The sequence below is a fragment of the Saccostrea echinata genome, unplaced genomic scaffold (genome assembly GCF_033153115.1).
Source record: "Saccostrea echinata isolate AGI-Se365-2 ecotype Australia unplaced genomic scaffold, CSIRO_AGI_Sech_v1 ptg000019l, whole genome shotgun sequence".
Lineage (NCBI taxonomy): Eukaryota > Metazoa > Mollusca > Bivalvia > Ostreida > Ostreidae > Saccostrea > Saccostrea echinata.
This window is the reverse complement of record NW_026889768.1, coordinates 538,143-650,495: the sequence shown is the minus strand read 5'-3', so window position 1 is coordinate 650,495 and position 112,353 is coordinate 538,143. Positions and strand designations below refer to the sequence as shown.

Below are 112,353 nucleotides of genomic sequence, written 5' to 3'. Positions count from 1 at the left end.
TCTTCTAATAAACCGCTTAACCAATTTCAATTTTGGTATAGAACATCTGTGAGCAAAGGGGGACTAAAATTGTGAATTTTATGATCCCTGCTCCCTGAGGTACGAAGGGTGGGACCAAAACCATAATAATTAATGCGATTTTTCAAAGATCTTCTTTGCGCCTGCACATCAATTAAGCAGTCAAACTTTTGATATAATTATAACAATGAGTTAATGAACAATGAGTCCTTAACCAAAATTGTGAAATGCATGGTCCCAGGGTCAGAATTTCTAAAGCAGTTCTCCTGAAAGACCCCCCCCCCCCCGAAATAGGTTTTTCAGGCCGGAGGGAGTTGAATATTTTTTTTATATTTTGGTCAAAAAATTTCTTATTCTAACATCTGTTAGAATTGATGTGGATACCCTCCCCCCACCCACCCACCCCCGAAAAAATTCCTGGATCCGCGCGCCTGGATGCAATGTTCATGTTCGAATGTGAACACAACGGACGATGAAACAGAAAACAGCAACCGCTCACCTTAGTGACTCAGGTCACCTAAAAAGAGAATTAAAGGAGGATGAGATTATTTGTTTGTGTATCATTTCTAAACCTGTATTATTATTATTATTATCGGGTTCGTTATTCTCAATTACATTAACAGGCTCACTGAGTGACTGACTCTGTGACTGACAGGTAGTATTAACCGTAAATACGTAAATTCACTATTAATATAAATATGTAAATATTCCAGTAATTCCATGGCAAACAGTTAACATCTTTAAAAGGGTAAAAAGTTAAAAGTAGACAGTTTAATGGTGTAGGATCTTAGACATGCTGATTGTCTATATTGCATGTGTAAAAATGGCAAGTTCCTAAATGCGGCTGAAATGTTGTTCCATGCCACTATGATGCTGGAGTAAAGGAGTACTTTTTTAAACTTTCTCAGACAGTGCATTAAAATCTGTGATTTAGTACACTTCAATATGATTTAGGGTACAGCTGAGAAATGGATGTTTTTAACAAACTCCGCAGTGCAGTCAGCAGCGCTCTTCCTGGAAATCCCCTCTCTAAAGACTTTGATGTCTCTAACCACATTGCCTCTGGTGGGCCAGAACTGTCATGGAAGATTTACAATGCTATTAAGAGGACCACCAAACAGGTAATATAATCTGCTAAAAGGTAATATAGTCTGCTAGTTGGGTATATGTAATCTCTCAATGTATCATAGTTGAAGAGCAGCTTACAAATTCTGTAATTCCTGATTTAAAAAAATCAATTAACAGTCAATAGCGTATTATTTTAATCATAATGATGAGCTTTGTGCGAAAGGTGAATTAATGCAAATGCAAATTAAAAATATCAGTAATAGTTATTAAACATATTAAATTTTATTCTTCATTGAATTATAATAAAGGAAGCAGCAGTCTTTGTGTTTGAGAAGAAGCAGTTGGAAAAATACTCCAAAAGAGACAGAGAATTGGTTATCGAGTCGTTAAAAAAAGGTGTTTCACAGCTGACGAGATTAAGGCACCCAAAGATTTTGTCTGTCCTTCACCCATTGGAGGAATCAAGGTAGAGTAATGGTAATATTGACATATAGAATTGAGGGATAAACTTGACGATTACTCCCAGTGGATTAGCTCTAGATATTTTCATATCAGAGATTCATTTATATAAGAAGAGGGAGATATTAAAGAAATATTGAAAAATATTGTGAATAAAATTTAATAAACTTCACTTGAACTATACATATGCCATTGATTAACACCTCATTCATTGTAAAAGCAGTGTTGGTATTTTACACACAGTCATGTATACATGCATTTTCAGAGAGGCCCTTGCATTTGCTACGGAACCAGTGTTTGCCAGTTTAGCCAATGTTTTAGGAGATCACACAAATGTACCCACCCCAGTTCCCCCTGAACTGGCCGAGTTTAAACTGTTTGAGGTAGAAATCAAGCATGGTGTCCTACAGGTATGTAGAACAGAAAATTAGATAGACCGGATTGAACTATATGTTAACATAGTAAAAATGGCATTATTTTAAACTCATCATTACAGTTGACAGAGGGACTGGGATTTCTTCACAAAGATGCCAAAATAATGCACAACAATGTGTGCCCATCCAGCATTATTATAAACAAGTATGGTTCATGGAAACTGGCTGGTTTTGACTTCTGTGTTCCCAATGCCAACCAACAGGACCAAAGTGTAAGACAGCAGATTTGATTTGAACATATTTTATTGCTTAACACAAAAGGATTAATTCTATGGATTATTTTGTCTTTCAGAATTTATTTCCATGTAATGAGTGGAATCCTGATCAGCCACCGGTGACCCAGCCTGACCTTGACTACATGGCTCCAGAGTACTACCTGACCCACAGCTGTAGTGAGGCCAGTGACATGTTCTCTCTGGGGGTCTTAATCTACTGTATCTACAACCATGGCAAAGCTCTGTATGAGTGTCATGGTCAGCTGTCTCAGTTCAAAAAATTTGTAGAGGAGGTAGTTATTTAATATGTCACATGAGAATTTTATCATGAAAAAAATTAGATTGCTGTGATTGATTTTTATTTGTTAAAGGTATTTAATGTGTAAGACACAAAATGAAATTAACATCATATATGTATACGTGTATGTTTGGAGAAATGAATCAGAATAAGAATATGTATCTGCATTTTGTAAAAAAGAGAAAACAAAGATACATTTTCTAAAACTAATAAACAGCTTTCCAGGATTGTAATTAAAGAATGAAAAATCCTTTTAGCTGAGGAAATTCAGGTCATCTCTTCTGGGAAGTGTTCCTGACAGTCTGCAACAGTATGTGAAACTCCTCCTTAACACAGAACCTACAGTCAGACCAGATCCTAGTCAGTTGATGAAGGTAAGAAACTCCTCCTTAACATAGAACCTATATTCAGACCAGATCCTAGTCAGTTGATGAAGGTAAGAAACTCCTCCTTAACACAGAACCTACAGTCAGACCAGATCCTAGTCAGCTGATGAAGGTAAGAAACTCCTCCTTAACATAGAACCTACAGTCAGACCAGATCCTAGTCAGTTGATGAAGGTAAGAAACTCCTCCTTAACACAGAACCTACAGTCAGACCAGATCCTAGTCAGTTGATGAAGGTAAGAAACTCCTCCTTAACACAGAACCTACAGTCAGACCAGATCCTAGTCAGCTGATGAAGGTAAGAAACTCCTCCTTAACATAGAACCTACAGTCAGACCAGATCCTAGTCAGTTGATGAAGGTAAGAAACTCCTCCTTAACACAGAACCTACAGTCAGACCAGATCCTAGTCAGTTGATGAAGGTAAGAAACTCCTCCTTAACATAGAACCTACAGTCAGACCAGATCCTAGTCAGTTGATGAAGGTAAGAAACTCCTCCTTAACATAGAACCTACAGTCAGACCAGATCCTAGTCAGTTGATGAAGGTAAGAAACTCCTCCTTAACATAGAACCTACAGTCAGACCAGATCCTAGTCAGTTGATGAAGGTAAGAAACTCCTCCTTAACATAGAACCTACAGTCAGACCAGATCCTAGTCAGCTGATGAAGGTAAGAAACTCCTCCTTAACATAGAACCTACAGTCAGACCAGATCCTAGTCAGTTGATGAAGGTAAGAAACTCCTCCTTAACATAGAACCTACAGTCAGACCAGATCCTAGTCAGTTGATGAAGGTAAGAAACTCCTCCTTAACATAAAACCTACAGTCAGACCAGATCCTAGTCAGCTGATGAAGGATAGAATCTCAAACAGTATAATTCTGGGTGTAGAACTGTATATATTTTTTGTCAATTTTAATCAACCTAGATTTGACATTTCATAGGTGGATTTCTTTGATGATGTTGGAACTGTAACTCTGCAATTTATGGATACTTTATTTCAACGAGACAACTTGCAGAAATCTGAGTTCTTTAGAGGCCTTCCTAAAATCATGAAAAATCTTCCCAAGGTACAGTATGTCTTAGGGATGCGCGATTTTATCGGTATACCGATATATCGTGATTTTTTATTGCATGATACGTATCGTGATACAGAGACTAAAATACCTGTATTTGGTACATAATTATTAATTCCAGAAATTATTTATTTATTATGCTTATTTGTTCAAACTATGAAATAGAAATTACAGAAAATATAAAAAAATGTTGAATAAAGTTAAACTATGGCATCCAGAAATGCTTTGTATTATATAAATAAACATGGAAAAAAGTAAAGTTATATTTTTGCAGTGTATTTGTAAGAAAAATTATGGGAATTCATTTGAAAATGAAGTAAAAATTCCATGTAAAAATATCCCGATTTTATCGTGATATTTTGGGAAAAAATCTTAATATATCACGATATGAAATTTTTGTTGATACCCATCCCTAGTATGTCTTGACTACATTTAATATATACATGTATCTAATTAAAGATCTGTATGAAATTTCTTTCTAGCTGAATTGTTGATTTTGCAGTTTATTTGAAAGTTACTGTAAATTGAAACATTCACTGAATAATATTAACATCTTTTGAATGTAATGTAATGTAAATTACAATGTTCACTGAAGAATTAACAAAGACTAGTTTTGATTTGTAGAGAGTGAACCTACAGCGAATCTTGCCTCCCCTCGTGAAGGAGAGTGTGAATGCTGACATGGTCCCTTTTACCCTCCCCAGCCTCCTTCTGATGGCTGACCAGGCGACGGAAACAGAGTACAGAACTATTATATTCCCTGCTCTTATTCCTCTACTGAAGATTAAAGAACCCATACAGGTACACTGTATAAAGAACCCATACAGGTACACTGTATAAAGAACCCATACAGGTACATTGTATGAAGAACCCATACAGGTACACTGTATAAAGAACCCATACAGGTACACTGTATAAAGAACCCATACAGGAACACTGTATAAAGAACCCATACAGGTACACTGTATAAAGAACCCATACAGGTACACTGTATAAAGAACCCATACAGGAACACTGTATAAAGAACCCATACAGGAACACTGTATAAAGAACCCATACAGGTACACTGTATAAAGAACCCATACAGGTACACTGTGTAAAGAACCCATACAGGTACATTGTATAAAGAACCCATACAGGTACACTGTATAAAGAACCCATACAGGTACACTGTATAAAGAACCCATACAGGTACACTGTATAAAGAACCCATACAGGTACGCTGTATAAAGAACCTATACAGGTACACTGTATAAAGAACCCATACAGGTACACTGTATAAAGAACCCATACAGGTACACTGTATAAAGAACCAATACAGGTACACTGTATAAACCCATACAGGTACACTGTATAAAGAACCCATACAGGTACACTGTATAAAGAACCCATACAGGTACACTGTATAAAGAACCAATACAGGTACACTGTATAAACCCATACAGGTACACTGTATAAAGAACCCATACAGGTACACTGTATAAAGAACCCATACAGGTACACTTTATAAAGAACCCATACAGGTACACTGTATAAAGAACCCATACAGGTACACTGTATAAAGAACCCATACAGGTACACTGTATAAAGAACCCATACAGGTACACTGTATAAAGAACCCATACAGGTACACTGTATAAAGAACCCATACAGGTACACTGTATGAAGCCATCAAATAACAGGCCCTTATTCCTTTAGTGAGTAATAGTAAAGTTTTAATGTAAAGTAAAATTTAAATATTTACATGTATAAACTTAGGGAATTATTTGTTAAAAAGTAGAAAGATTATCAATCCAGTGTTATTCTTCTCTAATGGAAAATTAATTCAAATATCCATGTTGATTGAATTTACTAATTCTAATGGGTGAGGTTAAATACTTTGAATTGTTAAAATTTCAATGATGTTTAAATCATTTTATAGGTATCACTGATCTTTATGCAAAACATGAAATTACTGCTGAAGAAGACTCCTAAGAATGAGATTACCAATCACATTTTACCCATGATTCATCAGTCACTCGAGGCAGATAACTCTCAACTGCAGGTGAACAATTACAGTACATTTTACCCATGATTCATCAGTCACTTGAGGCAGATAACTCTCAACTACAGGTAAACAATTACATTTTACCCATGATTCATCAGTCACTTGAGGCAGATTACTCTCAACTGCAGGTGAACAATTACAGTTCATTTTACCCATGATTCATCAGTCACTCGAGGCAGATAACTCTCAACTACAGGTAAACAATTACAGTTCATTTTACCCATGATTCCTCAGTCACTTGAGGCAGATAACTCTCAACTACAGGTAAACAATTACAGTACATTTTACCCATGATTCATCAGTCACTGGAGGCAGATAACTCTCAACTACAGGTAAACAATTACAGTACATTTTACCCACGATTCATCAGTCACTTGAGGCAGATTACTCTGAACTGCAGGTGAACAATTACAGTTCATTTTACCCATGATTCCTCAGTCACTCAAGGCAGATAACTCTCAACTACAGGTAAACAATTACAGTACATTTTACCCATTATTCATCAGTCATTTGAGGTAGATAACTCTCAACTGCAGGAAACAATTACAGCACATTTTACCCATGATTCATCTGTCATTTGAGGTACATAACTCTCAACTGCAGGAAACAATTACAGTACATTTTACCCATGATTCATCATTTATTGGAAGCAGGTAACTCTCACCTACAGTAAATGATCACATTTTAAGTTTGATTTATTAGTTGCTTGAGGCAGATTGACACAGAACATTGTATTTTACCCCGAAATTCCTCCATAATATTCATGTAAAAATTCTAGATACAAGTTTTCTTGAAGTTATAGAATGAGTGGTCTAAAAGTTAAAGTAAAAAAAAAAAAATCAAGCTAACATTAATGACATATGATAGATGTATCTTGCACCATGCAAATTCCCTGCAAAATATTGAGCCGAGTCAAAATATAAGGGCTCTAATTTTCAGAATCCTATGTTCAGTACAATATACCTTTAATGTTGGGAATATTTGCCGCTTAGAATTGAACACATTCCTGAACATTGATAAAACAGTGAACATTAAGTATTTTTAGTAGCAAAATAATTTGCTACATTAGCACTTGTTTATATTGGAGTTAATTATGATAAATATAAAAGAACATGGTACAGGTACATCCTTAAACATTTAAAAATTGAAGGATTTGTTTTCCTAGGATATGTGTTTGGATATTGTGCCAACATTTGCTGGACTGATAGAATTTTCTGCTTTGAAAAAATCCATTCTGCCTCGGATAAAGAAGATCTGTCTTTCAACAGGAACCCTCTCAGTAAGTCGAGCTGCCAGACTGTCAGTGTTATTTTAGAGTAGTACCAGAAGTATATTGAATGTAAATTTTAATCTGTAATTGCATACAAAATGTACACGTAATCCATATATACAGAAGTTTGTTTGTTTATTTTTTAGGAGGGGGTCTAAACATAAATGTATACTGCTATTTTTGCAGTGGGTTTTTTTATGCCCCACCATAAAGACTGAATATAATGTTTGTCATGTCTGTCTTATGTCCTTCCATCTGCCTGTCCATCAAACTGTGTTTTATGCAGTTTCAAAGAAACTATTCAAGATAATATATATTAACAAAAATTCATACACTGATACATATTGATGAGAGCTATTCAACTGTGGCAAAATTTTCTAACCTTGACCTTCCCTGTGACCTTGACCTTCCCAGTGACCTTGACCTCACTATTCCCTATTTTGTTTTTAGGTAAGTTTCAAAGTAACTATTCAAGATATTTTTATCAAAACTCTGCACTGATACATATTGGTGGAGATTTTTCAACTATGTCATTATTTTCTGACCTTTACCTTCCATGTGACATTGACCTCACTATTTCCTATTTTGTGTTAAGCTTAGTTTCAAAGTAACTAATGAAGATTTTTTTTTCTTATCAAAACTCATTCACTGATACATAATGAAGGGAGCTTTTCAACTGTATCCCAGTTTTTAAACATTTACATAGCCTATTTTGCATTTAAGTTAGTTTCAAAGAAATTGATCATGATATTTCATCAAATTTCATACAAAGATACAAATTGATGAGAGCTATTCCAATGTGTCAAAATGTTCTGACCTTGACCTGCCCTATGTTCTTGACCTAGCTATTTATAATTTTGCATTTAGCACATATAAGAAGAAACTGTTCATAATATTTTCATCACAACTCATACACTGATACATATAAGTTGGAACAATTCTACTGTGCCATAATTTTCTTGACTTGACCTTCCCTATGACCTTGACCTCACTATTCCTTATTTTGCATTTATCTTAATATCAAGGACCTCATACAAAGATGAAAATTGATAGGAGCTATTCAACTGTATTATAATTTTCTGACCTTGACCTTCCCTATAAACTTGACCCAGATATCCTCATTTTGCAAGATATTTTATGTCACATCCTACAAAGAAGTTATTCAACTCACTGTATCTTAACTTTCTGACCTTGACTTTCTGCATAACCTTGACTTCACTTTTAATTGTTTTGCAGGTAGCGTAATGTAGAGGACACTGATCATAATTTTTATCAAACTTCATACTCTAATACAAATTGGTGAGAGCTATTCAACTCTATCATAATTTACTAACCTTGACCTTTCATATGACCTTAACTTCAATATTTTAATAAAACTTTATACAAAGTAACTTATTTTGTATTGGAAAGAGCAATTTAACTCTGTCATAATTTTCTGACCTTGACCTTCCTTATGACTTTGACCTTCCCTTGACCTTGACATATTGGAGAGAGCAATAAAACTTTTTTTTTCTCACCTTGACCTTTCCAATAACACAGATCTCACTATTCCTTTATTTTGCACTTAGATTTTTTCATCAAACTCTGTACATTGATACAGTTTTTTTTCACCTTGACCTTCCCTATGACCTTGAATTTCACATTTGGCCTCATTTTACTCTTAGTTCATCTTATATGATTTCATAAAAGATTACTTCATAAAACTCCATACACCAATAAATCTTTAACCACACATACTTAATATATATTTAAGAGATTGTTTATTTAAAAATTACTAAGTATTGGAGAATAAACTTGAAATAATGAGACTTCAATTAGCTGTTAGATGATAGATAAGATGAATCAACACTACATATTATGCTGTAAAAAACGACAATTGTACCTAGGGATCAATCTGTATATGAAAAAAGTATGTGAGTTATTCTACTTCATCATATTTTATTATTATGTCAGATATGTCTAAACAAATAAGGAAGGTACATTTCTTTTCGTGTTGAAATACAAGTGTTCCTTTTGTGGGGCATTCATTTCTTTATGGACTTTCTAGTTGAAGGTATTATTTAGAAATTATCTTATTAATAAATTAAAAAATTATTCAACCAAGTACAGTGTATTGATTAATTAACTGCCACTATATCATACAGCTGAACTTCGGTATCTTGAATACCATGGGTATGTCGAAGTGAATTGGAAGTCCCAACCACTTATTCTTTAAGTATTTACCCTTGATATCTTGTATACTGGTGTATCTCAAAGTTTTTTCTTGTTCTCATCAATTTTGAGACAATGATGTTTGACTGTATATAATTAGAAACCTATTATTTTTCTGAAAGTTTAAAATGGTTGATTATTGATATACAGTGAAACTTGCCTAATCCAGCTGTTGTGTATTATGAAATCTTGCCTAGAACAATGTCAACTTTAAGTCCCTTCTAGTAAATACAATTCTTTGAAATGTTGTCTAATACATCCAATTTCAATGGATCAATGGTGTCCAGATTAGACAAGTTTTACTGTATATATTTTTCAGAAATAATTATATTTCCAACTTTTGTAGGTGAGGATTAACTGTCTGCTGTGTATTGGTAAATTGTTGGAGTACATGGATAAGTGGACCGTTCTGGATGATGTCCTGCCTCTCCTCCCTCAGATACCCTCCCGGGAGCCCGCTGTCCTAATGAGCATTCTGGGTAAGGGGACATAACCTCTGATAATGACTCTGATTAAAGTCAATTATTATCAAGAGGTGACATTTAAACAGTGAAATGTAACTCATATGTAATAAAGAAAATCTGTGGATGTCTGTGTTAGCATTAACTCATTGTGCATTATTTGATATTTATACAAGCAACCTTCTATCCCCCTTCTCCCTTTTGAAGAAAGGGGGGCATATTGGTTTGCACCTTTTGGTAGGTCGGTCATAGAGTGTTGTTCACTTTATATCTGGAGAACCCTTTGCTTGACAGATATCAATCTTGGTACACTGATACCCCCTAAAATAAAATCATCCTTATTGATTTTGAGATTACAAGGTGAAAGGTTACATTTCAACTACTCTGGACTTTTTTTCCACTCAGTATCTTTTGAACCTTTTGTATGACGGACATAAAACTTGGTAAACTGGTAAAGATATTTCCACTGGTTTTTAAGACGCAAGGTTGAAAGTCATGATAGACATCAAATTTACTATTGTGGTTACCTTTGACAGTAGACAACCAATATTATTATACTTCTGTTAAAATGTTTCCTATATAAAGTAAACAAGGTAAAATAACTATCTTTTATAGTCAGAAAATTTCCATGCAAAGCAAAGCTATACCCCGGGGTATAGTTTATGCTATCCACCCCTCGGAAAATGTTCATGCAATTTTTGCCGCCAATTTTGATTTCCTGTTATCAGTCTATAGACTGATGATGTAATCACGACTTCAGTAGCATTGTGCCGTCATCAGATTTTCAGCTCATTCTTGCAGTGTTATAATCTTACTCCAAATACTTGCTCACAATTTTTACAAATATTCTGTTGAAGTTTTCATGCTTTGCCTAAGAAACTGTAGTATCAAGTAATTCAACCCTCAGAAATTATGATATACATCAGTATAATAAAACGCTTATCCACTGGTGGTGAGTGGGATAGCTCTTTCATCAAACCCTTGACAGGAACTATTCCCCTCGGGCAAGCCCTCGGGGAATAGTTCCTGTTGCGGGTTTGATAAAAGAGCTATCCCACTCACCACCAGTGGATAAGTGTATACTGTTGTGGTTATCTTTGACAGTAGATAGCCAATACTATTGTGGTTACCTTTGACAGTAGACAACCAATACTTATGTGGTTACCTTTGACAGTAGACAACTAATACTTTTCACTGACATTACAGACACTTAATTTAGACTGTTTCTAAAACTTTTCTAACTATTTCTCTTTTTGTAGGAATTTATCAGGTGACCATGTCCCATGCTAAACTTGGGATTACTAAGGACATTCTGGCTACCAAAGTTCTACCATTTCTGATACCAGTCAGTATTGACAGTAATCTCAATCTATCACAGGTTAGAGAACAACCATCTTCATATGTATAATGTTCACATTTAAAAAAAAATCATATTAGATTTTTTTCAGTAGCTATCAAATCATTGTTTAAATGCTTGTGCAAGTATGATCACTTTAAAGCAATATGAGCTGCATTTTTGAAAATTTTATTTTGCTGTTAAAATGTGTTATTATGATAAATGTGTATGTGATTTAAACCTTTATGATCAATTAGACTAAAAGAAAGTATAAAATTGTCTCAGAAGACAGACTTCTGTACAATCAAATATATATAATTATATAAGAAATCAATTTTGTACAGGACGACAATAATGTAATTCTGCTTAGATCAAAGCGTATAAATAGTACCTCCATCACAAATATGAACAACAGAAGTTTATAAATGTTCCTTTTCCCTCTCACTGAAATAGATAATTACGATTTTGCAACAAGAATTTCCGACATCAAGTTGCAGCTCATATTGCTTTAAATACACTGTGAACTGTGTACTTTTAACAGTTCAGTGCCTATATAACAACAATCAAGGATATGATTAACAAGCTGGAGGCAGAGCATTCCAGTAAACTCGAACAGATCGACAAAATGAGACAAGAACAAAAGTAAGGATGAACTTTAAATGTGGTTTAAAACAAAACTGTTTTACGAAAAATTATTTTAATTTTGTGTAATAGACTCTACTGGTAGTTTTTCAAGTAATGCAATAAATTCCATATTCTAAATCAGGTTAAATCAGGTCCACATTGTCTGGTGGTCTATTAACTGATTGTGTTGTGTTACTTAGTCAGCTACCCTGACAATGTCTGATGGACAATCAACCATGTTTTCTTTCAGAACTATAGAAATTACAAAAATAACAGGACAAGATGAAAAAGCTACTAAAACTGGGGAACCTAAAACTATGGTACAGTATATATGTACTCAATGATCTCTATTATATATTAGTTCACTTTGTGACAGAGAAGAATGCCTTATTTAAGTAGATATTAAAGCTTAACATTAAAGAAATCACAAAATTTCAATCTTTTAAGGACCCTCTATACACTAAATAAAAAAAAATTTTTGGACATCAAGAAATTTGATCATACAAAGGTGTAAATATCGAGTTTATCATTTTACATTTCAACATAAGGTATCATTCATTCTTGGCCAAATTTCAATTTATTTTATTTTAGATCTAAGGGCAGATTACTCTACCTGCATGCATAAAAATTTTACAGCAATAGAACTCTTAGTGTGCAGAGTTTAGCTGTCTTTTAAGACTAACTTTTTGTGTCACCTGCAGAGCAGAGCGATTACTTTACCTGGCATCTGTCTGACTTATATTTAAATACTATGAAAATACATCAGTAAATATTTAAAAAAAATTCATGAAGTAGAAATATGGAATTCACAGATTTGTTAAAAAATTTGTTTTCTGGTTAATTTGTTACATAGATGGACCAGTTTTTGAGTGGGTTTGGTGTTGAACAAACTGTCACAAATAGTAAACATACTCCAGAGCCATCTAGAACTCCAACCCCAGCCAGTGCCAAGGACAGCGAATCTAAATCTGTCCCAAAGGTAAACTTGGTTTGATTTCATTGAAAACTTGAAATACTTAGGCATATCTAACAACAAATGATTAATGTATGTATGTATTAACTGTTTCATTGAAAATACCTTTCAGACACTCTCTTTAGAGGAAAAACAGAGATTAGCTCAGCAACAGGAACAACAGAGAAGGTTTAAGGAGCAGAAGCCCCTGACGATGTCTGCCAGTAAAGCTGCACCCTCAGTATCAAAGTCACAACCCAAAGATTTAACGGCTTCATTAATGAACTCAAACACAATGGGGCAACCAAGGATGATTGGAAATCAAGGACTGATGGGACAACAGAGTATGAATTCAAATGTTATGCAGTTTTCACAAGCTGTGTCTAGTACTGGTGGCTTCCCAAATTATTCAGGGGTAGGATCTATGGGGCAGTCTCAGAGTTCTTCAGGAATTCGATCAACATCAACAACAAACAGTAAACAGTCATTTGACTTGTCAGCATTCGACTCAATTCTTCCTAGTACCACACAACCAAAGGCAACTCTGAATCAAATGTCTGGCATTCAGTCACAAGGGTCTTCTCTTCCTATGAGCAGTTCTTCATTCAGTTCAATGATGAATCAGCCAATGAGACCACAGATCAATATGATGCCAGGGCAGCCGGGGATGATGGGTAATTCGGGATTCATGGGACAGCAGGGCATGATGGGAAATCAGGGAATAATGGGAAGTCAAGGAATGATGGGAAATCAAGGATTTATGGGACAACAAAATATGATGAGAAAACCTCCTCCAATGATGCAGGGACAGTTTAACATGCCAATGAACAGTATGAATATACCCCAGAATCAAGGATCTAGTAACTCACAAAGTTCAAATATCACCAGTAATGATATATCAGATATATTTGGGTAACTTTATATGATAAAAGAGAAATTACTGCCAAAGATGTCAGTATAGTTTGTTTTTTAATTTCAGATCATGTTTAACATTATCATTTCATTATAATAATGTTATCATATGTTAAAGAATATCTATTTATATATGTTTTTCTTGAACATTCCATATTAAGTGTTTTGACCTATTTATTTCTTTCTGCAATGTTTTGTGCAATATCAGTTCCATTTAACTGCTTTCATCAATGGAAAAGACCTGTTATTTACTAGGTTTGGGTCATTAGTTAAAGTAAGAGAATGTGCAGTTCATACTCTGTGCTTGCAATTTCCTTCTTGATATTTCTTAAATAAGTACTGTACATTTATGAGGAGCTTAAAACATTATCAGTAGATAATAACAAATTTTAAACATGAGAAGAGTGAAACAAAAATGTTTGTCTTCAGGCTTGTATGAAGAAGTATTAATACAAATTTTTATTTATTAATATCGTCATGTCAGTGACTTTGCTATTGGAGACTGTGATAATGTTATTAAAGCTATGACTAACTTAAGAGTGTTAATGTTTCTGTAAACTTTTACAGTATGTTCTATGCATAACAAGATGTTATTTATTTCATATATCTTTTATTTTCACTTTGACCAAGTGATTTTGAGCCTGGTCTATCTGATTTGGATGTTTACCCAAAGTCATGATGTTAATACTTAGAGGCTAGATTTGACAGGAAACCCATATACAAAACCCAATAAACAGAAATCAAACCTTGTGATCTCAAACTCGATGGGACCAAGAAAAACTTGGAGATTTCTGAAGATTTGAGATATTGAGGGTAAAATAAAAAGAATATGTAGTTGGGACCTTCAAATCACTTTGACATATATATCCATGGTGTTTGAGGTATCAGTGTTCGAGATACTGAAGTTTTCAACTGTATGTATTGTAGTGTAGTCTACTTGTGTAGAAAGTTCTCTTGAAATCAGACCAAAACTGTCATACTGTGTACCAAGTTTCAATGAAACTGGACTAAAACTGTTGGAGAAGAAATGTTTTGAATGAATTTTCAAATTTTATAACCTGACAGCAACACCTTTTTCTTAAAATCAGAAACTGATATATATTATCTTGGTGAAGTCTTCATGTGCCATGTCTTAATGAAATAAGATTAAAACGGTAGGAGGAATAGCCTTTTAAAATTTCCAAAACTGTAGAAGGAGTAGTATTTTGAAAGAATTTCAAGAAATGTCTGTTTTTAGTAACCATAGCAACATTGTTAGAAGAAGTTAAAAACCAACAAATAGAATTACATGTATCTTAGTATAGTCTACTTGTGTACCAAGTCTTATTGAAATCAGACCAAACTTTGAAGAGTAGCATTCTGAAAAAGGAGATGGGTGAACAAGGCATGCAGAATGCCTATAGCTTCAGATATTTATATATAAATCATAATCAATTTGTGAATTTAGTATTTAGAGTAAAGCTCTCATTATTGAAATTTATGAAATTATGATAAACAGAACTTTTCTGAGAAAAATTTTCTCAGCAAATTGTTCTGTTATTAAAAAAATGTCACAGTGGTATTTGTGGGGCTCGAACCCTAGCAGTAAAAATCCTAAGTATCATTTTCCTTTGAGACTATTAATGCGCTAACCACTAACCACACATCTCTTGATGAATTGTGGCATTTAAATCATGTTTGTGTTATGATCCTTGACTTAATGGACTTCCAAGTATTTCTCGAAAAGATGCAAATGTTGTGTCATAAAATGTTTTTTTAAGGTATAATGGGTCTTTGCTCCATGTTTTTGTTGGCCAAAAAATGTGTATTTTTTTGCAAACTTTGAGGATAAACTTAAAAAAAATATGGAGCAAAGACCCACTCATATTGAAAAATTGTCTTTAAGTATGAGAAAATGATCCTTTTTGCCCTCTCTAGTGTGTGTATGCCATTTCATAGGCAAATAATTTCAATCTTAGCAAGATTTTTGCAAATTGTGGAGATTTTACATAGCGTATACTTTAATTTTAGATGAAATATCAAAGAAAATTTTGTTACAGTTGAGATTTAATTTTTCACCTTCATGTTTGTTGCACTACAGGCATTGCGCTCACCTTGTTCGCCCATCTTCTTTAGACAGATGGACACCTTATCTATAGACGACTTTCACATTCTTATGAGTTATCTCCCTTTGTTGGCATACCTATCATTTTTCTCACTATACATCCTTTGCAAGTTACCTGTAAATATTTTAATCCTTCATACATTTTTAGACAATTTTGTACTGTTGCTGTATTGCCATAGTATGGGCATCAAAAACATAATGACCATATATACAGATTTAATTTGCACTACCCCAAAGTTTGTTTTATTATAAAGAGAAAATGATGGGTTATGCTGGTTGACCCCGAAAAGGAAAATAACTATTGTAAATGTGAAAGTTGTCTTTCAGTGCATAAGCTCTTCTGACCAGTAGAATTAAAAGATCTAAATTCACACTGTATATCAAAGCTCAGGTAATTTACATGTAGATAGTTTTGAGATGTTAACTTCTATAAAAGAACAGTATTTTATATTTGAGGGGCATCAGATGGTCTTTACTTGACACAAAGACTGCTCGTTACCAAGACATCTACCTGTTTGTATAAAAGTTCACATGGCAAGTCTACTTATAACTCGTTTCACTTTCACTACAGGTGAGATATGTAAAATACGAGTTTGGCCTTGAAATGGAAAGTCGTAAGTAGAATACCACGATGCATTTAACAATGTATGTTTTACCAGTGACTGAGTGAGGGTAGTACTCTGACCTGTTGTGTTACGGTCATTTCCAGTAGACATAGCTCTAGAAAAATAGCTTTTGTAATTTACTTCTCTTTTTAATCATTTAGATTATAACCAGTAACAGTAACAAAATAATACAAACTGCAAAATTAATCTGCTTTTATTGACTCATTCTTTTAAAAAAAAATTCAACAAATTTACATTTTTAAATGATGCCTGTTTTTGCATACATGAAAAAATTATTAAAATATTGAAAATAGCAAGTATGTTGAAATATACCATCATTGGTAATTTTTTCTTTGTTTTCATAGTACATGTAGTATTGGATACATTAACATTCTTGAGCATCTCAAAATGTGATATGCACTTAAAAAAACAACATTTAAAAAGTGAAATGCATGTATGTCATATACACTGTAGATTCTATAAGGTACATTGCATATACATGTATTTACTTCTGCATCATACATGCTAATTATCCCCCTTTGTATTTAAAATTGCATGATTTAATATATTGTGCTTCGATCCAATTGCAACTTTTACAAATGACATGGTCATCCCAAAAACATCTGTAACACCTTTGATTTGATTTTCTGTACTGGAACTCATTCAACATAAGGACTAACTTAATCAAATGCATCATTCTCCTCGAACAAATCAAGTCTTTGGAACATGCAAGAAAAGCATAAACCATGTATGTACTGGAAAATTACCCATTCAATTACAAATACACAGACAATGCATACCCAATAACCAAAAAAAAAACAAAAGACATATGATTCATAAATATGAACAACAAAAAATTGCTAAATGTAGCAATAAAAAAATAATTTTTACATCCAGGAAAAAAACATACATGTATTATAAACAGGTGCAAGCCAGTCATAAAACTGTTTAATATAAAACTATAAAACTCCACAAAATTATTTACAAAATCTAAAATTGTAATAAGCTGAAAAGTATATGAAAACAACAGATCTATTTGAATTGAAATATTTTGGACTTGGGTGGGAGATTCTGTATGGAGATTCTAATAATAGTCAGAGATATATGGGCGGAGATCTTGATTGTCCCAGTGAGGTCGGCAGTAACTCTTCACAGTGTGCGAGTTGTGTTCAATAGGTGCACTGAAAAAGTTTTAAAAACTTTAAAATTAAAATTGTACCTTACACAGAACTAAATGTTAACAATTTATTAGTACTTGCAGCATTCTGTTTAATAATCTGATATATCTGATATATATATATATATATATATATATATATATATATATATATATATATATATATATATATATATATATATATATTATATATATATATATATATATATAAAATAAAAAATTTCCTTCTTAATGAAGAACTTTCTATTCAAATAGCATCATGCAGTTCACCTCAATCTCACACTCACAATGAACAGGCAGAATATTATGTTAAATTTAATAGAGATCACTTATGTTATCCATAAGTTTATATCTCTGTGACATTTAGGACTTGAAATTGTTTATTTTAATACATTTAAATACAATAGAATAGTGATACATGTACTCTCACATATTTATCTTCAGCAATGATTTGTCCTAATTTTTTTCCATTTATGTTGCACTGAATTTGCTTGAATTTTATTATTTTCATCTTCTGTTGGAAAAATGTCATAATTACAAGAAAATTTCAATGTCAGCACCTGGATCAGGGTATAAATGTACAACTTATATGATCTTGTTGTCACTCTGAAATATTGTAGACTTGATTTAAGGTATATAGTTACATGTACTCACAAATAAAATTTTGGTGTAAATCTATATGCCTGACTTATAAGCAAGTCCTAGAAACATCACTATTCTTGTGGACAATGCAATGTAGTACATGTATTATCTTAACAATGCCAAAAGTCAATGTTATCAATGACAAAAGTCTGGATAAATTTTTAAGAAAGAAATTTCTGTTGAGTAACCATGGCAACATCATTGTCAAAATCAAAAGCAGATAAAAAGAATTATCACTATCTTGGGAATAGCAGTACATGTACCAAGTTTTATTGAAATCTGAACAAACTTGATGATGAGAAGGGTTTTTACAAATTCTTTTACAAACAGATAAACCACTTACATTCTACCATCCATAAAGCTCTTTTTGGTCCCTGATCAGTAGAGCTAATAATTTATCACAAATTTAAAATGTTACATTTAATTAAACTGTTAATTGTTAAAATCTGTGCAAACAAGGACATTATCAGTCCATACTGTGAAACAAATACATGTAAAATGCATCTTTTAGCACAAAGATAATGCAATGTCAATATCTGTATACATGTATGATATAATCTCAGTTGTAATGAATTGTGGCTTTATATGATCAGAAATACCAAGTGCTGGCTTTCAAATAATTAGTGTAAACTCATCTTGATGCAGCAAATCTGGTTAAATATGAAATGGTAAAATGAGGAAAATCTAAATACAAGCATTGAAAACAGAAAACAAGATGTGTATTTTTCTTACATGCTTACATAACATGTATTTGTAATGATCTTGATTTATAAATTACTTTTAGAATACAGATTTAATCAAAGGAAGCAGATATTTATTATGTAGTTCAAATAGAACTTAGTTGGGTGCAGAAAAACAAAACAGACAACCTGACTGGTAAGTGCCTTATTAGCTTTGACTAACTTAGCATAACATGAACAAGATGAATTTGAAAAGTTCATGAGTGGTCTATAGTATAACTGATGTTACAGTGAGATTAAGTAAGATACACCAAAACCTACAGGATTGATTAGCATTACTGAGTTGTACAATAACTTGCCTATATATGGCTGCTGTACAGGTTAACATCTGTAACAGCAATGGAGAAAAGTTTCAGTTCATGCCACAGCTACTTCTTAAGATCCATAAAATACACATATATTTCATCATCTTAGTAAGAATTAATTAGAACATGTGTATCTACATATTCAAAATTTTACTTTTACATTCACATTACTTGTGATTTTAAAAATATCATCTATTATGCATAATAATTGAAAGTTGTAATTTATTTCCTGTAAGCAATTTAACTTCAAACTATAGTTGTCCTATTAGGACCAATAACCCCATGGTACACAGGGTTTGACACTAAGGCACGTCCGACCGACCCAGTCTAGTAAATGAGTGGTCCGGTCGTGTAAAATGTTCGTGAACTAGACCGACTGGTCGTGTGTATGAAATAAATGATAAACCTCATTTCAGTCTTTCAAATAAATATTCAAAAGTTTTTTTTTTTTTTTTTTTTTTTTTTTTTTTTAAATTCTTATTTGTCTGATAGTAAATATTACCCATCGCTTTGTAATAGAAAGCTTCCCCTCATGACAAAATCGCTATTTTTAGCCTGGTGTAATAGACAGGTTGTGATGGGAACTAGCTTCGTTCATTACTTAAAATTAGTATGAAGTTATTGAATAATATATTCTTTAATTCCCGATGTATTTATATTTAGGGTAATTAATTTTATACTAAGTTCATTGATTGTTCCTTAATTAAGGCTTATAATATTTGTGTGTCACGCTGAACCTCGACAATGGCTAGCGACCTATGGAAGAGTCTGTCAAAATATATCTTAACAGGTGCGAGAGACGGTATCTTTATTGAAGTATGGTTTGAAACTTTTTTCCATTATAATTAGCAGCTTATAAAAAGTGAATTTTCAAGTTTGGTCAGGGCTAGTGATTTTATGGTCAGGGCTAGTAAAAATTATTGGAAGTAGGCCGACTGGTCTAGTACTCATAAAAGTTAATGTCAAACCCTGGTACATTTCAAATACACCATAGATAAAAGCTTTCATAAAATCACCAAATCAAAGCTGGCACTGTGATCAGCGGGGGGATGAACTAATTAATCTTTTGTAGTGTAGAATTTTGGTCAGATGCAACATCATGTTCATGTATGACAAAGATTTCAAAAATGCAGGTTTGGTTTGAATATCACATGTATTATAGTAAGATAAAAATAAGCTTAATCACTGTTCTTAAAGCATACAATGTCAGATACAGGATCTAAATCCTGCGTTAAACAGAAATTTCACACTGTACATACTGTAGCTTATACATGTACAGGCCAAAATGTGGTACTTAACTAGTCACCCAGCTATAAAATATAGGTCTGACAAATTATTCCATGCTTTCATCAGACCAAGCATCAACAGATGCACTGTATTTTAAGCTTGGTTTGGATGTCACTTGTGTTAAACCTTGAACAGGCCTAAATACTGAACCTAATCAGTGTCACTGGAACATATAATGTTAGTCAGTTGCAGAATATTTAGCATGCATCAGACTGAGTATCCATATCTGTCTAGTTCCGTTTGCACTATCAAGCCAATAAGGCCATAATGAGTATGCATATCTATCTAGTCCTCTTTGCATTATGTAGCCAATAAGGCCATAATGAGTATGCATATCTATCTAGTCCTCTTTGCATTATGTAGCCCATAAGGCCATACTGTTTTATCTGTATCTATCTAGTCCTCTTTGCACAATGTAGCCCATAAGGCCATACTGAGTATCTGTATCTGTCTAGTCCTCTTTGCACTATGTAGTCCATAAGGCCATACTGAGTTTCCAATCTGTCTAGTCCTCTTTGCACAATGTAGCCTATAAGGCTATACAAAGTGTTTATAGATGCATTGTATAGATCTGCAAGCTAGCTTTTGATACTCCTTGAGGAAAGTCAGAGAGTAACTTAAACACTATAAAGCTTAACCCTATGTTTACATTTAGGAAGAGAATGATGGACAGATGGAGAGATTCCAGTTCATATCCCCCCTCCTTACAATACATTGCATGGAGGGGGGAGGGCTTTGATGATCAGAGTACACACAGCATATTCAACTTAAGGGTATTTACCCAAAATAAAATACAACACATATGAAGTAATTTACTTAAAAAAAATCAATCAATACTTTGTATCAATTTCTCACCCAAATGAATTGTTTCCCCTGTTAAGCTGGTATTGCTCTGGGTTAGGCACATAATCGGAGTCCATAGCTGTGTACGACAATTCCTCACTCCTACAGATGTCTATCTGGGTGGTAGAGTAGGTCTCATCATTCAAATCCATTATCATTTCTCCCTATAAAACAATCACAAGGCATCATTTAATTTCATTTTTTTTCCAAATCTACAAAGATCTTGATTTAAAAGGAAGTAAATACCATAGTGAAGAGGGGAAAATGATGGTATACCACAGATCTTGTTCATAATTTGTGGGCACAACCTGGCACATATGCACATGTGTATATCAATTACATAGTTGATACATGTTCTTGTCTTTTTATCCATTAATTATTATTGTCTTTATCTCTCTTTTTCTCTCTGGTATTTCTTCTACTTTTTAAAAAATTTATTGATACAATTATAATTCCCAAAACTTTGCATATTGTAATCACTTTTTCTTGCTGCAACACCCATGTAATTAGAGAGAAAAAGAGAACAGGAAAAATGATAATGTGCATTTTAGAAAGATCATACACACAAGAAAGCAGGAACACCACTAATATCATTTACAGAGTCCGACACAGCAATAAGCAAAAAACAAATTCACATCAATTTTTTTTATTACTTTCCTGCAACTGAACTACACAGAAATAAGTTCCTTGTTGCTCTAGATTGATTATTTTGTGCAATATGTTGAAATCGGTGAAAACATAAGTGAAAAGTTCTGCAAAATTTAATAACACACCGCTCTTTTCTAACACTTACCATGTCAAAAGGATGAACAATCTGCTGATTTAAATTGCAATGTGAATAAATATTAATATTTTACGTTCTCCATATGAATCATAAAACTTCATATGTATGCAACTGGGCTACTTAATACTGCCAGAGTTAAGTGTATAAAGTTTGCAATTCTTATTTTTCTTAATTAAATACACTAGTACTTGGACATCTAACTACAAAGTGAAGAATATTGGAGTGTCTTAGTTCCATAAATTTATCAAAAGTTTACATATCTTAAAGAAAGTAATACCTGCAGTAATGGTAATATTATTGTCTGAAAAATGTTTTACCTGAGGTTGAGTGTGACTCTGGTTATGTGATATTACAGTACAGGTAAGTTTGGACTGCTGGACAAATACTGTGGCCAGCTGATTAGCACCATACCCCTGGGGAGGAGCCCCCATAGGGATAAAGCTCTGTCTCATCTAAAACATAGGTAATCAAAGATTACGAAGCTCACCTCGACGAATGTTATCTATAAGTAAGGCAAATTTCACATAATTTTTTTTTCTAGTTAGGGTACATCCCAAGATCAATATCCATGCAAGTTTGGTTTAAGTAGGACTTATAGTTACTTGGAAATAGACCTGCTCAAAGAACTTTTAAGCTGTTAAGTAATCAAGAAAATTGTGGTGAGTTCCAACATCCAAAGCAAGTCTGGAAGTTTTCATCCTTAGATGCACCATCTATGCAAGTTAAATCATAAAAGGCCATAATACGAGGGGCATTTCAAAAGTTCTGGCAACTGGTGTATAAAATTTTAACTACGTTACGGATTAAATTGACTCTGATACCACTGTAAAGCATAGGCAAATATGCATTAGTAGTGATGTCATTTTACATTCAAAATGACGTATAGGTCTGCTAAAATGACGTCATAATTAGGTATACTCTGTATACTGGGCGTAAAAATGACTGATAAGGAGAACAATTTTTTTGTTGAGCAAAGAGCATATTTCAAAATTCGCTCATTGCTTGGCTTTACGGCAACAGAAATAAAAGCCGATTTAGATGTAGTATATAGAGAGCATGCTCTTTCATATCGAGCAATAGCAAGATTGGTAGTTCAATTTAAAGAGGGTAGAAAATCAATTGAAGATGACCCCTGTTCGGGGCGTCCAGTTTGTGCATATGGCGAAAAAGAAATCGTCGCTGTTCAAAATACTATAGCTGATGATGCTAGATATACAGTTGAGGAAATAGCAGACTTAACTAACATTAATTCGTCAGCAGTTTTTCGTATTCTAAAGGAAAACTTAAAGCTTAGGAAAGTCTGTGCTAGATGGGTGCCGCATCTTCTCTCGGAAGAGCAAAAGTGCATCCGGGTAGAAATGGCTTCACAGTTACTAACAATTTATGAAGATTGTGACCAAAGGCGAATAAATGAGATTGTAACTGGTGATGAAACATGGATATATTTTTTTGAACCGGAAACTAAGCTCAATAATAAAGTTTGGATCGGTGAAAATGATACAAGGCCTCATATTGCAGAAACCGGTCTGTCCGGAGAGTAATGTACGCCTTATTTTTTGATTCTAAAGGCCCTGTTGCTCAAGTTCCGGTTCCAGAACACAGCAGTGTTACTGGTCAATTTTATGCAGAGAATGTCTTGTCTCAGGCTGTAGAGCACTATAAAACGACCCGACCAACAACCAGCACTAGAGGAATAAAGCTCCTCCATGACAACGCACCAGCCCATAGATCAGAGGTAGTAACCAAATATTTAAAGGAAAATGGTATTGCCGTTTTACCACATCCACCCTACAGTCCTGACCTAGCTCCATGCGATTTTTGGTTGAATGCCGTTATCAAAGAAGCCCTCCGAGGACGGCAATTTGAAAGTCATCATGCAGTCGGAAGTGCCGTATTCCAGTGTATGAAGCGTATACCGAAAGAGGACTATAGGGCAGCATTTTCCACGTGGATTTCAAGACTGAAAAAGAGTGTCCAGGTCAACAGAGACTATTTTGAGGGATTGATATAATTTAATTTATGATAATGACGCTCATTAATTTACAGCACACCAGTTGCCAGAACTTTTGAAATGCCCCTCGTATTATAAAGCTTCTCTAAAAAATACCCTGGTCACTCATCTGGAAAATGTAGGTCAGATTCAGAATCCAAAGCAAGTCTGGAAGTGTCCATCCCTAGATACATCATCCATGCTAATTTGGTTAAAATATAGCAAAAATTCGCTCAAGTGAAAAATCTAGGTCAGATCCAGCATCCGAGCAGGTTGGTTAGTGTCCATCCCTAGATGCATCATCTATGAAAGTTTGGTCCAGGTAGGGTTTATAGTTACTTGGGAACAGGACTGCTCCAAAATCTAAACCTGGTCTTACATGTGGAAAATCTAGCTCAGATCCAGCATCCAAAGCAAGTGTGGTAATGTCCATCCCTGGATGCATCATCCATGCAAGTTTGGTCAAGGTAGTGCTTAAGGACAAAAAAAATAATAGTCTTGTTTCCTGCTACCCGACCTACCCTATTTTTTTGCACCTGACCCTTAAGTTTTTTTTTAAGTTTTGGAAGAAAATAAAATCGGGAATTTCTGGAATTTCATGGATCTGTCACTGTAATCGGTTTCTGTGTTAACACAAAACAAGCATTTCATGAAATTCTTGTTTTAAATATGGAATTTCATAAAATACCACTTGAGTTGTGCATAAAAAGACATGAAAGTTTTATTTTAAAAGACAATATTGACCTGTGACATGTTTAATTTGATCTTTTATTAGTTCATATCCTAAAAAATGCCGTCGGAAAAAAATAAAATAAAAATATAAAATAAAATAATTTTCCTACCTACCTACCCTATTTTTTTCAGGCTGGTAGCAGGAAACGAGACTATTATTTTTTTTGGCCTAATGTTACTTGGGAATGGACCTGCTCTAAAAAACTTTAACCTAGTCAATCATCTAGAAAATCTAGGTCAAATCCAGCATCCGAAGCAAGTGTGGTAGTGTCCATCCCTAGATGCATCATGCATGCAAGTTTGGTCCAGGTAGGGCTAATCATTACTTGGGAATGGCCCTGCTCCAAAAATTTTAACCTGGTCACTCATCTGGAAAATCTAGGTCAGATCCAGCATCCGAAGCAAGCGTGGTAGTGTCCATCCCTAGACGCATCATGCATGCAAGTTTGGTCCAGGTAGGACTTATAGTTACTTGGGAATGGACCTGCTCCAAAAACATTAACCTGGTCATTCATCTGGAAAATCTGGGTCAAATCCAGCATCCGAAGCATGAGTGGTAGGGTCCATCCCTAGACGCATCATCCATGCAAGTTTGGTCCAGGTAGGGCTTATAGTTACTTGGGAATGGGACTTGCTCCTAAAACTTTAACCGGGACGCTGACGCTTATGCCGACACCGATGCCAGGGGTATAGCATAAGCTCATCTCGACTTCGTCGAGGTGAGCTAAAAAGAAAATTAAGCTGCTAACAAATACTGTAAATCACCTTTTTTTACTTGCCTAATTTCGCATAATTATGCAGGTCGTTTGATCATCAAAATTTCATTCTCATGTTTATTTGTTTTATTAAAGATTAATACATGTATACAACAATAACCAAAATCCACAATTTTTTTCTGGCTTATATATACCAAATAATTATCTCGCAAAAAATATAGTGCAAAAATTTGGTGATCTACAACAGTCTCTTTACAACTTTATAAGTGATTTAAGCACATTCAGGAACTTATCAATGAGCAAAAAAAAAAAAAAAAAGAAAAAAAAAAGAAAAAAAAAAATTAAACCTTTGCAAAACACATTTTAATACAACACATTGCAGATTCAGAATGCTAAATTAATTTTACCTCTTGATCACAATGAACTGTATTAAGATTAGGAGTGTTTGAGTTGTTATTGTCCGTGAAGTTGTTGAGATCATAAGATTGTTCATCATTATGGTTGATTTCAAACATATTGTTCATGTCGAGGCTTATATCAGTTGTGTGTGTGATACACTTTCTTTTCACAGAAGCAAGTTGTTCCCCATCCTGTAAACAAACAAGAGGCCCATGGGCCACATCGCTCACCTGAGCACATTGGCTAGGAAAAAGCACAAATCACTTCAGTATTGAAAAGTTTAAGGGGGGGGGGGGGGGGGGGGCTTGGATTTTGAACTACCTGAGGATGCTTCCATATCAATATAACAAATGGCTTTGCTGTTCTTGAGCAGAAGATTTTTAAAGATTTTTTTCCAATATATTCCCTTGTTAAAACGTTGATCCCCCATTTTGGCCCCACCCTAACCCTGGGGGTCATGTTTCGAACAAAGTTAAATCTACACTATCTGAGAATGCTTCCATATCAATATGACTTAACAAGGCTTTGCTGTTCTTGAGAAGAAGATTTTTAAAGATTTTTTCTATATATTCCTATGTAAAACACTGAGCCCCCATTGTGGCCCCACCCTAACCCTGGGGGTCATGATTCAAACAAAGTTAAATCTACACTATCTGAGAATGCTTCCATATCAATATGACTTAAGAAAGCTTTGCTGTTCTTGAGAAGAAGATTTTTCAAGTTTTTTTTTTCTTCTGTATATTCCTATGTAAAACTTTGATTGCCCATTGTGGCCCCACCCTATCCCCAGGGGTCATGATTTGATACAAACTTGAATCTGCACTACCTGAGGATGAATCTACATCAGTATGACTAATTGTGGCTTTGTTGTTCTTGAGAAGAGGATTTCTCAAGATTTTTTTCCTATATATTCCCTTGTTAAAACATTGATTCCCCATTGTGGCCCCACCCTAACCCTGGGGGTCATGATTCGAACAAGTTAAATCTACACTATCTGAGAATGCTTCCATATCAATATGACTTAACAAGGCTTTGCTGTTCTTGAGAAGGAGATTTTCCTGTTGTTGAAAAGATTTTTTCCTATATATTCCTATGTAAAACGTTGACCCCCCATTGTAGCCCCACCCTAACCCTGGGAGTCATGATTCAAACAAAGTTAAATCTACACTATCTGAGAATGCTTCCATATCAATATGACTTAACAAAGCTTTGCTGTTCTTGAGAAGAAGATTTTTCAAGATTTTTTTCTATATATTCCTATGTAAAACTTTGATTCCCCATTGTGGCCCCACCCTACCCCTGGGGGTCATGATTTGAACAAATTTGAATCTGCACTACCTGAGGATGAATCCACATCAATATGACTAATTGTGGCTTTGTTGTTCTTGAGAAGAAGATTTTTCAAGATTTTTTCTATATATTCCTATGTAAAACTTTGATTCCCCATTGTGGCCCCACCCTACCCCCGGGGGTCATGATTTGAACAAATTTGAATCTGCACTACCTGAGGATGATTCCACATCAATATGACTAATTGTGGCTTTGTTGTTCTTGAGAAGAAGATTTTTCAAGATTTTTTTCTATATATTCCTATGTAAAACTTTGATTCCCCATTGTGGCCCCACCCTACCCCCGGGGGTCATGATTTGAACAAATTTGAATCTGCACTACCTGAGGATGATTCCACATCAATATGACTAATTGTGGCTTTGTTGTTCTTGAGAAGAAGATTTTTCAAGATTTTTTTCTATATATTCCTATGTAAAACTTTGATTCCCCATTGTGGCCCCACCCTACCCCTGGGGGTCATGATTTGAACAAACTTGAATCTGCACTACCTGAGGATGATTCCATATCAATATGACTAATTGTGGCTTTGTTGTTCTTGAGAAGAAGATTTTTCAAGATTTTTTTCTATATATTCCTATGCAAAACTTTGATCCCCCATTGTGGCCCCACCCTACCCCTGGGGGTCATGATTTGAACAAACTTGAATCTACACTACCTGAGGATGATTCCAAATCAATATGACTAATCGTGGCTTAGTTGTTCTTGAGAAGAAGATTTTTAAAGATTTATTCCTTTATATTCCTATGTAAAACTTTGACCCCCCATTGTGGCCCCACCCTACCCCAGGGGGTCATGATTTGAACAAACTTGAATCTACACTATGTAATGAAGGTCTCACATAAGTTTCAACTTTTACAGCCCATTGGTTCTTGAGAAGAAGATTTTTAAAAGATACCACCAAATTTTCACAAATTCTTAATTATCTCCCCTTGAAAGAGGGGGTGGCCCTTCATTTGAACAAACTTGAATTCCCTTTAGCCAAGGATGCTTTGTGGCAAGTTTGGTTGAAATTGGCCCAGTGGTTCTGGAGAAGAAGTCGAAAATGTGAAAAGTTTACAGACGGACGGACAGACAGACAGACGGACGACAGACAAAATGCAGGGCTCGACATTAACACTTGTCCGCTTGTTCGGTACCAGTGAAAAAAAATTACGGACAAGTGAATATTGCTGGGCGCTTGTCCGATTGGACAAGTGCTTTTAAATGTAAAGAAGTCTCAAAATAATAAAAATATAAAGACTGTCAAACGTTTACCGGTACTGAAGTTCAAAGACGGAAGTAGTATGTTCCTAATACCGAAGTTAGATTCAAATATGGATCACTATGTAGTTGAGTTCACACTTGATTGGGATCGAAGTTTACTAATTGCATACTACTGCAAAGGCATGGAATTATGAAGTTTGGACTCTGTTTGATGTTGACAGTCCCATTTATATTGTTGTTAGGACAGAAAGTCTAGATAAAATTTTGTGTTATGTGTTTGTTGTATTTATCAATAACATCATGAATCAATCAAGCACATGTAATGGAATTCATTTTAGTTTTCAAGTTAACAGTATTAGATCTTTATTGAAATTTTTTTCGGACAAGTGAAGTTGAAGTTCGGACAAGTAAATATCTTGGTCACTTGTCCGAATGGACAAGTAGGGAAAAAAGTTAATGTCGAGCCCTGAAATGTGATCAGAAAAGCTCACTTGAGCCTTCGGCTCAGGTGAGCTAAAAATTGAAAATTAAGATAAAAATACTCCAACTCTTTTTGATTTGTACTCAAAATTTATAAACCTTTAGTATACATTGATGCCCCTGCTAGTTACATGTTGAAGCAGGAAATATTACCTCTAAAAGGAAGCTGGAAGTAGGTTAGGTAATCCTTGTGTTTTTTTTTTTTTATCTCTCTGTTTGTTTGTTAGTTCATGTGACTAAAATTTGTGAGCATATTTTATGGAACTTTAAGAAAAAAGTGTTTTAAAATGAAGAAGAATCCGTCAAATTTTTAATTGGGATCAATCTTTAATAGGTTTTATTATGATTATAACTTCAGTTAACTTCACATAGGTGTGCTCTTTTTTTTATGGAAGTTTGATGTAGTCTAAACCTCACAAGATTTTGGGTACAATTTCAAGAGTTAACAAATGATGCTACCTCATATAAACTAACAACTTGTCTTTATTTTTTATCAAATTGATCAGTGTCTTTTTTTTAAGTTATCAATTCCTTAAATCAAGCTTCTTTTTACCAACAAAATTCACTGTTTTATGATCTTGCCCTGGAATGTACCTATCATTGTGTCATTGTCCCCAACCCATATGCTTAAAGTGTCTCAAATACAAAAAAATTCTTATGCAACAGTAATTGCAATAGCTATTTGGATTAGACTAAAGATATGGATGCTACAATTATTTTTGCTTCTCTCCTCCCCTTTCAACTTTTCAACAATTTCCAATTTATTTTTGGGAAAAAGTCTGCCTAAAAGCAAGTAATTGTCAAAATTACCAGATATAAATAAGCATCTAGTTCACGTGCAAATGTATTTTTCTTCTGTTTTTCATATTTAAATTAGGTTTCACTGGTATTAAACAATGCAGGCAAATTTTAATGTACTTTAAAGCATCCAAAGGAATTTTTATTCAACAAACTCAACATGCACACATGTACATGAGGTAGGCTGAAATAAGTACTCCTTATGCATACATATAAAAAACACATCATAGCTCTAATGTTTAAATTAAAAGAACGGCCAGACCATATTTATATGAACAGACAGATGGACATGGTAACATTATAACGACATTTTTTTTTCTATTATAATACCTATCTACTTTTTTTCTTTAACAATCTGCCCCATACAACTTTAACATTTTTACCTCTTTATCCATTTCACACTCGGCACTCTGTGAAAAAGCAGAATGCTTTCTTTTAATTCCATGACACAGGGGTTGCCTTTGTGGTGACCAAGAAAAGTCAGATGCTGGCATTTTTCTAAACAAAAAATAAAAGCATAAATAAAATACAAGCAATTTTTTTCAACAGTGCAGGGTCCATAACTTTGTATATTTTTGACACTTTGATTCTTGTTAAAACTATTTTCATGTATGTCAAAATTATGATTTTCATTATTTCAACAAGCTGATTAAGCAAAGATAAATTCCTGAATAATTATTATAGAAAGACCTTAAGAGACCACATATGTATATAGCAATTGAGACTGCTGAAAATTTTGTCTATAATTTATAGTGCCATTTTGGGTGATAAGACGGTCCAAGGTGCTTCATGCGTGACTTGTACATACAGTTTTGTGGAGTTGATAGGAACACATGGTCAACAATATTTCTGAGATATATACAAGGAAATAAATTGAAAAAACAGCAGCTTTTTCTGTGCAATATATATTTTTTTCAATGGGTGGTACTATTATAATAGCTCTCTGGTCGATCTTCCAAAATCTTTTTTCAGATCAGCAAGTTACAGATCTGCAGCTAATATAGTACCCAACAACAAAAAAAACTTGCTGAATAACAGTGACCTTTAAGGCTTTTGTAAAATGAAACCTCTTTGAAAACCTATTCATTGTTGATTTTAATTTTGTCCATGGCATTCCAGAGTTTCCAAAAACCAAATATTTCTAACGGTCATTTTGACTGATGACTTAATGTGTTCAACCAGTCCAAAACAAATTCTACCAGTCCGAATAAATTCTAGTATAATTCAAGATGTAATTCAAAATTGGTTGGAACAGGTCCATTTCACATGAAAGTATAGTATATGCCAACCTAACTGGACCTTGAAAGTGTAAATGATTCTGCGGATTGTAACAACACCAATTGTGAGACATTGCAATAGATCAGATAACAATTAATTAGAGTAAATAATCTAACTGTGACTCAAAACAAGCACAGTTAGAATATGTCCCATATATCAATAGATGCAATGTAGCAAATACAGCAGACCCACTCCGAAAGGAGTTTGAAGAATACAACAGGAGTTGCACTGGAAATAACTACTAAAAAATAACCCATATAAAGACAAAAATTCAGCTCATTTTCTCAATGTTTTTCTCGCTTCGAATACATGTATACATCCATGCTGACAATCAGAATAAACTAGATTATTTGTAGTAGTGTAGATTAGAATTATCAGCCCCTGTTAAAGTTTATATTGCTGCATTGCCAGAAAGTAACTTGCTACGCCTAAAGGCTGTTTGAGATTACGATAAAAAGATAAAACTTTACGGGTACAACAAAAAGTAAAAAAAACAACAACAATGGATTAACGCAGAAATTGATCGGTCATGCGGACTGGTGAAAAAAATTTTCTATTGGTTTTGCTAGTAGGACCGATGGGTTTTTTTTTTTTTTGGAAACTCTGGTATTCCCTTTTGTAAACATAGTTAGTGTCGTTGCCAAATTGCATTTTGAATCACAGGAACTTGGGTCTTGGTTTATAAATATGTACACTGTACCTACTATTCTAAATATGTAAAAAAAAAAACAAAAACAAAACTAAACAAAAAAAAAAATACCTGTGTTTTTAAAGTATTAATTAATAAGTTTATTTTCTGTTTTACCTGAGATCATCATTCAAGGTGATTTTATATCATCTTTATTACTTTGGCTATAAATTAAAATGGACAAAACACATCATTTCGTATTTTTTCGGAATATATACACAAAGTTACGAACCATATCATCTTAAGTTCAGATTCCATGAAAATACATAATTTTTAAGATTGTTTACAGATTGACAGTAAACTTTACTGAATTACTTCTATACCTGTAATAATCAGAACCAAAAGTTCCAAGTTAGGCAGAAACTGAAGAGCTATTTACCAGCACGAGTAAAATATTAGTCAGGAAAGCTTGGCTTATCAATTTCCCCAACAATAATTCCAAAAGTCACCCGCTTTTATTCAAATTTAAGTAAACATTACGTCACCGAGGATCAGGTTCTTTTAGCTCACCTGATGGGGGCCGTAAGAGCACCTGCTTTTCTTTCTTTTTTCGACTGCCGCTTTCCCGCCGGAAGCACCGATGACAAAAAAATCTTCCGGATCAAAACGGATTTAGCTTTGCGATATTTTGTTTGCTGTATTTATGATCCAAAGGTTTTGTTATTTCATTTAAACTTACTATTGCCCGGGATATATATATATATATATATATATATATATATATATATATATATATATATATATATATATATATATATATATATATATATATATAGCCGAGCGGTCTAGCGCGCTGTTCCTGTACTGCTAGGAGACAGATTCCGCAGGTCGAGAGTTCAACCCCGGGCTGGGGCGGAAGTGGGTATCCTTATAAAAGTGAATTTCTTTGTGCTTTCTATATATATATATATATATATATATATATATATATATATATATATATATATATATATATATATATATATATATACTAGCATAATACAATTAAACTGTTTTTAAAGTTTTCAGAATCTATCGAATCATCCATTTTTATCCGAGTATATGATTTTGGTATAAGATGTAAAGAAATAAAAATGATTTTTTTTTAAATTGCTGTTTTGCATGATTACCTGACTCTTCGTTCTTTTATGTTGTTTCAATGCCTTTTTTGTTATTTTTAATTTATAGAAAGATAATGACCCATGATGCACCTGTATTGTTTACATCATGGCGGCAAAAGGAAACATGGTTCTTGTAGGAACACGAATTTTGTGTTTATTATTTTTATCAATGTTTTTGACTTCTGTTGATGCATCAACAACAGTTGAAACCACAACGGTCAATAACACAACAGTATCCACAAGTGAAGCAACAACTGCAGAAACAACAACAACAGAAGCTACAACTACACAAGTCCAAACAACGACCACCACTGTGCCACCGACCACAGCACCGCCAATACAGACCTTTAGTCCATCTGCTGTAGCTGCAAATATTGGTAAGTCAATATCTGCGAGTAACTGACTTCAAGTATTCAACTCATAACTCAACAGCATTGACCCCCCCCCCCCTCCCCTTTCCTTTTGAGATAAGTTAAACTAGATAGCATTAAAGACATTTTGCCAAGAAATCAAGAAATTTTTGTCCTTCTTTTTTAATTTATTTTTTCTTCATCACGAACTTCTGAATCTGAAAAAAATGGTTGATGAATATGGTTAAAGTTGCAATAAATGGCAAAAATTGAAGATATACATTATGGAGCTGTGATAATCACAAGATAGTACTAAAGAAGGTAGATGAAACCCCATAAAGAACCCATTTTCTTTCTGTTTGTGCTTTTAAACATCATGAAAATTTATATTCTAATTCAGTGAAATCATTAATTTTTCAATTTGTAGAACTAAGAAGTATCACATACCTCTCTTTTAGTGTTGTTATGATAGTCACTGATGGTAGACAGACATCTCAGCCCAATGACACCTCGGCCCTTGACGTCTGAAACCTTGGCCCTGACTGGTTGGCCCAAGATTATTGACATGTCGGCCGATATAAAAGGCACCTCGGCCCAAGCGAAATTTTGTCATAGAAAAAAAATTATCCAGTATCTGAATTGATATTATTATCAGTGTAATTATTCTTTCTGACCAGGGTTCGACACTAACTTTTTAAGGCTTTAGTCCGGCCGGACAAGTGCTTCTGTACGTTTACTAGTCCGCACGCGATTTTACAAGTCCATCAAAAAAAAAGAAAGAAAAAGAAACATCTATGTTTTTTAACATTAATTTAACTTGACAATTAATATACGTTTTATACTTTTTTTATTGAAATAAACAAACTAAGCATATATTTGATCTCGCAATCAGCAAGTACGACCATATTCCCGATCTCGTTCTTTTTCTCTTTTTTTTTTCTTTACATTACATATCCAAAACGTCCAACATCTTTCTATAAAGTCTCATACTAAATCATGATCGCTAAAAACTTTTTACTTCATATCGATCACTCAGTCGAAAAATTAAGCGCAGAATTGACTCAGAATTGCGTTAACTACCCGCCAAAAGCTAGAAATCTAAAAATACACAGGGGGTTTTCCAGCAAAGTTGTCGAGAATCGGACATCGGTAATTTATTCATATTGTTTTCCAGAAATTTTTATTGGTCCGCTCGGACTAATTAGCCACAGATTTTATTAGTCCGAATGAAAATGTATTAGTCTGAGACTAACGGACTAACGTTAGTGTCGAACCCTGCTGACAGTTAAACGATTTTTTAAAATAAAAGTCAAAAGGGGGGGGGGTCTATAATCTGATAATAGAAAATTGGTTCACTTCCCTAAGCAAATCAGATCAGCACATCTTTAACTAACATCTATCTCTTATGGAAAATGCCCAATATATACACTTAAGTGAAACTATATATATCAACATTTTTATGATCTTGAATTTCTATAAGAATTGCCCGAATTTTATCGTAGCATTTGCATTGTTTCTCTTATGATCTGAAACATCTAAGATGGGTTGATAATTCGTGAAAAGATACATATGGACTTCATTTGATTAGTTACTTTTTTGTAAATGCGAGAATTTAACAATTGCAGCTATATTGCAGGAAAATTGCATAAATTGGATAAATGAAGAAATCTTGCATTAACAAAAAAGGAAGGACATTTTATTGTTTATGCTTATGTCAGTATAATTAAACATATAAAATAATACTTTAAGTACGCATTATTGATCTGAGCTTTATTGTTTTTTTCATCATGTTCATTGATTGATACAGATAGCTGAAAAAAGAAAAATAAATAAACTAGTTTAGCGACGTGAAATGTAAGTGGAATTCTTTAGAAATAAATGGACGTAAATGTTCTGAATGACTGTCTCACAATTAACCCTGCTCGTAATTATTCCCTCATTGTCACCAATATGACACGCACTGGAGACTCCAATGGATGCACCGCATTATCTTGTTTGTTTATCAATTAGCACTTTTAAAATTATAATTAATTGTCCTTTCATTCCTTGATTACCGTCAGTCAGCATGTGAAAGGTCTTTTTATTACTAAAAATAATATGATCGTTTACTTTTTCCAGTCAAAATTTTATATTGAAGTTGTAGATTGGAAGTATATTACGTACTTCCTAATAAAAGTTTGCTTGGGCAGACTTGTTTATGTATGGGCCAACCTGTCTTAAATCTTGGGCCGACCAGTCAAGACCGAGGTGTTATTGGGCAGAGATGTCAATGGGCTGAGGTGTCGTTGGGCCGAGGTGTCTGACATTCTCGCTGACTATCGAAAAATTGTCACTGAATTTTGAATTTTTATGGAACTTAATATGCTGATACGTATAAGGGAGAGCTTTTCAACTGCATCAAAAACTTTTGACCATGAAAATTCCTGTGACCTTGCCCTCACTCTTCATAAATTTGCATTTTGCTTAGTTTTAAAAAAAGCATTTAACCATTTAAGATATTTTTATGTAAGCTTATGCTCTTATACATAATTTGGTGAGAATTTTTCATCTTTATTCAATATTTTAGATTTCATTTTTAAAGAAACTATCTAAGATATTCTCATCAAACTTCATACACTAATACAATTTTTCATGTTGCATTACTAATGTACCCTCGGCAGGGCATTCTTGTCCTGTGGACATATTTCTAGTTGAATTTGTAATGCATAATAATGTAATAATGATACATAAGTAAAGTTAATGAGAGTTACAGACTATATTTGAGATGGTCTTATTTAGACTCAAAAGATGTCCAAAACATATCTGTAGTGTTTGATCTTCAAAATGTTGATTTGAAAGTTCCTGTATATGTTTCATTAGATGTAGGGCGATGTTGGTGTGACGTGACAGGAAATGCCTGTGATATTAACTGTTGTTGTGACACAGAGTGTGACCAAACAGATAGAGCTTCCTTTGACCGGTGTAAAGAATCACCTGTTAGGTATGTTATGTGATTGTGTTGATATCAAAAATAAAAGTTGGGTCCTCTTATATCATCAATCTTCACATATATAGATTTATCTTTCTCAAATCCTTGCCTTTTAGCATAAATATCCAAAATACTTGATATTGAAAACAACAATGAAATTTTCTCTAATGAACAACAAGAAAAAACTTACTTTAAAGGTTTATATGTAAAAGAATAAACAAGATACTCTAAATGTACATACTGAAGTCTCTGATTAATCAAGTATATAAATTGTATAACCAGTGTGGACGCCAGGTTTTGTGTTCAGGAGGAGGTAATCCTGATGGATAATTCCGTCTACACATCAGAGAAAACTCAAGATGGCCTCTTCTGTATTTACAAAGACAACAGTAAGTGTGATTTTTATCTTTTTTTTTTTTTTTTTTTTTTTAAAAAAAGCATAAGCTGTATTGTAAAGAATGTAAATATGATATATTTTAAAAGTCAATAAGATTATGTATTGATTATTGTTAATCAAGGATATACATAAGATTGATTTAAATATAGTTACTCTTTTAAAAAATGAAAAGTATGCATATCCATTTCAGAAAAGACATAATTTTTGATTTATTGAGAGCAGAATATTTTTAAATGAAATTCTACAGATAACTTTGCATAATAAGTTTTAGTATGTGTAGACAATATAATTATTCTTTGCTTTTTAGACCAAGAGAGAAATTACTACACCATACCTGATATGATAGACTCTTTGAGTACATTCAATTCATACAAAGATCGATATGCAGTGTTCACTTATTCCCCAACAGTGTCGGCTGAAACAACATATTCACAATTTTACAAGGTAAAATTGGCACTTCCAATTTATTTTATAACTTAAGGAAATATGAAAAATTTAAAGAAATACATATATAAAAATATGAAAAAATATTGTATGAACGTTTACTGCTTTCATATTTGAAACCAAATTATAATAATCAATGACAAAACATGGAACATATACTGAGTGATTAGTGTGAAAGGTTTTGCAGAAATCATTTTCTGTGGAAAATATTTATAAATCCCAACAAGTATATAATTAATGTATACTCTCAAGTGAAACCCTATGCTTTGATCTTGAAGAAATTAAAATGATTTAAATTAAACTCTTTATGCTGCTACACATCTGTACTCATCATTTTCCTACTTAATTTTTCTTTTTAGACAGGAGACCCTATCTTTGTTGTGTACGAGAACTTGGCTACCGGTTATCTAAATATTCCCCAGGGGGATCCTTACTGCTCCAGCAATAACCCTGTGTGTGAGTGAAGTTTTTTTCTAAGTACATGATATTCCTGTTCATGAATAAAAGATATCAATGCACTTTATTAAGTCTTTGGTTTATAATTATTTACATTCCTGTAAAAGAAGAATCATTCTAAAAGAAGCTTTTTTTAGTTTTTTTGTTACCCTCTCTTATCATCTGTTCCATCACATTATATCATTTTTACCTCTCTCTGACTGACAATTTGCATTTACCTTCCTGAACATGGTTTTTCTGCATAAAAAAAATTTCAATATTGTTTAAGACAAAAATAAAATATATACATGTAGAGGATATTCAATGTTTTGTAGTTGTATATGGAATTTATTTTATGAGTGTGACAGGGATTTGATTTTATACATGTATGTTCATGTGTAAATTAAATTCCATATTAATTACAAAACATTGAATTTTCTGGTTTTTAAAATTTTTTTTTTACATTTTCCGCCCTTGACTTTTCGGGGATCCAAGTAAACTTTGCTATATCAGTGAATTCGCAATATCTGTGTTCGTACTAAACAAGTTTTACTGTATCACTTTTATTCAATGGATAAAATTCACTGTTGAAAATGTAATAAATACATGTACATTTCTGAGTTTGCTTATTAGGAAAACAGAGAACAGTATGTAGAATGACAATTGCTTTTAAATATACTTTACAGCTTATTTAGTTGACCAGAGTTTTAAGTGTACTCGACAAATAAGAACATTAAGTGCCACTACGTGTCAAACCACATCCTACCTGAGTGCCTCTAGTTACCTTACAAACATCAGAATTGTCAAGGTAAAGAACTATACCTGTTGTTTTAATTATTTATCATTGTTTATGTATGTATTCTTTCCAAAAAAAAAGAAAAAGAAAATAGGTACGTGAACCAATATCAAAGTATGTATTCCAAAATGTAATGTATAGACATTTCATTTAGAGGAATGATAAGAAAAACAATCTGAAATTATCAGTAACTTAATCCAGTATAATTTTTTTTTTACATACCATGAAAATTTATATTTAGTGTAACTGAAAATGTTTAATTTTACAGACACCCTACCTTTTTACTTGGATAATAAATGGTACTGAGGTAACAACCCCAGCCCCAACAACAACTGCAGCACCCACAACACCCGCCCCCACAACAGTTCCCGTGACAACATCGAATGGTAACATTTGATCTTAGCTCCTAAAGTCTAGCTGGAATTCAAACAATATGTTCAAAATCTTGTAGCTGAATTTTCATTTTTGTTTGATCTTGGTTTTATTACAAACTGAGTACACATTCATAATCTTATGCCAACTATTATTATCAGCATGCTTATAAATACTGAATATCTAGGAATTGCAGATAAATAATGGCATTACAGTACTAATAAATTGACAGGCATGTTTTTATTCCCATGTATACAGATGATTAAATCTACACACATATACTTTAATAAATGTATTAGATTTCAGTAACAGCATGATTTTTTCTTCAATAATCATTTTTATACTTCATCTAACTGTTGTAATGTGTGCATTCATTTTATTTGATTTAGTCTATACAAGGTATATATTTTTTATTTATGGCTGCACTTTGTTATTTCTCTCTGTAAATGACCTGATTTGCAGACACCAATACAACAGTAGAAACCACAACGACACCACAGACCACCACAACTACCACCCAGGCCACCACAACTGTGCTACAGACAACAGGTACAGTCCACAACCTCAGGATGCCATGCAGTTTAATGAATCATAAATCCCTTTAAAATGTGATTTATATGATGTTAAGGCTTGATTTAAATCTCCTCTGATAGCCCACTCCAGTCAGTCCTTGTGTAGGAATATATGCTGTATAAATGGAGAAATGATTTGAAACATATACCACATACCATATACCACCTCTGAGGTTGAAGTCTTTAAGTTTGCATCATTGATAGTTATAGATTTAAAGTTTAAATGTGATTAAAACCAACAATTGTTAATACAGGTTTAGCAGTTGATAATGTCACTGCTTTATTGGACAATGTTACCATGGTGACAGATGAGGAAGGTTAACAGTTATTTTTAATGCTTCAGAATTTTAGAAATAGAAAACTGAGTATTTCCAGCTTTGAGATCTCCATAGCTTGGTGCACATTGCTATTGAATTGCACTACATGTCACACATATTAAGCAGAACTAAGCAGGAATAAGCTGATATTCAGGGAAAACTTTCATGTTAAATGCACAGAAATTTCTGTTGATTGACGTTTATCACCTCTGTGAGTGTATCCTTTTCTCCCCTGGGCCCTGACTAGTACATCTCTTTGATCAGCATTGCCTTGTCTAATACGTCTCTTTGATCAGCATTGCAGCTTGAAGCAGAACATTTCTCCTCCAGAGTTTTCCACCATTATGATTCAGTTTTCAATTTCTTTCTCTCCTCTTCATTTATAAATGCAAGATGTGCACATATTGATCCTCTCTGATCATGTTTCTGATAGCAGTCTGTATATATATAGTTTATCTTACCTTCTGGCTATTTCTCAGCTATATGAAGATATGCATTTTTATGCATGTTAGATTTCATAATTATCATGAATCGTTATTCTTGTTAATTATTCTCCATTTACTTGCCAGCTTTTATGTACGCAGATAGCTTTATTCATACGGTTTTGGATTACATGTATTTAATTATTCAAATCAATATTCATTTGCATGTACATTTATTTAATTTTATTCATATGTAAATGCATGAAATTTGTACATACATGTATATGCCTTTAACACATTAAACTTAAAATAAAAATGCTTGTTTCCTGCTCAGCGTATTCAATCTGTAGCATATGTATCTTGGTACCTTTCCTTATTAAATGTTGGTGTTTTTAGTTCAGCGGTCCCTGTATAATAATAGCTACACAATGGAGTTTGAGCTAGAAAGGGTTGAATGCCTGGACAGGACTGGACTTGTAGTGGACTGTCCATTTGTTTCCACATCACCACCCAATGCAACTTTCAACACGTCACATTGTAATAATGTTGTTCTTGGGGTGAGTGTAGAAAAAAAATGGTGATAATTTACTAAAGAATAAAATGCAATTTGAAGTCTTCAGATTGTAAGTATGTGTATGTTCGTTGGTAAATGGCAAATATTTTCCATCATAGGTTGAATATCATATCACCCATGATGGATCAAATGGAATTTCCCGAGCCGGAGTTCGCCTGACTATCGGGTCTATCCAGGAATCTGATTTACCACTTACTCAGACTTACGGCTCATCTTTTACTTCAGTAAGATGTTATTTAATATCCATAAGTACATGCAAGTTAAACAACTTCTTGTAAGTCAAAGTGTGGTGTTTTATTATTTTATTCCATTTACATATGAAAAAGTAAATTCTCTTGGTATGATGCATAACCAGGTATATGGAATTAAAAAGTTGCTTATTGAAAGATTTAAAATGTTGACTTTTTCCAAAATTTTTCCGTATTTACTCACCTATAAGTCAGTTTTTTGGGAGTTAAACTTTGGTCCAGAACTCTTTGTCCAACTTATAGGCGAGTCATAAAAAGATTGAATTTTAGAGGGTCAAGCCCTCTAATATAAGCTTAAAAAATACAACCGACTTATAGGCGGACCAACTTATATGCAAGTATATACGGTAAATGAGATAGATTTTGGTAACTGTGTAAAAATATACACTATTATAGCAGCTATGTTTTTATTCAATAGGTAAATGAAATAAATAAGACAATCATAGAAAGAAGTGGCAACCCAGGGTACATTGTAGGAAAACCTGTAAGAGCTGGTGTCTTAGTTCTAAATGCCACTGGGGATAGTGGTAATAGGTAAGAATAATACATTGTAGGGAAACCTGTAAGAGCCGGTGTCTTAGTTCTGAATGCCACTGGGGATAGTGGTAATAGGTAAGAATAATACATTGTAGGGAAACCTGTAAGAGCCGGTGTCTTAGTTCTGAATGCCACTGGGGATAGTGGTAATAGGTAAGAATAATACATTGTAGGGAAACCTGTAAGAGCTGGTGTCTTAGTTCTGAATGCCACTGGGGATAGTGGTAATAGGTAAGAATAATACATTGTAGGGAAACCTGTAAGAGCTGGTGTCTTAGTTCTGAATGCCACTGGGGATAGTGGTAATAGGTAAGAATAATACATTGTAGGGAAACCTGTAAGAGCTGGTGTCTTAGTTCTGAATGCCATGGGGGATAGTGGTCATAGGTAAGAAATGGTCACCTAGGATAGATTGAAGAGAGATACATGTATTTAGATTGGATATTTAGGGTTTATTCTGTGGGAAAAATACTGCTACATGTGTGTGCTTTATCAAGAATTTCTTAACTTGATGTATATGGTGTAAACAAACCTGCAAGTATCTTATTTCATTGGAAGTTTCATGACCTAAGCCTTCAAATGTGGGTTGGTGGCTAGAAATAGTTTAATGCCAACAGCTTCTATGTCAAATACATATATGTACATATATGCATGCAATTGCTGTGACATATAAGTCATTTTAATGTAAAGAAAAGCAATGTTTACTGGTAATTTAAAAAAAGTACTTTGTTTTAAGCTTGTATTTTCGGTGTTGTGAATGCACGTGTACTTGTACCTGTACATACATTAGTTGATGAGATTGTATAAAAAAAAGTCACACAAAATATCATCAGATCACGAGCTGGACATCCTTATAGTACTGTGTTTTCAGACATATTTCCTCTCTAGATATGCCATAGTGGAGGATATGTATAACATGACAATTATCAAAGGCTCAGCCACAGGCACCTGTCTCACAGACGCGGGGACCAGACAGCAGATAAACTTTGGGATCAACATGGCATCAGGCTGCTTGATCAGGTATAACTGCTACAACTTTCATCAGAGAAAGGTTATGTCACCCAACAGTGAACATTTCTTACTGAAATGTAATGTCTTTTAACTGTGAAAGAAATCAGACTTTATCTTTAAAATTTACATTTTCTGATATTTAGAGAGTGATAAAACCTTTAGATCTGAATGTGTGTATCAGATCTTAAAAAGCTATGTTATGTTAAAGGTGTACCTTGTTGACCATTAGTGATTTTGAGGCTATGTTGACATGAGAAATATTTTGTATACATGCAAATTATCATGTGCTACAATGTACCATGTAAATGCCTCATTAAGTCTCAAAACTATGCAGTTACAATACAGGTATATGCTAAATATAAAGATAGGACTGTGTTGCATGATTAAAAACTGGCATGTAGTTTTGAGCTCACCTGAGCCAAAGACTCAACTGAGCTCTTCTGATCAAAGTGTCCAGTGACCAAAGTTTGTCTGTGTCATCTCTGCTATCTGTAAACTTTTCTTATTTAAATATGCAGAGATTTTTTTTCTAATAACTTTTTTGTTGGGACATTTTCCAAGAATAGAATTGCCATTTCAGGTTTAATTTATACAATGTGTCTGCAGACCAGTATTGTCAGGCTATGCAAGATGTAGTGATTGATGCAATGGAGGGTGTGGTGGACACGGTGACCCGGGATGACCCAACCAGACTGAGGCGGGTAGCTACTTACGGAAATTCTGACCCATTAAAACCAGGAGATTGGGTCCAGATTCTCAGAGAGCCACCAGCACCTGCAGCAGTAAGTTCATGTATTGTGTATACATTATAAATTCACTGATCATTTTAATTTCAAGGTATGCAATGGAGCAATGATACAATTAATGCAGAAAAAATATTCAGTATTTAAACCAAGAAATAAAACGACATTTTTGATTTAGGGTCAAGATACACAGGATGGCCCTGTGTGTACCATGTCACTGGGGATGCATACAGAGATACTGTATGCCAAAACAGGAGCTTTAGCAAACCCTCAACCTAAAATCATAGGAGTCTCCTACAGATATGAGCCTAGACAGGATGTTACCTATACCGTATGAATGAATTAAACTTTCCAAATATATCCATGGATTATAAGTTGAAAAAATAAACCTTAAAAAAATATATATATTTATATATGTGTTGGTATTTTCACAGTGTGAAGGGTCACGTTGCACACCTGGAAATACAGAGGTGGATCAGTCATTTGAGGTGCGGCACTCAGTGACCTTCATTGATGCATCTCAACCTGCCACTGGTTATGTGGGGGAGCCACCTGTCTTCCTGGCAAAAGTGCCCAGTGATTTCTTCTACCCCTTTGACAGCAGCAATGCATCACAAATTAGACTGTTTAATTATTATCACATTATATGGTTTTTCTTACTATGCAAATGTTCAATTTTATAGGGAATGTAATTCATAGGTTTTTAGTAATTTCAAATTTAAAGGGAATCATGCTTGTTGAAGAATCTACTTAAATCTAGTTTACATGGTCTAGTTGATTTCTATTTTTCTTTTGTTCAGTTAATTTAAGCAAACTGTTTCCAAATAATGTCTAAGATAAACTTGTATATTTCCATGTACATGCATCAATGATCCTCTGTAATCACGATCCCCAGAATTTAATTTCCATTAAGATGCATATTACTACTTTTTAAAAGTCACTTTCTTTATACAAGCAAAGTTATTCATATTTCATTTGATCTTTCACATTAGTTAAATTTTACAATATCAAATCTTATTTAATGTTAACTCAGGTTTTCCTTGTATGATTTGCTAAATAGACAGTTTTCCTGCAACAGAAATACATGCAAAATAGTTTAAGATAAAAAAAAAAACTTGAATTGCAGAGAAGCACATACACTTCATAGATGACCCTGTACAAGAGCTAAAATAGTCTGAAAATGTAGTGTTTAATTTGTGCAGGTGGTTGCAAAAATGATAATACCTTAAATATTAGTGCTGTATTTTAATGATGTAAATGTTACTGGGTATATGATTTAGAAAATGTGAAGAATGAGAGTTGACATTTCTTTGACGAGGTCTGTATGGTTGTGAATAATTTTGTACTGTGATATAAATGTATTTAACAAACAAGAGAGATACTGATTAATGAAATATGTTATCCGTCCTGGTTAGTGTACAGATTCAGCATACTGAATCTATACACTTTTATTTTTATTAGTATACATGGTTAACTTTATGAGTTGTGATTGGCAGATGTGAGATTTTATTAATCTTGTAAACTTAGGACATATTGAGAGTTTTGTACTTTGATACTTAGAAATTAAAAAGTATATTTAAAGCATTACGAGTTGTAGTAAATGAAATAGTAATGTAGTTTTTCAGAACCTTTCTCTACGAGGGGTTATCAAAAAGTTCGTGGACTAGCGTCATAAAATTAAAACCGTTTGAGATATATCAATGAATTTTTAAACATTAAATAAGCATCTTCTTTTCTATCTGTAAAATAAACAATAAATCATAATTTTAATTTTTTTAATGAATTGTAAATGTTTTTCTAAGCAAAGGTATGTCCAGGCGGCGCAACCTCGAATATGACGTATTTTCTACCTGAGTGTAACTGAGAAAACCTCTTCTGATATGAGCATTTGTCATCCGAAAATCCCATTAATTCGCTCATGTGTTGTGACACAATTTTTCCGTGAAAGTTGCAATTTTTGCCTCATTCTGTATATTCTATGAAATTTTATCCTAAATTTTATATGGAATGTCCAAACAATAAAGGGGTTAAAAATGACGTCAAAAGGGGGGAGGGTGTCATTTTGCAACATTCTATAAAGTTTCAGCCCCTGCAAAACCTGGCATAAACCCGAAAAATGTTTAAACAGGTTACAGAGAAATAAAATGCATCCAGAGTACTTGTTTTTAAATATCAAAACGGATTCAGCGAGAGAAGAGACACACAGTTAATGTAATTTGTAGTCAGGGTGTGCAAAATCAGTCTCGTCGAAAAGTGACCTTGATCATGTAAGGTTGATATTGAACTCCGACAAGAAAATTATGCTGGCATAATCAAGCGAAGATCTAGATCCCTATGTTTAGATTTATGTACAATATTAATGCATTGAAATCAGCAGTTCATAACATTGTAAAGTCATATAAACAGGACGGGCTTAGGACTTTACTTAACTCCAGAGAATCTCATCAAGATAAGTGTATTGAGGTAGAGGGAGCGGACATTGAGAAACAATGACGTTGTCGGACGTCATAAAATTAAATGGCGACAGCGCCGGGTGATCATATAATGTCCCTTTTATTCAATGATATTTTGACAAATTATCATCGTATCAAGCTGAAATTTTCAAAACTTCTTAAACTTTTGTTGTTTTATGTTCCTTGTAAATTTTGTAATCAACGACTACATAGAATTAATTTTATCGCAGCAGTCCACGAACTTTTTGATAACCCCTCGTACATTTTGTTCATCATTGGAGTACTTACTTCAAAATTACTTAGCAATCATTTGAGATTTTTCAAGTTAAAGCCACCAGGAATTACTAGTAATGCTAGGGGTTCAAAGTGTAAAATCATGTTTTGAATCTACATTCATTTTGTGAGAAGCCGAGTTCTTAAAATTAAATGGTGTTGCAAGAGGATGCTCCACTTTGCAATACCCTTGACATCATGTCACCTTCTAAGAAAATAACTTACATCTGTGATTAAACTTCATTATACCCCCCTCACAAATGAAGTTGGGGGGTAGTACTGTGGAATCCTCATTGTTCTTGGGGAGGAGGGCAGTGTTCATAGATTTTGCAAGTCACTCTTACCCACAAATTTACATGCCCACGAACAATTATTTTGTTCATATAGTGATTCATTGAAACTACCTTATAAACGAGTTACCTTTGAAATTAGGTCTCCACGAACCAATAAAATTTTGCTCACCCACTAACATTGACCCCCAATGAATTAAAATGATTCCACAGTATATAGGAATCACCTTATCCACCCATCTGTCTGTCCATCCGTCATGTCTAGGCCATAACTTTGTAATGGAGAAACACTGAAAGTTCATTCTGACACAAAGATTTCTATGACCTGAGGGTATGACATGACTTTTGACTTAAGGTCATTCCAGCAAGTTCAATTCACTGGCAGAAAAAGTGTAAAATTCATGTCTGGTTTATAACTTTCTAATGGAGAAACATTGGTTGTTTCTACTTCATACAAAGATTGCTTATGACCTGAGGGTTTGTCAAAATCTTGACCCAAGGTCATTTGATCAAGTACAAGGTCACTTTTAGAACAAGAGGCCCAAGGGCCTTGAATCGCTCTTCTGATAAACTGTACAACCTATCACTTCTATTTGAAGCCTCTAAGTATCCTGTATACATGTATTTAGATAAAGCCTTGAAATTCCAAAGGTAGGTCATCATGACCTACAATTTAGATGAAACACTCTGAGAACCCTAGATGATTCTAAGCCAATTAGTACTTGAGAGTAGGTCATGGTGACCCTACTTATCACTTGTCATTCTTTTAAGACCCAAGATGCATCAACTAAGTTTGATGATTCTAAGCCAATTAATACCTAAAATATTTTTAAAATTATAACCATAAATTTCAAAAGTAGGTCACAGTGACCTACTTTTCAGATGACATACTTTGAGGACCCAAGATGCATCAACTGACAAAGTTTGATGATTCTAAGCCAGTAAGTACCTGATATATTTAAATAAAGACAAAAAATTTCAAAAGTAGGTCACAGTGACCTACATTTCAGTCAACTTACTCCGGGGACCGAAGATGCATCAACTGACAAAGTTTGATGATTCTAAGCCAATTAGTACTCGAAATATTTCATTATAGCCATATAAATTGAAAAGTAGGTCACGGTGACCTACTTTTCAGAAGACGTACTCCGAGGACCCAAGATACATCAACTGACAAAGGTTGATGATTCTAAGCCAAATAGTACCTGAAAATATTAAATACAGCCATAAAATTTCAAAAGTAGGTCACAATGACCTACTTTTCAGTTGTCATACTCCGAAGACCCAAGATGCATCAACTGACATAGTTTGATGATTCTAAGCCAATTAGTACCTGAAATATTTAATTATAGTCCTATAAATTGAAAAGTAGGTCACAGTGACCTACTTTTCAGTTGACCTGCTCTGAGGACCCAAGATACATCAACTGACAAATTTTGATGATTCTAAGCAAAATGATACTCTAAATATTTAGATATAGCCATAAAATTTCAAAAGTAGGTCATGGTGACCTACTTTTCAGTTGACATTTTTCGAGGACCCAAGGTGCATCAACTTACAAAGTTTTATAATCATAGGTCTTAAAATGTTCAAATTATGCCTCTAAAATGCTTTGAAATCGAATGCCTGCAGAGTTAAAAAAGTAGGTCACTGTGACCTACTTTTTAAGAAAAATGTTTTATGGCCCCAAGATGCATCATCTTACAAGATTTAATGATTCTAAACCTCTCAGTATTCAAATTAATGACCTTAATTGTTTTGAAAAAGATTAGACAAAAAATTCAAAAAGTAGGTTAAGGTGACCTACTTTTTAATTGACGTACTCTGAGGACCCAAGATGCATCAACTGACAAAGTTTGATGATCATAGGCCTTAAATTGTTCAAAATATGCTTCTAAATCATTTTGAAAAAGAATGGATGTAAAATTTAAAAAGTAGGTCACTGTGACCTACTTTTGAGTCAACATGATATGAGGTCCTTAGATGGATCAACTGACAAGATTTGATGATCCTAGTCCTTATAGTAAGCACAATATCGACATTTTAATAAAATGTAATATTTGGTCAACTTTGAAGTGACCTTGAGACCACACTCTTTGCCCCAGGGTAATGCCTTGAATAATTTTTAATCTACAACATATCCTCATCCTTTTGGGTAAGTTTGGTGATAATCTGCCCAGTGGTTATTGAGAAGCAGATTTTTTTAGCAACCAGTACTTTTGTTTCTATTTTCCTAATTATCTCCCCTTTTTTAAGGGTCACAACCCTAGTTTTAGTATAAATGGGAGCCCTTGGGCCTAGGATACCCTTTGACAAATTTGACAATAATTGGCAAAGGGGTTCTTGAGTTATGGCCCATATTCTAAAAATTTACGCACACCACACAAATGGCCATTGCATTAGCTCTTTGAGCCTTTGGCTCAGAAGAGCTAAAAATGTATAATTCATTTCCTGACCACATCTTGTTATGGAGAAGCATTGGAGATCATATTTGACACAAAGATTGCTTATGATGTCAGGATGTGATTTGAAATTGATCCAAGGTCAGTTTGGCAAGTTCAAAGTCACTGCCAAGAAAAGTGTGAAATTCATGTCTGGCTCATGTCTATCCAATTTAAAAACACTGGAAGTTCATTCTTCATAAAAGTATTACATGTACTTTTGGCTTTAAGGTGTGTCATGTCTTGGGCAGAGGTCATTCCAGAAAGTTCAAAGGTCACTTTTAGAGTCAACTACTCCTGATCTTTACACAGTTTACAAGTACATGGAGTCTTCTAAGCCCAACAGAATTCTTATGCTTTTGTATTGATGTACTTTTAGCAACTTAATTCTTGTACTCTACCTAAACACAGAAAGACAAATAGGTGAATCATTTATTGAGCTTTATTTCATATGAGTCATGCACATAATGGTCATCTAAACAGAAATGTACAGTTGAACTTCACATCTTGAACTTCGACATCTCAAATACTAGGGCAGGGATATGATGAAGTAAATTAAAAATCCCTAACACTTTTTCTTTATGTATTTAACCACAATATCTTAAAATCTGATATCTCGAAGTCTTGGTTCCCATTGAGTTCAATATAATGAGGTTTGACTGTATATACATATATTTTCTATTTGGGATCATGCAAGAGTTTCAATTAGGATTTCATACTCATGTTTTACTTCCTGATTTACTTAATGGTTCAGTGAAATACCTGATGGCACCTGAAACATACTTATATTGAACTTCTCCTAAAACATGACCTCTCACAGTCAGATTGTAGAAGAAACATGTTCTAAGAAGACAATTTGTTATAGAAATATCTCTAACCAGAATCAATACGGTAATAAATAAATAATCTATATCATTAGAATGTATTTATAAAAAAAAAATTAAAAATTATAATATACCTTCTTCCTAGGCCACATATTGTTTACAAATTAAAAAACATGTATGTGGGTATTTTTTTTTTGTACAAGAATACTTCATAGGATGAAAACAGTGCTTTGTCAAATATTCACAGAAATCATCTCAGTGACACTGTTTTGTCCTTTATTGCTTGTACTCTTGACTACACTTGAAACAGTTGGCAGACCTTGGTTGGTAATTTTGCAGTCTCTATTGACACGCGTGAATCATCTGACGAACTTTTCTGTCAAACTTTTTCCTTCGATTTCTTCTTTTTCTTCTTCTCCGATTTCTGAATAAAAATTGCAGATTCACATTAGGAGGGTAGATTATAAAGTGTTTGCAGTTTATGTAGTGAAATATCAACTACATATTTTTTAAGCAATAATTAGTCAATGTAACCTGTAATATATGCAATTTCCCAGGTATTACTTTCCTTATTCTGCTGACATATGCTTTTGATTTATACATGTACATTGCATGTTATCTTGATCAATGAAAATGGATAGTCCAATCAATCCATCTCAAAAACACCATAATCCTAAACAAGTTGCAATAAAAATTATATCACTCAGTTCAATTTTGCTGTAATTGATATACATATATCAAAACTCTGGAAAAATATACAGCTGGACTTTGGTATTTCAAACACTGATATCTCGAATACCATGGATATGTCGAAGTGGTTAGGAAGTCCCAAGCACTTTTTCTTTAAGTATTTTACCCTCAATATCTCGAACCCTCGGATATCTCAAAAAAAATTTCTCAGTCTCATTGAGTTTGAGACAAAGAGGTTTGACTGTATTTGTCCAAACATAATTTTACCAGAATTACATGAAAAAGGATGACAATTCACTCTTTTATATCTTGTTTCTTGATACTTAATTTATCAAGATTAAAAAAAAAAATCTCAGACTGTGGTGGTGGTGGTTGGGGCATTGGGGGTGGGGGTACTCCATCCATATGTCAGGTGCCTATGTCCATTGCAACCCTCTCCTAGCCTGATTCGATGACTTGAACAACTTTGAATCTACACTACAGAAAGACACTAGCATATCAGTATGACTTATTGTTTGTCTGCTCTTTTTTTTGATGCTTTATGAAGAGTTTGGTTTAAATTGGCTTAAAAAGCTCACTTTAGCCTTTGGCTCAGGTGAGCTAAAAATAATAACTTCTAAACATTTAGTATAATCCAGTACCTTGTGTGTTACAGGAAGTGAATCCTCCGCAATCATTTCCACATCCTCTCCATCCAATTCTCCGAGTCTATCTGCTGTCTTATCTTTCCTGTCCAGACTCTCCTCTGCAGGCACTGATTCATCTTCATCTGGGAATGTTTTCCTCTGAGATTTTTTCTTGGTCATTTTTGTCTTTTTTGTAACTTCTTCGCTGAAAAATAAACAAAGTGTGAAACACAATGTTCCTGTTGCCCTGACATTGGCCAATGTTTTATATTGCCATATTTTCCCTACATCCATTTGATCCACCACAAAAAAAATAAATGCACTTAATCTCTGTCTCTTTGTAAACATAAATAAAATCTGTCTTTGTAAAGATATTTAGTTAATTTTAAAAGCTATGATGAATTCTTTGACAGGGACAGATAGACAGACTCAAGTTGCAAATGCACTCTTCATAAAACTTTGGGCATAAAAAAAAGTTACCATGGATACAAATTGATTTGATATAGTCCATAATTTGCATACTTTTTACTGACAGAAAAAGATACCTGGCCTACAACGAGTATTTCTTCTTTACTAAAGTTATACTATTTCTGAAAATTGCCAAATCTAAATCCTCAGAGCTCACTAGGAAAACATAAATCTAATTAATTAGAAATGCACTTTGGCTATGTTGAGAGACCTAAATATCAAAACAAGAATGAGTGAGTGAAGAAAACACCTTTTACAGATGTTTTACAGAAAAAACAATGAGGTAGGATTGGGATTAGAAATAATGGGTTACATGTGACACCAAAGTGTGGCCATTCAGCAGGTTTCATCTATTCTTTGAAATGGTGTCACACAAGGGTAGTTCAGCAGATCTGTTGAAAATGAATATTGATGAAATCTTTATTAATGAATATGTTTGTTTTATGCATGTTTTTCAATAAAAATGTAGAAACTACTGGTATTAATAATAATATTCTTGTCTGACCTCTGATTTCTACCTATGACATTTTCACCTTGACAATGAACAAATTTGAAGTCACTTTTTCATATACAGATATTCATTTGATCATGGATGAAAATAAACTTTTTTTTAATTCAAGCTTTCATAAATGATTCTTTTGTGTGTGTGTATGCAAGGGGTGGGGGTGGGGTGGGGGGGGGGGTGTCTTGGAATCTTTGATACTTGTGAAAATTCAAGCAATTTTCTTTTCAATATCTGTAGCTATATAAACAATGAAACAAAAAAGTAAGTATTGGTACCTCCATAAAACTCCATGCATGGATAGAATTCTGTTGTTGACATAAATTCTTTCCACTTTGAAGTCCACTTCATTTCCCTCTCTCAGTTGCTCTGCATTTGACTCGGATTTCTTGATTGATACATTAAAGATACCATACACCAAAAGGCTGACATGATTTTTGAATACTCTGTGTACAACACCCTTCAATGAAGCCCCTACTTCTGGCCTACATATAAAAGCATAACAAATTATGATGCAAGAAGGATTCTTTCTATGTTTTATCAAGTAATATATTGTCATAAACAAACACAAAAAAAAAATCATAGGGACCAATCCTTTAAGAAAGTTTCATCCTGTTTGCAATGAAACTCAGCCAATGCCTCACACACCCTCATAGGTCATCAACATGTGGAGCTCTAGAGAAAATTTAATTTCCTAGAATATACACTGACGTAAACTTTACTACTACTAAGTTATATAAGTCGCCCACGTGGCGCAGTGGCAGTGCGTCTGTTCTAGAGTTGATCCTTACGTCATGGGTTCAAATTCCACTGTGGCACCTTTGGATGAGACCGTATAAACCGAGGTCCCGTGTCGCAGTAGGTGTTGGCACGAAAGAGATCCCTCACTGCTCAATGGCCCTGAGTACCAAGCATTGGTCAAAATTTGCAGCTCTCCACCGGCAAGTGGTGGCATCTCCATATGAGTGAAAAATTCTCGAGAAGGACATTAAACAACAAACAAACTAAGATTACGTCCCCTTACTTTATCCATATATTTGTCATACCAGAGTTCATATAACCATTTAATTTTACAAGGAATTGTTAAGAAAGCTGACAAGAACCCCCCAAAACTTCCCTATATATCAGTGAAATGACTGTAATTGCACAAAAAGAGTTTTACTGTAGTAAAATATTGCATATTTGGAAGCAAGGATTAAAAACAATGGTGGGTCAGAAAGCAGTGAGGCTATTATTGAATATCTATACGATAAAAATTGTTACAAAAATGCATACTGCACAAATATTTATGATGAGTTTTAGTGATAAAAAGTACCTACTTGAATACAATAAAATCAGCAACAATGTCAAAGTGGATGTAGGGATCAACAATAAGTCCCATAGCTTGTTGTATTTTAATATTGTTATATGCAATCAAAGCACCACCAAACCTAGAAAACAAAAGTATAATGATACAACATTTACATTCACTGTGTTTTTCTTCTTAACCAACTATGAAATTGATTTGGATGCCATTTTCGTGTATACTAATGTGTAGAAACTTGTGTTAAAGTGATGTCAAAATGAGGCTACAGAGACTTTAATAAAAATATAATGATATAGGACAGCAAGAAATTCAAACATTGAGTATATTTTTGGTGCTTTTAAACATGTAAAATGTAAATACAAGGAATGTTTTTTAGTTAGACATAGGCATATTTTTCATTAAGGGCTAGTGCCTTCATGAAATATGCCTAAGTGAATAAGTCTGTGTGATTTACACACCAATATAACTCACACAAAACCTAAAAACATTCCTTAGTTAGATCTCTGGTTTTGGTTCTAATATGATTTTGTTGTTGCAGTGCATTATTATCAAATTTTAATTTACTTAATTACATGTATTTTTAATAACATTTTTTGTAACTCAGCTTAAAATCAATGATGATAATGTTTTGTCAACCAATTGAGATATATACAGAGAACCTTGACTTTGACATAGAGAGGGTAGCTATATGCAATGCCTGTTGAACTTTAACCTATTGTAAGATATGGATAGTCTAGTTTTAAGCAGAGCAAATTGATTTTTTTTAAATATATTTTTTTATACACTTGGAGAGTGTAATTCTAGACAGAGTCTGTTGAACTGTTGTTGAGATATGGATAATCAAGTTTTAAGCAGAGCAAATTGATTTTTCTTTTACATTTGGAGAGTGTAATTCTAGGCAGAGTTGTTTAACTTTGACCTATGAAGAGGGTATTTAGATATTAATTTTCTTGTTAAACTTTGGCCAATGGAGAGTTCAATTATCAACTGAGCTTTGTCCTTTGAAAAATGAGGCAACAGGTAATGCCTATCAAACTATGACATATGGAGATGCTCTTAAAATATTTTCCTCCTGAACTCTGGCCAATTAATAGAGTAGTTACAGGCAATGTCAGTTGAACATTGCCTTTGAAGAATTGTTACATGTACATAGGCAATGCTGGATGAACTTTGACCTATGGTGAATACTGAATAAACAAATTTGCTGAACTTTGAATTATGGATAAAGTAGTTATAGACATAGGCACTCCTCAGCTTAATTGTTAAAAAATATATATCTACTGTACTATAAACATAACTGTTTATAGTATAGTATATATATATATTTTAACAATTAAGCTGGGAAGTGCCTATGGTTATAGAGTGTCAGTTGAACTTTGACATCTGGAGATTAGAAATTTCCATTCTTAGGCTTTATTTCCTGCTTGTTGATGGAAATTCATTGCCTGTGACCTAATGATGAGTGCGTCGATTTACCTAAATGGACCCAAATGGAAATCAAATGGACCCAAATGGAATATTAAACATATATTATTGTATTCTCAAGTAGTTACTTATTTAAAATGATGAAAATAATGAACTTGCAAATGGAGAATATTAATTATTCATTTCTAATATTGTATTTTAAAAAACGAATTAATCTTTACATCTATTTGTAATAACTTTTGCATATCATTGAATACAAAATTGAAGTATTTCATTTTAAAGTTTATATAGTATTCATGGCAGGAGGAATGGGGGGTGGGGGTTACGGGGCCTGTGTCCCCCCCCCCCCCCCCAATAATTTTGCTGATCTAAAGAATACTAAAGAAAATTAATTCGTATTTTTAAAATATAATTTTAGAAATGAATACTAAATATTCTCCACTTGTAAGTTCATTATTTTCATTTTAAATAAGTAACAACTTGATAATACAATAATAAATATTTGTATTTGTATATTTAATATTCCATTCGGTTTCCATTTGGGTCCATTTGATTTCCATTTGGGTCCATTTTGATTTCCATTTGGGTTCCATTTGTGTCCATTTGGGTCCATTTGGGTAAATCGACGTGCCGCCTAATGATTGACTTAACATCAAGGATTGAAACTTACTTATCTGACACCAAATTTCTTTCTGATTTCAAAGCCTCCTCGATTCCTTTTCTGGTATTTCCAAGAAACCGAGGGTGGAAAATGATACGCTTGCACTCATTTATCTTGACAAATTGCGAATATTCTTGTGTTTCCATTATTTCTTCTGCCTCTTTGAATTTGATGATATTGTAATTCATTTTGCTGTGGATACATTCAAGACAAAGCGGGACATCAATGTGTGAATCACACCATAGATATTTCTTTATGTCGAAGAAGTCTGTCACTAATATTAGCACAGCTAACCGACACTAACATCAACATGTGGTGTAGAAACAAAATCAAACAGGAAGCAGCCAAGGGTCGCTAAATATTGAACAAAGACGGTCAAAATATTTATTTCCGACTACATATATTTTTTGTGTCGCCTGCAGAACAGAGCGACTTAGGATCACTCTATCCGGAGTCTCTCTGTCTGTCACACTTTATATCTCAAGAACCGTAAGAAAATATTAAAACGGCGCCTCATATTATTTCTGCCCCCCCCCCCCCCATGCAAAATAAATACAAATACAAATACAAATATTTTATTGACAAAAACACAATAATTATTACAGTAATTGGTAAAGCCCATACAGAACATATTAATAAGCATAATAATACAGTAGAACACAACTGGAATACAAACAATCGGTGTAGCAAATAATGTAGTGTACTCATCCGATACTAAATAATTCATAACAATGTAGTTACTCATTTATAGCTAAAACATTTTTTCTAATATCAGATATTTGACATAAAAATGAAGATAATATTTTAAGAACCCTTTTACACCTGATTTTCATCAATGATTTTAACAAATTGTCATTATTATGAATTGTTTGGTTGAAATTAGGGAAAGTAGATAATTTTGTTTTGAATATTTTTCTCTGTGCTTCATATTTCGGACAGAGCAAAATGAAATGTTTTTCATCCTCAATATCAAGGTTTTGACAAACTTTACACAACCTATCATTTTTATTAATTTCAACATATCTACCTTTTTCAATTTCTAAATTATGTGCACTTAACCTAATTTTTGCTACAAAAGAGGATCCATAAACTGATAAATGATCGAAGCTTTGTTGCCCAAAAGCAAGAAAAAATAGTACGATTCATCCTCACAATGTCCAGCTGTCCAGTGCCAGCCACTAGAATCACACCTGCGTTTTTATCTTTTAATTTTAAAGTTTTATTGAGCACTGTACATAGACACGCACCCCCTCACGCAGAGTGCGATAATACTTTAGTGGTTTTGCACTGAACTGGAAGAAGAAGAAGAATGTCAAGGTTTACTCCACACAAACCCTTGACATAAGTCGCTATTTAAAAGTTGGGTTTGTGGTTACACATGACGTAATGGGTAATTATAAACTAACCAATGAGAATATATTTTTCAAATCAGTCGTTTTCAAATGGCCCAACTCCAGAGCATATCTTTTGTGATTTTTTGGAGGTCGATCTTCCAAAAATTTATCCCCGATGTTTCGTTTAATGTAACCAGTCACATATCTCACAATATTGACACTTTCCATTTTAAAGACGAGTCATATTTGTTTACAAAACTTACCAACAATAAAAGCTTTTTTCTGATTGGTTCCAGTCCTAGACCAGGAACAAATGAAATAGTGGCTTTCTAGCCCAATTTTTAAATAGCGACTTATGTCGAGGGTTTGTGTGGATTTCCGAAATCACAAAACCTTGACATTGTGAGGATGAGTACGATTAAAATCAACAAAATTATTGGTCTAGTATCTATCTATCTGTCCCCCATTTATCATTATTACCATGCAGACTTTCAAAGAAATATCTATTTTTAAACCCCATATAATTATCTCTCACATTGGCCTCACATGGCCTTTGAAGAACATTTAAAAAGATAAATTATTTTTGTTTCATTTTTATTCATCTATTATTTCCAAGTCTACATGATCATTAAAACTATGAAAGTACTTTTTGTATTACACAATAAACGTTCTTGCATAATTAGTCGCCCGCGTGGCGCAGTGGTTAGAGCGTTCGCTCTAGAGTCGCGGAGTAAGGAGTCGATCCTTACGTCGCGGGTTCGAATCCCACTGTGGGACATGGAGACCGGTCCTTTGGATGAGACCGTATAAACCGAGGTCCCATGTCGCAGTAGGTGCTGGCACGAAAAAGATCCCGCACTGCTCAATGGCCCTGAGTGCCGAGTATAGGTCAAAAGTTGTAGCTCTTCACCGGCAATTCGTGGCGTCTCCATATGAGTAAAAAATTCGAGAGAGACGTTAAACAATAAACAAAAATCTTGCATAATTCTCTTATTCTATTAACCTTTCAAATACATTATCTACAGTGATTAATTATCAAAGGTGAATGGCAAAGGGGAATAACTTCACTCAGTAGAGTACAAATTAATAAAGCCCTGGCCAGGACCAGAACACCTGAAAAAATGGTCCTGATGTTCAAAATTCTGGTAAAAATACCCTTGCTTATTAAAACTTTTACTCAGTTCGCCTCCAATATGCCCAGGGGCAGAGAAGATTTTCAAAGAAATAATGCATTTTCACTATTTAACACAGCCCTACCCTAATACCAGAACTCATGACCCAGGGTCATGAAATTTACAAATTTGGAAGAGGTACCCTCATCATCATAACTATGCAATTAGTTGATGATTTTCAAAGAATTCACACATTTTCACTATATTATCAATAGAGCCCCCCCCCCCCCTTCAGAGAAACAACAGAGCCCCTGGGACCACAAGTTTTGAAAATTTTGTAAAAGCATCCTTGCTCATCATAACTATACACTTGTTTCTTTGCTTTATAACCAGGAGTAGGAAAAAATATTTTGAAAGAAATTATGAATTTTCACTATATAATCAATAGAGCCCCCCCCCCCCTTTTCACCAGAACCCTTGACCCTTGGGCCATGAATTTCACAATTTTGGAAGAGGCATTCTTGCTTATCATATCCATGCACTTCCTTTGTTTAAATAATACCCTGGAGCAGAGATGAAGCTTTTCAAAGAATTGATGCATTTTCACTATATATTCAATAGAGCCCCGCCTTAAACACCAGAACCCCTGATCCAGGGGCCATGAAATTAACAATTTCTGAAGAGGCACTCTTTCTCATCATAACTTTGTTCTTATGTAGTTTAGGCAGGGACCATGAAATTCACAACTTTTGTTCCCCTTCATAATTTTTGTTTCCCTTCACCCATAGATGCTATACGCCAAAATTGGTTGAAATTGGTTGAACGGTTTCAGAGAAGAAGCTGAAAATGTTCAAATGTTAACGCACGACGCACGACGACAGACAAAAACGGATAGTAATAGGTCACCTGAATGACTCTGGTGACCTAAAAATTGAATTCGATATACTAGTAACGAATTGTCGAATTTGTTATAACGAATTTAATTCGTAATTTTTTTTTAAAATTCTAATTCGTTATAACAAATTCAAAAATCTGTTGTAACGGATTAAACTCGTTTAAACGAATTCTAAAATTGTAAAAACGAATAAAATTCGTTTAAACAAATTCTAAAATTTGTTATAACGAATTAAAGTTGTTTACTCAAAGTCGAAAATTAGGGCCTGTAGAGAAGTATTTGTGAATTCGTTAAAACGAATTCAACAAATTTGCAATAAGAATTTAATTCTTAATAACGAAAAATTGTTATAACAAATTTTATTCTTTATAACAAATTTTAGAATCCGTTTAAACGAATTTGATTAGTCATAACAAATTTTTGAATTTGTTATAACGAATTCAAGAAATGTGTTATATATAATAGATTTTGAAGCCTATTTATACGGAAGCCGATTAAGGACATATCAAAAAATATTTTTGAATTCGAAATAACGAATTGTCGAATTTGTTATAATGAATTTAATTCGTTATAACAATTTCTTTGAATTCGTTATAACGAATTTTATCTGTTATAACAGATTTGTTAAATTCATTATAGCGAATTAAACTCGTTTTAACGAATTCTAAAACTTGTTATAACGAATTAAATTCATTGAAACGAATTCGACAATTCGTTATATCGAATTCATGTATATAAAGGCCCTGATTGTTAAATTTGATTAAACGGATTTATAATTCGTTATAACAAATTTTAAAGTCTGTTTAAATGAATTTAATTTGTTATAACAAATTTCTGAATTCGTTCAAACGGATTTAATCTGTTATAACAAATTTTTGAATTCGTAATAACGAATTCAACAAATCTGTTATATCAGATAAAATTCGTTATAACGAATTCAAAGAAATTTAATTCATTATTATAAATTTGACAATTCGTTCAACTGAATTCAAAAATATTTTTTGATTGGTCCTAAATGGCCTTCTACGGAAGCCCATTTAGGACCTATTAAAAATATTTTTGAATTCGATATAACGAATTGTTGAATTTATTATAACGAATTTAATTCGTTATTACAGTTTATTTGAATTCGTTATAACGAATTTAATCTGTTATAACAAATTTGTTGAATTCATTATAACGAATTAAAAAATTGCTATAACGAATTAAATTCGTTTAAACAAATTCTAAAATTTGTTATAACAAATTAAATTCGTTTAAACGAATTCTAAAATTTGTTATAACAAATTAAATTCGTTTGAACGAATTCTAAAATTTGTTACAACGAATTAAATTCGTTTAATCAAATTCAACAATCAGGGCCTGTAGAAAAATATATATGAATTCGATATAACGATTTGCCGAATTCGTTCTAACAAATTTAATTCGTTATAACAAATTAAAGAAATCATTTTAACGAATTTAATTCGTTATAACAAGTTTTAGAATTCGTTATAACGAATTTAATTCGTTATAACAAATTTTTCAATTCGTTATAACGAATTCAACAAATTTGTTATAACAGATTAAATTCGTTATAATGAATTCAAAGAAACTGTTATAACGAATTAAATTCGTTATAACAAATTTGACAATTCGTTATATCGAATTCAAAAATATTTTTTGATAGTCCTAAATGGGCTTCCGTAGGCTTCCGTATTTTTAGGACCAATAAAAAAATATTGTTGAATTCGATAAAACGAATTGTCGAATTTGTTAGAACGAATTTAATTCGTTATAACAATTTTTTGAATTCGTTATAACGAATTAAATTTGTTATAACAATTTTGTTGAATTCGTTATAACGTTGTAACAAAAATTTGTTATAACAGATTAAATTCGTTTAGACGAATTCTAAAATTTGTAATAACGAATTAAATTCGTTTAAACAAATTCTAAAATTTGTTATAACGAATTAAAGTCATTTAATCAAATTCGACAATTGAGGCCTATAGAAAAGTATTTGTGAATTTGTTATAGCGAATTCAACAAATTTGTTGTAACAAATTTAATTTGTTATAACGAATTCAAATTGTTATAACGAATTTAATTTGTTATAACAAATTTCAGAATCCGTTTGAACGAATTTAATTCGTTATTACAATTTTTGGAATTCATTATAACGAATTTAAGATACAGATTTAATTCGTTATAACGAATTCATAAGAAAAATTATAACGAATTAAATTTGAATTCTAAAATATTATTTGATAGGTCCGAAATGGGCTTCCGTAAGATTTAATTCGTTATGACGAATTTAAAGAAAAAATTAAATGAATTAAATTCGTTTTAAGAAATTCGACAATTCGTTATAACGAATTCAAAAATATTTTTGATAGGTCCTAAATGAGCTTCCGTACTGTTTAGGACCTATAAAAAAAGAGGCCCATGGGCCACAACGCTCACCTGAGTAACTCTGGCCCTTGTAGAATTTGATGCGGCACCGCCCTATCCCCAGGGGTCATGATTTGAACAATTTAGAATCTACACCACCCCAGGATGCTTCCACATAAGTTTCAGCTTTTCTGGCCCAGTTATTCTTCAGAAGATTTTTAAAGATTTTTATTACAAATTTCAATGTAAAACTTTGATTCCCTATTGTGGCCCCGCTCTACCCCCTAGGGTCATGATTTGAACAATTTAGAATCTACACTACCCCAGAATGCTTCCATATAAGTTTCAGCTTTTCTGGCCCAGTTGTTCTTCAGAAGAAGATTTTTAAAGATTTTTACTACATATTTCAATGTAAAACTTCGATTCCCTATTGTGGCCCCGCCTTACTCCCGGGGGTCATGATTTGAACAATTTAGAATCTACACTACCCCAGAATGCTTCCATATAAGTTTCAGCTTTTCTGGCCCAGTGGTTCTTAAGAAGAAGATTTTTAAAGATTTTTACTACGTATTTCAATGTAAAACTTCGATTCCCTATTGTGGCCCCGCCCTACCCCAGGGGGTCATGATTTGAACAATTTTGAATCTACACTACCCCCAGGATGCTTCCAGATAAGTTTCAGCTTTTCTGGCCCAGTGGTTCTTGAGAAGAAGATTTTCTAATGACCCCACCCTATTTTAGTCTTTTCTTGATTATCTCCCCTTGAAATGGGGCTTAGCCTTTTATTTTACAATTTAAACTCCCCTTCACCCAAGAATGCTTTGTACCAAATTTGGTTAAAATTGGCCCAGTGGTTCTTGAGAAGAAATTGAAAATGTGAAAAGTTTACAGACGTACAGATAGACGGAAAGACGGACGGACGGACGACAGACAACGGGTGATCAGAAAAGCTCACTTGAGCTTTCAGCTCAGGTGAGCTAAAATTGAATTCGATGTAAAGAATTGTCGAATTCGTTATAACAATTTTTTGAATTCGTTATAACGAATTAAAATTATGTTTGTTTGTTTGTATGTTGTTTAACGTCCCTCTCGAGAATTTTTCACTCATGGAGACGCCACCACTTGCCGGTGGAGAGCTGCAAATTTTGTCCTATACTCAGCACTTACGGCCATTGAGCAGTGAGGGATCTTTTTCGTGCCACACCTACTGCGACACGGGACCTCGGTTTATACTGTCTCATCCGAAGGACCGGTCTCCACGTCCCACACTGGGATTCGAACCCGCGAAGTAAGGATCAACTCTTTACTCCGCGACTCTAGTTAATATTATAATAATTAAAATTATTATAACATTATTGAATTATTATAACTATTTTCATTGTTCATTGTTTTATATATATATATATATATATATATATATATATATATATATATATATATATATATATATATATATATATATATATATATATATATATATATATATATATATTTCTTGTTGACATTAAAAGTAAATGTTCTTTCATGCATTTTAAAGCAAAATCTATTTGGAAATAAAAAGAAAAATGACAGGAAAATTATCGAGAAAATGCATTTTGACGGGTTGTAATCAAATTTTTCTTCATCAGCAAACGGAATAAATCACTGACATTTATCCTTGGCGTCTCTCCAACCTTTTGCGCTGATCAAACAAAAATGACTGAGCATTGCTGGTATCAAAAGAGTTGCTGAAAGCTTGACTTACAAATTTAAGATTATTAAAAATAAAAATTACTGAAGACATTCTGTTTATATGGAGCGGGGTTTATTTTCCGTTTTTAGCTCACCTGAGCCTAAGGCTCAAGTGAGCTTTTCTGATCAAAATTTTTCCGTTGTCTGCTGTCGTTGTCGTTAACTTTTCACAATTTCATCTTCTTCTCCAGAGCCACTGGGCCAATTTCAGTCAAATTTGGCACAGAGTATTCTTGGGTAAAGGGGATTCAAGTTTGTTCAAATGAAGGGCCACGCTCTCTTCCAAGCGGAGATAATTACAAAATAGTAAAAAAATTAATGGCATCTTTTCAAAATCTTCTTCTCAAGAACCAATGGGCCAGGAAAGATTAAATTCATGTGAAATCACTGTCAGGTAGTGTAGATTCAAGTTTGTTCAAATCATGACCCCCAAGGGTAGGGTGGGGCCACAATGGACTATCAAAGTTTTACATAGGAATATATAGGAAAAATCTTTAAAAATCTTCTTCTCAAGAACAACAAAGGCATGATTGGTCATATATATGTGAAAGCATTCGCAGGTGGTGTAGATTCAAATTTGTTCAAATCATGACCCCCGGGGGTAGGGTGGGGCCACAATGGGCGATCAAAGTTTAACATAGGAGTATATATTTGTTTGTTTATTGTTTAACGTCCCTCTCGAGGATTTTTCACTCATATGAAGACGCCACCACTTGCCGGTGGAGAGCTACAAATTTTGACCTATACTCGGCACTTAGGGCCATTGAGCAGTGAGGGTTCTTTTTCGTGCCAGCACCTACTGCGACACGGGACCTCGGTTTATACGGTCTCATCCGAAGGACCGGTCTCCACGTCCCACACTGGGATTCGAACCCGCGACGTAAGGATCAATTCCTTACTCCGCGACTCTAGAGCGAACGCTCTAACCACTGCGCCACGCGGGCGACAAGGAGTATATAGGAAAAAACTTCTTCTCAAGAACAACAAAGCTTTGATTGGTAATATTTATATGGAAGCATCCTCAGGTGGTGTAGATTCAAGTTTGTTCAAATCATGATCCCCGAGGGTAGGGTGGGGCCACAATGGACGATGAAAGTTTTACATAGGAGTATATAAGAAAAATCTTCAAAAATCTTCTTCTCAAGAACAACAAAGCCATGATTAGTCATGTTTATATGGAAGCATCCTCAGGTAGTGTAGATTCAAATTTGTTCAAATCAGGACCCCTGGGGTAGGGTGGGACCACAATGAAAGTTTAAACTTGTAGGAAAAGAAGTCAGTTAGTCGAAGAAATATGTAAGCATCCTCAGTTAGTGTAGATTCAATTTTGTTCAAATCATACCCCCCTATCCCCCACCCCCTTTAGGGGTAGGTCGGGACTACTTATGTATTTAAGCTTTTGAATATTGAACCGATTTTTGCTTTTTTTCCTAGCCACAGTGCTCAGGTGAGCGATGTGGCCCATGGGCCTCTTGTTATATAGAACTTATGCCAATGACACACATTCAGTATTGCTTCTCGCGATTGGTGCCCCGAGATCTTGAATTGAAAGTTTACTATCGATAAGTATAGTTTACATCTGTTAAATATTGTTTATGAGTATTGATGACAGTTAACTATAGTTTACGAGCGAAATCTATAATTATCGAATGTAAACCATAGCTTATCTGATAAATATAGTTTCACGATTTGTGAAACTATGAATAACAACTCCTAACTATGGTTAACGAATGTAAATTATAGTTTACAAATGAGAATCTATATTTATCAGCAAAATGTATTGTTAACATTTACTTACAGATAAACTTAGATAAGCATTCGTAAACCACACTTTACAACCGTGAAATATAGTTTTACAACGAAAACTACAGTTAACGAATCGTTAACTATAGGTTTACAGTTCGTAAACTATAGTTTACAATCGATAAACTTAGTAGTTTACAAATGAGAATTTATATTTATTAGGAAAATATATTGTTAACGTTTATTTACAAACTTAGATAAGAATTCGTAAACCACACTTTACAAAATATAGTTTTACAATGAAAACTATAGTCAACGAATAGTTAACTATAGGTTTACAGTTCGTAAACTATAGTTTACAATTGATAAACCTAGTTTATCAACTGTTAAACTATGTTTATCTAATTTTCATATTGCGACTAGTTCCTCAGTTAACAGGTAAGACGCTGGATACACATGTACGGTTGGGGAAAGACGAGTCCAATGATTATGACATCATCAAGAATTAAGGCAACATTGCATAAAAAGGTATGATTTGACAGCTAGCATGTACAAGGATAAGTTCAGGGCTTGTAAACAATACCCAAACGAAATTTTCAGAATGTTTTGACTCGTGCGCTAAACTATTTTGAGCATTGATGTTTATTGGAGAAAGTTTACTTTAATGTGTTTTGAGAGAACAGGTGGTCAATAGTTCATTCAAAGATATGCAGGTACGGTTGGAAGAAATCTGCAACCAAAATAAGTAGATGAAATGATCGAGATTGCCGAAGCCTACCAGAATGCGCATCGTGGGTTGGTGTTAACGAATAAAATACAACCCAACAGTGCACCAAAAGACACTAGAGGTAAATTTTAAAGTTCAGCAATGCAGTGAGAAAAAGAGAAGTTTTATATATCAAAGACAAACACTTGTCTATTGCATAAATCAACTGATAAGAACTTGAGATCTGGGAAACAGTGGGTAGAGACTAGAGAAGCAGTATAATCTACCGAAGGAGTGCAAGTTGGGTTAATTCACTCGTCCACGATGACGAGGAAGGCTTGTGCTTTAGCGTTACTCGGGTTTGTTGGATCAAAGATTGTGAGTTATGGTGAAACGTGTAGTGGGCTAAAAAACTGAGACCGGAATGGTGAATGGTACACAAGCTTCTGTGTTAAGGGACACGGGATGCACTTCAATTCTGGTGGCAGAGAAATTGATAAGAAGAGATGATTGACCAGGGGGCGTAAGCGAGGTTATTCTTGCGAATTTATGTTTAGAATAATGTCCGGAGGTGTGGATGAAGTGGACATCCTTTGTCAGAGGCAAGGTAGTGGCTTTAGTTCGTCTTGTAGATTTTATCGTAGGAAACCGTTCTCGTGTTGACATTTCTTTTGGGAAAAGTTGGCGAAGATGGCAGATCTAGTGGCAGAAAAGAGTAAGTTAGCAAAACAGACTAGAAAAGGTATTACGACCGAAATGATAGAAACAGATCATTTGAAGTCGGATATAAAGTCTAAGTATTGTTGCGAGCAAGTACAAAGAAACGTTTAGCTCAGTGAAAGGGACCTGTTCAGGTGATAGAGAAAGTGAGTCCTATAGATTACAGTGAAGTGCGACAACGACAACAGAGTTACCAAAGTGTATCATGTGAATATGTTTAAACGTTGGTTTGACAGAGAGGAGGAGACAGAACCTTAGGCGTATGTATATTGCAGAGAATGTGGAGGATGACAACGAATGGATTGATAATCCACTTACGGATCCTCGAGATACTTTTCCCAGACGTTGTTTGTTCAGTAGAAAACAAAACTGATGGAGTGTTTGCAAGAATATAGTGAAGTGCTTACCAATGTTTTGGGCAAAACAGCAGCGTTAAAACACCGGATGGTTACTAGGGATGCGCGATTTTATCGGTATACCGGTATATCGTGATTTTTTATTGTGTGATACTTATCGTGATACGGAGACTAAAATACCGGTATTTGGTACATAATTAAAAATTGCAGAAATTATTCATTTATATCTTCGAACTATTAAATAAAAATTACAGAGAGTCTAAAAAATGTTGAAAAATGTTAAATTACGGCATCCAAACATGATTTATATAATATAAATTAAAATGAAGAAAATTGAAGTTATGTTTTTTACAGCGTATTTGTAAGAAAAATTTTTGGCGATACCCATCCCTAATGGTTACTACATGTGATACCCCAGTACTGCAAAAACCACATCAAATTCCACGCACTTGAAGGAAGGAAGTGAGAAAGGAGTTGTCGGCGATGTAAGAAGCAAGTATTGTGGAAGTTTCGGTATGTCCCTATGCGTCACCGGTTGTAACATCCCTAAAAAGGACAAACCCATTAGATTCTGTGTTAGCTACCGGAAACTGAATCAGGTAACACAATTCGACCCTGAACCTAATGCGAAGATTGACGATGTAATCGACAGACTGGGGAAAGCAAAGTACTCAGGTAAGTTAAACTTAACAAAGGGGTATTGGCAAATCAGTCTAAACGAAAAAAAAAGTGTGTTCGTGACTCCATTTGGCCATTACCGATTTACAGTGGTTATGCCATTTGGAAGGATGAACTCCGCTGCAGCTTTTAACAGAGTGGTAAAACAATTGATGAAATCATCATTTTCAGTGGGAGAGTCATCTGGAACACATAAATGAAATATCGAGTTCTTAAAGAATGCAGGTCTTACAGCTAACCGAAGGAAATGTGAGTTTGGTTCACAACAAATGGTGTTTTTAAGGCCGGGAAGAGTCAAGTGCACCCAACACCAGAGAAGATACAAGCAATATCGAATGTTCCAGTTCCGAGCAAAAAGAAAGGGGCAAGATCTTTTCTAGGTTCCAGAAACTTTAACAGAAAGATCATACCTAATTTATCTACCAAGTCAGCTCTATCATCCGATTTGACAAGAAAAAAAAACCCCACCGAAATAAAGTGACATGGACTGAAGAACATGATCAAACATTCAACCAATTCAAACTGGACTTGGTTAAGTTCTCCGGTACTATAAAACCCGGAATTCAATGAAGAGTTCATCTTGCAAGCAGATGCCAGCGAAAGGGGAGTAGGGGCGGTTTTATTACAGAGCAGGGAGTCAGAGCGTCATCCCGTTGCACATCTAAGCAAAAACTTCTTACCCAGAGAGCAGAATTTTGCTACGTTAGAAAAAGAATGCTAAGATATGATATGGGCTAAGAACTGGTTGCGCAAGTATATTTGTATGGAAAAGAGTTTGTGATAGAATCTGATCTCCGTGTACTACAATGGGGTCGGAAAACCCTAGACTTTTTGCTATGGAATTTGGTTCTGCAACAGTACAAGTATATTTCATACGTTACATTCCAGGACGTAATTCTTGTTTGCAAAACGCCTATTTTAGAGAACTTGCAAAAAAAAAAAAATTGCCATTTGGGTACTAAGCACTGTCTCTGTTAGAGTTTTGAAATTGAAATAACTATTAGGTCCGCGACTGACCTTTAAAGTTCAGTAATCGAAATTGACTGTGTACTCCACAGAACAAGCATATTTGCACAACAATAGCAACAACAACAAAATCCTCGCACCAGACTTACACGCAATTGTGTACTAAACAATGACCTGTATAAATATCAGGCTAGGTAGCTCAGTTGTTAGAGCACCCGACTAGCGGTGTAGAGTTCGATTCCCGATCCAGCCATACATTTTCTCCTTTCCTGTTACATTTAGTACCGTGCAATGCCCTGGAAGTGACAGGTAAAGGACCTGCCAGGGAAGAGACTGGGTTGGTGTCTTCGGGTTTGAAGACCTTTATCATAAAATATCGAGGAGTGTGGCGGTCAGGCAGGTTCAATCGCCGGTGCCCAGATAGCTCGGTAGAGCACCTGACTGGTTGTTTCAGGGGGCTCAGGTTTGAATCCTTGTCTGGTCTGTCGCAATTTTCTCCCTTCCTGTTACATTTTGGCCGTCCCTGGACTTGCAGGTGAAAGTCTTGCCAAATAATATTTTAAGTTGTGTCTTCGCTTCCAAGACAATTATGTATGAATGTGATCTGCAGGATATCTTGTATAGTTTGTGCCTTTTCATTTGCATTATTCAGGCAATAATGGCGGATGGGCGGACTAGAAATTCAATTTATATACCACACTTAACAAATCTACATAAGGCAGACTAATGAACATTAGAAGCCGTGGAACTATTTTTAGAATCGTATACAAAACCTTGAATCTAATTGGCCAAAATTTTCATGCTTATTCATAATTGAAAGGTCATACTTACGTGACCCTGTATGGGATGTTAGACGTTTGACAAGCGGTAAGCGGATTCGGAAGATCAATTTTAATTAGATTGCCACAGAAAAGTTTTGTTTGTCATAGTTCCATACCTTTCAATGATAAGAACTTTGCTCTAAATACTTAGTACACAAATGATTTTTATACAATTGAAGCTTTAGGCATTTTTCGACCATCTTCTTTGCAGCCTTCCACCTTCATTTGGTGGCGTCCCAATATGAGTGAAAAAATCTCGAAGGAACGTAAAGCAATCAAACCAATTCGAACCCTCTTCACACTAGGATTTTTTGTACCAGTTTTGCTCCATTGGTTTTGGAGAAAACGTCGAAAATATGAGTTACCAGACGACGGACAAACTCGCATCAGAAAAGCTCAGCGTCATTCAAACCTCTGGCCGAGGCGAGCAAAATACAGCTCGTAGAAAATTTAAACCATATTTTTTAATCAGGAAAAAGGGTAAGAGGACATGATTACCTGTGTTATTAAAAATATATTTGTATTTCCATGTTACACGAGATCAGATTGCCATGTTCAATTCTCCTCCATATTTGGATCTAATGACAAGTGTAGTGATTGCTTTGATGTGTAGCTTGTAGTTCCCAATACGTTTTGTGCAATTTCTTGAAGACGCATATAAGGATAAGATTTTATATGGGATTTGGGTTAGGCACAGGGGTTTTTCTCCAAGATTGTAAACTATATTTATCTAAAAAATCATATACCAACTACTAAACTAAACGTTTTTAGTAGTTGGTAGATTTTTTTTAATAATAAATAATTTTTTACACGCCGGGAGCAAGCCCCTGTGTGGCTTTTATATTGTTACCGAATCATGAGCAGTTTAATTGCCATATACCAGATATTTTATGTCACTTCAGCTGGGAGGTAGCACGTGGAGGGGATACTCTCGTTCTACGGACGCATCAACATATCTTCCAGTTTAACACTAAAAATTTTAATTTTCTATTTCAGATACACTTGAAAACTTCGAATTTTTTGCCGTTCAATAAAAACTGCAATATACGTACTAAGTATTTTACAAGTTTTCAAAATATTTCATAAATAATGTCGTTTACACACCTAGATACAAATTGCTCCGAAAGTGAACACAATCATGAATGTCTACATTATTTTACTGCAACATATACTTGAAATTGAGATAAGGTGTCATGAACTCCGACTCTGGTATACCCAGCTCACGATGATAATTAACAAAGCATGTCTTGTTCTTTTTGCACAGAGGGACGTCACATTTACGACATCTGTTCTGGGTATAAATGTACCATCCTGACTTTGTCCTGGATTTCAGTTTGTGACAGTAAACACACATTTTATTTTTCAATCCTGCATTTGGCACCAAAACATGCTTGTCTTCTTCGGATATATCTCCGTATTGGGGTCCAAATCCAGCAAAAGAATCCGAATACGTATTTCCACTGGAAACTGGACCGGAAGAGAGAACCAAAGAATGCGTGGTGTTTCTTGGAGACAAACTATAATTGGACGGAACCCAATGGGATTTTCTACCTACAAGAATCAAAACTAGGTCAACGCTAAAATACATAAAATGGGGATTCTCGCTTTGTAGTCTTGAATTTCAATCATACATTCCTAAAATTTTTCGTATTGACGTTTCTGCAAAATGGCATTTTTTTGGCACAACTAAGCGCAAAACTTGTGTTATGCGAATTTATGAGAATTCAAATGTCCATTATTTTCAGCTTAGTAACCAGGTATTGTTTCTTGTACTTTTGCTATATTTACAAAATAAACTCTAATAATATAGCATCAAAGAGTATTATTTCAGTTTGCATAATGATACTGACCGTTTCCACTAGAACGATTAATCTTTAAAATTCGTAAAACAACACAACACAACATTTTTTTTGAACACACTTTCCTAAATTTATTGCTAAAAACAAATACAGATCCACAAAATCTTAAGTATCAACAAAACCCCTAGAACGATTACCATGTTAAATAAAGCTTTGGCAACACACTGTAAAAAATGCATCAAAATGGACACAGGTCTTTTGATATTAGAGAAAAAAATACTTATAAGCAGTTGAACATGTAAAAGCTCAATACACAAAAGTGTAAACAAAATCGGAAAATACCTCAAAATCTGTATAAGCTTTGTTTCACAAAAAAATCTACCAGTTTATATATATACATCATGAAAAAAGTAATACTCTATGCATACAATTTACAAAATACAACGAAACCTACATGGACAAAAACAATACTCTAAAAATAATACTTGTCAAACAACCTGGCGTAGTTATATTTTACCACAACAAATTGTAAAAATATGGCAATGGTTTCTGTTAAAATCAATAATTGAATTCAAATAATAAAAAAAAAACATTTGTATCATTATATATATCTCTCTCTTTGAGAAAAATAGTTATATATCTATAATAATAAAATAGTTTTGATATATTTTGAAAAAAAAATATAAAAAGTATATTATCACTTTCTGAGGATAATATCAATGACACTGAACAAGCAGCAGGACTCACGTGAGTTATAAGTACAGGGTCGTCCAAAAAAACCTGACGACCAATGTTAAGTCTGACGCCATGAAAAAATGACAATGACGATAAAGTGAAAAGTATGAATTAACAACCACTAAGACATAAAGCATTAAAATGTGTGAAATGAGAACATAAAATCTTTGTAAGCACTTGAATTAGGTCCCGATACATCAGTATCGACTCTTTGTTTTTTCCTTTGGCGAATACAGCAGTTTTGATATAAAAAAAAATAATAATAATAAACATGGCACAATAGCATTTCAAAAATCTCTCACAATATCCATCAGACAAAAACTACCTCCTACACATGGATACTATACAACACTAAGAGACGATTTTAAGACAATGTTTCAAACATGTTCAAGCAAAAGGGATATATTCTTGCTCAGGAATGCCCAAATCTCGATGGTAGAACATGAAACAATTCTTATTTCTTTTACATAATGGTATCTCACACTTACGACACTGGTATGTGGTGTAGCAGTACCAACCCGATTTGGTTTTGTGTTTTACTTTCTGACAGTAACTACAGGTTTTGTACTTTCCTTCAGGTATTGGAACCAGCGCGTGCATGTGTTCTCCAAATCGATCTAATCCCGTCCTCAACTGCCCCACAGAGTTCTTGCATTCCGTTTTTACCAAATTCAGTGCCAATGGATCCGCAGAGGAAACTTCGGCCTCGTTTTGAGGGGAAAGCGAGAAATCTACATCAGTGACTGCAGTGCCGCCCCCCACGTTAAACAGTGGCCAATCTGTTGTCTTCATTTGTGAGATTAAAGCGCGGCCGTCTGGTCCGGTGACGTTTATTGGCAAAGTAGCCAAAGACAACATAGACTGGTGAACTGACTGCATGGACGAGAGGTACTTTTCCATGGCAGCGTAATTATCCATGTTGATCATTTTCTGCATCGATTTCCGTTTTTCTGCCTTCTCTTTGGAACGTTTCGATAATTTGGGATCAATCTTAGGGACGGCAGTACCCTCCTCCGTGCTTCCTTTTGCTTCTTCGGTCCCCTCTGCATTGGCCCCTTCTTCTTTCATGGAAATCTTGTTTGCTGTAATCAAAATGAGGATCTTATTTACAACAAATTAACATATCATCAAAAGATCTGCGTTCATCATTAAATATTAAAATATATCCATAACAGCAAAGCTAAATGCCAAAAAATAATAATAATAATCCAAATTAAGGAAAAAAATAAAGGAAAACATTAAGAGGGGTACGAAAAATTTATTTTCTAAAAATACATAAAAATATAAATCCATCACCTTCAAACACGCTAACCCATGCAAGTTAAGAAATTTTTAAAATCTTTAGACATAAAATTTTGTATCAGACATCTTAAATTCAGCCATTGTAAAAAAAAAATGAAATCTTTCCACATACAATGTAATGTAATGCAATGCAGGCTAAATTTCTGTATAAATGGCAATCCAAGAAATCGTCAATCTTATCTCGTCAAGGGAATAACATCGTACTTAGCCAATAATCGCGGATCATAATCGGTTAAGATATTTGATATTCCTTGTTCGCGATGAAATATTTCAAAGCATCTCCTTGTCCCCCTAGCGCCGGTGCAGAGAGGAATATTACACTGTTCGCATTTGAAATGGGTGTACACACGCCATCCTTTCTTGGTTTTTGTTTTGTCTCTGTGACACTGAAAACAAACTTTGTATTTATAGTCTTCGTTTCGAACTAGTCTATGTTGAACACTGTGTAGATTAACGGCACTAGAAGCCAGTCGTTGAATGTTATACAGATCGTAACTGTTCGAGTGTTCGAATGGCAAGCGTTCATCGCAAGTCCGAAAACCATCTAGTGATGCCTTCTCTCGCACAAAGCCTGAAATAAGTAATCAAAGTACTGTAAACCATCTAAGCTATATACACGGCATTTCTTATGAGCACCAAGGAGGAACACAAGTTAACAAGATTGAAAAGTCAACAATGACCGTGCTTATTTTCCAGCATGCCTGTATATGGTCAGGTGTTACTGTAATGCATTAAACTGCTGTTTAAGGAACTATTCTTAATTAAACATTACAACATCAATATTTTCCAGTTGAATTTATTGATTTTATTTAAAATTTACAAACAAAAGTAAAGCATAAAAACCATTAAACATATGCAAGACTTAAATTACAGTAAAGTATGTGGAAGTAATGCGTTTCGATGCGGATTTTCCCAGAAAAGATTCGGATTTTGAGTGGTACGTAACATCTCATGAAATTGCTGAAAGCACATACGATCACCAATACAAAGACTAACGTCACAACATTCGCATTTATACGAAGATCGACAAATCCTTTTCATTCTGTTGTCAAAACCAGAAATGTTACTTTGAATGCGCCGTCCAAACTGTTTGCACACGAAACATGTCCTCTGCATGTGAGTTGACACAGCACGATGCGGAAGACCGACATTTTTAATCACAAACGAGGCTGCTATGTTCCGAAGAGTCACTAAAAGTGGCAGGTCGCTATCGTTGGTCGTAGGGCCTGTCCATCTATCATCCATCATGTCCACGCCTGCAATACAGTAAAAATTGCTTATCGCGGCGTCCATTCTTTAGATACAATACTGAAACATGTGACGATAGTTTTATCACCGTAAGCAATCTTACTGCCTACCCCCCAAAATCCTGTCGTCCAAAGAAATACATCAGGTGCTTTAGTTACAACACAATAAGCTAATCTATAAATTCTGAGGTACGTTGAACCCTTCAACTCATTTAAAGTAAGAATTCAATACACTGAGAATAAATAAAAAATAAATTAATTAATAAAAAGGTTAAAAGAAAGATTATTTATTGTCACAAATAAACAGTCCAAGACATAAAACTTAAATGAGTAATAAAGGGGTAATAATTATAATTGGGATAAAAATACGTGGAATTAACAGTACATCAAAGTATATCACAAATACATGCACCACTTAAGGGTAAAATGAAAATTTGCACATGCTTATATCAGAATTTTATATCATCATATCACTGATGTCTATATTCATGTGTTTGTGGTATCGTTCGAAACAATTTCGGACTTGAGGTCTACACAGACAAGCATCGCAGGCTTCACATCTGTAGTAGGACTTGGTAGGCAAGCCAGTGGCAGTTTTTACACCGTCCCATTTACAAACCACACATGCTTTATTCGTTGACCCTTGGACTTGAACCATCATGTGTCGGGATTCGTAACTTGCTGGCAAGATGGAAGTGTCGGAGGTGTGTCGGGATTTTGCAGCTTCCTCTTTTTTCCAGAAGCGCATTGGCCAATATTTTCCGGATCTCGAGTCCGATCCTGTAACATTAAATGTCTCTTCGTATCTCACACGCTCTGGAAAAAATATACATGTCCGTGCTTTAGTAAAATCCAAATAGGTGGAGATGACAGAATGCAGTATAGACAGAATTCAATATAGAAGATGCATCTCTTCAAAATAACTCGTCAAATAGTATAAAAACACCGACAAGATCAGTTCATATTTCAAAATTTAATGAAATGAAAATACAGGGAACAACATTTTTTTTCAACAAAAGACGTCCATTTGGGTCTTTCATCCATGTATTTCAAAAAATTGTCACTCTAGAAAATTCAAATATAAACAGAACTTGGCATCACACAAGTTACAATCCTTCATCCTACTTAGGTACTCGCGATTGCGCACAGCGATGTGTTTTCAAGTCTTTTTTGTGTTTATACCCTTTGCCACACTCCGCACACTCGAAAGGTCTGTCGTCTGAATGTACTCTTTGGTGAATAGAAAGCATGTTTTGAGTTGGGAATATCTTTCCACAAACATTACACGAAAAGCACTGATCTCGGGAACCATGTTTCTGCTTCATATGGTTATCATATCCTAGTTTTGAAGTGAATCCTTTGTAACAGATATTACATGTGAAGAGAATTGCCCTCCTTGTTGGTATGGAGTACAAGGAGTCAGTGTACGGATAATAAATAGAAGTCTTTTCGGCTTGCGAATGTTTAGGTGCACTTCCCCACTGGGTTTCGCTCCCAACATCTGATTTATCGCGTGGAAATGTCTGCAACCTCTGAACGTCCCCTACAAGGATAGGAAAACTGGTCAGAAATCTGCCATCATCATTTATCGGTTTTCTACAGGCTAAGTTCAGGAGCACTGGTGGGGCAGTCATGTAATATATGCACAACGAATCTTATCAATACTTGCACGTCATTTTCAATTTAGAGAAGTTTTAAAAAATCATTGGAAAACTAGAAATAATTTTATTTACACCAATAACAGTAACAACAGGCTTAATATATCACATATAACGACATATTTTACATTCATATTATAAATACTGATCACAATTTTAAAGTTTTTAAAAGTTTTGTCTAGTCCTTCATTTTCATAATACGGTAACATCGATGATTTTTCACATGGTAGTTATGCTTAAATCGCTTTCCACATAATTCACACTCAAATTCTCTGAGATTCGAATGCATTTTGAGGTGTCGGTTCAAATGATATGGTGACTGGAACATCTTGAAGCAAATTTCACACGTGTAAGGTCTCTCAGTAAAAGAGTGAAGATTTTTCATATGATGGCGCAAGTCCATTTTGAAATCGAAAGTAGCTTTGCAAATATGGCATTCAAATCCTTCCTTATCAGATTGAAAATCAATGGACTGACATGCTTCACGTTGTCTGACCAAACTTTGAAAATGTTCATCACTTTTGCGGACAGTGTTTTGTTCACTCTTTGTTGTAGAATGAATGTTTTCTTCAATATTACCATGGTAAAATATCTCTGCAAATTAACCACAAGGAATACTGTACTTCATCCTCTAAGAAGATGTTTAAGCAAAAAAAGGACAGTTTTACTTCAGCAACCTTTCATACACCTTTTATCCATCCTTACAAAAAAAAATTAGTATTTTATTTTATTTAGAGGAAAATTAATAAGCTGATCTAGATACACTGACTCGAGACACCCCCCCCCCCCCCCCTTAAAAAAAAAGAAAAAAAAGAAAAAAAAAAGGTTAATGACACAAAATTAAAACACCCACCCTTATTTAGGAACTTAACTTACCTAATCATTACAAAATTAAACCAGACATAATCACTAACAAAAGTTTTTTTTTCTGTATAATTTAAATGTACTCATTTGATAATTAAGAGTGAAAGAGGAGGGTGGAATGGAATATTTGAAAAATCTGAATATGTATTTTCTCTAAAAAAAATAAATAATATCCCCTCCATATAATGATAATTTTATCCCATGATAAACATGGCAAAAATGTAAACAGCAAATTTAAGATATCATAGAACATTTTCTGGGTATTGTACCATGGTGGACTAAAAAATGGCAGTTCACACAACAAACTTATAGAAAGTCTTAAGATACCGAGATACTTATGGTTTCAAAATGTTGAGATACTTAGACTGCTTTTTTCCAAACAGAAAATATAACCTACAAACCAAACCAACTGTGCAGTGGGTTAACAGATGCAGACATTCTAAATCCACTAAAATACTGAATTTTTTAGCTTCTGACCAAGTTGTGATTCCTCAACCATAGACCAAAATTAGCTTGAAATTTTCAAACTTTATCAATTTAAAATAGTGAATCTTCAGGGGAAAAAAAAAAGAAAAAAAAAAAAAAAAAGAAACGGACTTCTATCAGACAATGCTTATTTTGGTCTCTGGTTTGTTTTCTAAAGTGTCTAGTTGTCAATATTCAAGTTATGTGCATGTGATGTACATAAATTTGACAAACACAAAACAAAAAGTTCAGAGTTGAAAAGGACCAAAAAAATCCATGCATTGCAACATACTTTTCTTCAGTCTATGAGCATAAAAAAATTGTTTTCATGTACTCTATTATCTTTCTCTGTCCTTGAATCTTTAGTCGTTATTTCTAATTAGCCTGCACAGGATGGTTATATTATATAGCTGATTCTTCTTTTCTTGCTGTGAATGTTCTGTTTATAATTGACAGAAAATTCACATATATCACAATTTTTATGTCATTGTGGAGTAGATGTGACAGAAAGCAGTATCTTATAGGTGACAGGTGTGGACAGTGGCCGAGAAAAATCAGGTAGCTCATGCACGATGAATGACAGGTGCTGTGTTCACAGAATATGCATATGTCCTAAACTATAAAATATGATTACATGTAACTAAGTATATTGTCATACTTAGATTCATAACCTGTGAATATTAAAAAACGCTTTATTTCATATCCACTTTTCTACCTGATGCTCTCCCTAATAATTTTCACTGAGATGATTCAACAAGTCCTTCAAATGCATTTCGCAAAATCCATTCAAATGTGACTATCTGAATATCATACAGAAGTCAAAGTTTTATAGCACTAGTTTTATGGTTCGTGAAAGAAACTTTTTTAAATGACATCATCTTATATCACTATATTTCTTTTTTCATTCTCTCCCTTTGGAAAAGGGCATGTTCCTTAATTTGAACAAAACTGAATACCCTTCATTGTAAGATACATTTTAGAAAGATGAACTGGACATACAGAGTACATACGAGGGTTGTCTGGTAAAATTGTGGACAAGTTGTCTAGATTGAAAAATCATCATCACTGCGTTCTAAAACTTTCACTACTTTTAGTACATTTTTCATCAATATATATAGCAAATTTCAAATAGATATCTGCTCAAATAAACGAAATATGAGACTTTATGTTATTTGTGGTATCGTCTTACGGCACACGGATGACAACGTCAAAGTGTCTATAGCAGTGTCACTTTTCTTCTTTGCTAAAAAAAAGTTAGATAATCCCCACTTAAATTCGGGGATTTCATTGATGCACAAACTTGATTTTCCCTTTATTCCTCCATAAACAGTCAAGGAACCAATCTCGCACACACATGGGAATTTCTGAAGATTTATTAGTAAGTTATGGACAGTACTACTAAATCTTATATCGACGATCTACAGTGACAGCGTCTTTTGCCATTGCCAGTAGCTGTTTGTCCGTATGTTTTGTTCTACCCGAGGACCCGATCAAAAAGCTTCCGCTTAGAAAACTCCCATTTCACTTGTATACTAAAGATCTAGTGATGTTTTTATATTTTTTTCTTCTGTAGTCATTTAAAGTTTCTTAGGGCGTCATTACTACATCTAAATCAAACTGAATGGCTCTCCGGTGCGCCGTAATGTCACCAATCATCACCATTTTTCGTATGTTGCATTTACCACTTTCCCATTTCAAATGCTTGGAAAACAGTCAAAAATTAAGCAAATGCCATGATATTTTACAAAAGACGAAATAATAGATAGTGGATTAAAAATAGGATAATTTTCCCCCCAACCTTATCTATTTAATACTTTTATTTCGAAATAATACTCGTGTATTCACTGATGAAACCCTGGTTTTTGATCGTTCGCTGTAGCACCGTACCCTGTGCACATTCAAGCATAATAAAATCTTTATTTTTATCTATATTTTATCAAAAAAATTAAGATGCACTTAAATATGATAAACAAACATTTGCTGAATATTTCAGCTTAGTGCGTCCATTATTTTCCGAGAAAAACGCTTTGTCCACAATTTTACCTGATGACCCTCGTACATACATCATAAACTGGGAAATAAACATTATATCGTTTTAATTTCACTATATTCATTCATCATCATTATTCCCACAAAAATGTGAATTAGGTTATATGTCAGAAGGCACATGCCTTAAAGCTTATAACAATTTGTAAAAATTTTAGCACTCAGCGAAATTAAAACAACCTACAGTATTTGATTAAAAGGCTCACTTAACCCTCTGGCTCAAGTGAGCTAAAAATCAACAATTTTCATCTTTTGCATCAATCATGAATTTCTAAAAATATAACATATTCAAAACAAAAGATAAACAGTTGAACTTGGGTGTCTCGAAAAAGGGATATCTTGAATATCAATGATATGTTGAAGTAATTTTGAAGTCCCAACTGCTTATTCCTGAAGTATTTTACCCTGGATATCTAGAATCCTCGGTTATCTCTAAGTATTTTCTCAGTCCCTTCAAGTTTGAGATAACGAGGTTTGACTGTACTTCAATATATCTTAAAGTAAACTTCAATGGTACACATAGGTAATCAAAGATTACAGAGCTCACCTCAATGAATGCTGTCTTTAAGTAAGGAAAAGCCCCACACTAAACTAATAATCTAGAAGTGTGCATCCCTAGATGCAGCACTTATTCAATTTTGATCTGATAAGGCTTGCAGTTATTTTGGAATGGACTTATCTAAAAACTTTAAACTAGTCACTCATCCAGAAAATGTAAGTCAAATCCAGCATCTGAAGCAAGTTTGAGTTTGAGAGTGTTCATCCCATGATGCATCATCCATGCAACTTTGGTTCAGATAGGCCTTATAGTTTCTTGGCAATGGACCTGCTCCAAAAACTTTAACCTGGTCACTCATCTGGAAAATTAGGTCAGATCCTGCACCTAAGGCAAGTCCAGTAGTGTGCATCCTTAGATGTATCATAGATGCAAGTTTGGACAACATAGGATGTATGGTTACTTGGAAGTGATCCTGCTCCAAAAACTTTAACCTGCTCCAAAAATATTTAACTGGTCATTCTTCAGCGGAAATTGCAGCAGCTGTAACCTTGACTGGTACAATGAAACACACTAGAAGCATCCTCCATGCATCTCTGATTAAAATAGGGCATAAAGAAATTTGAAAAGAAACCTACTCCAAAACTTTAACCTGGGATGCCGACACCAAGGGTATTACATAAGCTCCCCAAACTTCGTTGAGGTGAGCTAAAAATCATCTGCTATATCATAACCACCTGTGCAAACTTTTTTTTCCCCGTACAATTTCAAAAAACAATATTAGGTCACAAACTGAGAATATTACCTTTTCAATTCCTTCACTGTCATCTTCTATCCTTTTGCGAACAACACGATTGATATGGAGCAAAATGATATTTCCATTCTTTATATGGTGTTTCCTTTATTTTTATTCTTTATCAAATTATTCAAGATATTCAACTCACACACTCGCACTTAAAGTGTTTCATGTTTATCATGTTGATTCAGTATAGCTTTATACACCCCAAAACAAGATACCTTTCAGCAAAGAATACTACTTTAATCAAGCACATTGGAACTAAAAACCATAATGAAAGTTAACTTAATTGAATTTTACATTAATTTAACAATTCTTCAATACAAGCTGTGTACAAGTTCTTGCTATCATCATCAGTTCTCAATTTGACATAAAAGATATCTTGCTTTTTTGGAAATCCAAACTTACACAGAAAAAAGTTCTAATTATCCTGTGAAAATTCATGTCTGGTAACAAACATTATCCCCCCCCCCCCCCCCAAATGCATTCTGTGCACCATACTGAAACAACATGTAATGTAGATCTCCACTCCAATGTTTAATGAATATCATCTTCATACAGTCTATCAGGTTTTTTGTTTTCTAGTTCTTTTTTTAAATATTTTATAATGACGGAAAAAAACACTGATAGCTGCACCTACCCATTTTTTCTTCTATTGGTGCTATGAAATTTGATAAATTTGGTTTAGAAAACAGCTTTCCAAGCATTTACTTAAAATACACTACTACCTACCAACTACATTCATTTTTTACAACACTGACAATGAACACCAATATACATGTACATTGTATATATTTTAGGCTAAACTCTAATTGAATTAGATTTCTTGTCTTGTACACAGCTCTTTCTCTAACTCTTCAGCACACAAATATAAACACGCTCTACGAACACTTTATCAATTTAGCATACACTTTTGGTAATGAACAAATATGGAATGAAACTATCCAATTGCTAAGAAGTGTGACTAATATCATGACTGAAGATGACTACTATTATCATAAGCCGAAGGTTTAATAGACACCCATTCCTGTAACCATGGTAACACAATGCTTGCATCAAGCAGAATTCACTAGTTCACATGAATATTTTAATATTAACACCATGATTTTTTAAACAATGAAATGACCGTTTCTCTTGTTGTTGTCTGTAATGACAAGGCCCACTCTATATTAAAATATGCTTACTTTACTTTTAAATAGTTGTGTGCCGATTTAAATTAAGCATTGATAATTGACAATAAAATGAATGTGTACAAAAAATAGAAAATTGGGAAAGAGGTATGCATGTAAAGCTAAAAATAAGATGAACACTAATTTTAAAATTCAATATGGAAATTTATACCAAGAGTGACTTACTTGGATTATATTATAGGGAAATTTTTAAGATAGCTTAGATTATCCCTCTTTCAATATTCATGAAAAAGATCAAATTCTACCTACTGCTGTCGAAGGTTCACAGGATTGGGCACAGTTAAAAACTTAGAGCTTGCGACAATGTATAGTCACTTCCATGAAGCAAAAATATTCAAAAAAGATATCACAAAAAATATTTTTTTAAAGGTACAATTCATGTCTAATTGTACAAATCTATGAAAAGATGCAGATATCAAGGATTTCCGTTTTTTCTTTTTGAAACCATATTAATAAATTATAAACAAAATTAATGATTCATTAACTTAGGAGACTTTTAACTATGCAGAGGCAAAAAGGCAAAAACCCTACAGAACAAACACCTCATTGTTCAACAAATTAAAAAGCATTCAAACTTGCATTTTACATGATACTAGAGAACTTAAACTGCAAGTAAACATTATGTAACAGTCTGTATTCTAATGATTTACAGCCTTAAAGATAATGCAACTGTATATAGTTACCATAATTATAAATTTTGAATTCATCGATGACATTTTCTCAGAATAGATGTACATATTAATGAATATTTCATGGAGTGTGTAATGTAGTAATATTTTTATCTGTGGTAACACACTATTATGAATAGACTTAAATGATCCTAAGTTTAAATACCTGCAGAACTGTAGCTCTGATTGAGAAAATTCAGATAGACAAACCAGAGAGCTACAGAAGCTCCAAGCAATGTAAAAACCTCCAATTTTATGGCGCTACTTTTTGTTGCACACTTTCAGTATTATTTCTAAAGCATGGTATCCATTACTTAATTACCGTAAGTTTTGGGGTATAGGTCGATACTTTTTTTCTCAGAACCGTTGGGGTCGCCCAATTTAACGAATCGACCTTTCTAAGGCTCAAGTTTATGAAAAATGCCCCCCAAATTAGTGAAATTTACGTCAATTTCAAAACAAATCTGTGCCATTTTCGTAACTTTTTAAATTATTTTACCGAGAAAAAAGTACTAAACAATAAAAAAAATTAAATATCTTCCATTGATTTCTTACAAAATAAGTTCCATTAAATATCCGTCGATGTACAAAAAAACATTATATCATCTAGTAAATAATGTCTCAACGTATATTTACAACATGCTGTGTCCATCTTGTGAAGTTGGAAGTCGCAATCGCTTACTAAAAATAAAACCGCAACCGTATCAAAGTTTAAAATACGAAAGCGTTTTCACAATCGCAGTTGTAATCTTTTTTTTTCCATTTATTTGTAACAATTAATTGAAATAGTATACCTAAATATTTTTTCATTGTCTTGTGATATTTATTTAAATGTAAAATACGTGAAATAAATTGTTGCCAGTAAATTCCTAAAATTATTTACCAAATATACCGCTAGTCATAACTATTTTGTTTTATATCCCAAGGGGTACACTGAATTATACAAAGATTGGCTTCTAATAGAATTTTAATTGTCTGACAGATAAAGGGATATACACTGTGTACACAAAGGTGTTAACACCTGTGTTGGTTAAAACACCTGCGGGGCATGATTAAAAGATCCACGTGCCGTTACAGGGGTATTAGTGCTATACATCATTGAACAAACAAAACTGTGAAATTCATAATGACTGTTAAATTGCGAATGTACTCTCAATTAAATTTATTTTTTCAGCAATATCTCAAGCAAAATTATAGCATGTTAATATAACTAATTTCAATTGCTCACTGTTACATGTACTGGTAATAGTCATTTGCGTGTTTTAGCAAATCCCTGGACAAGAAATATAAAAATGGCGGTCATCGAAGTTAATATTGTACCCCGGTAAATAACGTCGGAATAAAAGAATGTGTCCAAGATGTTCTAAAATGGAAATGGTTATTGGTTGATTTCGGGTATTTCCCTAATAATAGCTGTTGTATACTACCGTATTTATGTGTTTAAGGACAGAGTCAAACTACGACGGCATTGAATAGGCAAGTTGGAGAAAATATGTTATATCACAATTCAAGGAAATTTTAACTATGTTTGTATAAAACACTATTAAAATGCTGCACTCATAAAAATACCAGTTTATTTTCTCAATACGTTAATATCACGGGTTAAATTAAAGAGGTTTACATGTTCTGATACATAGTATATAAGTAAGAATCTCTAGAAAATCGATAAACAAAGCTTCGTCCTATCTTCCGGATTCGTCCTATCTAAGGATTTTTTAAAAATTACGGCTGAAAATGAGCCTTTCGACCTATATACCCCATCGACCTATACCCCCAAAATTACGGTATCCATATATTTTACTCCTCATCTTGTTGCTTTATTTATGTTAAAATATGTTGGGAAAATTTACACACCCATGTTTTATAAATCTAATTTTTTTCAATATAAACATCGTCTTCTTTTAAAGATTTGACCCTCCAAAAATCTTCACTTAGATTTTCTTGGCATGTGTATTTTCTTTAACAAGCGTCTTTTAGCATGACCCCAACATGGATGTCGAAATGCAAATTTTTTGAAACTGACATTCCAAGGCCACATAGGCCTGTTTGGAACTATTGAAAAAGTAAATAAAGTAACAAGATTAGGAGTAAAATATATGGTTAATTACCAGATACCATACTTTTGGTGGGGGAACACATATAATAAAAGAAATCAAACAATACCCGAAGCATGCGACCAAAAAAAAAAAAAAAAAACAGCAACATAATTCAAATATTTTACAATGCATAGATGTGTAGCTCTCTGGTTTGTCTCTCCGAATTTTCTCATCAAGAGAGCTATAGTTCTCCAGCTAAAGTTTCCGCTGTGTTGCATAACACAAAATATTAAGAGTTCTTTTCAATTACAGCTAATTCAACAAGAATTTGAGATTTTTTTTAGTACATGTAGTTGTAAAGCCCAAATGTTGCCAATATCTATGTCCATTAGACCCTAACATAACTGTACTCCTTGATATCTGCATTGGGGGAGATTTGATGTTCAGAAATGTATGCTTTGGCACAATTTTACCTCTTGTTATGCTTTTAGAGCAAAATTATCTTTAAATTCCAAGTACCAGAGTATTTCATTAAAATCATATTTATTTAAAAGCTTTGTCAAAACATTAAGTCAATCATGTCTTCATTTAAAAACTTTTATCAAACATTTCTTGAACAACAAACTCCCATGTCACAATAAAAAGAACAAGTACCCACCTTTATACTGTGCAGGTCCCCCAGGGGGATACACCCAGGAATTAGACTGATCCCCACTGACATTGCTATCCTCATTAGACACATCCTCTCTCATCCACTCCGCCTGGGGATCTCCCTCTTCTAGGTCACCATGCTCCGCCCTCTGAACTCTGATAGCCTCAGCCCCTCCCCCTGCGACATTGATGTACATTTCCATTGCAGCTGCCTCTTCATCGTCAGATTCAATTTTAACTATTGTGAGATCAGTGCTTGTTTTTTCGGGAGATGGAGGCTTTGAGGGTTTCTTTTGGTTTGCTTCTTGTGTTTCTCTAGCATTACTGGTACTGAAAAAAAGATGAGAAATAGAAATATTAATAAAGAACTTCACATTCAATGAAGGCTGCCTAACCATAAGGTAAATTATTCCCTAATTCTCTCTCCAGCAGTCTTGATCAAACTCTAGTTGACCAAAACCAAGATAACTTTACTAATCAAAAAAAGTTTACATTAAGTAAATAAAGTTTCAACTTACAACTGTAAATGCACAGTGTGCATGTGTGTGTATGTTTTTTTTGTTTTTTTTGTTTTTTTTTACCAGCTTCATTATTGAAACAAAAATATTTTTCATTTTAAACTTGCAAGTAAATATTAGTGTATCCACCCAAAATAAGTAAATGTTAAAATATAGAACCCGAGGTCTCTGAAGAGACTGAAGCTCTACTGGTTTTTTTACTTATGACAAAGGATGAGAAAAAACAGCATTTGGACTTGGAACTATGGGAACAACAATAAACAGTTACAATCTTTGGTTTTGTCTCTGTGTGGCAAGTTTTACTATTTGGTTTGAACATACTGTACTGAACTCAGTTTGAAACTATAGGAGGAATATTTCTTTTGAGAGAATTTCACAGTTATTCTAATCATAAAAACCTAAGGAAATTACAAACACTTAATATACAGAATTATGTATCATAGAGTACTCATCTTGTGAATAATACCAAGAATTACTGAAATTGTCAAAGACCGTAAAAAGCATTTTGAAAGGATTTCACCAAAAAAATTTCTATTTTTATCAACCATAGCAACACTGATTATTTGAGTCAAAGATTAATATAGGGAATTATCTACCTTAGTGTTATTTACTTGTGTAACAAGATTTACTGAAATCGGACTAACAATGTAGGAGCCTAGGAGGAGTACATTTTTGAGAGAATTTTACAGAAATGTCTATTTTTTAATTACCATGGAAACACTGTTTGTTTAAATAAAATATACATATGCATGGAATTATGTATTAGAGTATAGTCTACCTATGTACCAAGTTTTGTTGAAATTGGACCAAAACTGTAAGAGGAATAGGGCTTTGAAAAATTTACACACACAGACAGACAGACTAACAGTTGGACATCACATTATATACCATTGCATTATAAGCTCCTCTGGTCTTTGACAAGGGGTTTCAAATTTACCCAAAGAATTGGTGAATGTAAACCAATAAATAAAATACAAAAAAGAAATTTTGTTAAAAGAAAAGAAAACAAACCCAGTATCTGATATGGACTCTGCAGCATTTGTGTTACTGGACAAATCTGTGTTCTGTTGTGGTGGCTGTGAACTCTGACTCTCACTACCTGCTGCAAAAGGCTTGTGTGTTGATGGCTCTGGTCTGACTTGTGGAGAACTACGATTGCTGAAGTGTGGTGATGATGGGGACATGCCTGGTGAACTACTGACTTGTAATTTGTCATTCATGACTGGTGTGGTAGAATGGCTGGATGCTTTGGGGGCTGGGTGAGAATTTGTAGACTTTCCGTTTTCGGTGGATGTGAGGGTTTGATTAGCGGGTGCTACTCGGCTATGTAATGGCATACTGTTGCGAGATCTAGGTTCAGGTCTGGCCTGTTCTGTGGCCACATCAACAATCTGTAGGTTAGTATTGTTACTTATTTTGCTGGCCACTGCAATGGAGACACTTTTCTGAGACAGACGCTGGTCTTTGTTTGACCGATCACCACTAGAATCAGGAGGGTCAGTCTGAATCAATTCCAGACTATCCTCTACAATGTCAATAACTCCTGGCTGCTGGGATCCCTGTCCTCCTCTTGCATGAAAGGGCATTCCTAACTTTGGGACTCGATCCCAAGGATCTGGAGCCACATGACTATAGCTGCTAGCCATTGATGCAGCATCATCAGCATGCATGTCTTGTGTTCTCTGTCTCTTGTTTCCAGGACTGGGTGGTTGGGGGAAATCTGAAGTCCTCTTGGTGGTTCTTTCCTGCACTGTCTTCTGCATTTCTGATGATCTTACATGCTTAAACTCCACCATGTCATGAAATGTGTACTTGTACTGATCATTAGCAGACATATGTCCCGTTTTAGAGCTCAGGCATTTATTAAAGTCTGCACAACACTTGATAACATTATCCACTTGTAACAAGCGAGCAATCTTCTCTACATCCCGGCAGTTCTGTTCTGTTAACATCATGAAGCCTTCATAAAGATACTGTAGAAATGTCTGGATGGATTCCTGTTTGATGTCTGCGGCCAGACGCACTTCCAGGTGAGATCCAACTGCAGCATTCTCCATGGACTGTAACATTGGGCAGGCAGCCACTAGTACCACACGATGAGCCTAAAATTGTCACATGATAGTTCTATTAAATCACACTGACATTTTAATGCAAATCAATAATAATAGATTATTAAGACAATTTGTTTCTTCTGCTTCTCTTCTCCTAAATTTTTAATTTATTTGATGAAAATGAAAGTACCACAATATATTTTTAATAAAAAAGTTTCAACACTGCCTTTTAAAATGGAGGAATTTGGATCCTGTTGATTTTTTCAGAAAATATCTTAACTCATGCCTCTAAGTGGGAATCAAACTGTGAAGAGCAGCTAGCTTGTCTCTTGAAATCTCAGTCTTTTAGCTTGAATTTTGTAGACAAGGATAGTTTTATAGATTGACACAAACATGTGACTCTGTTTCACCCTATCACAGATAGCCACCACTGTTTTCTCCTTTTACCTACTTATCAGATATTTTAACATTAAAACTTTTAAACAAATTCAAGTGAAATCTTATCTAAGTGTAGAGAGTATAGTGCAAAGAGCATGCGCATTAATTATGAATCAGTAATAACTGTTAAATTTTCATCACACATGCTTACTGGTTTGACAATACAAAATTCAGCCAAAATAAATTTTGATGTATTGAAGTACATGTTCTGTTGCACTATATTATGTTATTTTTTTTCAGCACTGTGGCATAAAGTATCCTTTCCTTTCTTTTCCAAAAAATGGGACATGATTACTCTAAATCATACCTTAATATCCATTAAAAGGAGATTTTTTAAAAAAAAATATTATCATCCCTTTATTTTTGTTATATGTCTTCTAATTACCTTAACTGAAATTTACCTTCAGTGTTCAAGTATGCATTGGACAGTGTAATTAATTAGTAATTTACATGTCGAGTCACCACTAGGTACATATGGAGAGACAAGGTGTATTATGTGGATAACATGCAGAATACCAGGAAATTAATCAAACCTCAGCTTGTCACTGTCTGTTTAGTTTTCTGCATGAGGTATTGATTTATTCCATCCTCATGTACATGTACGTGTTGCATGCTTAATTAGCATGATTACATTGTCATGTACGTTAATGCAACCCCGAATAAATTGACATTTTGCCTAGGAGGGAGGAAAAATACCAATGAATTTGTTAACAACATGTAGACATGTACTGACACTTAATAAATCATCTGTAATCTAGGTAAACTACATGGATCCAAGTCTACAGATGAATAATTAACATCAACTGAACTACATGTAAATTTAGTCATTAATGTTCCAACATAAAACTTATTTCTTTACACCGAGTGACACGGACATCTCTTAAGGAGTGATGATATATGCTACAAAATTTAGAATGATTTCTTTGTAAAAGAATTTACATGTCAACTAGGTTTAGTGTAAAGGTGAAAAATAATTACAAAAATATATCTGTTTTTCAAAAATATGTTCTTTGTATTATTTGTGTTGAGTCAGGTGTTAGTCAAATTTTTGTGAACAAGCCTCTACAATTTATAAAAGCTTACGAATTTTTTTATGTGCAATTCTTATGAAATGAATCAACACAACTGATTTTTTTTCTTTTAGTATTTCTGTTTTGTTTTTTAGTTTTGTTTTCTTGTTTGTATGTTTTTTTTTTGTTTTTTTTTATTATTCATGTTATTTGGACGGTAAAAAATGTGGTACTGCTAGTTTTGTGTGAGAGGGTTGAGTGTATATGGCACAGTCCATTAATCCCTCAAATTCCCTCCCCCATTCCAATGTGAAATAACAAAATTACAACTGTTTTATAAAAATTTCACCTTTTACTTGACTGTTCTTATTTCATACACATTATTTTCCAAAATTATGTGTTACATATTAATAGCCGGCATAGCAAAGTCGAATTCTGCTTAAACTGTTGAAGCCTGACTTGTGAGACACATACAGCTTTGCTTTAAATATCTAACATCTACCATATGTATGAGATTGTATTAATTTAATATAAATATAATACCTTTGTGACAACAGATCCGGACCGGATTATAGCATCACATAGCACCTGGCTCTTCCACATGGTGGCCAGCTGACACAACAGTGAGCTGGAGTGGATCTGGTTAGTGTAAAACTTCTGGTAACAATTCATGGTGACTGCAAAGAAAACAAGCTCCCTTAACTTTTTTAAGTGCATACATGTTTTCACAAATTTAAAGAGTAATATATATTTCTTTCATAATCATGATAATACACAGTATAAATACAAATCCTGAAAGATTTCTTTCTTCTATTTTAAGACATTCATCATGATCAGAGTTGCAAATTGTTCATTACAGTCAAACCTGTCATAGCTACCACCTGTGTTAAGCAACTTCCTTCATATGCGACCTTTAAATGAAATAAAATGACATCAACATAAAAAGGGTTGTTGTGTTTTTCTTTGCGATCATCGTAGTGTTTTGATTTTCCCTTTCTTGCAAAATCTTGTCATGGGAGCATGGGTAGTTTTTATCCTCAACATTGTAACAGTTGTAAAGTGTGAAACACATAAAAATAAACTTGTTTTGGATTTTCTTTCAAAAAATAAATTTACACAAATGGGAACAAAAACTTTTTTCTGAACAAATAATTGTTGAATACTTTTTAACTATCAAGAATAAAAATGATTCAAATCTATGATGATGATCAGTGAATAGGAAAACAAATTCAGATATCACTATTTAGTATTCATGCTTGTACTTTGAAATTGCTAGAAAATGATTCTCTGATTTATGAGGCTACCTGAACATATAAGGTGGTAGACCATTTTAGAATTTCTGGTGATGTGTTGCTAAATACAGGTTTGACTGTAATTGTTGATAATTATCCTGTATGTACACATTGAATAAGAAACCATATTTTCACATTTGCCTTTATCAACCACAGGGTTCGACATTCACACTCGTCACCTCGTCATTTCCATCCGGGAATGATTTTGGACGACCTGATTTTCAGTCTGGCTCGCCCAAATGATGACCTGGGACAAATTGGGAATATTCAATAATGATGATTAATATTTTAAATTAAACTTTAAAAGGCCTTGAAAACATTGTTTCCTATAACCCGACCGATCCATTCAAATAGAAGCCGCGTGAATTTTTCTTTCTGCCAAATCTGTGTTTGATCAATCAGCTGATGTAATTTTTACAAAAAGTGTTAAATTAAGTTTTATCTGAGATATAAAATATGTAAACCTAGTCAACAATCACGATAAATATAAAGAGTAATGATCATAATTGTAACATCTAGCATTTCCAGTGTGCGAAACTAACTTTTTAAAGCTACAGACAATTGGTCTACAATAATTTGAAGTTCTATAGACCTGAAAAATTTCCTACAGACCAAAAAAAATTACATATCATTCTTTTTATTTAATTGCATATTTTTCAATGGCTTCTTCTTTTTCCCTACACTGCATTATATTATGCATTGGCATAAGATACATGGACATTTATAACCATGATTATTAAGTAATGAATTTAGTCTTTTTTTTTTTTTTTTTTTTTTTACACTTTGAACACGTGTTCAGATGCAGGGAACATTAAAATTTCTACGAAGATTTCAATTCAATTTTTATCATTTTTTATGTATTAGTTAATCAATAGTCATGCAAATATATCACTGAATTTTTTATATATTTATTAACTATCTTTCTATCCCCTTTTGCAAAGGTGCATAGAGTGAATATTGACATTTTTTTTTCATGTTAAAATTTTCAATCTACTTTAGTTATATTTTTTATGTGAAATCAAACCAACACCCATTCTTTGGTTTACTGAGTCAGGAAATAATTTTATGGGATATTTAGTCGTATTTACAATAAACAGAGGAATTGAGGAAATTCGGACTCTAAAAAAAATTACGATCATTTTAGGAACATTTAGAAATGTTTAAATAAAACATGTACTACTGCAAAATGGATTAAATGAAGGAGATTTATGAACAATAGAGCATTGAAGCTTAAGTTTTTTCTTGTCTGAAAAGTTTTATTGAGTAAAACGGCCAATTTTACTCTATAGACAAATCGGTCTTGAGGTATTCACCTTGCTATAGACCGGACGCTTTTTCTATAGATTTTGTCTATCGGTCTACCGTTAATTTCGCACACTGCATTTCCCCCACAACTTTCTGGTATCGGGTCTGTTCGCCCTATCTACCTGTTCGCATGAGTCCGTTCGCGCAGGGTCTGTTCACCATAATTCTTGTTCGCCCTATACCTCGTTCGCCCTAATATATATACCGTATACAGCAAATATTAAACATTTATAATTAATTTAATTCAATATTTTACGACTTGTTTTTTTCTCTCCAAATGTTGATAAAGTAATTTTTTTTAATTTAATCTTAATTAAATAATTCAAACTTGATATTAATGCTTTCTACATGCTTAATTGGTTTAATTATACTGAATAATGTCACTGTAATTTGGAGGTTCATATCCGTGTTTTTTACAATCTGCGTTATGTTTTGAAAACAATTAAAGGACTGAGACGTTAATAGGCCCATTATGGAGCTGAGCAGCAAATGAGCAAGGTTTACCTTTGAAGATTGATCAGTCTATGCGAAAGTCTAAAATTTTTACAGGACATAATGTCTGGTAAAAATATATATTTTACCAGACCAAGCATTTACTTACCAGACCGACCTTTTTTCTTTAAATTTAATCATACATCATTCTGATAGAGATTGTTAAAAGGAGGGGGGGGGGGGTCTCACTGTTAAATTGAAACTCAAATAAATCCAGATTTGAGATTATAAAAAAATTATTTTAGTGAAATGTACCAGCTTACTTTTAATAATTTTCCCTTATAAAAGGTAATATACAATTCAAAACAATTTTCCCTTTTTCTGGTTACTTGACACATACAAACGAAATACACATTGTCAAAGATTTTTTTAAACTTAAAATGCACTTTAAAATATATCTATTTCTTTCCTGAAGTAACTCATTGCGGTTACTCTTGTTTAATAATGAAAATAATTTTGCTCAACTGAATCTACGTATGAACTATCTATGCATCTATATTCCAAGACAGAGGAAATTCGAGTTAGAAATAAACGATCATGACAGGATTCTTCTAGGTTAAAATCAAACATGTATTACTGCTAAATGGATCAAATAAAGGATATGTGTGGACAATAAGATCATATGTACATGTAGATTCAGATTTTTAGGCCTTAATTTTTCATTGGACAATTGGTCCTGTATCCTGAATTTTTTTACCGACCCGAACCAAATTTTACCGGTAAAAACCGACGGTCCGGTGACTTTCGCATAGACTGATTGATAAGCCTTTTCACGGTAATTTCACAAGTAAATAAATAAGAAATAAAAATATAATTCATTGGAAAAAAATCCATTGGTTCATTACAACTTTCTGCAATATAAATAGGGCAAACGGACCCTGTGCGAACAAGTTTTAGGGCGATCAGACTCTGGGCGAACGAGAATTAGGGCGAACAGCATCAAGGGCGAACAAATTTTAGGGCAACCGAACATACAACCCAACTTTCTGATGGTCGTTTCCTGCTGCTAGACAGCCATGTTGGGTGTCCACTGTAAACATCACACCTGGTTAATTCAGTCCAGGGATGTTTGGCCCCATTTATATAGGCCTTTATGGTAAGTGAAAATGACTGTTTTAAACTAGAAACTATTTTGTGTCAATGTGTGAGATGAGATTGTACATATTAGCAAAACAAAAAACAAAAAAAAAACAACCTACCAACCCTTGATATTTATTTGGAATATTACAGGAATCAAACATATTTTCTTAAGCCTAATTAGCATTCTGATTCTGTTTATAATATTTGTTGCTTGTTTTCTTTGTTTGATAAAATACTGGAATTTAGCTTTTGACATTCCAAAAATGTCTGGTTTACATTTTATAATACAAAAAGCACAACTTCTGTTGTGCTTTTTGTTGTGAAAATTTTTAACAAATTTTAAACAATTGCACATATTTGTTTCATTTGATATTTTGTTTGGGCGACCTGAAATTCATTTGGGCAACCTGAAATCAGTACCAAGGTTGCCCAAATGGTGAGACCAAATTTTGATGAGTGTCGAACCCTGCAACCACCATTATTCCTTCATTATTTTACCTTTAGCAGATAAGAGCCTGCACTAGGACTGACAAATATCATTGCCCAACTACCTGAGATAATGTTTTTCATGGTAAGGCAAGTCAATTTTGCAAAGGCACTGTACAGGTGAACAAAAGTCCAATGAATTATTGATGTGTTTGAAAGCAAGAGTATATTTCATTTGTTAAACTTACTAATGGCAAAATTGCCAGAATTATGCTTTATATAACAATTTTTTTCCAAAGCAAGAGCAAGTGTATAATGTACCCTGATAATTCTGAAAAGACAAGCTTAAGAATGACATGTATGTACTATGCATTGATCAAATCTGATAACAAAGATGACTCAATTCAAAAGCAGAGTATTAAGGCTAAAGCAAGTAAAATATGACAAACACATGACATTTCACCTCTATTGTACTTCACCTATATACCATTGTACTATATACACATTCACAGTTTTATCTCAACTAGTTATTCAGAAAAATTCAGCTATCATGAATGGGCTCAGAAGTTTTGACAAGTTGGTGTCTTCATTTAATTTTTAAATTTCAAAAATCATTTGTTAGCCTGTGGGTTTTTAATGATTGGTATAAAACTCACATTTAAATTTCTAATGGAGTTTTCTGTGTTATAACAAATAACTAGGCTTTAAGTAGACCTACAGATGTGCTCAAAGGACCACACAACCTTTGCTCCAATAGATCCGCCATATTCTTTTTAGAGAAGTGGATGGAGAACTTGTGAAAATGGATTAACAATACTTAACGGTCAGTTTTCTTGTGACAATTGTGTGTATTTATGTCAAAATTGATAATATAACACGTCTATTACTAGTTAGAATATTCTAACTGTGTCTCGGGACAGGCCCTCACCACAGTTAGAATACGTCCCATATACTTGCAATGTAGCAAATCGGAGTGGATCCACTCCGAAATGATTCTGAAGAATACAAAATGAGTTGCACTGAAAATAACTACCAAATTAATCATAACAAACCTTTTTGAGATTGTATATGCCTTTTAACCTAAAAATTAATCCATATATATACGAAAATTCAACTCATTTTCTCAACGTTTTTTCCTCGCTTCAAATTTAACGCCATGTTGACATTCGGAACTCTCTGGATTCTTCATAGAAAATGCACAGAGTTCGAGTTATCGCCCGTGTTTATTTTGCTACATTGCGAATACACGGAACGAATTCTATCGTTAAACCGGGTCCGTAGGACAATATCATTTTAACGATAGAACATTCTATCTAGTCTATTACGTTCATTCAGACGTATTTTAGACGAAATGTCAGTTGAAGTGTAGACCGTCACCAGTTCGAGATTTACACGTTTTCCAGAATCAAAACATGAAGGCTTGCGAAGAGAAGTGGATGTAGGCGAAAGCCTGTCCACTTCTCTAAAGAGAATAGATCCGCCACTGTAAAAATTTCATAATGAGCTCAAGGCGCAATTTAGTTTGCCAGATGAAAAACTGACATTTTTAATAAATGGCAAAAAAAAATAAAATCAGTCCCTATTTGATTTATCAATTATGACGAAAGGTTAGGCATAGTTTAATCCCTAATGGATTCACTGGTCTGTAAACAAACAATAGACCGTATTGCGAACATGCCCGACCAAATCCTTCGCAGAAGAATATAAATTGACCAGAAATGCCTTCATTTCATGTGAAAACGTCCTTATTTTTTAAATCACTGTAATATACAAACCTTATGAATAAAGATGAAAAATGTCGAGATGCTATGTGAAGTGAAATTCTAACAAATAGTGTGACAGGAAGTGCAGTTTTCCACCATTGTTCATCAACTCAACCGATTGCGCATTCTTAATGCGCATGTTCTTTGTCGTTGGTACATGGGGGACCTAGAGGGGTACATGTAACAAGTCACGTCCACATGTACTTTCCCGAGGGAAAATTTAAGCTGAGAGTTACGAAAAATAAATAGCTCCCTACTAACTAGATTTTTTTCCATGTACACATTTCAATCATAGAGTGTTAGCTTCTGGGTTTCTAATCAGCTGCTAATATTGAATTGTTCAATATTCAGATATTTTAAAAGAGAAAGTGACAGCTAGAAAGAGAGAGAACAAATGCAAATGGAAGAATCAAATTGAAACACGAATATTAAAATAAAGGTAACACATTTACTTATACGTCTCTGTCCAATTAAGGATAACAATAATTTACATTAACCAAATACATTGAATTTACATACACAGCTCTATATATAGATATACATGCTGCATGCTGTTTTATGATTGGGGGAGGGGGGTACCGGGCCGGCTCGATCAGTTATTAAACGCATTCCAGCTAGATTCTACCATTGTCAATTTTGTAAACACAAATAGTAACAATATTGGTTGTCGTTGGGCCCCAATGGGAATAGTTACCATATCTTCCACTTTTTTTTTAAACAATTAAACCAGAAAGGGATTTTGCTTAAAAAGATCATATGATGCAAATTAATGGCTGAAATTTGTTGCAAATACCTCATTTTCGCCTAAAAAGTTCCAAATATGGATAAAATATGAATGCAGAAAAGAACCTAGCATTGAAATGGATTTTCTCCTGTCTGCAAACACATGAAAATCTCATATTTTTACTGTTGTACTCGGTTTATTTCTAACCATACGTGTGCATTACAAAAAGAAAAAAAAATAAAAATAAAAATTGAATAAACCTTAAAATATTGTGTTATATTCTCTTATGATAATAGAATTTAGAAATTAATTAGTTCCGTAATAGAACGTAATATTTTAAAGCAGAAAAAACGTTAATTAATGTATCCATTTATATATTGCATATCCAAAACAGTTCACACTTCACTGTTTTAGGTATAATATGACGATCCCATCACATGTACATTACCAGTCCTGTGACAAAACCTTTCAAAATGTACTTGATTTTTGACCCTGTGACGTTGACCTTGAAGTTTGACCTACTTTTCAAAAGAATGGGTGGACTTAACGCCCTATTTTGGATCTTTTTGCGACTACTCTACCAAGTTGTAAATGAAGTGAATCCAAAACATATTACAAGCGATAGAAAGAGTTACGTATACATGGTTATATTAGGTAGAAAATTTGTATAAAAGAAATGCCCGGTTGCCATGAATCAAAATTGAAGCAACGATACATTAGTGTCGTCTTCCGGAATTTGGCATGTACCCGGAGTGGTTTTTAGGTCACGTAATCAATATTAATAGAAGGCGGGGCTATCGATCGGCATCATTGTTGACATCTCTCTCCCTCCCTCTCTCTCTCTAGAAATTCGAATATGTGTATGGCATATTACAGCGATGTCAATATGAAATTTTTTTAAAAAAATGTGTGGACACGCAAAATTAAAACAACATTTATTCTGAAAACGGCAACCAAACACGCCCAAAGACGTGATTTAGAACGAGGTCAGGTTGAAGAATACAATGTAACTGTTTTCAAGAGTACACTCGCAGGTGGACATCACGTGATGAATTGTAATATTTAACAGGTCAATTGAAGTCAAGTCAAGGTTAACTCAGTCATAACAATGGAAACGAGAAGTTTGTTTTGAACATGTTTTTTTGTTAAATTAAGTGTGAGCGCACGTTTGTCGGCTATTCTCCTTTTAATATGACATTATTTTGTTCAATATACAACTACAGTTTTCTTAAGAACAGCCGACAAACATGCGCTGACTATGTATTCAGACGATGAAAAGCGCGTGACCCTGATTATCTTTTGATATTCAAGAAATCTTCAGACACCATGCCTTCGATATTTATTTAGTTTACCTCGAAAAGAGCGTTTTAAATTCACATCTGTACCATGAATACACGGTTAAGATATCGGGGATTTATATGATGGAAAGAAATAAACATTTTACGAAACTTTAATTTAAGGCATTTTTTCTGGCCAGTTAAGTCCACCCATTCTTTACCTTGGTCATAACTTTTGAATGAGGAGAGATATGGCTTTCATATTTCACTTGTACATTACCTGTGACAAGACCTTTCAAATTTACTATTATTTTTTGGACCCTATGACCTTGATCTTGAAGTTAGGCCTACTTTTCAACAAAATTAACATCGGTTATAACTTTTGAATGAAAAGAGATAGAGCATTCGTATTTGACATGTGCATTACCTGTTACAAGACGTTTCCGAAAATGCTATGATTTTTACCATGTGACCTTGAAGTTTTACCTAATTTTAAAATATTTTAACATTGGTGGTAATTTGTGAATGAGAGAAGACAAATATAAACAGGCGTTTATATTTGACAAGTACATTACCTGTGACAAGAAGTTTCTAAATGTGCTGTGATATTTGACCCTTTGACCCCATGTCCTTGACCTTCAAGTTCGACCTTATTCTGAAAAAAAAATTTATCACTGCTGCAAACTTTAGAAGGACAGTCGAGAGGTCATTCATATTTGATATGTGCATTACCTGTGACAAGACGTTTCCAAATGTACTATGATTTTTAACCCCGTGACCTTGCCCTTGAAGTTTGCCCTAATTTTCAAAAAAAAAAAAAAAAAAAAAAAAAAAAAAAAAAAAAAAGGAAGAAAAGAAAAAAACTTTGCCGATAACTTTTGAATGAGAGAAGCTAGGGCATTTATATTTGACATGTGCATTACCTGTGTCAAGACCTCTCCGAATGCACTCTAGTTTTTGACCTCATGACCGTGATCTTTCAGTTTAACCTAGTCTTTTTCATTTTTTTTTTAACATTGGTAATTACTTTTCATTGAGAGACGATAGGACTTTCATATTTTGCATGTACATTACCTATGACAACATCTTTCACAAAGGAATATCATTTTTGACTTCATGACATTGACCTACAAGTTTGAAGGACACACAAACAAGACAGTTTCAATATGCCATTAATAATTGCATCCCAACCGCTAAGACACCGAAAGCGAGGGACCACAATTCTTTGAATTTGCTTGTTTACCTTTCAACCTTGACTTCTGAGATTGACTAACATTTGGAAAAAATACTTTAACCTTCCCTGTAACATTTGAACGGTTGCTGTTTTCATATTTCACTTATACATTCCTTGTAAAAAGACCTTTTCTTTGGTACCATTTTTTCTGAGCTCATGACACTGACCTTGGAGTATGACCTATATAGCTACTTTTTGAATAAAAAAAAAATTAACCTTGGCCATATTTTCTGAATTGTTGGTACTAGGGCTATTATATTTCACATGTACATTCCTTTTGACAAGACCTTTCTTTGGTTAACAACGTTTTTGAACTCTTGACCTTTGAGTTTGACCTACATTGAAAATTTAACCTCGGTCTTGAGTTGCCATACGAAGCATAATATGTCGTTCGCACGAGATATTATGTCGATCGTTCGAACGAGATATTATAGCTCGTTCGCTTGTACGACATATTATGCCGTTCGCATGAAATAATTTTTGAAATTTATTTTTAATTTTGTACTGATAATATATTAAACTGACCAAAGTCTAATGTATTTAGAAGTTGACTTCAGTATTTGGATGATGAAAAGCTGGAAAATTCTGATCAAGTGTTTAAATGTATGTAGAATAAATAAAGTTATTTCTTCGGAAAACAAAAGGACCATTGCAAAATGAAAGAAATGAACTAAATGTCATGTTCATGTTTTATTTAAGACTTTTTCTGTAATGATTAAACAATTTTAGATGTCTTTTAGATGCCTTACTCTTTATCAAAACTAACAAACCCCCACCCCCACCCCCCGAAACACACACACACCGTCACACACACACACACACACCCACAAGCAGTTTAGATATATCTATCAAAAAATATATTGTGAACTAGTGGCGGTAAAAGAGAAAAAGTCATAGGAATGTTAATTCTGCATCTTGAATTGTCCTTTTATTAATTTATCTGTTTAAATGCTATGCATGAAATTCATTTGCAGTTGCGTGGTGAACATCATGATTCATTAATCGATTTGTTTGTAGTTTTATGTCTCTTGCAAGCTAAGATTATTTCACACAAAACAAATATTTCCTTTATTTCATATTTTGTTATGTTTTCCTATGAAGCCAACAAAACAGGATTACACACAGTGTGGTAATACATTGGCGGATCGAAAAACATGGAGGGCCCGGGGTTTTACTACCCCCCCCCCCATTTTTTTCTTTGGGACATTTGCGTAATTTTTCTAGAATTGTAATGTTTTAAGTATTTTATATTTAGTATTCATTGATTAGAAATATTATATTTAACAAAAACCTAGTATTTAACAAAACACATAATATTTTAGATCGATTGGATACAACCTACTGTGTATTCTAGATCCTCTGTCTTGAACACCCAACCCCTTGCAACTGTTTGGTCCGCCTCTGTAATGTCTGAGAGTTTAATGTAGCATTTTAGAAAACACTCGGGAGTGAAAAGCAAGTCTACCATCAATAATATCATATGTTAAGTTAGTATCGATAGCCTCTCTTTAAAATGAGTCACAAACTATACTCTGGTATTTGAACCACAGACACTTGATTCTGTAATATTTTTTTAACCAATAGTATAATGCAAGGTATCTAACTCCGTACATGGAGTACCCCCTCCCAAGAATCGTAGTCATTTACGCTTTCAGAGCAAATGCACTGGCAAACTGTTTATTACCATTCTCTATCTACACAACCACATATGGCATGCATGTCTTTATTGCTTTTATCTCCATAAACAGCGTAAAAACGCTGCTCGCCGACTGGAAAATTCGTCCCATACCATTTATATTAAGTGGACCGACGTGAATTGAGTATAAATTAAGTAATAGTGAGAGACTGATATTTTAAGGCCATTTTACACTGCATGAACATTAATATCGGGATTACGCACCTCATGGCCGTAGGAACCGGGGGGGGGGCGTGCCCCCCTCCCAATAATTTTGCCGATATATAGAATAATATAGAAAACATAGCTACTGTATACTTGTGCCCCCTCAATAATAACGTCTGATGACCTTTTTTTTTTTGCTTGTCAACAAATTTTTGGTAGTTGATAGTGCCCCCCCCCCAACTAAAAATCTGAAAATGTATGGTTGTCCCCCCCCCCCCCCAAACTGAGATTGCTTCCTATGCAGGGATGGGATAATCGTAATCGAGTAATCGTAATCGACTGTAATGATTACTTTTTTTCAAGTAATTGACAGTAATCTGTAATCGAAGAGATTTTCGATCGATTACTTGTAATCGTAATTTCATCGATTAAAGCTAAAATTTTCAATGTAATAAATGGATGTTATTTTGGAGAATTATTTCCAGTCAGTAACATAAATATCAAACATAAACCACCTAGTGTAATGTTTGGATTTCCTAACTTTTATTATCATAAGTTTAATAATGTTCTCAATAAAATTTTCATTATAGACCTACTGGTCTAGTATTAAATAATTCAGAAGTGTATTTCAACTATTTATTAATAAAATATACAGATTTTTCGTGTGCATTTTACATTTGATCCACTGTCCTCTTGCTGCATGTCCTTTTTCATATTTCAGATGTTGAAAAACTACGGGCCTGCACCTCTTGCGAACGTACATGTACACGCAATCACAAGGCCTTGACAATGTACAAATCATATTGCTGTAAATATACATGTATATACAAAATATAAATAATGTATGGAAAAAAAGGGCTAATTTTTTTCTTTGAGAAGTGCTATACAAATTAGAAAGGTAGAAAGGATAGTCAAGACAAAATTTTATCTAAGACCCCCCCCCCCCCTTTAAGTCGTTAATTCCCCGTTCCCTGAAAAATAAACACAAGAATCGTTTTTCTCCGGCATGTATAGGCACGGCTTATTCAAACTTCCTCCTTTCGTAAACTGTGAACATTTTCATCACATAAATAAACGTAAGAAACAGAGGGGGTTTTATACATGAAGACAAGACACGATATAATCTGGTGAAAACAATACTCTCTTTAATGACCTACCCTGTTTTGTGTCGATAAGTTCATATAATACTCACTCTGTGCTTTTTAGCCTTGAAGGTGGAGGAGAACGACAAGACTAAAGTAAGAAATTTCTTCACTTTATCATGGAAAAGAGTTTCAACCAAAAAAATTTTTTTAGATCCTTTTATTTTCTTGTTTAAGAAAACTGAGTGTGATACCAAGAAGGACCTATATACTAGTATATATAGTTCCCTGGTGATACCGTGGGTCCTTTCTCTCCAAAGTTTTAATACTTCCCTAAATATCCGAGTGGATGTTTTTAAATATCAGGTCAGCGAGAGGGTTTCAATATTATTTGATTGAATAAACACCTTTTTAAATTTTATTCCGAAGAATCTTTCACTGATGACATATGTACATATTCTCTGGTTTACTATCCTTGGAAATGTTATATATATAGCCCATTGTGAAAATGCATGAATGTTGCGAATGCATTACATTTTGAAATATAGAGAAGAAAAAATTAAACATACGTTCCTACACCTAGCTTAATTGTTCAAACTAGCTGACCGGCCGTGAACCCACACAGAGGTGAAAATCTGTCACGTTTATATATGAGGATCGAAAAGAAAATCCGTAAATCTATTCCGTGCACGTGACAATTCACCCAATTTAAAGAACAAGACTATTTATATAACAGTATAAAAATAAATAAAAATTTCTTGTTTGTGTTGAAATTATTCCCTGGCTTAGAAGGGAAATCAGATTATTTCATTTACCTGATTATATCATGGTTGTTTTTGTGCCTTATACAAAGTATACATTGTATAAATGTACAAGCGCTATATATTTTGCCCATCCCCGAGGGAGGGGGGGGGGCACTATCTTTTTTTTCTTTAGTAGGGGGTGTGCAGCTGAGATATTAAAACCACACCCTTTCCATATAATTCAATTTTAAATATACTTAAACATTTATATACATTGTAAAAAACAGAGAGGTAATAAATATCTGTATATTTCAAAAAGTTTTAATGAAAATTTACTAAATGACATTAATGTTAGAAAAGTTGTTTGAATTATCATTCTATCCAAGTCAAGTTAACGCAATGCAGCAACTGGGTTAAGAGAGGGGATGTCTTATAAACTACTTTGAAGAAGATTATTACCTCATATTTCAAATCGGAAATTCCACAGCGCACTTTACAAAATAAAAATGAAGCAGAAAAGGGTTAACTGTTCTAGGGGGCACATCAATACTACCTTAAATGCATGTATATCCCATCAACTTCTCGGGAATGTGACATTTATTGGACGTACTACATCATGCAGATCATATACATAGTCTATAATTCCCGTTTTTTGTGTTTTTTTTATTGAGAAATTCAACAGAAAGTTGTCAAACACTTGTTCTGTTTTCCTACCTAATATAATTATATAGATAAAATTTCATAAGTTTTTCTTAAGTAAAAAGCGTGAGATGGTCGGACGATCACATGATCATAGTGTTTAAAACAAGGTCGAGCGATATTTTTATTCCGGGATAGCCTTGGATGAACCATATCGCATCAGCGCTTGCAGAAGGAAAGAAGCTTAAAATTGTAAGTATAGCCTTTTAAAAGATAAAATTCATTTGAATAAATAATTTTTACATACTGTGTTAGGTTCCTTTGAATGATCTGATTTAATATTTAACTGTACTTTTAATTTTTTTAGAAAAAGAAATGAATTCGACAAAACATAAATTTTCCAACAGAATAATAAATGAACAGAAGAGTAATATTTGGTAAGTACTCTTTCACTCATTCTTTCTCCCTTTTTTAATACAAATTACACATCTTAATTAAAATCAAAAATAATTCTTAACGTGCTGTATACCCTAGTAGTAAACTACTGTGACAGTGCGCGGATCCAGTGGGATTTATTTAAGAATGTGCCCCCAATCATTATGCATTTGGCAGAACTCAAAAGTAAAAATCGAGCACTAAGTAGAGAATTTTTTTTACAAAGGAAGTGCAATCAATATATTTCAATTCATTAAAAAAAAATGCTAAGCCTTTGCGACTACCGTCCGCTGTTTGTTTATCAGAAATATAACATTTCTTTTTAACGAAGTCAACAATATTGGAGCTTAGTTATATTTGTGTATGACATACTGAAGTAAAATGTTGTCCCCTTTGGACATAATGACGTTGACAGTTAAAGCGAGTAATCAAATCTTGGCCTGGAAAAGAACTGATAAAGTTTGAGTATTATATCAGAATACAAGTGTTAAACGCAATTTTCTAAATTGCAAACACTGAAATATCTTTCATACAGATTTCTCCACTTTTACCTGTCTCACGGGGTCGTTTGTGAAAAGAAGGCATCCACCCATAACATGTTTCAAATAATGATGCAAAGTGAAGTTTATATTTTGTATTCTGGCTTTATGTCGCGCTCTAATATCAATAGACTTAATGAGTTTTTATATACTCTTCCCTCAACATAATTCATAAAATTATGTCATAAAGGTATTGGTTGTGTTAAGGTTGCGTCTCTCAATAAGTAGATTCTGATGCGTTGGAGAGTGCTTTTGTACCTACGGAGTGCCTATAACTATACCATACTTCGCATGGTAATTCTAATGTGAATTAAAAAAAAAATTAAATCAGCGAAGTGAAAAGAATATTTTCATATAGACTCAAATATATTAGTTTGTCAATGTAAGAAATCGTTACAATTGAATCTTTGAACTAATTTATCATTGCATGTCGAACGTGTATGTTAAATAAATAGTTTTTCAAAAGGTGTCAACGATTTTTTCTTTTACATATTTTTTGTTTACAGGGAAGAAATTTTACAATTATCGGCCAAATGTGGAGCTTTAAATTTAGCACTGGTGAGTAGTAATTATACTAATAATACCTCCTTAAAGTGCACATAGCTTTATGGAATTCATTTGTCAGTTTGTTCGAGCATTATTTCGTTTGTTCCTCCGAACAACTTCGACCACTTTGCAATCTACGCCTTGTCTTATTTACTTCATTCTTAGTACATACCAAGAACCTCAGTCTTACTTACATAAATGAGGTACTTGCATAACTGTGTGGTTTCATTGTTCTAATCTTATTACCTGGGGGTCAAAGTTAGCTGATTAATTGAAGGTCGTATCTCTGGAACCACGAAGAAGAATGTTGTGGTGCTTGAAGGCTAAAAAGAATATTGTGGTCTTCAAACAAAAGTTGCATTGCTTAAGTGGTCTGTGATTAACTTGATCTTTAGAGGTCAAGATTACTGTACCCGCTTTGTTTATCTTTATCTAAAGAAAAGGAGGAAAATGATATGTAGCAGTCGTTTAGATAAAAAATTCTACTAATGATAAAATGTTGCATTGCATTGTTTGCTATACAAAGACTCGATATGATTTTAATTCTTGCTTGAGTCATACCTTGTTTTAAAGGTTAAGGCCGTTGTATAAATAAAACAAAACCAAACTTAAAGCACCAAAGAACATAAGCTCGTACTTCAAACAATAGTCCTATTGATTCATAAAAGAATCACTATCAAGCTGTGAAAAATATATTAATTAGAAAAAGGTTCATGGTCACTTGTAATTCCATGACTCAAGACGTCTGTTACAAATCAGGGAGTTGAAAATAAAGATAGGAAATTATTTCATTCTTTGCAGGGGTTTCCAGACTTTGCTCCACCAAAGCATATACGTAACGCACTTGAACACGTGACTAATCAATCCAATCACATGATTCACCATTATACGAGGACACTTGTGAGTAACTTTGTTATTGTTTTTTCTTTCAAAAAAGAACTTGTATATTTCGATAAAGTACCTGTATTAAAAATAAATAGAGGATATTCAATGTTTTGTAGATGAATATGGAATTTATTTCACGAGTGGGACAGGATTTTTTGATATTTTCACGAGTGCGAAGCACGAGTGAAAATATCAAAAAATCCTGTCTCACGAGTGAAATAAATTCCATATTCATTTACAAAACGTTGAATTTTCTGTTTATTACATTTTCTTTAATTTTCCCTTTGCCCGGGTGTCATTTCTTAACACAGTGTCATAAGCTTGACGTCATAGTTGAGCGGTTGAGACGTCATAGCTTAGTAGTTGTGAGATTGAAAACATTACATAGCATGGATTTTAGCAACATATTTGGGAAGAAATTTGCAGTTTTAGTCTCTATCAAGATGGTTAGTTACTATCTCTATCTTATGACGGACCAGAAATTATTTTTTACTTACTTTGATATCCTTTCACACTGTGAGAGAATATCATTTTGGTATTCTTTCACACTGTGAGAGAATATCACTTTTATTCAATAAATAAATCACAGTATTTCACTGTTGAAAATGTAATAAACAGACACAACTTCAGGAACGTGAAATATATACTAGTAATTTAAAACATATATACATGTACAACAAAAGTTTAATATAAGCATATTATTAATCATTTTATAATAATATAAAAGGGTCATCCTCGACTGGTAAAAATTCTGGCCAAACTATACAGCCGAGAGCTTCAGCAGACCTTGGACCCTATGAAGAATGTGGTCACAACCATCGGTGCCTACGAAGCGATGTATGCAGCTTTCCAGGCCTTGGTCAACCCCGGAGACGAGGTTGGCTTTTATGTTATGCCATGGGAAATATGCATGAGGCAGTACTAACTAGTACTTACCTGTATTAACGTATATATATATATATATATATATATATATATATATATATATATATATATATATATATATATATATATATATATATATATATATAACATTTACTCTTGCTAAGTAATGGTGTGAATCAGTGTAGAATGATACTTGAATAATTCATTTATTTTACAGGTTATCCTTTTGGAACCTTGTTACGAGCCGTACAAAGTTGTGGCCGGACTGGCAGGGGCCACTGTGCGCTATGTTCCGTTAATTCCGGTATGTTCGCATTTATTGTAGATAGAACGTTCTATCGTTAAAATGATCTTGTCCTACGGACCCGGTGGTGAAGGGCTTGTCCCGAGACACAGTTAGATTATTCTAACTACATTTATTGCTGCCTATAAGTTGTTTTTAGGGCTCATATTTATGTATTCACTGTATATTAATTATGTAAGGTTTTTTGCCTTTGCACATATTGTACACAAAAAATTGAATAACCCGAGTTAGCGCATTTGAAAAATTGTATAAACACCAATACGATTGAAAGCAAAATTTAAAAATAATAACTGATATTTACCTTCTTTTATCACTTATTTATCTAAATGTTATTTAAATTTAATTTTCCTAGCACTTGATCATGGTCTTTTGCGTTTTTTGATTTATTTCTAAGGATTTGTTAGGATATCAACTGTGGAATGTAAATTATATGCATAAGACATTCTAAAAAAAATGGACATCATTATGGTATAAATAAAAATGAGTATTTGAATTGCATAAAACAGAAACAAGGCTCAAATGAAAGTGATGACTGGACATACGACATAGAAACCTTGAGGGGGGCATTTAACAACAAAACCAAAGCCATCGTTGTAAACAACCCCATGAACCCTCTGGGGAAGGTGAGTGCATTAAATCATTGTCTGTATGCGGAAATAACTTGTAAAACCTTACTCCAATTACGTATTTCTCATCTCCTGAGATATTGAAGAGATCAAAACTTATTTAATTAAAAATAACACCTCAGTTAAAATGTATTTTACATTGTGTCCAGGTGTTTACTAGAAAAGAATTACAAGAGATTGCAGATCTGTGTGTGCAACATGACGTTCTTTGTTTCTCTGATGAAGTCTACGAATGGTTGATATACGGAAAACGACAGCTTGTTCGAATGGGTGAGGTTTCAAACTTTTTATCTTGTCTTATTCAGTTATTCTTTATCCTCGACGTTTCAGTGAAAGTAAGATATGTTTAATTAATCAAAACTACTTCTGATAAAGTATAACACATGCATGTAAAATGATCTTGTGGGAATACTTTCATGTACAGTAAAACACAACTACATCGAACACGCTTAGAATGAATTCACGCTAACAACGAAGTGATTTCCATTGCATATAGTTTAAAACATATAATGAACTTCAAAGATATAACAAATTACGCTTATAATGAATGAAAATTGTTCTTTCCTGGCATTTCCTGGTCTGTTTTAATGTGTGTTTCCAGATTTCACACGTTTCATCTCTTTTTAGCGACCCTTAATGGAATGGCTGATAGAACGATAACAATGGGTAGTGCTGGTAAAACCTTCAGTGTCACAGGCTGGAAGATAGGCTGGGCAGTCGGCCCTGCTCATCTCATCTCCGCCATGCATTTATTCCATCATCTTGCCATCAGGGGGACACCCTCAGTCCTTCAGGTACGGTATCTCACATTTATAGCAATTAATTCACAATTAACTATTCAACTGAAATTCCTATTCAAAATGGAATAAATTAAAACATTATGCATTTTAAACAATATTACAAAAAATTCAAGAAATACTCCATTTAGGAATGCAAAACTGTATTTATTGATTACGGAATACATGTATTAGTGTACATGTATTAATATCAGTGGGAAACATAAATAATGTTACAATGCCAGCGCAATTAAATCAAGTATATGGCTGTGAGAATTTTTCCACATAAGGATTGATAAGCAGTATTACTCTACTGTAGGAAGCCTTGGCAATGGCTTTTGAGACAGAGGAAAGTCGCCTTGGAAACCCTGACTGCTATTTTACTCTGCTGTCCAAACAAATGGAACAAAAACGTGACGAAATGTCCACTTACCTGAAGGACGCAGGACTGCAGCCCATCACACCAGGGGGAGGCTACTTCATTCTGGCCAACATTTCCTCCATTGGTAGTTATCACAAAATACCCAGATCAGATGAAGTTATAGTGAAAGAGCTTCCCGCATTTCTCTTCATTTCCATGTCGAATACCATGGATAACTACAAAATGAATAAAATAACCAATAAAATAACTAGTGAAAAAACTTAAGTAGAATGGGATTATGGTTATAGAGAGTTTTTCTTGTTTTGTATTTCTTTAAGAAGAGTTCCAATTTTTTTATATTACAAAATCAGGAAATTCATTTTTCAAAGTATGATATTTTATTGAAAATTCATTTTGTAAATATCCACTTAACACTATAATTCTTGTAAACATGAATGCAAAATAATGATCCTGGATGTTATAAATCAAGGTTTAAGTTTAAATCTTTGTTTACTTAGACACAGAAGATGGAATCGATCTCGGCAGTCAGGAGGCATACGATTCTCAGTTTGTCAAGTGGGCCATCAAGGAAAAGGTTTGTAACAGTTTTTTTTTTTTTGGGGGGGGGGGGTTAGAATTTTTTACATTGTTTATAAAATCACAATTTAGTTCTGCATACATATGACTATTTAATGTAAAATCGCAAATTGAAAATTCAAAATAAAAAAAGAAAACAAAAGTTGAAAAGAGAAAGCCTCCTTCATCCTGTGGACAGAAAGCCAAAAGGAGAAAACAGAATGGAATTTTAGCAAATTACCAGTTATTCTTTAAAATGGTTCTATGGCCTGATTTATTCTTCATGATTGTTTTCTCTCTCTCTCCAGAAACTCACCTTCATCCCATTGTCTATATTCTACAGTGAAGAACATAGACATTTTGGAGATAAATTCGTCCGAATTTGCTTTGCAAAGGTTAGATTTTCGATTCTTTTTTTCAATTAAAAGTTTCTTTTTACCTTAAAACTTGTTAATCTTAATATTTTCCGCAGTTTTTAAATGACACTGTTCCTGTTCCAGTTCATGCTTATTTCAAAATCACAGAATAAATAGGGTTAATTAATAAAGTGAACTTTGTACAGTTGAACTTTGGTATCTCGAACATCGATATCTCGAATACCATGGATATGTTGGAAGACCTAATCGCTGTTTTTTTTAATGTATTTTAACATCAAAATTTTGAATCTTTGAATATATGGAAGATTTTTTTTCCGGTCCTATCGAGTTCGAGATAACAAGGTTTGACTGCTTATAATCCCCTTTCAATGGGTCGGTTTTATTGTTGTTTAAAAAGTTTGCTTATCACGCATTGCTGTGTAGTAAAGGTTGAGGTGCAAAATTATTGTGCAGATCTCAATTTTTTTACAGACAGAAGATACTTTACAGAAGGCCAGAGGGATGCTGAAAGCCTGGAGTGGAAATGACGAAAATGGTCTCACTAATGGACATAACGGAGTTCTGAATGGCCACGGTGTGAAATAGAATGGCATTGTTTAAAAACATTCACACTTCTAAGCGGTTTTCATATGTTTTAATATGTCAAATTGATGTTATATGTTTTCCCTGTCATATACAACATTGTTGATTAATTTATTGTTTGATTTGATAAAACAGATTTAATTGTTACCTGAGTGGATATTATACTCAGACATAAATCAATTAATGCACGTCGATGTTTTTAGTGCACCTGTTATGAATAAAAAGGATACTAACATAGATACAAGTGTTCTTGTCAGCATGATAAAATTTTCTTATAGGGTTGCTGTAAATTGTATAGCCCATGTCTGATCTTTTACAATTTCTTCTAGTTTGCCCTCTTCCATCAGTTCTTTGCATTTGAAGTAAAGTGTCTTTCAAAATGCTTGAAAATTTTACATTTAAAAACTTTTACGGATTTACTTTCTATATGAAGAGGAATGTGTTAATAAGGGAGACGTTAATTTACAAATTACCTTGGGTAACCCGTTTTGGAAAATAAAGGACCATTTCTGGAAAGTTTTCAGAAAGAGAAGTGCAAAATTCATTACTAAGTGTGAAAGTTTCTTCGAAAAAACTAACTTTCATATGCATGATACATGTAATTTGCCCCACACGAGTGGGTTTTTTTTATATGAAATTTTTCTTGGATTGTTCTTGTGACCCCTTTCTTTGTCTAAACCCACCGTCAATAGAAAATCATGTTACTTCATACAGAAATTGTTCTTGCAGTACATAGTTGACCATGACGTTTGCTTAATGTAGTTGTTGTGTTACAAATTTTACTCATGGTAATATCTTTTAAAAGGACAGGGTAACTGAGCTGTTAAACAAAGCTAAACTTTACAAATTAACCACAGACAAGAACAACCGTATACTTAACAATATACTGAACATGCTGAATCTAAGGTCATTGTAATTGTTCATGCTAAGCTAGTTTTCTTGTCTGCTACATGTCTTTCAAGCCACGAAAAGAAAATAACAACTAACACAATAATTTTGTATGAATATTAAACATTTTAAAAATACTTAATGGAATCACTAAAAATTATGTATGATTATGATGCTGGATAAAAGACAATGTCTAAAAATAAGTAGAGGAGATGATTTTTCATCGTTCTTAAATTCGATAAAAACTTCTCTATGAAGTTAATGAAGTTATGAGTAATTTAGAATACTGTGATTTTTGTACTGTTTTATCTCCTGTATTTGTTAGTTCCAATGCGTTCGTTCATTCAGTGCGACCTATTTCTGTTTATAGAGATTCCATTGAGAAGAGGATTAGATTATTATTATTCCTGTAAAACTCAATTGAACCTTTTATTGCGATCCAAATACAAGGTCAAATCCAAGAAGCCAATAATGTTATGGGACAGTGAGAAATAGAAATCACGAAGAACTTTAAAACTGTTGTTGTCCGACATACTGCAGCGAGCCGCTGTCACTATCCCAGTTTCTAGTAGAACTTGATCATAGTCACTTCTACTAGATCATAGTCACTCCCTAGTTTAACTGTTAAAAATATATTTAGTATACTACATGTATTAACATAATGGTTATGTTTATAGTATAGTAGATATATTTTTTCTAAATTAAGCTCGGGAGTGCCTATGAACTACAATAAAGAAATTAAAACTTTGTCTTTCAAGCTATTTGTCATTGCTTCCTGATACAACCTTACTCCTAATCCGGTAACAGTGACATTCTATACAAATATTTAAGTTGAAAATTGCAATTTTATTTGCAAGTATCTCGAGCAAATACGAAATATATTTAGAAATCAAACATTTTTATGAGTATATTGATACATATAGATTTCATGAATACGTACTGTATTACCGAAAGACCTGCAATGACCACACATTACACTTTTTCGACAAACTAGACACCCTATGAAGGCCCACGCTTTTGTTTCATATGAAACATTTTTTTTTTAATTCTGTAAAAAAATAATTTTGGTAACAATTTTTTGGCCCATATTTTGTTTAAACTTGAGAAATTATTACAATCACCATTACTCTGGCCAAGAACAAAACATAAGGCCATTCCATTTTTAAAGCGTCCATTCCTTAAAATCAAAAACCTATCTTTCTATCCGAGAAAAAAACACACACAAACCAATAGAAAAAAAATAGAATAATATTATAAATTTCTCATCAACATTTGAGAACAAATTTAAAAAAAAAACACTTTTATATAAAAATCCAAATTACTGGTTAAAAACCAAGAAAAAAAATTAAAAAATGAAATGCTGATCCAAACGCAGTACAGAATTTTAAAATGCGTTGTGAATATTTGTAGTTTGTGTAAGTTCTGGTGTTTAATTTTTTTTTCAAAAATTTCATTATCTCAAAACCAATCTGTCAGCAGACGCTAAAAGAAAAAGAATTGGAATGACCTAAATCCGTGTGCAATGTATTTTTTACCATATCGAAATATACTCAAAATTATGGACTCTTGATGATATAAGTTGTAATGTGACTTTTAAAATCACGGGCACCTGCAAGTTATGCTAGGTAAATAATTGTTAAATATTTGTTACCTTAGTAATAGACGGGATACTTTTTTTCTATTTGCTAAAAAAATCTAGTTGTTTAGTTTTACCACTATTGTAAAAAAAAAAAAAAAAAGAAGATAACTACTCTTTTTTTCCAGAAGATATCCGTTCAACATCAAATACCATTGTTCTAAAAAATCAATGAACGGTTGGTAGGCGTAACTGAAAAATCACATGACTCTGCATCCGAAATTTTGTGGAAAGATATTGTGAGTTTTTAAGTGATTGAGCGGTTTAATACTGATACAACATATATACATGTAAGTACAGAATGTCGAACCCTTCCAGGCACATTAACATGGAGAGAGTTTACGGAGGACGGAAGTGTGGAAATATTTGGTGAGTTTTATTTCTTAATTAATAACATGTAAATTACCAAATTTATAAATTTCCAAATTCTAAATTAAAATATTTCATGAAGGGAGGATATCATCGTCCTATCTGCTGAAAATGATGCACTAAACATGGCTTTG

The 112,353-nt window shown here is 33.7% G+C and overlaps 6 protein-coding genes across 16 annotated transcripts in view; 3 read left to right on the top strand and 3 right to left on the bottom strand.

Annotated features, from left to right (window-relative positions):
* The first annotated feature begins 976 nt into the window (after window positions 1-976).
* On the top strand, window positions 977-14,303 carry LOC133189525 (SCY1-like protein 2). Its single transcript, XM_061324878.1, has 16 exons — window positions 977-1,139; window positions 1,395-1,552; window positions 1,811-1,955; window positions 2,042-2,191; window positions 2,272-2,487; window positions 2,750-2,866; window positions 3,822-3,947; window positions 4,578-4,754; window positions 5,875-5,997; window positions 7,166-7,279; window positions 9,828-9,960; window positions 11,202-11,320; window positions 11,820-11,920; window positions 12,153-12,222; window positions 12,756-12,881; window positions 12,988-14,303. Exons 1-16 carry the CDS (start codon window positions 987-989, stop codon window positions 13,768-13,770), a joined length of 2,811 nt encoding a protein of 936 aa, XP_061180862.1. The 5' UTR covers window positions 977-986; the 3' UTR covers window positions 13,771-14,303.
* A 3,044-nt stretch (window positions 14,304-17,347) lies between these two features.
* LOC133189716 (uncharacterized) lies at window positions 17,348-32,314 on the bottom strand. Of its 5 annotated transcripts, XM_061325120.1 has the most exons (8): window positions 32,211-32,275; window positions 30,305-30,419; window positions 26,099-26,281; window positions 22,571-22,705; window positions 22,263-22,286; window positions 21,482-21,633; window positions 19,334-19,362; window positions 17,599-17,656 (listed from the first exon to the last, which is right to left on the bottom strand). In XM_061325120.1, the coding sequence occupies exons 2-7, from the start codon at window positions 30,413-30,415 to the stop codon at window positions 19,356-19,358; spliced, it is 612 nt and encodes a 203-aa protein (XP_061181104.1). In that variant the 5' UTR covers window positions 30,416-30,419; window positions 32,211-32,275; the 3' UTR covers window positions 17,599-17,656; window positions 19,334-19,355. The 5 variants fall into 5 exon arrangements, with proteins under 5 accessions (XP_061181100.1, XP_061181099.1, XP_061181102.1 ...); XM_061325116.1 differs by lacking the exon at window positions 19,334-19,362 and having other exon boundaries at window positions 17,348-17,656; window positions 32,267-32,314; XM_061325115.1 differs by lacking the exon at window positions 19,334-19,362 and having other exon boundaries at window positions 17,348-17,656; window positions 32,211-32,273.
* A 776-nt stretch (window positions 32,315-33,090) lies between these two features.
* On the top strand, window positions 33,091-44,706 carry LOC133189715 (tectonic-3-like). Its single transcript, XM_061325114.1, has 15 exons — window positions 33,091-33,364; window positions 36,197-36,317; window positions 36,588-36,694; window positions 37,010-37,146; window positions 37,506-37,602; window positions 38,268-38,389; window positions 38,646-38,763; window positions 39,212-39,298; window positions 40,457-40,617; window positions 40,733-40,858; window positions 41,301-41,416; window positions 42,308-42,439; window positions 43,011-43,212; window positions 43,352-43,504; window positions 43,608-44,706. Exons 1-15 carry the CDS (start codon window positions 33,094-33,096, stop codon window positions 43,854-43,856), a joined length of 2,199 nt encoding a protein of 732 aa, XP_061181098.1. The 5' UTR covers window positions 33,091-33,093; the 3' UTR covers window positions 43,857-44,706.
* Window positions 44,707-49,058: 4,352 nt separating this feature from the next.
* LOC133189713 (DNA-directed RNA polymerase I subunit RPA43-like) lies at window positions 49,059-55,421 on the bottom strand. The gene is made up of 5 exons (XM_061325113.1): window positions 55,142-55,421; window positions 53,060-53,170; window positions 52,019-52,225; window positions 50,786-50,975; window positions 49,059-49,878 (listed from the first exon to the last, which is right to left on the bottom strand). The coding sequence occupies exons 1-5, from the start codon at window positions 55,318-55,320 to the stop codon at window positions 49,834-49,836; spliced, it is 732 nt and encodes a 243-aa protein (XP_061181097.1). The 5' UTR covers window positions 55,321-55,421; the 3' UTR covers window positions 49,059-49,833.
* Window positions 55,422-69,697: 14,276 nt separating this feature from the next.
* On the bottom strand, window positions 69,698-95,027 carry LOC133189524 (hypermethylated in cancer 2 protein-like). Of its 7 annotated transcripts, none has more exons than XM_061324873.1 (5): window positions 94,908-95,027; window positions 89,081-89,214; window positions 86,050-87,140; window positions 84,528-84,850; window positions 69,698-70,118 (listed from the first exon to the last, which is right to left on the bottom strand). In XM_061324873.1, the coding sequence occupies exons 2-5, from the start codon at window positions 89,207-89,209 to the stop codon at window positions 69,724-69,726; spliced, it is 1,938 nt and encodes a 645-aa protein (XP_061180857.1). In that variant the 5' UTR covers window positions 89,210-89,214; window positions 94,908-95,027; the 3' UTR covers window positions 69,698-69,723. The 7 variants fall into 7 exon arrangements, with proteins under 7 accessions (XP_061180857.1, XP_061180854.1, XP_061180858.1 ...); XM_061324870.1 differs by lacking the exon at window positions 69,698-70,118 and adding an exon at window positions 71,474-72,183; XM_061324874.1 differs by lacking the exon at window positions 69,698-70,118 and adding an exon at window positions 72,345-72,974.
* Window positions 95,028-102,506: 7,479 nt separating this feature from the next.
* LOC133189523 (kynurenine--oxoglutarate transaminase 3-like) overlaps window positions 102,507-112,353 on the top strand; it is a 23,653-nt gene continuing 13,806 nt past the window's right edge. Inside the window, exons 1-12 of the mRNA XM_061324869.1 lie at window positions 102,507-102,690; window positions 102,808-102,871; window positions 103,915-103,966; window positions 104,756-104,854; window positions 105,567-105,716; window positions 105,942-106,028; window positions 106,535-106,651; window positions 106,804-106,924; window positions 107,282-107,448; window positions 107,750-107,936; window positions 108,310-108,386; window positions 108,676-108,762. Coding sequence (XP_061180853.1) covers window positions 102,639-102,690; window positions 102,808-102,871; window positions 103,915-103,966; window positions 104,756-104,854; window positions 105,567-105,716; window positions 105,942-106,028; window positions 106,535-106,651; window positions 106,804-106,924; window positions 107,282-107,448; window positions 107,750-107,936; window positions 108,310-108,386; window positions 108,676-108,762 — 1,260 coding nt within the window. The 5' untranslated portion in view covers window positions 102,507-102,638. The remainder of the gene's footprint in view (window positions 102,691-102,807; window positions 102,872-103,914; window positions 103,967-104,755; window positions 104,855-105,566; window positions 105,717-105,941; window positions 106,029-106,534; window positions 106,652-106,803; window positions 106,925-107,281; window positions 107,449-107,749; window positions 107,937-108,309; window positions 108,387-108,675; window positions 108,763-112,353) is intronic.

Coding starts and splice junctions, on each gene's coding strand:
- LOC133189525 (XM_061324878.1), top strand. CDS start 987: ATGGATGTTTTTAACAAACTCCGCAGTGCAGTCAGCAGCGCTCTTCCT. Junction 2,488..2,749: donor TCAAAAAATTTGTAGAGGAG/GTAGTTATTTAA, acceptor AAATCCTTTTAG/CTGAGGAAATTCAGGTCATC. Junction 12,223..12,755: donor CTGGGGAACCTAAAACTATG/GTACAGTATATA, acceptor TTTGTTACATAG/ATGGACCAGTTTTTGAGTGG.
- LOC133189713 (XM_061325113.1), bottom strand. CDS start 55,320: ATGAATTACAATATCATCAAATTCAAAGAGGCAGAAGAAATAATGGAA. Junction 52,226..53,059: donor GCTGATTTTATTGTATTCAA/GTAGGTACTTTT, acceptor TTTTATATGTAG/GCCAGAAGTAGGGGCTTCAT. Junction 49,879..50,785: donor CACTTCCTGTAACACACAAG/GTACTGGATTAT, acceptor ATTTTTATTCAG/AAATCGGAGAAGAAGAAAAA.
- LOC133189715 (XM_061325114.1), top strand. CDS start 33,094: ATGGCGGCAAAAGGAAACATGGTTCTTGTAGGAACACGAATTTTGTGT. Junction 42,440..43,010: donor GCATCAGGCTGCTTGATCAG/GTATAACTGCTA, acceptor TTGCCATTTCAG/GTTTAATTTATACAATGTGT. Junction 43,505..43,607: donor GACAGGATGTTACCTATACC/GTATGAATGAAT, acceptor GTATTTTCACAG/TGTGAAGGGTCACGTTGCAC.
- LOC133189524 (XM_061324870.1), bottom strand. CDS start 89,209: ATGAATTGTTACCAGAAGTTTTACACTAACCAGATCCACTCCAGCTCA. Junction 87,141..89,080: donor CCGGATCTGTTGTCACAAAG/GTATTATATTTA, acceptor TGACAATTTTAG/GCTCATCGTGTGGTACTAGT. Junction 84,851..86,049: donor GAGTCCATATCAGATACTGG/GTTTGTTTTCTT, acceptor TCTTTTTTTCAG/TACCAGTAATGCTAGAGAAA.
- LOC133189716 (XM_061325116.1), bottom strand. CDS start 30,415: ATGCCAGCATCTGACTTTTCTTGGTCACCACAAAGGCAACCCCTGTGT. Junction 21,634..22,262: donor TTGTTCATCCTTTTGACATG/GTAAGTGTTAGA, acceptor ATTGTTTTATAG/GGAGAAATGATAATGGATTT. Junction 17,657..21,481: donor AGGGGAAACAATTCATTTGG/GTGAGAAATTGA, acceptor AAACTTTTTCAG/TGCACCTATTGAACACAACT.